A 136,163-nucleotide genomic window follows, 5' to 3' on the forward strand; every position below is an offset into this window, starting at 1 on the left:
ATTAAGTGACCCTTATTAGTTCCACAACGGGGAAATTCCACCTCCGCATTTAACCCATCCGTGCAGTGAAACACCACATACACACTAATGAGCACACACACACACTAGGGGGCAGTGAGCACACTTGCCCAGAGCAGTGAGCAGCCCAATCCGCAGCGCCCAGGGAGCAGTTGGGGGTTAGGCGTCTTGCTCAAGGACACCTCATGTGCTGTCGGCTCTGGGGATCGAACCGGTGACCTTCCGGTCATGAGGCTGGTTCCCTAACCTCCAGCTCATGACTGCCCCCTGAGTTACAAGGGGTAGTGATTGAAATCTTGCTCCTATGAAATGGGACGACCCTTCAAGAACCGGTTATGTCATCATTTGTCGTCAGCGACTTGTGTAAACAGACGAGACGAGGTTTTCCAGGCCATTTCCAATATGCCTCATCCAGCTGTGGTGACCTCACTTGTGTGTCACATGACAGGACAGGTGAATCATATTTTAAATAGCCTGAAAAAAAATAATCAGGACGTGTTTTCCTGCTTTGTCTCCAGACTACAGCAATAATGGTACATCATTTTCTCACGCCGTTTGTAGTGCGTCTCTGAAAAATCTCCATTTGAAGCCCTAACACTTCACTCTACCCCTCGATTTCAACAACAATCGGGACACGCCTACCCCTACACATGCAAAACGGAGGGGTAGGGCCAAGTGTTAGGGGCAAGTGGTGAAATGGGTTCGAGCCAAAGTGTAACCAAACTACCACTGGCTCTTATTGATGATGCTGCCAAGTTTACATGAGAAATTATTGAAGCATTATAAATGTTGTGCCATTGCAGATACCATCGTTGATCATTCACCACCAGCAACAGTAGAAAACAGCCACTATGGTTTTTGTACCACCCATTCCTTCTTACAAAAGCCTCCTTTGCTTGAAAAACTATACTAACCCTAACCCTATCTGAGGACTCTGGCAAGCACTGCAGCCTATCTAAAGAATGACTGATAGAGCTTGGACGAAGGAAAGGCCCGTGGCAATATGGACCATTGCAGAGTTAATGCAGCCATGTTATTGACCATCAACGCAAAGCAACAGGCTGCCCACCATTCCCTTTCATCTACCACAGAGCTTAGCGTGAAATCACCCACCATTTATTCTCCAGATAACTCACACAAATGCCTCCTCATGCCAACTCACCTGAATTCAAATAGGGTCATGCTGGATACCCTGAACCAAGAAACAGCCTGCTGTTTTGTTTTTATTAACACGTTTGAAATATTATTTAGGGCCTTATTTCTCTCTTATCTTCCCCACACCTTTGGACTTCTGCATTCTCATCCCTTCCTGTTACAGGTTTATCTTCGCTTTCTCTGCCGTTATCTTTTTAATGATATCGCTGTGCGATAATTAGAGCCGCTCTCATGAAACCCTCGTTTTTCCTTGCCGGATCAAAATAAAGGCACGGCACAGGCACAGGGATTCTTCTTTATTATCCGAGAGATCAATTGGGCTCACTGCACCGAGGAGCTGAATGAAGAAACTGGGGGGAAAAAATGGAAATGAAGTCATACTGACAGGGTTAACACTGACATAAGAGTGCTTGCACAGACAGCAGGTATCTCGAGATAGCTAGCGCTCAGCAGGGGATAACTAAATAAACGTGTTATCGCTTCTTCTAAATGCTTTCAGACTGGAGTCTCCAGCGTCTCTCGCTCCTTCAGAAGTCACCCCACTCCCCTCAAAAAAAAAATGCAGCAATCAGCGTCCCATTAATCTTCAAAGTCTTCCCCGTGCATTTCTCTCTCAGGTTTGATGAAATGGCCAGCTTTCGCTGCCTTCACAAAGCAGCAATCAATGCGCAGCTATAAATTTAGTCTAAGGTATAATTTCTTTCAAGACCCAAGGCCAAGTGCTTGAAAGAGAACAGAAGAAACACATTTCTAATGGCACGGTTACTACCGGCGCTAGGCAAGTCCAACAAAACCACCAACATAGTTAATGTAGTCCTGCTTTAATTAATAAAAGCGGCCGAGCTTCTGTAGGACACCATACCCCCATTCCAAAGCACTTTTCTTTTCAAGGCACCCAATAAAATCAAGTTATTTGTGTCATTATTTACAATCAGAGCTTCAGCAGGCTTCTTCATCCACCAACTCGGGGTTCAATCCCCGCCTGGGTAATCACCCTAAACTGCACCAAGGTCCTTGGGCAAGACTCCCAACATTGCTGTTGCCTACCTGTTTTAAAAATGATCAAAATATAAATTGCTCTGGATAAGAGGCCAAGCGCTTGAAAGAGGACAGAAAAACACATTTCTAATGGCACGGCTGCTACTGGCACTAGGCAAATCCAACAAAACCACCAACATGGTCAATATGCTTCTGCTTTAATTAATAAAAGCGTCCGAGCTTCTGTAGGACACCATACCCCCATTCCAAAGCACTTTTCTTTTCAAGCCACCCAATAAAATCAAGTTATTTGTTTCATTATTTACAATCAGGGCTCAGAGCTTCAGCAGGCTTCTTCATCCACCAACTCTGTTTTGTAACTCATGTTTAATGATGCACTTCACTTTGTTTTTGAGAAGCGGCCCATTTCTCGAAAAGACTCAATTTCAGAGCATTTCTGAAATAGCACTAGACATAGGCCTATTAGTATGCACTCAGCATGGCCACATGTTCCCTTCTCTTGCAATTACGATTTCTGCATCAGGCTCACTTCCACTTTTTCATTTTGCCTCATGTTACCCTGGTAACCAAAAAAAAATAGGAGTATGAAGAAGCGATGGAAAAAGAAGTAGCGGCAAAAATGTAGAAGAGAAGATGAGAGAAATGTAAAAGAGTGAGCAGAGGAGCTGGGGAGTCCGGGACAAAAGAAAGATGAAGGCCCAAAAGGAAGCAGGCGAGGATAGCCTTCTGCAAGATGCTTTATTGACATACCAGACATAACAAATACCTCAGGGCCGTGCCCATGAGGCTTTCTTTGTTCTCCAGCCAAGCACCTGAGGAGGGAGGAGCTCACCAGGACAAGCGCCCATATTTAGCTGCACCTGAACAGTAATCCCTCAGGCTTCCTGCAGCCCAGCCAAGGCCAATGCGGTTGGCCAGCAACCACAGCGGGGGGTCCCAGTGTTTTCATAAAAGCTGAAACCATGTCCGGCAGGCAAAAGGCTTTTTATCATTAAACATGAACTGTCAACCACAGAATGCCAAGCGTGAAAACAGAAGTAGCCACATTAACTGATCAGACTACACATTCTTAAACATGGTTGAGCAATGTGTTAACATTTCGAGTTAGTAGCTGTGGAAAAGGAAGCATCTGACAACGAAGGGAATAAAACTATGTAATTATTTACCATTGTTCACAGTGGAAGTGATGGACAAGAGTAGTGGATAACACCTCTGCCTGCTATGGTTAAGACTAGGGTTAAATCCCTGCCTGGGTAATCACCCTACACTGTACCAAGGTCCTTGGGCAAGACTTCTAACAGCCGTTGCCTGTATAAAATGATCAAAATGTAAGTCACTCTGGATAAAAGAATCTGCCCAATGCTGTAAATGTACATTTCAGGTAACTCCTGTTTTAAGGCTGTTGCAGGACAGCAAACAAAATGAACAAATGGGAAGAGCATCTTCAAATGACAAAAAAACATCCTTTGTTCCTCACAAAGTGGACATTGCCAAGGCTTCTTTCCATTTTGTAAGAATTCATCGTTCATTAAAGAGCTGAAACTTTCTCAGCGCTTTCATTCACCACTCATGTGCTCGAATTAATTAGTTGATATTCAAACAATTCATGCTCAGTGCATACAGGCCTTGTGCACATCATTTATAAGTCAAAGTCTTTGACACACACACACACACACACACACACACACACACACACACACACACACACACACACATACATATACATACATTATATATATGAAAATAAAAATCACTGCTGTCAGAAGAAAACCTTGTATCTCCAAATTGGTAACTTTGCCGGCCGTTACTTTCAGTCCATTCATCATGAAATTTACATACAATGGAAAGAAGAATGTTTTTTCAAATCATGTCAAAAACAGCAGTGATATATAAAATAGTGTCCTTTGCCATATTCTGCATTATCGATAGCGTCCCAACCACTTTTCACCAGCCTTTCACAGCTGTGTGCGATGCCAACTGGCTTTGCTTCCTGCACACTCTTCAGCATTAAGTCAAAATTTTGACTCGCACAGAGAAAAATAGGTTGATCATTTTACAGAAAGCAGCATCTTTGATGTAGGAACAATGCTTTTCAGGTTCTGGAAAAAACAGTTAGAAAAGTTACTTTGTTACTTTTGAAATTTGGTCATTTGATGGGATCAATTAAAGGGGTGAGCCACTCTTCCTTCAAATACCTCCAAAACAACACTCTTTAAAAAGATGGTGCTTCACAGGTTCTTTAGTAAAGAAAACAGCTCTAAATAAGAACCATAAACACCCCGAAACTCTTTGCATGATTAAAGGGTTTTATGCAACAAGAAATCATTCTTCAGACTGACGGAGATTTTGCTGTCGATGGTTCTACATAGAACCTTTTTTGAAAATGGCTCTATATAGCACCCAAAAGGGTTCTTCTATTGTTATGCTATCACTCTTGTAACAATAGAGGAACCCAAAACATTCAAAAAATGTTCTATATAGATCCGTCAAACCATTTCCTTTCCTTCTTCTTTCGGCTGCTCCCTTTAGGGGTCGCCACAGCGGATCATCTGCCTCCATCTTGCCCTATCCACTGCCTCCTCTACTTTCACACCAACCATCTCCATGTCCACCTTCACTACATCCATAAACCTTCTCTGAGGTCTACCTCTTCTCCTTCTACCCGGCAGCTCCATCTCCAACATTCTTTGCCCAATATATCCACTATTCCTCCTCAACACATGTCCAAACCATCTCAACCTGGCCTCTCTGGCTTTATCTCCAAACTGCTCCACCTTCACTGTCCCTCTGATCTGCTCATTTCATCAATCCAAAAGACTCTTATGATGCAAAGAACCCTCTGAGTGTTCATAGTTCTACACAGAACGTTTTTCTTCTCTAAAGAACCCATGAATCTTTTTTTTTTTGGGAGTGTATGACTAGGCCAACGTAACAACGTTTTAAAGATGCTAAAGCTATTTGAAGCTTCCAAGGACATGGTGTGTGTGTGTGGGTGCACTGACTTGTCTTGGGTTCCGTACTTTGTGTTTCTTTAAATTAACAACATATTTGTACAAATTTTTGCAGGCGTGACAAGCAAAACACCCACAGACACGAAGCCTACATGCAAATCACTGAACCACACCAGCCCCCACTCCACAGTAACACCTCCCCTACTGTCCCACCCTACGGCATTATTGTATTCGATGTATACATAACAATGTGCAACAAGCCCTCATCAAGACAGTGCATGTACATGAAGCCGTGAAGACATTAAACATTAATGGCCTTCCTGGAGGGGGCAGATGCAGTTAATGGGCAAGACAAAGGCGGTCTGAATTATTCATTAAGTTTGCTGAAGATATGTTGCTGCACACATGCAGACCGACACGTATGGACAGAAGCGATCTCACACCCACACACACACCTGCGGTTACTCGCTGGTACAGCAGAGTCATTACCTGAAGCACTGTTTTAGCGAAGCGCCCACAGGGGCTCGCCTCTGCTCCTATTGAGCCATCAAAGACAAGAGCCGGACCGCTGTCAGCACTCGCTCCATCCTCTCCCTCCAACACCAGTTCATCTCAAGGGTTCTTCACTCATTCTCCACGCCTGGAGCATTTCTCTGGTGGCTTTCATGCCTTCTCCATGTCTAGAGTGCTCGGTGGTGTTTTTCATTCCTTCTCCATGAATAAAGCATTTCTTTGTGGTTCTTCATTCATCCTACATATCTGGAGCATTTCTCTGGAGCTCTTCATTCCTTCTCCACAGCTACAGTGTTCTTTGTAGTCTTTGCGGTTCTTCGTTCATCCTACACATCGGGAGCATTTCTCTAGGGCTCTTCGTTCCTTCTCCACATCTGGAGTGTTCTCTGGGGTTCTTCATGCTTTCTTCACAAATAGAGAGTTTCTCTGGAGCCCTTTGTTTATTCTTCACATCTAAATAATGTCCTCTGCATTTACTCATCCATTCGTCATGTCGAGTGTTCTCGGGAGTTCTTTGTTCATTGTCTACATCTGGAGCAATTCTCTGGGGTTTTTTGTTCATTCTGCATGCCTGGAGTGTTTTTCTGAAGCTGATCATTCCGTTTCCAAAGCTACAGGTTTATTTGTGGCTCTTCATTCATCCTACACATGAAGAGCATTTCTCTAGAACTTGTTTCTTCTCCAGATCTAGAGCATCTCGTGGGAACTCCTTGTTCCTTCTCCAAACCTGGAGCTCCTCATTCTTTCTCCACATCTGGAGCATTTCTCTGGAGCTCTTTATTTATTCTCCAGATCTAGAAGGTTCTGTGGGTTCTTCATGCATTCTTCACAAATAAAAAGATTTTCTCTTTGTTCCTTCCCCATGCCCAGAAAGTTCTCCACAGTTCTTTTGTTAATTTTCTATATCCAGAGTGTTCCAGTTCAAGTCATCTCTGGAGTTCTTTGTTTATTCCCCACATCTGGAGTATGAGTGCGGTTCTTTGTTTGTTCAGCATATCTGGAGCATTTTTCTGGAGTTCCATGTTTCTTCTCCACAGCTACATTGTTCTTTGTGGTTCTTCATTCATCCTAAACATCAGGATCATTTCTGTAGGGCTCTTTGTTCCTACTCCACATCTGGAGCATTTTTCTGGAGCTCTTCATTTCTTCTCCACATCTGTAACACAAGGTTTTTTTTTGTTGTTGTTGTTCCTTTTCCACAAACAGAGCATCTCTCCAGGGCTCTTTGTTCTGTCCCCACATCTAGAGCGTTCTTTGAAGTTCTTTGTTCATTGTCCGCATTTCACTGGTGTTCTCTGTTCCTCCTGCACATCAGGAGCATTTTTAGGGTTTTGTGTTCATTCTCCATGTTTGGAGTGTTTTTCTAGGGCTGCTTGTTCCTTTTCCAGAGCTACAGAGTTCTCCTGTGGGTCTTCACTCATTCCCTACATCTCTGCATTTCTCTGGGATTCTTCATTCATTCCCTGCGTCTCTACATTTCTATAACTCTTAAATGGTCAGTTATCCTTGACTCACAGACCATGTCATACGGACATCTATGAATGTGTATCCAGGTTAAAATCAGAGATGTTAACCCACCAGATGTAGGGGAGGGATGGAATTTGCTGCTGCTTCCGGCTTTTATCACCAATCAGGTTCACTTCAATTCCACGGCGATATCATCTCAGAACTTGGGTCAACCGGAATCGATTGAACATGTGCGCAGCCCTTGCCATCGGTGACCAGGTTGAGTCACTGTGATGCTATGGACAGCAGACTGGGGGCAAGGCGGGCTTTAGATAAGATGAGAGTACATTTCAGTGTTCTTGAAAACAATGCTCCTGTGAGAAGGATCCAATAGGAGGTTGAGCAGCAGACAACATGAAAGTGCATCTGACGGTCCGGCGCTCACTTTGGGAGTGCGAGATTGAGTTCTGGAGCAAAGAGACCTCAAGAAGACCTCAAAAAAAAATGCAAGGGTGGGGAGGGTGAGAAGCAGGGAAACCAAGGTTCTTTTGTATTCCTTATCCATCCGTAGACCAGCCCTGAGGGATCCGTGCAATCCCATTGTCTAATGTAGCACATCAAATTCAACCCCAGTAATGCAAGCTAAGCAGAAAGCACTGATCCCAGAAGTAATTTCTCTTCTCCCTCAATGTCAGTGGGAGAAAGGGTTTAAAAAAATTTATTTTTTTGAAACAAATGTAATGCTTTTCCTGCATGGATACAGCGTGTTAATATGTCTCTGTCAGCACGCAGTGGAGCCGGGAAAGACCGTCAGGAAAAAGCAGCACCGGCCTATCACTCCAGCCTATATCAGGACTTCAGACTGGAAAGGCATTTTATCTCGCAGTCATGCATTGTGTACACTGACTGTTATCTGACAAGCACTGTAGGGAAATGCGCCGCTTGTCAGATTAATGCCGGGGTGTCAGGGAAAGACATCAAAGGTGTTATACAGTCAAATCGGAGTTGCCGTACGGAGCGCTACTTTGACGGAACGGCCTAGAAGGAAGAAGAAGGGCTGCGCGAGAGACAATGAGGTACAAGCTTATGTGGAAATTCAACTGCAACGAGAAAAGACAGATTATTTGATGCCTAGAAGACCCAGAACACCGCAGCACAGACGGCACATTCATGATGTGTAGTTCATTCATCATTTCCTTTAAAGACGACCTTAAAGCAGCAGTTCTCAAACTTTCTTACTCCAAGGCCCTCATTGTGGATAATAAGTGCCACTGCACTTGTGACTGTGGCTGGTTGGCACAGATTTCATTTAAACAGTGTTTTATAACATCTACAATTTTTCAACAAGTACCTTTTTTTTTTTCTTTGTAGATATGGTCGAATAAGTTTTGATAAATTCACAAAATTAAAACTGAACGTGTGGACAACTTCCGACATTCCGACAGCTTCCCTGCAGACCCCAGATTTTTTTGCTTCTTTAGTTTATCACTGGCTCACATTGCTAACAAACACTAGACAACAGCCCATTCAAACCTTGTGCAGGTCCACGTTAAGGTCATGCAGACGTGATTTTAGCACAATTTTAGCCGCTATTTTAGACAACCGATGTACAGTGGTGGGCAGAGACTATTATTTCTTGTCAAAACTGCCATTAAGTACAAATAACTAAGATATCTGATGAGCTGATACAGGGAGATTCACTCGGAAGAGGCCCCGAATATTCTGTAATAACTCTCAGTAGGACGAAATAATCTGAACAAAACAATGCGCAATGTGCTCCTCAGTATATGGAGCTTCAAACAAGCCAGGATGTCCCTGCGTTGGAGTGATGAGGTAGGTGCCAGACAACCGTTATGACGTTTAACATATGCAACTTCCAGGTGCAGACCCCCGTACCCCTTCACTCAGTCACTCGACTTCTCATCAGGATAGTGGTGTACAGTACTGAGCAGCACACAAAGGTATGAAGAGTATTTCTTTGGTCCAGGTTCCTTCATCCTAACGGAATATCCAGGGCCTCTTTCAAGTGAATCTCCCTGTATAAGCAAGGGGAAAATCCAAGGAAAATAAGTGAAAAAACACCAAAGACAGACACCAAAAGACATCAACACTGTCCCCATCAGGTAAACAGCACTTAAAGCTTTGATCTCTGAGAGAGAGAAGAAGATCAAGCTGCTTCAGACCTGAAAACATCCACAGGTGTTTCTGTCCATCCTTCCACTGTGAGAAGACCACTCAGCGCTGTGGGTCTGAAAGGATGTGTAGCTGATCGAGAAGAACCTCACTGAGAAAAGGAGATGGACACATCAAACAAAGAAGCTGAATGATGGACTGACCACCCCAGAGTCCAGACCTCAACACCACTGGATGGGTTTGATTTCTTCAGAAAATCATCAACCAGCTTCTCAGACTGAGCTTTGGAGGCGTGTCTGCAGGTTCTTAGAGGAGCTGAAAGTGAAGCTGTACAGAAGGCAGGACAAATTAAATACTGTGAGGTTGCATTGAATATGTTCAATTTTTCATTAAATGTGTGTTTGTGCTTTTGAACTAACTTATAAAGGCCATTTTAATGACTTACTTTTTTTAATTAGATAAATTATCGTTGGTCTGTGATTTTTGCATAGTACTATATGTGTTTAGAAAGAGGAAAAAACAATATGCAAATGTCTTTTCACATTCATATAAGATTTGGTGGCTATTTACATTCATGGCATTTGGCTGATCCTCTTATACAGAGCAACTTACAATTTGAGCATTTTTACACAGGTAGGCCAAGGTGATGTTAGGAGTCTTGCCCAAGGACTCTTATTGGTGTAGTGTAGGGTGCTGACCCAGGTGGGGGATTGAACCCCAGTCTACAGTGTAGAAGGCAGAGGTGTTACCCACTACACTAACCAACCACCACTGGTTGTCCAATATTTTTTTAATCATTTTGAATCACCAGCTTTTGAATCATAGCTCCAGCGCTAAGCTGGCAAATGTGATTTTTGACCAAACTAGTGTTTTAATCAGTACTCAGGCTTCACTGCTTTCAGTTCTACACCAAGAAGGGCTGTCCAATGGTAGCAACCCAAGGAAATCAGAAACATCAGAAACAACAACCACCACCACCTCCACATCCAGGCTCCACATCTGGGTCCACCTTTCAACACTGTGGCATGTCACTGACCTTTAGTTCTAAAGAGGACTGTGAGTTTTCCGTCAGTTTCCCAACGTCCCGCAGGAATCACCGTTTCAGTGACCTCCATTTGCTGATGCTTTCTGCTTCTGATGCATTCACAGCCCTTCAGAGGAACACATTCCACACCAACTGACAGGCTGGTATGAAATAAAGGATAATGTCTGGTCGCATTTGAAGAGATTCCAGAACAGTCCACCATCAAAAGGATCTCACTATCTCTTTTTTTTTTTTTTTCGCGGATTTGGCTGTGAAATCTGCCAATGTTGACTCTCACCAGAGGGTGCTTTTCACAGGCCAGAGCCAGCAAAGCAGATTGGCTCAAGCGCTGGGGCTGTTTCAGGAGCTGCGTTAGCTCATGAACATGCACTGTCATCCAGACATTCTAATTCCTCCTGCGTTCTGCAGAACTCTCCGAAAAAAAAGTCAACTTCCGAGGCAAAAGTGGCACTCCTGTCATCCATCCCCCAAAGGGTGACATCCATCAAAGGCTTTTGTGTGACATTTATTACATTTATAACATTATCAAAAGGGCATCCGACAGAGGTCCCTCATGAAGACGGCTTCATAATCGCTCTTATTTCTTGCTGTATTCCGGTGGGTCTAAGATTATTGCGCTGGCTAAAAATTGCTGCGGCCTCATATTGCCTGACCCCAATAGGAGCGAGCGCTAGGCAGTGGCACAGGAACAGAGATGAGAAAGCTATCAGGTGGGATAAAGGTTGGCCTATGTAGGGCAGCCTCAGAGGTTTTTTCAGGCAGTTCAGGTTGTGGATGCTACTTTTTTTTTTTTTTTTTTTTTTGGAGAGCAGATGCTAATTCAAAACCAACTACAGTCCAAATGCATGAGCAGGTCAGACATGCTGGACAGATCACTTCTGCCAATCAGGGTCATTTAGGGCAATCGCATCCCATTTTTTTGCACTGCTAATCTGCAAACACTATGGGTACTCCATTAGTACATCACACCTAAAGATGGAGAACATCACAGCAGAAGAAAGTTTGAAGGGTTTTGCTGAAAGTCCACACATCTAGAGCTGCTACATGGCTCTTAAAGCACCGTGTTTGTGTCTGGTAATGGATTCCCAAAATTAGCTTTAAAACATTATCTATGGTTCAATTTATATTAACAGAAGTGTAGCCTGTGCATCATACACCCAATTCCTGGTACAGCCACAGTTCTGTTTCTGGTTTTGTACTGTTGTATAAGTGACGTGAGCGGGAATTACTACAACCCGCAGGAATAGTCTCAGATATTAGCAGAGAGATCGAAATGGAATTTGAAAACTGAAACATTGTCATTGTGTTTGAGCAGCAATGCTCCATCTAGACTGCCATGTTATGCTTCGAGTCTATTTTTTTGCCACTTGCTGCAAGTGGCAAGCCACCAGAAGCATGCAGAGACTACTCCAGCCACATTTTTCACTCACGAGTCACAAGAAAACCAAACCATCTTAGACATGTTCAGCCTCACTGCTTCTGGTTTGAAACCAGCATTCGCAGAAAATGTGCAATCAAAATCAAGATAAATGAGTAAAGCACTGTGAATATGAAATCAGTGTATTCACAACATTGTAAAGTCTTTAGTAGTCCAGGAAAAAAAACCCAAAAAGATATCACTTTTTATCAGACTGCGAACTAATATGCGCATATAAAAACATGATTTCACCTCAGAACATTAATCGAACCTAAAATCATCAGGTAGGCTAATCAAATTTGATTACAAGCCAATATTACACACACCATAAAATGGCTGTTTAAAAAAGTAGGACCCCAAAAAAGACCAAGAAACCCAAAGCACGTCAATTCAGAACAGAGCTTTAATCTGTCTGATCCCAACCTGACATACAGCATCATGGTTTGACCAGACCTGCCCAAGTCGAGCACAATTCTGTCCAAAAACTGACCCAAACCAGTCCATCATTCAAAGCAACGACAATAGCCTTCATTAGATCACAGATACATCTAAAACAATATAAAATAACACACAATAATCAGCTTAAATCTGGCATCTTGCCAAAGCTTTTTAACAACATCTCAAAGTTCTTAGTTTGGATAAACTTTCAGTAATGTACACTGTGGATATAGCAAGATATTAGCTTTCAGCTGTTTAATATTAGACTTTATTTCTTTGCACAGAAATAAAATCTTTAATGAACTTAAAATTATTACATATGAAGTGGTGCTATACACATAACATATTGAACATGCATCATAAAAATACATTTGAACTAACCATAAACTAAAGAACATCCTTCAGGCTGTACTAATGTGTTTTTTCCTGAATCGATTCACATTTTATTTCTGGTGCGTTCATTTTTTCACAGACTGCTGTGCTAAATTCTGTCGACAGCACAAGCAGGTGACTCCAGCATGGTCATTAAAACTGTTTTAATGTGATGAATGCAGGGAGGAAGGATAAAAGGAAGGCGTAAAACTGACGCAGGAGGAAATGCAGGGAACAGACTGTTAAATATGTTAGGTGGAATGTGAAAAAAACCCACCTGAACTTGATCGAAAAGGTAGGAAAAAATAGTTCAAGTTCTAGTCAAGAAGGCTGCATGATGCATATACTAAATACTGAGTGATTTCACTGTAAAGTTAACTGGCAGCCCAGCGTCCCTCTCCGATGCCCCCCTACATTATATGGCTATATTATTGATGAAAACTCAAAGACTGGATTGGATCAGTATCAGCCGATATGCAATATTAAAGTAAGATTGGATCAGGGCCAAAAAAAACAGACCTGCTACTTACGTTAAAAGACAGAAATGCTATTGGTCAAATAAGGCCAGCACAGGCTTCCTCAGAGGCCTGTGAAGCTCCACCGCATCTATTCAAACTGCCACTCACGCAACGTCATTAGACAGCCGAACACTTTTGGAGGAGAACACTAATCGCCAGCTCTGTTATGTCAGCTAACAGATGCCTGCGCTGAACAGCATTGGGCTGAGTGATTGGGGGGGGGGGGGGGGGGGTCCTTGCCACCCAGAAAGTAAAAGACAGGCCAACTGTGCTCTCGGACTCCTGGCCACGGATGACCGTAGCATCACCAGGGACCGAGCAGCAGATTGCTGCTTTTTCCATACAGCAAAAGTTTGGTTGCTGTCAAGTTTACAAGCCCTCTACAGAGACTTCTACAACACACTTCTGCACATTTTAATGCACACCTACTATTTATCTACTGAATGTAACATTTTGGAAATTAAATAGAACCAAATGCATGGCCAGAACAAAAGTTACGGCACATATATTTTATGTTTGTTTTTTCACAATATTTGAAACTGACCAGGGGTACTCAAACTTTTGCATACAGCCGCATATCAGTTATGGACACTGGAGGAAAAACAACCTGTTTAACTGTAACAGAGGTCAGGTAAAAATGAATTCTCACTGATTTTGGTGAAAAACCCCACACAATTATAAGTGCACCTCTGAAAAAATGTCATCCACGAAAAATGTTCGATGTTAGCTTTTTAAATCAGACACACTCATTTTCATGTGTACACTCGGAGTGTGTACCCCCACTATCATGTGCACTCACATTTAACATACAGGGAAAATTTTAACTCCATAAAATGTGGCCAGTGCAAAATTTATGGCCCATTTTAAATTTTCTTTATACTTTCCTTTTTAAATTTTGTGTTAAACTCCGCAAATACACAGAAATTGTGCATGAAATTTGCTAAAAATGCCACAAATTTTCAAAATAAATCCAGAAATTCAACAAAATGGAATTTTACCAGGGTTGTTCAAATTTTTGCATGCGATGATATACGTTAGGGTGCCGTAACAAAACTCAAATAAGGCAAATTATTGGAAACTCATTATTTTCCTTTAAAAATATCCAACATATTTATCACTTCTATACACACTTTGTCATAAGTCTGCAGCATGTGCACCACCGGCGACCAATTAAACCCATTATCTCACCCGACCGACAGTCACTGTGTTCCGCAGAGCGTAAATCATATTACTAATATCATCACAGAAAGTAATAGAGCGCGTGGCTGCTGCTTCACTCATATTTGACATTAAACAGATGGAAACACCATCATAAAAAGCAAACTGTGGTGCTAAAGAAAGCTCTATAAAACAAATAATGGGCTCCTCAGTCTTCCTGATGGCTCCATTACCCCAACTTTCTATTAGAGCAAGAGACAGCGAGCATAGCCAGGACTATATTTGAAATGTGCAGAGGGCACCTCAGGCATAAGCTACTTGCCTCTCCTTCAACAATCACCTTTGTTGACGATGAGAGTCAATGTTAAACACTAGGTTCACAAAGGCGCGTGTACAATTTAACTAAGCAAGGAATAACAAGTCGCTAGCGAGTCCTGGTGTTCCACGTGCCTTATAAACGGCATAACCTTGAATTTTAAATATTCCCAATTCCTGCATGTTAACATTTAGAGGTCATTTCACACCTGCGCTTGCGTCCGACATCAGTCCGGTCTGCTTCGTTTCTCAGGTATGCCAGGTCTCATTTTCCTTTTTTAACGTTTGGCAGTCAACTTTCACAAACCTCAACAACCAGCTCTTTCAGCTTGAGGCCTGTGGACAGATTGGGCGGAATTAGCTCTCCTCCTTCTTTTTATTAAAATGGTTCGGCTGATTTGTTGTGTTGGCAAATAGTGATGCTAAGTGACATTGAACAGTTGGTCAAATTAATCAAGCGAGCAAATGAGATATTGATTTCTCATTAAAAGAGAAAACTACATTATTTCACTCAGCCTTCGTGGATTTAATCCGGCGTGAAAAGGGGAGGGGGTCCTCCACTGAGGTTCCCAAAACAGCCTCTTGCATTGTTTTCTTATTAAGACATTGGATTTCGCTGCTGTCAGAAGAAAAACTCGTATCTCCATTTTTGACGTTTTTCAGTTTTCGACATAATTTGAAAATACGTGTTACGCTTTACATTGTGTGCAAATTTTATGATGAATGGACCAAAAGAAACAGCCCAAAGTGACTTGGAAATATGTCTGGTTCCATTGATTTACATTAAAATAAATGCGGTTTTTTCCTTCTCCTGTAAAGTTACAATTTTGGAGATACAAGGTTTTCTTCCGACAACAGTGATATGACAGAAAGCTCATCAGGACACCATCCACATTTCTGACTTCAATATGCTACATGAGCAGAGGTGGGTAGCTTTTGGTGATTGCTGGTTGGCTAAAGCTCTTTGATGGTCAGTGGATAGATTCCTGCTGGTCTAAAATGGTCAAAGTGGTTAACCAATGGGATTAGGCCAGGGGTCGCAACCCAAATGTTATGAAGAGCCGTTTTGTCCTTTCAACACAAATCAAACCACCTTGAGAGCCACAACATCTATCCATCCATTCTCTAAGCCGCTTCTCTGTCAGGGTGCCGGAGCCTATCCCAGCAGTCTTCGGGCGGAAGGCAGGGGAAGGATGGACAGGTTGCCAGTCCATCACAGGGCAGACAGACAGACACAGACAGTCACTCACACACTCACACCTAGGGGCAATGTAGCACGTCCAATTGGCCTGACTGCATGTCTTTGGACTGTGGGAGGAAACCGGAGAACCCGGAGGAAACCCACGCAGACACGGGGAGAACATGCAGACTCCACACAGAGAGGACCCCGGTCACCCGGCCGGGGAATCGAACCCAGGCCCTCCTTGCTGTGAGGCAACGGCGCTACCCACCACGCCACCGTGCGGACACAACATTTTGTGTCCATTTTACTGAAGTACTGTTTTACCATCTTGGCTGTAGATATGTCTCAGTATGTGTTGGTGTAGACTGAAAAATATTAAGCTTTAGCTCAGCTATTCTCACATCTCCAGCAGGAAACTTTTCCAAAAAAGTAGAAAAATTTCTTATATTTTTTGAGGCTTTTCATTCACCAGCTTCTTGTTCAAATCCCCCCATTCCACCTTAAATGCTGCCTGAGATGCTAGAATGTAACTGTTGCGCCATTTAACGTGGAACAGGAAAATTTGAGCAAGAAGCTGTCAAACCAGAAGCAGCCTTGTGACTTTAGTCTTTGACAGTTTCTCATTGCAGATAAATCAATTAAACATAAATAAGTGCCAAATTATCGATGTCCATCTTAAATCTCTCTCTCTGCCGTTTCATTAGATACTAGCTGGGTGAGACGGTTGTCTGTGTTGCTATGGTGACCAGCCGTCTGCGCTGATCTTCAGGGTTAAAGGGTGAATCAGCAGTTCTACATTAACTCCAGCGTTTAAGACCGTTTAATGTTAAACTGTGTTGAAGGATCAGCAGAGCTTTATTTTACTGTAGAGGAGGATTATTTTATTATTACCTACTGATCTGATTCAGCTGTGGGCCCTCACATAAAATGGACATGATGAATGAGACAATTGATTTACAGTAGTAGAAGGTTTTTGGCCTGAAGCATAATATTTTAAATATACTCATGTCCGTGAGGTCCATGCAGGGCACTGAAAGACAAAAAAAAGCACCCCACCTGTCTCTGCTAACCCAGGATTACATGCTCAAGCTGTGATTCGTCATACGAAAAACATGAGGAGCTGCTTATTTATCACAGAAGGAAGACGTCACACTACTGCAGAAAGCAAACTGCGCTGGTGTTTACTTCAGCCATACTTGTTCAATATGCTTCAAGGCTTCATTGGCACCACAGATACCACAAACAAAACAAGGGCCTAAAAATGACCAGAGCAGTCCAGAAGGCTGTTTGAAGAAATATTTACCATCAGGTAATGTCAACTGACCCCACCCTGGAGAACGAGACTAATTTACAAAGCAGGATTTCTTAGACAAGGTAACAAACCCGAAGTTGAGGTCTGTCCCCTAGGAATGCTCTTTAATCCTGATTCATGAGACAGACCCCAGATTATGAGGAGACTGGCCACTTCCTATTTCCCTGTTATATCAAAAACAGGACTGTACAACGGCAGAGGGCGCCTGCAAGCGAGTCCTCGTTTTTAATCCCACAAACGGGGAAATTCCACCTCCGCATTTAACCCATCCGTGAAGTGAAACACCACATACACACTAGTGAATACACACATACTAGGGGGCAGTGAGCAGCCCAATCCATGGCGCCCGGGGAGCAATTGGGGGTTAGGTGTCTTGCTCAAGGACACCTCAGTAATGGACTGTCGGCACTGGGGATCAAACCGGCAACATTCCGGTCACAGGGCCAGTTCCCTAACCTCCAGCCCACGACTGCCCCCAATGGGGGTGAATGGAAATGGAATGAAACGTTAAAATAGTTTCTAATCACTCGTGCAGAACGTTTCTTTACTTTTAGAAGGTAAAAGGACCTTTTTCACTAACAAAGGAAAGAAAAACACTGATATATTTTCTTTTTTCTACAGCAAACGGGTTTGGGGCAGCAGGACACTAACATTACTGCTACTGAGTGCTGATTGGATGGCAAGCGGAGCAGCTAATTGGCCGTTTGTGCTCACTGACATCATTAAAAATATAACAGCGGTGTTAAACTGTTTCATGCTGTTCTGGAAATGAATGCATTCTTTTACATTATAAATGTTTAAGCATTTATAAACTATGATTTTGCTCAAACGCTCCATGTCAACCCATTCATTTTGGAGAGAACCGGGAGCGCCCTCTAGTGTTTGAGAAAACCTAGAGAGAACTTTGTATAAGTTCTCTGCTAGTTGGTCAGGCTGGTAGATCAGCTAAACAATTAAACTCAAAGAAACGAACACCCTGTGCTTCTACCAGCTTAACCAGCACATACTGGCCAACACTCCCTTTTCAGCAGGGTTACAGTAACTCAAGATCCGAGTACTTTAACATCAAAACAGATTTGTTTATGAAGCACATTTGTGAGGAAACCAATCTCTCCTGTTTTGTGATTGACTTTTGAGGTCAACTGCTTTATTTTAGACCATAATAAGGTCAATCGAGAAGAACGGAGCTGTTAATAGGCCTGAGAACAGATCTCAGTTCATAAGCAGAAACATGCTGGATATGCCAACATCTTCTTTTTTATGATGAACTGAAAGCAAGTGTTTCTGTTGGTTCTCTGTGAACCTCTGATACTAGACACATCTGATGGTTTTCTCACAGGATCTAAAGGACACTACTGGTCTCTAAAGGTAGCCATTAAGACATTGTCCATTAGGAAGCAAAAACATCACGTGATGGGCTTCTTCAGCTGCGTTCTTCAGGAAAGGTGCTTTTGCTTTTGTCTGAGAAGCAACACTGGGCCTCATTCACCAGTATCGTCCTGTTTTTTTCTTATATTTTACTGTGAGAAAGGTCCTGAAAGTGTTCATGGTGTGTTCTTAAACTGCAAAACTGTTCACACCTTTGTGCTCTTGAGTGCAGATTTGGTTCTTCCCACATAAGAGAACATTGGTCAGAATCATCAAAGAAACGGAATAAGTGGGTTTTAAGAAGAAATGTCTTCTTAAGAGCAGTTGGTGAATGAGGCCCAATATTTTTACTTGAAATAGGGGTCAACTTTTTTCTGTTCATGCAACCACAAAATTTAACCTACCTTCATCTCCACTTCGGGTAAACAGAGCTCTGCTGGTGTCCTGTGACCTGAAACGTGCTATAAAACATACAGGGCAGCTGTGATGATGTCTCACACACACAAACCCGAAAAACACCAGCATGGCGTGCAATTAATCACATGATGAGCCTCTGCAGAAGGAAAGAAACAGCTTGCCCCCTAGTGGAGGAACCATGGCATTACAGCTTACAATAAGAGAATAATCCATATAAGCCTGTGCATACTGTATAAATGCATAACTGATAACACAATTGATTGGATTTGGATTTCACCTTCATCTCAGAAACCATGTTTCCCCCAGAGTACTCAGCCACACACACACACACACACACACACAAGCCAAAACAGTGTCCTTGACAGGGTCATGGCTTACTCTCTCCATGTTTAAATGCTAAATATGCAGGTAAAGGCCAGCACCTGAATCTCAATCAGCGCAGCAGATTTAAGATTTCTCCTGCATCCAGCAGCAGCATCTCAGGATTCTGGAGCATAGACAGCAGCAGCTGCCAAGAGTGATGGATGAAGCTGTGCTGCGGCCCTGTCACATGACTACCACACTCGAGTGATGGGCCTAATAGATCCAGACAAAGTCCTGATGACTTCTGTTTACAACAGCCGTGAACACCTCTCCCCGGTGTATAAATATTCAGCACGGTATTTCACTCCATAGCCCTGAACTCAGCATACATACTGAATTAATTATAGCATGTATACGTTCTCATTCATTCACTCAACTCTCTCTCTCTCTCTCTCTCTCTCTCTCAGTCTGTCTCTCCATACATACACAAAAGTATTGGGACACACCTCTCAATTATTGAATTCTGGTGTTCCATTCAGTTCTATTGCTACAGGTGTATGAAGTCAAGCACTGAGCCATGCAGACTGTCTTGCAAACATTTGTGAAAGAATGGGTCTGAAGACCTCACTGAAATTCATAGGATGCCACTGTTGTGAGGTCAGTTTGTGAAATTTCACAAAATATAACATAAGCAACTGTGAGTGGTATTATTGAAAAGGGGAAGCGTTTAGGAACCACAGCGACCATCTAAAGTTACAGAGCGGCTCGCTGAGTGCTGAGCAGCATAGCGCATAAAAGTCACTAACACTCTGCTGATCAATAATTGCAGAGTTCAAACCTCCTCTGACATCAACGTCAGCCAAAAACTGGGTTTCCATGGCCAAGCAAGCCTTACATCTCCAAGCACAATGCCAATTGTCAAAGGAGTGGTGTAAAGCGCTGCCACTGGACTCTGGAGCAGAGGAAACATATTCTGTGGAGTGATCAATCAGCTTCTCAATCTGTTGGTCTGATGGACAAGCCTGGGTTTGGTGAATGCCAGGAAAATGTTACTTGCCTTACTGCACTGTGCCAGCTATAAAGTTTGGTGGAGGAGGGATAATGATATGGGGCTGTTTTTCAGGGGTTGGCCTAGAACCCTTAGTTCCAGTGAAAGGAAATCTTAAAGCTTCAGCACCAAGACATTCTGGACAATTGTACACTTCCAGCTTTGTGGGAACAGTTTGGGGAAGAACCTTTTCTGTTTCAGCATGACTGAGCCCCAGAGCACAAAGCAATGTCCATAAAGACATGGCTTGGTGACCTCAACCCCATCGAACACCTTTGGGATGAACTAGAATGGACATTGCGAGTCAGGCCCTTTCGTCCAACATCAGTGTCTGACCTCACAAGTGCTCTTCTGGATGAATGAGCAAAATTCCCACAGACTCTCTCTAACCACTGTCTTGTATGAAGCTTCCCAGACGAATGGAAGCTGTTATGGTTGCAAAGAGGGACCAACTCCACATTAATGCCTATGGATTTCGAGTGGGATGGCATAAAAGCTCCTGTAAATGTAATGTGTAGGTGTCCCATAACTTTTGTTCATACAGTGTACATACCATCCAGTGCCTAGTTACGTAATTAGGTAAATAATAATATGCATTTTAAAACTGTACTATGTATGTTTTGGGGATTTGGAGACCTCTCTGGTGGAAATGTGTAATTGCACATAAAGTGAGGAAGGATGTTTTGTAACTGTAACATGGGTTGTACTTCAGTCCCCTTCCCTGAGTGGATGAATCTAATGATTGCTTGCATGTCAAAAGAGAACTCAGTCAGAAGGACATCTTCTGAGGATGTGAGGGAATTCTCTACTACTGTCATCGTATCTTCATCAGCGTAATGTTTATTTTGAGATTATTTGAGGCCTAAACATCGAGCAGGACCTTCTTTTTGAGTCTGTGTGTGACATTAATACATTAAGGCGTATGACATGGTGTGAAAAACTGCCAATCTGATGCCTTTGACTTTAAAATGATTATTTCAGGCTTTACAGGGCGACTGACAGCAGCTCACACGCACCATAATTAGGTGTGCCTTGCATAGCGTTGCTTTAAAGTGTGTAAGTGATGGAGAAAAAGTGGTACATGGTAAAAAGCCTCCAAAACAGTTTTAATGTGAACTTAATGTGGATGACTTGTAAAAATAAAAAATTAACCATATGTATGTGTATACATGAAATATAAATAAATTAAACATGTATATGTTTATATACAGCGGTGATGACCACAGGGTGCACAGCCAACCAAGAGCTAGCATGCTGGGTAGAGGTTCATGGAAGTCATGCATACCTGTAGTGTAACATAACATTCTGACCACCTCCTTGTTTCTGCCCTCATTGTCCACTTTATCAGCTCCACTTACTGTATAGCTGCACTCTGTAGTTCTACAGTTACAGACTGTAGTCCATCTGTTTCTCTGATACTCTGTTACCCTGTTCTTCAGTGGTCAGGACCCCCATGGACCCTCACAGAGCAGGTACTGTTTGGGTGGTGGATCATTCTCAGCACTGCAGTAACGCTGATGTGGTGGTGGTGTGTTAGTGTGTTTGAGTGGGTGAGTGTTTTTAAACACTGTGTCCACTCACTGTCCACTCTATTAGACACTCCTACCTTGTCGGTCCACCTTGTAGATGTAAAGTCAGAGACGACAGCTCATCTGCTGCTGCACAGTTTGTGTTGGTCATCCTCTAGTCCTTCATCAGTGGTCACAGGACGCTGCCCACAGGACGCTGCCCACAGGACGCTGCCCACAGGACGCTGCCCACAGGACGCTGCTGGCTGGATATTTTTGGTTGGTGGACTATTCTCAGTCCAGCACCACTCAGATGAGCACAACACACACTAACACACCACCACGACATAAGTAATATGCAAAAGTTATAACACCCTGGTTAAATTGCTTACGTTTTTCAGCTAATGCTATTGCTGGGTTTAACATTTTGGGACAGAATTGAAAATAATATAATAATATAAAATGTCCCATATGTTTTGTACAGGCCACATTTTAGTTTATTTTGTGTTGTTTGTTCTCCAATATGTTGACGTCAGGCAATAAAGAGTAATCATGCACTAAAATGTGCAGACGTGTTTGTTCTCTGTAGAGAATGTGTTTTCCAAGTGACTTATTTTCTCTTAGAAAAAAATCAGCAACACTACATGTACATACACATTGAGTGCACCACCCTGTTAAGGGCAGTTGGTGTCAAATTACGTAAAAATTGAAAAATAAGTTTTGACCAGACAGAAAGGATATGTAGTTCCACATTCTGTCCACTAGGGGGCTGACAAAGTACATCATATAAACAGCGTGAAACGGCAGGACCGGCGCAGTCCTCTCAGTGAATGCATGTTAGCTTAGCATGACAACCTCATGGAATTTAGCTGATATTGATTACAGTGTTAATGTCACATTCATACAAGAGAAAGGAGAGGAGGAAAAAAGCCTAACCTGCACAACTCCTGATGCATTTAGTGCACTGTTTAGCTGTAGAAGCCCCAGGTTCATCACCTCATTGGTGCACTATATAGACCTCTGCTGTACGGCTTCAAAGGTGGCTTGAGATGAACTAAATCTGAAAATAAGTTAACGCAGCCTTTACAGAAAACATGTTTCCACTGTTGCATGTATATAATATAGCAAACTCAACAAATACATGGAAATTGTGATAATGTGTTAACCCCTAAATGGCCAGGGCCTAAAGTTTTATTACACATTACATCTATAACCTAAGAATAGCTCAGCCAGTTAAAGACTCCGTTAAAGTCTCTATAGTTACTGAATGAGAAGCTTAGGTATGTAATAAACCTGGGATTTTAAAAAGCGAATTTATTTTCACTGAGAAAATCAACAAAACAGTCGCTTGACCAGGAGTATTCTAACTTCTGGGTATGACTGTATGGCTTGGAGGCCCTGGACAGTAAAGTTCTTTTATATTTCACTCTTTATGAGTAAGAGCACAAGTAAACGACTGCCCACCTGTCCGGCCGGACACTGAAGGACGACTGACTGTCGAGCTCTCCTGCTACTCGCTACAGACCAGCTGCCCACGCCCCAGCTACTGCCACCTGCCTTGGACTAGCTGCCCACCCTACATTGAAGTTCTCATGGACTCCTGGCTGTTACTACTACTAATACTACTGCTATTAATATTAGTAGTATAATCACTTGTAGGTAGTCTGACCCCCTGGTGAGCCTGGTTCCTCCCAAGGTTTCTTCCTCAGCTCTGAGGGAGGTTCTCCTTGCCACTGTCGCCCCTGGCTTGCTCACCTGGGGGTTTTACATTGTTAAAACTTTGTCTTTTCCTGGAATTCTGTTACTTAAAAAGTGCTACAAGTAAATTTGGCTTCACTTGACTTGGATAGAGCTGGCTTTCCACAGAGGTGTATAGCCATGGCCAGATTAACCACATAAGCTATAAAAGCCCCAGCCTATGAGTCGATGAGGTGGTGCTGCATTGGGGGCCGGAGTGCAATCATATATCTAAAGCAGGGGAGATGAAGTGTTGGGGGGGCCATTCTCACTCCAAGATCATTCTGATACCTCTTCATCCCACCAGCATGACTCATGATACGTTCCTCAGCTCAACTGCTGAGTTAAAACTTCCGTTTGGTCTAACTTTGTCTCCTCATCATCAGCTCCAGTACTATAAGACTTTGCTACCCTACTACCACGTTATGTTTCCATATATCAAACCTTTATTTGATTAGTAAGTGGCACTGAATGTTTATAAGACATTTGCACATTATCAGTTCCAAGAAAATGCAAATGAAGACTGACTGATGTTCTTCTCTTATTGGAGAGCTTTTCTGGCTTGCCAATCATGCTGTGACTCTCCTGGTTTAAAACTGGCCATCAGTGGACATCAAGTGAGTTTTCTCTCATAGGAGTGATGAGTGAGCTGGTTTGAGTATAAGGGGTCTGCGGAGTTGATGTTGGGACAAAACCTTGTATCTCCATTTTTTCAGTTTGTTTATTTGTTGATTTTTACATTTTATATATATATAAATGGCCTTTATAATGTGTGCAGATTTCATGAAGGATGGACCAAAATAAATGGCCAGAAATAACCTTTAAAAAATCTGGTTCCATTCACTTGTATTGAAAGTAATGTATGTTTTTTCCTTCTCCTGCAAAGCTGCCGTTTTGGAGATATGAGGTTCTGTTCCGACAGCAGCGATATATGTAAAACATGCAGAGCGGTGGTGTTATCCACTACATTATATAACCTAGTGTCATTCTGCTATCCTAGATTGATGTTTGACATATAATATATATTAAACAGTGAATGAAATAATGCACTTAATTATGTTCTGTTACTAAATAACCCGTCTCTCCACTGGCTGCCCAATGCTACCTTATTTTTTTCATGGAAGGTATAGAAGGGCAGCCAAAATGAATTGTTTTGGTGAGCTATACTCACGTTCTTTACTTTAATGCAAAAGTGGTTAAGGCTATTTTCATTTACTGTAAATAGACAGTGCATTTTTTTTTATTTTATTTTGCCTTTGTTTAACCAGGATAGTCACACTGAGATTACAAAATCTCTTTTTTAAAGTGAACTTTGGCTTCAAAACAGCGCACAACCAGTAAGACTTAACTCCAAATGATCACTGTCAATCAAATTAATGATAGGAGCAAATATGATGGTGCAATTCTTTAACAGCTATCTTAAAATCAGTGAGATGACATCTTCCATTTTAAATGCTTCTGCAGATCATTAAAAGCAGATGGACGACCTGCCATATTCAAACTGTACAATCAGAACATCCAGCTGAAAATAACTGCTGGAAGATAAATTGCACTGAGACTTGTTTATTGATAAGAATGCAGACAAATATGAAGGAAGCTGACCAGTTACTGCTTCGTAGACACAAATAATCCAATGTATTTGCCTTTGGATTTGATGGAAGCCAACCAGTCATTTCATGGAGATATCACAGTGAGTAGAATATCTTGTACCTGTCCAGTTGATGCTTTGAGACGTGCCTTTATAAAATTCCCCTGTGTTTTTGCCTGTTGAGTAAAGCCAGAGCTGTTCCCAGAATAAAATCCAACTTTAGCTTTAGTTACTTTATCATTTGTTAGACACGCAATTTACAAGGTAGATTATCTTCAAAAATAAAACCCAAATATTTATAAGATGAAACTAATGAGGTTTTGCTCCAACGGCAACAACGTGCTAATGACTATCATTTGTATAATCAGTTGGAATTAATGTTTTAATCTGTGCAACAGTGAAAGTGAGAATCTCCCAGCAACCTGGAAATCTCATTCCAGTTACCAGTCATTGTTTTTGTACAGCATATATAATCTTAATCTTTTGTAGCCTATGGCCACAAATTGCTTCATCCAGGCCTGCATGTAGCGAGCCATGATAAAGTTCATAAAAACACTCAGCATCAGAATATCAGACTTCTCCAGGGGTCGACAGAACAAACAAAATCAAACCACCTCGGAAGCCATTTTTCCATCTTGGCTGTAAATGTGTCTCAATATGTGCTGATGTCTTAGCATAAATATAACGATAAAAACGGATATATAATATAAATGAAAGCAGAGATTTATTTCGCTTTGCTTTAAGCTTTAGCGCAGCTATAAGTGATTAAGAGATACTTTTTTGATCCCACAAACGGGGAAATTCCACCTCCGCATTTAACCCATCCGTGAAGTGAAACACCACACACACACTAGTGAACACACACACTAGGGGGCAGTGAGCACACACTTGCCCGGAGCGGTGGGCAGCCCTATCCACGGCACCCGGGGAGCAGTTGGGGGTTAGGTGTCTTGCTCAAGGACACCTCAGTCATGGACTGTCGGCCCTGGGGATCAAACCGGCGACCTTCCGGTCACAGGGCCAGATCCCTAACCTCCAGCCCACGACTGCCCCAGCCGCTTTGCTTGCATCTCTGGCAGGAAACTTTTCCACAAAAGTAAAACGGTTTCTTGTAAAATGTCTCTAAACGTTTGACTTTGTTCGTTGCTTCTCATTCTCCAGCTTCTAGTTTAAATGTTTTCCGTTCCACCTTAAATGGTTCTTTGAGAAAGGCACGATTCTTAATTCATTTGACAGTTTTTTGCAGATGAAACATATCAGGAAACCAGCTGGAGTGATTATAAAAGCAAGTAAGTCCATTCAAAACGATGTTTGTAAATCTTTCTCTGCCGTTTCTTTAGCTGCTAGCTAGGCATGATTGTTGTCTGTGTTGCTATGGTGACCAGCCGTCAGCGCTGATCTTCAGGGTTAAAGGGTGAATCAGCAGTTCCACCTTAACTCCAGCGTTTAAGACCATTTACTGTTAAACTGAGTTGAACGATCAGCAGAGCTTTATTTTACTGTAAAATAATGTATTTTAGTTTTACCTACAAATGTAATTCTGCTGGAGTCGGAATAGAGCAGTAAAGGAGCTGCATGTTTCTGACTCCTGGACTACACACGTCAAAAGAAGCATAGGCTGCTGTTTCCACCTAACTGATTGGCACTGATGTGTAACTTGGCAAGATAATTACAAGGATTGAATTAAAGAGCTCAAAAGTGGCTAAATGTAACAATAATTAATTTTTAAAAAGTAGTTTAAATGTTTCCTGTAGCACAAACGAGAATTTGCCCATCATCTCTGCAGAGTTAAGTGCTGTTAAGAAATTACACTTGAACAGGGACAGATACTTACACACTTGAAAGGGGCCACAAGGGGGACCATCCAAGTGAAGGGTGTATAATGACATGAAAGAGCCCATTCCCAGGCATAGAAATGAAGAGAGAGAGAGAGAGAGAGAGAGAGAGAGAGAGAGAGAGAGCGAGAGAGAGAGAGAGCGAGAGAGAGAGAGCGAGAGAGCGAGAGAGAGCGAGAGAGAGAGAGCGAGAGAGCGAGAGAGAGAGAGAGCGAGAGAGAGAGAGCGAGAGAGCGAGAGAGAGCGAGAGAGAGAGAGAGAGAGAGAGAGAGAGAGAGAGAGAGAGAAAGAGAGAGAGAAAGAGAGAGAGAGAGAGAGAGAGAGAGAGAAAGAGAGAGAGAGAGAGAGAGAGAGAGAGAGAGAGAGAGAGAGAGAGAGAGAAAGAGAGAGAGAGAGAGAGAGAGAGAGAGAGAGTATAGCTACACTAAGTACCCAGTTTATAAGGTACACCTATCTTTTACCAACACTCACTGGCCATTTTATTAGAAACACCTACTGTACAGATGCATATTGAAGGTATACAATTACTGACTGTAGCCCATCTATTGCTGTACAATTTATGAGCTTCCTCAACCTCACTCAGAATGGAAAGAGACCACTGTAGACCACCACTAACCAGGTGGTGGACCACTCATACAGTAAGTGTACAGTTAGAGGCTATATCTGACCATGCACTGTTTGCATTAGTCATCCTCTAGCCCAGAGCTCTACAAGCTTTTCTTCAGGGCCCACTGGTCCATGTTTTTGCTCACATTGGTCCATGTTTTGCAACTCGCATTGCATAAAGATGAAGCAAAAATGTGGACCATCCAGAGGGCCTTGAGAACTGGTTTGAAGATCTCTGCTCAATTTTGCCAGTTTTCTGACCACAGGACCACTGTGTGCTGGATAAATTTGGTGGGTGGCCTACTCTCAGCCCAGCAGTGACAGTAAAGGGGTTTAAAAGTCCAGCACCACCACTGTACCAGATACATGTGACATGAACTGCCATGACCACAACCAAGCTGGTGTCATTGCTGGTGGGACCACTATGGTAAGTGGTCATATGGTGGGCTCTTTTTACTAATGGACTGGGTAGAGGTGGGACTGATAAATTGTGTGGCAACAGTAAAAAGTGTAAACCTGCGAAGTGCCCCTATATGAAAGGTGATTTATGATAAAATAGCCAACGAATGCAGATACAGGTACTTAATAAACTGACAGTTCAATGTATTTATGTGGTAACTGGCATCATATGATTATAACACACCTGATTCAGCCAACAAATGGCTCTCTCACAGCTGGGTTAGGACGCCTTTTGGTTAGCAGCTGAAGCTACTTATCCTACAATCCTCTCCACTGCCCCCCTTCTGTGCCCAGTACAGCCCCCAATGCCTGCTGGCTGAAGTCCCATGGAGATTACATCACCAGGAGTGTCAGCTCTCCAGCAGGCAGAGAACCAGCCTCCACAACCGGTCTCAACTGCCAGTTGGTTCCCGGTACTTTACCAAGAATTATCACGGACCTTAAACTTTCCAGGGAGGGTTTACTCTGAGAAACACTTCAGAGAAACAGTTTCTTCCTACAGCTGCCTCTGTTCCAAACGGCTCAACCGTGGCTAGTGGCTCCTACAGACGTGCTTAGAGGTTGCACAATTTCAGAAACCAGCCTACTACCACCTAGTTATACAACCCCAATTCCAATGAAGTTGGGACGTTGTGTAAAACATAAATAAAAACAGAATACGATGATTTGCAAATCCTTTTCAATCTATATTCAATTGAATTCACTACAAAGACGAGATATTTAATGTTCAAACGGATAAACTTTATTGTTTTTTGCAAATATTCACACACTTTGAATTTGATGCCTGCAACACGTTCCAAAGAAGTTGGGACAGGGGCAACAAAAGACTGGGAAAGTTAAGGAATACTCAATAAACACCTGTTTGGAACATTCCACAGGTGAGCAGGGTAATTGGAAACAGGTGGGTGTCATGATTGGGTATAAAGGGAGCATCCCTGAAAGGCTCAGTCGCTCACAAGCAGGGACGGGGCGAGGTTCACCACTCTGTGAACACTGTTGAGAACAATGTTTCTCACCGTGCGATTGCAAGGAATTTAGGGATTTCATCATCTACTGTCCATAATATCATCAAAAGATTCAGAGAATCTGGAGAAATCTGGCAAGGCAGAAAACCAACAGTGAATGCCCGTGACCTTCGATCCCTCAGACGGCACTGCATTAAAAACCCACATCATTCTGTAACGGATATTCCCACATGGGCTCAGGAACACTTCAGCAAACCACTGTCAGTGAACCCAGTTTGTCGCTCCATCTACAAGTGCAAGTTAAAACTCTGCCATGCAAAGCTAAAGCCACATATCAACAACACCCAGAAACGCCGCCGGCTTCTCTGGGCCGAGCTCATCTGAGATGGACTGACGCAGAGTGGAAAAGTGTCCTGTGGTCTGACGCGTCCACATTTCACACTGTTTTTGGAAATCATGGATGTCGTGTCCTCCGGGCCAAAGAGGAAAAGGACTGTCCGGATTGTTTTCAGTGCAAAGTTCAAAAGCCAGCATCTCTGATGGTGTGGGGGGGGTGTTAGTGCCCATGGCAGGGGTAACCTGCACATCTGTGAAGGCCCATTAATGCTGAAAGGTCCATACAGGTTTTGGAGCAACATCTGCTGCCATCCAAGCAGCGTCTTTTTCACGGACGTCCTGCTTATTTCAGCAAGACGATGCCGAGCCACATTCTGCACGTGTTACAACAGTGTGGCTTCGTAGTAAAAGAGTGCGGGTACTAGACTGGCCTGCCTGCAGTCCAGACCGTCTCCCACTGAAAATGTGTGGCGCATTATGAAGCACAAAATACGACAGCGGGGACCCCGGACTGCTGAGCAACTGAAGCTGTACATCAAGCAGGAATGGGAAAGAATTCCACCTACAAAGCTCCAACAATCAGTGTCCTCAGTTCCCAAATGCTTATTGAGTGTTAAAAGGAAAGGTGATGTAACACAGTGGGAAACACGCCCCTGTCCCAACTTCTTTGGAACGTGTTGCAGGCATCAAATTCAAAATGAGTGAATATTTGCAAAAAAACAATAAAGTTTATCCGTTTGAACATTAAATATTGTGTCTTTATAGTTTATTCAAGTGAATATCGGTTGAAAAGGATTTGCAAATCATCATATTCTGTTTTTATTTATGTTTTACACAACGTCCCAACTTCATTGGAATTGGGGTTGTAGTTGCATTACATTTACAGCATTTAGCAGACGCTCTTATCCAGAGCGACTTATAAGAAGTGCTACATTATTGTTTTCATCTCATTTGTCATTTGTCAAAATTTCTACATTTTTCTGCACAGAGGTCCACTTATTACATACAGTATACTCTGTATGGACAAATGATGTGGACACCTGATTATCACAACTATATGAGCTTGTTGGACATTCCATTCCACAACCAGGGGTATTGATGCAGAGCTGCCCTAAAATGTCTAAAATGTCTTTGTGTGCTGCATTAACATCACCCTTCACTGGAAGTAAGGGGCGCAAACCCTGAAAAACAGCCCCAGCCCATTATCCCTCCTCCACTAAACTTTACTGTTGGCACAATGCATTATGGTGGGTAATGTTCCCCTGGCATCCACCAAACCAGTGTCATCATCAGACTGACAGCAAAGTGTGATTCGTCACTCTAGTTCTTTAAACCACTCCAGCCGACTGTTGGCATTGCACATTGTTTGGAATTCTGTAGTAAGGGATGCAGCAGAGGAGGTAGCTGTGATGTAGCTTTTAGAAGCCTTACATACTGTGGACATCTGGTTCTCATCACCACAATTCTGAATAGAACAATTCAGAAAGGTTCTCTGGAACATTAGCTCACTCAAAATTATAATGTGTACATCTTAATTACACAGAAATCTAATTTACATTGAAAAATCAATGTAATTGCCCTTCAAGGGCCATTTAATTACTTTATTAGCTCAAGTGAAGTTTATTAGATGAGCCCTTGGAGGGAAGAGAGATTAAATCTACACAAGTGTTTACGTCAGCAGCAGAATTTGCCCAGTAATCATTACGACTAGATGCACTAAAACCCATAGCAGGCCAAGCTGTTTAAGTGGCAAAGCAACGGAAATTAGACGACAACACAAAACAAAACGATGAAACAGTAAAATGATGGTGAATGTATGAAAGTCAAGCTGACTTTTAATCGCTAGCAGCTTCTTAATTGAAGACAGAGCGACAAATTTGAACACGAAGCTGGTGAATAAAAAGTCAACTTCAGCCTTGTGGACGAATGCCGCGCTTGTTTTACCCACAGAAGCTGTTAAAATCTTGCTGTGTTTGTCTTGTTTTGCTGCTATGAGCAAAAAGTTCAGTTGGCCTGGTGAGTTTCTCCAGTAAGAGTTAAGCACTGGGCAACTTGAGCTCTAAACGCTTCACTTCTGAAGTGAAATAAACTGAGCATTAGTACAGCAACAGACATCTGACAATGTTGCTGTTTATCAGATTAACACAAAGGAAATGAATCCATTTACATGAAAAGTGACCGGTACAGCCATCTACAGCGAGATGCCTCTCCACGTTTCTTTGACTTTGAGTCTGCAACGGTGGGGAGCGATGAGGCGGACACATATGGGGAGATGGTCATGGTCAGAACGGTCCAGGTTCAAATAGCCAAGACGAAGAGATCGGGGAACAGACATAATGGGAAACACAGGATAAACACAACGGAGAAACAAATCCAACACATCAGACAATGATCAAACACTTCAAACAGTACATCCAATAGCCGTCAAACAAAGACCAACATGAAACTCAGGAAAACACAGGGCTTAAATACAAGGGTTAACGAGGGACAGGCGGAAACACAGGTGGGAACAATCAGGGGCGGAGTTACAAAACAAGGGGCCGGACTAAAAACCAAAACAAAGAAGCACATGGACAGGACTGGGAAGTAAACACAACACGAGCACATGGACAGGACACCGAGAGGCCAATCGTGACAGAGTGTCGGAGTCTTTCCGATTTATAAGGCTGAAGTCCGAGTCAAAGCCCGGGTCATCGGTGTTAAAGTCAATGTTGAGTCTTGATTTTCTTGACTCGAGTCGGGCTCGAGCTCTAAGACATATGACTCAAGTCCACACCGCTGTTAGGAAGATAACGGCTGCCCAGCCAGCAACAAGAAAACATGCAGGCAGTACGTCATAGTTTTAAACCACAGACGGACACAGCAATAATTCACGCAATGTATCTTTGTCCAATTCAGAGAAAACAAGGTTTTAATCGATTTTTATCTGCTGATTTATTAAAAACATTTTGAATTTGACAGCCGATCCAGCCTCAGTGCTAACTAGGCCTACTTTCCACCATTTGGCGGCTCAGCAGCTGCTCTAGATTCTGGCCTTGCTGTCTTGAACTGGGATGGCAGTTCACGCTGCTGAGAAGACATCTGGTTTACATACACAACAACATCAATCAGTTAAGACAGTGAGGCTCAGTTCAGGAATCAAACCTGTTTCAGAAGCACCTGCCTGTGTTCCCGGAAATGTTTTCATTATGTTGGCAGTAACTGCCACTTCTTGTCCATTTAGTTCCCACTTCCCCGTGCTTCAGGGTGCTCAATCACTCTCATACACACCTTTTGTTGTCCCACGTGTGACGTCTCATTATGCTGTTGTTCACGGTCTTATTGCCAATGCGCTTCTTTATCTATCTGCTCTCTGCTTTGCATTCGTGGTTTATTTTCATACGTTGTATTTGTTGTTTGTGTTGCAAGGCTGCCCAACAACTTGCCTCTCTCGATTACTATAGCCTGCTAACGTGTATGAATAGCCACCCCTCAGACACACACAGACACACAGACACATGGTCCTTTCCTATGGAGGACCATGACTGCCTGAAAAGAAAAACAAATACAATTAAACATAATCGACTTAAATTAATATATGAATTAGAATGGCAAAGAATAATGACGAATCCAAAAATAAATAAATATATACGGAGATTCATATATTAATAAATAGAAACCTAACATAAATGAATAGATCTGCATTTCTTGTGTCTGTTTAATCATGTCCCCACGTCCTCACTTATGTCTGTATTTTATGTTGGCCACAGTTTTATAAAAGCCGCTTCGTGTCGTGCCTAACAACACCCTTCCCCGTGGTGAAATCACAGTAACACATGTGATTTGCTTTAACATATTGCTTTAATAAGCCTCAGGACGTGATAAACCTGGGTGGGTTTTTAAGGGGTTAAAATGCTATGCTGCTATGGTGGGCAGTGTTGCTGTAGGTGATCAAAACTAGGCAGGTTAAAAATAATAACAAATGGGCAGTTCTGCTAACATTATCTCCATTACATGGCAACCAGAATGATTCTATCCCAACATGCTTATTTTCACATAACTTTCACATTAATACAAAATAGATTGTATTATTATGAAAAAAAGAGTGTCCAGCAAATGTTTCTGTGGCTCATGGATCGGTCAGTTTACCATTGAATAGCCTTCTTAGCCTTGGCTTAACCCTTTTCATGGTGACAATAAAATGCTATTTGTTTTATTAGCGCTGTCGCCTCACAGCGAGGAGGGCCTGGGTACGATTCTCCTGCCGGGTGACCGGGGTCCTCTCTGTGTGGAGTCTGCATGTTCTCCCCGTGTCTGCGTGGGTTTCCTCCGGGTTCTCCGGTTTCCTCCCACAGTTCAAAGACATGCAGTCAGGCTGATTGGACGTGCTAAATTGCCCCTGGGTGTGAGTGACTGTCTGTGTCTGTCTGTCTGCCCTGCAATGGACTGGCGACCTGTCCAGGGTGTATCCTGCCTTCCGCCCGATGACCGCTGGGATAGGCTCCAGCACCCCCCTGCAACCCTGAGGGAGAAGCGGCTTAGAAAATGGATGGATGGATGGATGGATGGATGGATGGATGGATGGATGGATGGATGGATGGATGGATGGATGGATGGAATTGTTTCTCACCCCCCTTCACCCCTCATTGCTCACTAGCAGCTCAACACAGAGAGACAACAGTGAGGGCGTTAACATGCACTTAATAATCCGATAACTGCAGAAAATCCGATGTTGTTAATAATCAGATGAATGCGTTTACATGCAGTTAAGTATTCAGATAATGGGAAAACTCTGGGTTACACGAGTCAGACAGTAATCAGATTTCTGCTTTGCACCCAACCAATAAACTCACAGAAGAATGCTTTATTAAACATTGCACTGCTTTACCTGAAATTATGAACATATTTCATCTAGAAGATGAAGAATATTCAAATCCTTTATTTTGTGTTTCAGCACCGCTCAAAAAGTGTTTTGCTATGTCACGACAATTTCTGGTACTGTGGTCTGATCTCACACAAGCGCAGACTGAGGAATCCAAAAGAAATCAGAGTAAGAGTTTACAGCGCTGAGAAATCTGATTACTCAGTGAAAAACCAAGTCTTCGTTATCAGATTTCTTAATCAGATTTCAAGACTGGAGTGTTTACATGACCATTTAAATAATCGGATAACTGCAGAAATCTGATTATGATCGGATTATTGAGTGCATGTAAAAACACCCTCAGTATCCTAGTTCATCTGATAACAGAGTTATGGAGAAACATATTATATTTCATTATGCTATTTAAAAATATTGATACCAGTATCCATTCTGCTGGAGGAATGGCCACCTGGGGGGCTGCAGAGAGAGCTTTGCTTAATCTGGGTCTTGGAAAACTGGCCTATAGTGTTTGAAAGCTCAGCACGTCCGTATCATTGCAAACTCTGCGAAAACCACCGAAGATCAAAAGCTAGAGCTGCACTTTTGTCCTTTCACACTAACTGGATTCCGGGACTCAGCTTGGGTCAGCGGAAACTGAGCCTCAAGGTGACATTCCGGCACTCCGTAACTGGAAAATTTCAATACATTTGTTTCTCCACACCTTGTGACATCCATCCATTTCCACACTTTACGTCCCAAGGTGGCTGCAATTAGCAACACCCACCAGTGTGTCTGAGGGAGCACATTTACAATGGAAATTCACTCGTTTTCCACACAGAGCTGCGGCGGAAAACGAGCAGCTCCTGCTCTGGGAGCCCATATCTCCTTCTGCAGTAGCAGCAGGTTGGCATTTTGCACTGGAAGCCTTTGTAAACATGTTTTTTTTTGCTTTGAATGTGCCCTCTCCCAGCAGACCCCCGCGTCCTTTTCTGACTCCCCGCTCGCATTCAGCACATTCCTTCCCAGCATGCTGCTGGGCGCTGACAGCGCTGCCATTGTCTCGGCCCTCCCCCGAGCGCCCTTCGCACTTCAAGGAGAAACGTGTCTGTTGGTGACCTATTAAAACCAACTGCCGGCCCGGGGCCCGAGGCTCATTGTGAGGCAGAGGGGCTCGAGTGTGCCTCTGCCACACACACGCGCACACCCCTCGTCTGAGTCGGGACGGGCTGAGCCGGGATGGAGCGGTGGGCCGCCTTTTGTCTGGTTTTGCTCTGCTTGGAGTTCTCTGCTCTTTGTTTCATGATAGCCCCTATCCCGTCTGCACAAAGAGGACATTGTGATGCAGCGTGTGGGGGGCCTCCTCGCAAAATCTAGCTTCAGCTGCATTTTCACTCCTGTCTGAGAAATGCTAGAGTCTGATAGACTTTCCCAAACCTGGCCTTAACTCTTTTACAACTACACTGAGTCCGTGCTGCTTTATTATGTCTGTGCTTTGCATTGATCCTGTTGTCATATTAACAGATATTATAGCTGCATCAGATTCATCACAACCACCACTAACACCCTACAAACACTCCGATCACTGCATCACTCCGATCACCTGCATCACTCTGATCACCTGCATCACTCCGATCACCTGCATCACTCTGATCACCTGCATCACTCTGATCACCTGCATCACTCCGATCACCTGCATCACTCTGATCACCTTCATCACTCCGATCACCTGCATCACTCTGATCACCTGCATCACTCTGATCACCTGCATCACTCTGATCACCTGCATCACTCCGATCACCTGCATCACTCCGATCACCTGCATCACTCTGATCACCTGCCTCTGGAGATTTTAGTCCATAAACAACACATCAGACAAAACGTGTATAAATTGACTCTGTATGTCACCAAAAAAATGATGTTTAGATTGCTTTTTTTTTAAATCATAAAGGTGCCATTACTTTTGCACAGGCCACATTTTATATTTTATGGAAGCCCATGTGGTGTATTTTTTTAGGTGAAAGGCACATGGTGTATTTATTTATTTATTTATTTGGTGCGCACCCAATACTATCAAATGAGCACCAGATACCAGTATACACCAAATAGTATCTAGTGCTCACCACATAGTATCTGGTGATCAACAAATGGTATTGAGTGCTCACCACATAGTATCCGGTGCTCACTTGATTGTCTCAGGTGCCCCCCTGATAGTACTGGGTGCTCACCACATAGTACTGAGTGGTCACCTGATAGTGTCTGGTGCTCACATGATAGTATCGGGTGCGCACCACATGGTATCAGGTTCTCATCAAATAGTACCTGGTGCTCACTTGATAGTACTAGGGGCTCACCACATAGTATTGGTAGCTCATCCCGTTAGGAGCTCTGTAATATTTTACTGTTTTTCCAATATGTAAAAATTCAGCAAATAAGCAGAAACTGTGCATTAAGAAGTGCAGATGTGTGTCTCTGTTCACTTATTTTCACTTAGAAAATCAACATTTGATCCAGATTTTTGCTCAAACAAAACAAAAGGACATAGGTCCACTGAAACGTGGGCAGTAGTTTGGTGAGGGAAGGAGCTCAGGGGTCTCCAGCCACATCCACAAAGGGCCAGTATGGATGCAGGTTTTTACTGCAACTGAACAAAAGCTCATCTGCTTCTACCTGTTTAATCAGTTGGTCTCAGTCTTCATGTGTGCTCTTGCTTTATTGAATGAAATCTGGCAACCTCACTTGCTCTTTAGTGAATAGGACTGGGCACCCCTAGGAGTCTATCCCAGCAGATCTTTGTGCAGGTAGGATTTCATTTTCACAGTTTGATTCTTTATCCCTTGATTTCAGTCTTCATTCAGCGCTGTCGCCTCACACAGCAAGAAGCCTGGGTTCGATTCCCCGGCCGGGCGACCAGGGTCCTTTCAGTGTGGAGTTTGCATGTTCTCCCCGTGTCTGCGTGGGTTTCCTCCGGGTTCTCCGATTTCCTCCCACAGTCCAAAGACATGCAGTCAGATCGATTGGACGTGCTAAATTACCCCTAGGTGTGAGTGACTGTCTGTGTCTGTCTGTCTGCCCTGCGATGGACTGGCGACCTGTCCAGGGTGTATCCTGCCTTCCGCCCAATGACCGCTGGGATAGGCTACAGCACCCACCCGCGACCCTGACGGAGAAGCGGCTTAGAAAATGGATGGATGGATGGAGGGATGGATAATAAAATAGGGTACACAATACATCTTGGCATTATATCATAATACAAAATGTGTATTGTACAGAATGGGCATGTTATTCATTATGGTATTGAATACAGTTGCATTGTCTGAACACCAAAATTCAGAATATTGTGTGAATACCGAATCATGAACTCAGTTCTGAGAAGAAAACTGCAGCTCAAGTGAGTATCTACACCCTTAGTAATAATAATAAGTTCATGTTTATTATTATTATTATTATTATTATTATTATTATTGTGTAAATGCTGTTTCCTTTTTCCAAATTTGGCATTTGTTTCTCAAAAAACGTTCATCTCCAGTCTCAAGTGAAGAGCAGATTGGTACACTTTAACAAAAGAGATGGTTCTCCAAGGGTTCTTAAGTAAAGGGAATGGTTCTACTTTGAACCATGAGTTGTATAGTGGAGCATTTCATGCTTAAATAGTTCTCTGCATGAAATCGTTCTTCAGATTGATGGAAAACGGGTTGTAAATGGTTCTATATAGCACCAAAAAGGGTTCCTCTATGGTTATGATGTCAAGCTTGTAACAGTAGATGAGCCCTTTTTGATGCAATGAAGCACCTTATTGTTGCTGTCGAGACAAAACCTTGTGTCTCTATTTTTGTCGTTTTTCATTTACTGACATCCTTTGAAAACGTCAGTTGTCTTTTGTGTTGTGTCAAAGTTTCTTGATGACCAGACCAACAGAATTGGTCCAAAATGACTTGAAAACCATATTTATCCATTTATTTCCATTAAAAATGAAGAATGTTGTTGCTTTGTCCTGTAAAGTCACCTTGTTGGAGATAAAGCAGCAGCATCAACACATCCTCCAATCTGAAGAACAATCTCACCATGCAAAGAAAGCTTTAAGCATAAAAAACTAAATAACCATCTTCTTTGTTGAAGAACCATCTTGCAGGATGGTGTAGGGTAGACGTGTCTTGCTTTTCACCTTAACGTACCCAATTTTATGTCTTTTTCTTCACGTAGTCATTAATTTGAGTAAAATATATTCCCCATAATGCCGTGCGCTGGGCATGATGCCAAGTCAGCTGCACATTTTTCTTAACAAAGAAAAAAAAAGTGCCACGGCGTCGAGCCCACCCCTACCTAAAGCCCATAGACTGTGTTTGTGTTCTTGTACTGCTATACTTGTGAGGACCCCATGTCCTCGCTATGACAGGACTATATGACATTTTTGCTCAAGTGAGGACATTTTGTGTCCTCACTTGAGCATCAGTTGGTATCAAAACTAAAAGAGCAGAAAAAATGCTGAGGTTAAGGTCAGGGTTAGGTTTAGGTGTAGTAATATGTAGCTACAGTAACACAAAAATCAATAGAAACCAATGAATGTCCTCATATGTAAGCAAGAGAAATGTGTGTGTGTGTGTGTGTGTGTGTGTGTGTGTGTGTGTGTGTGTGTGTGTGTTTGAGTGAGTGAAGGAGGATCTGGCGCACAAGATTCAAACAGAAATTCTGTTTGAGAGCTGGCTTTCATGTCTGCAGCCTCGGCCTGAGCCCCACACACTGGAGCCCGGACCCCGAGGAAGAGGACGAGTGAGTCGAGTGTTAGAGGTCTGAGAGAGTGCACAGGCAGAAAGAGAAGAGGGAAGAGGGTAATGAATCATGGACTACAGCCTTGCTCTTTCTCAGAGCCTCCACTGTTGAAGAAACACTCCGGCTTTTTCACCCCAACCTCTGTGTGCTGCGTCTGAAGAACACAGCCTGTTACCGCAGACAATAACTTCATAAACGTGGAAAAGAACAGAAGAGAATAAAACCTCACTGAAGCTAATGGGCAGGCGCCCAAATTCAGAGGCCCCACCCTTCATTTATTCAATTTCCTGTCAGAATGGCCATTAAGTAAAAGTTATTCATTTGTCAGAGCCAGTAAAAAAAGTATATTAAACATATTTAATTAAGCAATAGAACCCGAGAGGGAGTGCGTTATCACTAAATAACATCACAGCTGTGGTTTGGTCACTGTAGATCATCACAGCCGTGATGTTATTGGCGATAACTCGCTCCTCGAGTGCTCTACTGCTTTAATACAGCATTTAAATAAATACAGTAAGAAATGAATGAACTGGCCGTGAACGTGGCGGTCAACTGTGTAATTAATAACCGATCACATTGATTTATCAGTCTACTCAGGCTTTAGCAGAGCTCAGTAACACTGAGATTAATAACTGATCACATTGATTTATCAGTCTACTCAGGCTTTAGCAGAGCTCAGTAACACTGAGATTAATAACCGATCACATTGATTTATCAGTCTACTCAGGCTTTAGCACAGCTCAGTAACGCTGAGATTAATAACTGATCACATTGATTTATCAGTCTACTCAGGCTTTAGCAGAGCTCAGTAACGCTGAGATTAATAACCGATCACATTGATTTATCAGTCTACTCAGACTTTAGCAGAGCTCAGTAACGCTGAGATTAATAACTGATCACATTGATTTATCAGTCTACTCAGGCTTTAGCAGAGCTCAGTAACGCTGAGATTAATAACCGATCACATTGATTTATCAGTCTACTCAGGCTTTAGCAGAGCTCAGTAACACTGAGATTAATAACCGATCACATTGATTTATCAGTCTACTCGGGCTTTAGCAGAGCTCAGTAACACTGAGATTAATAACCGATCACATTGATTTATCAGTCTACTCAGACTTTAGCAGAGCTCAGTAACGCTGAGATTAATAACCGATCACATTGATTTATCAGTCTACTCAGGCTTTAGCAGAGCTCAGTAACGCTGAGATTAATAACCGATCACATTGATTTATCAGTCTACTCAGGCTTTAGCAGAGCTCAGTAACGCTGAGATTAATAACCGATCACATTGATTTATCAGTCTACTCAGGCTTTAGCAGAGCTCAGTAACGCTGAGATTAATAACCGATCACATTGATTTATCAGTCTACTCAGGCTTTAGCAGAGCTCAGTAACGCTGAGATTAATAACTGATCACATTGATTTATCAGTCTACTCAGGCTTTAGCAGAGCTCAGTAACACTGAGATTAATAACTGATCACATTGATTTATCAGTCTACTCAGGCTTTAGCAGAGCTCAGTAACACTGAGATTAATAACCGATCACATTGATTTATCAGTCTACTCAGGCTTTAGCAGAGCTCAGTAACGCTGAGATTAATAACTGATCACATTGATTTATCAGTCTACTCAGACTTTAGCAGAGCTCAGTAACGCTGAGATTAATAACCGATCACATTGATTTATCAGTCTACTCAGACTTTAGCAGAGCTCAGTAACACTGAGATTAATAACCGATCACATTGATTTATCAGTCTACTCAGGCTTTAGCAGAGCTCAGTAACGCTGAGATTAATAACCGATCACATTGATTTATCAGTCTACTCAGGCTTTAGCAGAGCTCAGTAACGCTGAGATTAATAACTGATCACATTGATTTATCAGTCTACTCAGGCTTTAGCAGAGCTCAGTAACACTGACATTAATAACCGATCACATTGATTTATCAGTCTACTCAGACTTTAGCAGAGCTCAGTAACACTGAGATTAATAACCGATCACATTGATTTATCAGTCTACTCAGACTTTAGCAGAGCTCAGTAACACTGAGATTAATAACCGATCACATTGATTTATCAGTCTACTCAGACTTTAGCAGAGCTCAGTAACACTGAGATTAATAACCGATCACATTGATTTATCAGTCTACTCAGACTTTAGCAGAGCTCAGTAACGCTGAGATTAATAACTGATCACATTGATTTATCAGTCTACTCAGGCTTTAGCAGAGCTCAGTAACGCTGAGATTAATAACTGATCACATTGATTTATCAGTCTACTCAGACTTCAGCAGAGCTCAGTAACGCTGAGATTAATAACTGATCACATTGATTTATCAGTCTACTCAGACTTTAGCAGAGCTCAGTAACACTGAGATTAATAACTGATCACATTGATTTATCAGTCTACTCAGACTTTAGCAGAGCTCAGTAACACTGAGATTAATAACCGATCACATTGATTTATCAGTCTACTCAGACTTTAGCAGAGCTCAGTAACACTGAGATTAATAACTGATCACATTGATTTATCAGTCTACTCAGGCTTTAGCAGAGCTCAGTAACGCTGAGATTAATAACTGATCACATTGATTTATCAGTCTACTCAGGCTTTAGCAGAGCTCAGTAACGCTGAGATTAATAACTGATCACATTGATTTATCAGTCTACTCAGACTTTAGCAGAGCTCAGTAACGCTGAGATTAATAACTGATCACATTGATTTATCAGTCTACTCAGGCTTTAGCAGAGATCAGTAACGCTGAGATTAATAACTGATCACATTGATTTATCAGTCTACTCAGGCTTTAGCAGAGCTCAGTAACACTGACATTAATAACTGATCACATTGATTTATCAGTCTACTCAGGCTTTAGCAGAGCTCAGTAACGCTGAGATTAATAACTGATCACATTGATTTATCAGTCTACTCAGACTTTAGCAGAGCTCAGTAACACTGAGATTAATAACTGATCACATTGATTTATCAGTCTACTCAGGCTTTAGCAGAGCTCAGTGACACTGAGATTAATAACTGATCACATTGATTTATCAGTCTACTCAGGCTTTAGCAGAGCTCAGTAACACTGAGATTAATAACTGATCACATTGATTTATCAGTCTACTCAGGCTTTAGCAGAGCTCAGTAACGCTGAGATTAATAACTGATCACATTGATTTATCAGTCTACTCAGGCTTTAGCAGAGCTCAGTAACACTACATACTGAGTTTAGAAGCTGTGCAATATTTTAAACACATTTTTAAGCCCTGCAACCTTTGTGGCATGGCTTCCCTCCATTTGGAGAATATCCCAAGTACATGGGAATATGATGAAATGATAATTGACTTCATGCTGCAGATGCCCTTTAAATAATGTTTCCCAACAGTGGTGAATTTGCACTTGTGAGGTTTATTATGTAGGAATTGGTTGAATGATTTTCATCTCGTCAATGTAATTGATGGTGAATATTTCTTTAGTGCTTTTAATTTTTGAACTAATCTACTTGAACAGGGCTTCTCATCTGAAACTCATTTGAATGGAACTAAATCCAATTCCAACCCATTAGTGATATGAAAGGCTTCCTGCTAGCACTTACTCTCAAAATGATCTTAAATTCTGCCATCATCATCATCATCATCATGCGCTCATCCTCAGAATTTCTGCCCTTAGTTGCTTGCGTTTACCGAAGCCGTCCACGCAGGCATGCCCCAGCCAGCCAGGCTGGCCGCCGTAGAAGACCTAAAACGCACTGATTTAAAATTCTCCTTCTTCCAAGCATCTCAAATATTTCATCTGCTGAGAGGGTAGTTTTTTTCTTCTTGCACGGAGAACTCTCGGCTCGAGCTAATTTAACCCTACCATTCCCCCTGGGCCGAGCTCTCCCTGCTCGAGTTTTTTCATTCCTTTTTCTGTTAGAGGATGCTGTGAATCTGCGGCTCGGTGCAGCAGCCACGAGGCTTTGAATGCTGGAGGAGGTTAATCTTAACGTAATATCTGATGAGGCCAAGCTCTGGAGGGAGCCCTGCATGAAGTTTATGCCCCGCGGCAAAAGACACACCCCACCGATGCACACCATGAATGTTTAAAAGATCACAGCCTTCATCGTGGTCATCAGCGTCATCATTCTAGGTGTTAGGACCATCATCTTCTGGCCAAGAGTGCTTGGACCCCTTTGAGCTGAGGGACTCTGATTGCACCTCTTTTACATTTTCACACCTTCAGTCTTAGCAGTGCTTTTTATTTTTATTTTCCGCTCAGGTGCCTGTGATGGGAAACCCCCGAGAATCACACTGGTGCTTGCGTCTGTGTATGTGAGAGTGTGTGTTTGCAGATTCACTCTCAGTAGGTTATTCCGAATACAGGTTGAGCACTCTAGGGCACTGCGCTCTTTCTAGTGTGCTGACTGAAGTGAACTGAGACATTTTCTCATTCGCACACTCAGTATGAACCATCAGAGAGAACTCCCAAGTTAAACAGACGAGATTCCCAGAAAAGGTCCTGCGTTGACTGGTAAAGGCCTCGCTCTCTGGAGATGCTATTCCCCATCCTACCACTGGGAATTCTCCACAAATGCAGCAGGCCTGTAAACGCTCCCTCCTTCGGCTTTTGTTTGAACATGACAGACGCCGCAGCGTCGGGAGCGCCGCACGAATAAGTTCATGATTCAGTGATTTAGACGCCGCTGACAGCTCACAGATGGTAAGGCAAGTTTTACTTTAATCAGGACACATCACTGTTAGCTTATGAAATGGATACACAGAAAAAAAATTGACACATTGAAACATGTAAGTGCAGTGGGGATAAATTAAACCAAAACACAACCAAAAAAAAACAAGTATAAAGGCATGAACAGTGATTTATGCGGGCTACATATCGATACAGGACAAGAAATGATTGTTGAATGTGAATGAGTACAGTATATACTATGAATACCGCCGCAGGAATAGCCTTGTAATATGAAAAATCCCATGGAAATTTGTTCAATTTGGAGCATTCGGTATTTAATTTAGTGCTAATGTGTGAAATGAAAGGAACAACAGTGAAAAGTGATAAAATAAACAGAATAAAATTGAGTTTACGCTCTTCTTTGCCTTGGCTCTTTGATTGTGGCATGTTTTGGACCTGCTTCCATGGTATTAGCTGCCTAAACAGACAAAAAAGTGCAATAACCTTTTCACAATTACATGTAATGGATGGCAATTGAGTGGGGCTTGTTTTCGGAAAACGAGAAACTGCAGAAACTCATTTAAATTGCATACGATCTGAAAGCACCTCTGAAACGCGGGAGGAGAGAAAAAAATTAAGTTGTATAGCTAGAGATGAAACAACCACACTCATACATAATGTAAATAACATGGTTTAGACACCAGCTGGCGCTGCCATGGAGACAGAAGCTGCAATTTCCCATAAGCAGATCACTCTAAAGCTACAATTCACACTGAGAGGGGAAATCCTCCCAACTTTACCACTTTCCCCTCCATATTAATTCATCAGAAGACGGGCCCAGAGAAATGCATTCATGCTTTTGCGATGCAAAAAAACAAAACAGATGATGCATAGTGGCAGAAATACATATACACAATATAGATATAAGAATACGGGTCAGTATTCAACTTCAGCCCTTGGAGCTCTGTTCTGTTGTGCCACATCACAGCAGTTACAAGGTGTCACTGTAGGACTTGTCCCACCTTCGAAGCCAGAAAACGTTCACTTTTTGGCTTTGGAATTCCAAAAGAGAATTTCTGGGTCGAGGGAGGAGCAATGATCTATACAAAAGTACATATATTAAATAATAACAAATCAAGAAATAAAGAAACCAGGTCCAAGCCCAAGTACCCCGTTTCAACCCCCCCCACCTCCCTCCACAAAACCCTAAAAATGGATAACGACTAATGATCTCCTAATAAATCTCGCCAACTTCGACATACTGTACGTACTCTTTAAGCAAAACATGCATGTTTGACAGATCTCTCAACACCTCCTGGATACAACGATCCTGTGCAGGTGTCTCGCTCTTCTACTCTCGATTCATCAGTGTCTTCATTCTTGGACCGCAAGGCTTGCGATGTGATGACTTTTCTGACATTTTGCCTCGCTTCATTATAATGAGGTGAACAATAGCTGCTACAGTCCGAGCCGACAGGCTTCTGTCTCGAAGCCCAGTTTAGAAGGTGCTGAGCAGGCAGCTGTCGAATGTACCACCATCTGGACCCAGTTCCCCAAAAAATCTTACATTGTGACCATTCAAGGTAGTTCAGAAATGAAGCAGAAAGGCTCCTGTGGGTCAGCTGTCCCGTTCATGCTCCACCCATAAGTGCATTATTTTCATAGACACCAATTCAAAATGTTACCCTTCCAGATAAAAACGAGACAAGCTGGAAACACAACTGTGTGCCTGGACAGGTCAAGGCATTCTGTAGACAGCATCACAGCAACATAAGGAACTCTGGGTCTGGGTTTTTCTTCATAGGAACACTAATTGATGTTTTTGATAATTGCCTCCATTGTACTCGATCCTGCACCCAATGCATTTTATCCTGTGCACATTTTTCCCTGAAGGTCACTGGATCCTCTGACTTACATGGTTAAAATATGAACACCGCTATCCATATTGTCGCCATCCACGGAAAACAAGTATCTCCAAAACGCTAAGTTTACAGGAGAGGCCAAAAATTTTCTTTACTTTCAATGTAAGTTAATGTAAAGTGATTTTATTCCAAGCACTTTTGGAGCATTTCTATTGATCCATTTATTATGAAGCTGTCACACAATGTAAAGCTATCAGGCGCAAATGATGTAGAAAAGTAAAAATCCAAAAGAATTCTGATTTTTCTTTGAACAGCGATGATGTACTACAAGCAAGCTGACAGTCCTGCACTGAAATGACAGCACACTTCAAACCAAAACACTCCTTTCAGCCAAAATAACATGGTGCTCTGAGTTTGTCCAGTGCGCTATGCCCTGCATGCTGGACAGAACTTCTAATCACTAGGTGGTTTATTCCTAGACATCCCCCTGACTACAGTAAAGTATAATAGTATAGTATGTACACCAAGTTCCTTTTAAGTAAACTTATGACAACTTAGTCGTTGCTGTTACGATCACATCTGACCGACAGCCGATTTGGTCCGACTCTGAAGACGAAACGACACTAAATTCCCAAACTGTCGTCACCACTGAGCAGCTTTTCAGTCGGCAGCTGTGACAGAAGAACGGCTAAACAACCTGGAATCAGCCAGAAATTAACCCAACACCATTCGCCAAACTAAACGGTCTGTAAGAAGCTTTACAGACCGGCTGGAACAAAACAACATTAATACTGATCTGGCAAAAACTGACTGAGCTAAACTTGATATTGCAGCAGTTTTCTGGTTCAGTCCAAACTTCAAAAGGTGAGGCATACAGCCGACTGAGCAGTGAGTGGGCGGAGCTCGTAACTCTGACGTAGCAACAAGCTGCTCGTTAAGGAGCTATAATTAGGAGGAAGGAACATTAAAACATATTAATCACCGCATTCACAAGCCAATTTATTTCTTCCTTTATTTAATTGTTGTATAAAAGCAACAGGACACTCAAGGTTGCCTTCGGCTTGTGCCTGCAGCCAAATCACAGTCGTGTTATTTTGCGATAACACACTCCCTCTTGTATTCTATTGCTTAAGTAACAACAGCAGGTTTGTGTAAGGTATTTTTGTTGGGTTGCAAATGTTAGGATGTCAGGTCATTTCACAGCATGCAGCAACATTCATATTTTGGATACTTAACAACTTCCTAATTCATAGGATCCAGTCATATTTGGAGGACGTTTGTTTTGAACATTTTTGTTAAAGTGTGTGTTCTTGGCGATTTGCCTAAATGCCAGTCATTTTTCCCATAGAGACAAACCGCACAGACCCAGAGTTCCTAATATGGGCGTAAAGCCAACTACATAACAACATGACAAATTCAAAGGTCTGTTTACAATGTTATCTTCTTTAAGATGCTTTTGGGGAACCGATTCAGGTAAAACTTTTCTTTTTTTTTCATTCTTTTTCATTAAGAAAAGTCATTCGGCACTTCACGAATAACTCGGCCTGAAGCATTTATACAATCTCACAGAGGCCGTCTGCAAGGCGTTACTCCTTACGCACGTCTGATGAGAGAAAACTTGTGAAACTTTGTGGTGGGGATTTCAGTACAGTTCCCCACCGGTGGCAGTATTTGCTGAAATATAAGCAGCGTCGTAAGGTGCCTCAAAGTCGAGGATGTTACATTGCTGAGAGCTACAAATCTCATTAGCAGCCATTAAATACGTGATGTTACAGTGCGAGTCTTCACAGCTCTCCTCCATAAGATACTCGAATATATGTGATACCTTTGCAGAATAACATCTACACTGTTGCAATGTGACCATGCATAGTGACAATATTGTACCTTTTAAACATGAAAGAGCTCTGCGAGTGCATTGGTTAACTCATTAACGACTTGCTGACACGTGCTGAGTCAGAAAACCTCACCCAGACCTTTAAATATCGAAACGATTATGAAGTTAAACTACTGATAATCTGAAGAGGAGGGTTACAACACCTAGATGACAAATGAAATGACAGTACAACATATCCATAACAATAAACACATCTTCTTTCTGTAGGCCGTGATTGTCATAAGATTCCTGACTCCACTTGGTGGTCTACAGGACCCTCACACAAACCAAGGCTAACTCCAGGTCCTGCAAACTGATAGCACAGTATGACAGACGGATGTATCGATGTCTGCCTGCGAATCGGAAATGAGCCGTCCCCACGGAGAGCTCTGGGGGAGGTTATCCAATAGCGGATCGACTGGGCTCTCTCTGGGGCGGAAGCAGCAGCAGAAGCACACAGATTGGGTTTCCAAGGTTCAGGCTCAGCCCGTCTTCTCCTACAGGGCCTACTGAGATCTTTTAACCCCATAAACTGCAAGGGGTCCATATGTTCATTTTCATAACTACATGACTTACATATTCAGAGTCTTTAATAAACAAATACTAAAGCCTTTAATGGGAATTACACCAATTGGTCAAGGGTTGAGATGTAAACAAAGTGGTTTGATATGAAATGCTCCATTCTATAGAAACTTTACGGACTGCTTTACAGTGGTGGTGATAGGAAAATGTATACAACATAAATACAGCAAAATAAATGTTATTATCTAAAATGATTGCTGGACCTATATGCATCTTCTGAGCTTTTGTATGTAAAGCTGATGAGGGTAAAACAGTAGTAAATCTGAAAAAAAAAAAAAAAAAAATTCTGGAGACTATTTTACTTTATAGCACCCTGCATGAACCCCTTCACCACATATCTAAAAATATATGCTTTAGGCCAAAACCTTCTCTCCAAACTGTGTCTCAGGCATCATGCAGCATATTTGTAACCATTTCATGTAATAACTTTTGGTGATGGTGCATTTAGGGGCATTAAACTCTTCAGACGTCTGGTTCCTATCACCACCACTGAGTCAGTTCTCTAGAACTGAGCATTTCACATCAATCTACTCTGAGTGTTTACATATTAACCATTTATTCATGTGGAAGTTTTGAAAAACCCAATTGAATTTGCCTTTAAAGGAATGACCCAGCCAAAAATACAGGGCCTAGCTAAAAGCAGCAGCGGCAGCCAGCTCTTGACTATACTTTTGACCCTTTTTTTTTTTTACACAAAAGCATGTTAAACACTACCGGAAACCACATCGGTAAGGCTATTTGTGATTAATTCACATTCTGAAATAGTGGCTGATGATTTAGGCATAGCAGGGGTGTCCAATCCTGTTTCTGGAGAGCACCCTGCAAAGTTTAGCTCCACCCCTAATCTAACATACCTGATCCAGTTAATGAAGTTAATGAAGCATCTGAACATTAGAACCATGTGTGTTAGGCCAGACACCTCCAGGGTGGTAGATCTCCAGGACCTATAAGCTTTCTTCTTAGGTTCATTAGTTGCAGTCAGTGCAAAACTAAAGCTAACTTCAGATACCAAACCTTTTTTGGCTGAGCCATATCTTTAAATGCTGGGGAGGGCAGAGCGGGTAAAGAAGCCCACCTGCAAGATGCTTCTCATGCTCTACTGTGAGTTCCAACTGTGTGGAGCTCCTGCTGGGCTGGATGCCTATCATGCCAGGCTGAATGGACCTCTGTTCCCAGCTGTGCCCCCACCTGCCCCTCTCTTCCTCCCCAGCCGACACCTGGCTGAACACAGCTGCCCAATGCCCTGCTTTATCTCTAGCCAAAGGAACAGGCCGGGAGATAACCAGCACCCGGAGCATATGCTAGCTAAGCTCACTCTCTCTCAACACGCTCTACTTACAGCGGCAGACATGGACACACAACACACACACACACACACACACACACACACACACACACTACCTGTCCACCTACGTTACCTGGACAGTGCTTTTCTGGTGCTACTCTTTGAATAAACTGTTACATGAAAGCTGGAGTTACCCATCAATTTCTCTTTCATTTTTTTCTATCTAAAAGTAAAAGTGAGTGACGCCTATAAAGAACAATGAGATGAGATGAGAAACGTTAATCCTCTGCGGAATCCCAGTTAACAGACACAGTTTATACATTCAGGTGCGGTATGCCTCGGCCATCTTTCAAGCCCATGAAAGCGAATAGCGGAGCTGCGCTTCTTGATGGTCGTCCAGCAAGGACACGCTTGGTGCCTGACAAACGCAGAGACTCGTCAGCCAATCAAACAGACAAGCACTTTTAATGAGGAATGCACAGCATCTGCTAGGCTGACGGGAGCTCTCAAGAGGTGCTTGGAGAGACACCAACTGAAGGAAGGAGAACGAAACAAAGGGAAGAAGAAAAAAAACCAAAACAAAACAAAAACACCCCAGAAAGGTCCTGTGCAGGAGGGGTCTGCCACGAGAAGGGAGCATGCTCAAAAGGCCATCATGCACAAAAAAGGAAAAGAAAAAAGGAAACAGAAAAAAGTCACTCGAGCTTTCTCCACACATGCAGACAGTGGAAGCGCTACACATTCTCCGCCATCTCCTTTCTTTTTCTATTTTTGCCTCCTTTCCATGTTCCTGGACGTTAAATATGTATATCTCTCATCTCATGCTACAAATGTATGTATGTACGCAATCATAAGCAGAATCTTCACGAAACCTGTGGATGTATTTAAAATGCATTGTGCAGGTTTCGTGGAAGTTCAGACACAAATGACAATTCATCAGTTCATGTATGTGTGTGTATTTAGATCTATACATGGCAGTGATGCAGCCAGAGTACAAGTGTAGGAGTTTGTCCATGTATTCTTCTCTTAATCCTTGTTTCTTCTCCCGCTCCAGTCACAAGCATGTGGACAAAGGACAGCTCCGCTCCATGGAGTAGACAGTAGAGCCTTGGTCCTGGGCAGGGCAGTGCGATGCTGAGAGAACAAGTGCTTTGATAAGCCAGAAGAGAGAGAGACAGAGAGAGAGAGTGAGAGGAAGAGGTGGGGATGATCCCATGCTAAGGAGTAAGGGTCATCACTTCTGGGTAAAGAGAGCTCCAATGGTTACCCCTGCTGCCCCCAGGGCTGCCAGACCAAACACTGTCTTTAGATAGGGCCAGGGGTGGAAAATAGACCTTCTCTGCTGACTGTAGATCTCCACAAAGGCATCCTGGAGGAGAGAGACAGAGAAAGAAAAATAGAGAGCTTTTAGTATCATTAGAGTTTATCAACCCTTTAATTCCCAGGTTTATTATATCCTAAAGCTTCAGTAACTTCAGTAGCAAAGTTAAGTTAAAGTTACATTGATTTACAGGCGTAATTTACAGGGGTGGGAGATTTGGCAAAAAATCTAATATCACAGTACTTCATGACATTTTCATGATAGAGTATTTATCTTTGAGGTTTGATAAGATGGAACAGACAAAAATGTAACCACATTTAGTACCATATGTAAAAACACATGGGTGCAATGGTTTTTACAACTACTGTGCTGCATTAAAGCCACTTAAACAGGCATAATTATGCTCTGTTTTTGAGGAAACATGCAGTTGGTCAGTGTTCTTTAAGACAAGCCAGCTGTGAGCTTATGTAATTTTATGAAGTATTAGTTGTCTGAGGTGACTCAGGTAAGGGCTCTTGTGCTGTATTTGAACGCTGCAGCTAAACCAGATGTATTTTATTTGATTCATGCTATTTAATTAGGACCTTTTCGTTTACAAATGTAAAATGCCAGTTTGGTTCATTAAAGACATCATTAAAGAGTGAGTGCGTTTACATGTGATTCATCAGATAACTGCAGAAAATCAGATTTTCTAAGTAATCCGATCAATGTGTTTATATGCAGTATAATTGAGTAATCAGATAATGGTAAAACTCCAGGTCTACATGAGTCTGTTTTACAAGCAGCCAATAAACTCACAGAAGAAGAAGTGATTTAAACGTAGTGTAAAACTCAAACTTCATGCTGCCACTTAAAAAAAAAAACAAAACAAAAAAAAACTTTGCGCCGCTTTAGCTGAAAATATGAACTTACATCATCTAGAAAATGAAGAATATTTAAATCCTTCACTTCATCAAGCATGTGTTTGGTTTCAGTGATGCTCCACACGTGCTTTGCTGTCATTTTGTGGTGACACTGCTCGCTTATTTCCAGTCCCGCAGCCTGTTTTCACACAAGCGCAGACTGAGTAATCACATGCACTGAGAAATCTGATTACTGAGCTGAAATCCAGGCTTTCTTAATTAGATTCCTGGACCTTACTCTGATCTAAGAAATCGGAGCGTCCTGTTTACACGACCGTTTGAAAAATCAGATAAGTGCATAAATCCGAAACTTCTGAGCGTGTTTCATGCGTCCACTTAGCTCAGACAGCTTGAGTTTCAGGGGAAAAAAAAAAAAAAATCAGCCATCAGCCAGTTTGCCTATAAAGAGAGTGGAACTGGAATCGGTCATTAAAATTCATGATCGGCGCATGATCCCTAAGGATAATGATAAAAACTGTCATACTGCCCACTTCAGCATGAAGAATGGAAGCCCGGACCCACTGAACATTATATGAACATTGTGACTAGCAACCAGTGACTGAATTACGCATAATGTGCGATTAAAAAGTAGATTTAAATTTAAAAGCCCATTGAAATGACGTTCCTAAAATAAATCCTAATGAATGACTAGTAGGTGTGTAAAAACACTCTCAGCTCATGACTGGCAGTGGGATGTATAGTTAAGTCGGAAGTGTGTCGTATGACATTGAACATGCTGGTGTGGGTTAAGCTGGGAGTGTATCGTATGACACTGAACGTGCTGGTGTGGGTTTAGTTGGAAGTGTATTATGACGTTGAACTGCTGTTGTGGTTGGTTTCCACCTTGCATGTTCAAACAATGGAACTGCATTAGATGGCCTTATTAATAGAATGCATGGGACTTTCTTAGTCTGCCTGTTCTTGCATGTAAAAATGCCACATATAGAAACACACAAAGCCACGTACAGCAAACTGAAAGCCAAGTATAAAAACAGAAGAATGTACATAACACTCCACTGAACATAATACTCCACCCTATTCTCCATCTCGCTGTAAACGGAAGATGTGTACTACGGCTAATGGCGGTGTGATTCTCTCTACCAGGGGTTTAGGGACCCACTGGTCCCTCCTTGCCCCTCCCTTTCGTCACAGCTTCATAGAGCAGACACTCCACATCTGTGCATCCCAATCCCTATAGGCCAGCATCCAACCCGCAGAGACACAAAATGAGAGAGACGAAGGGCGGAAGAAAACAGATTGTAGGGGAGAGAAAAAAGAAAGAGAGCGAGAAGGGACAGGTGAGAAAGAAAACAGACATCCAGAGTCCCCAACGCTGCCCGCTTACATTCTCATAAAAGAGTCAGTGGCCATTCTAATTATGCTGTTGTCCCCCCCACAAGGATATAATGGTCAGTTATTATATGCTTGTTATTATTACTGTTCTTCATATCCATGACTGAGAACCTGTGCTATACCGTTCTTTAAATAACATTAAACAGCAAAAGATCCAAAAAGGGAGAAGAGACATCCCTCCTACCCACACCACGTCTGCTGCTTCCCTGTCCTGCTGCGTTTCGGACGGTGGGCTTGAAAACCGCGAGGCCAAACCCGGCAAAGCGCGGCCAAAACCCACAGCATGTTTCCCTACAGCCTGATGCCACTCCGCACCCAAAATATCACCACTTATCTGCATGTTTGGCATGAGGAAACGCTCGAGTTCATCATCCAATCCTGCTCATTGGACCGTTTATAAGGAAATAATGAGGTTCTTTCCCCCAGAGAGGTGATGGGGAATTAATAGTGAATACATGAAGAGCGGGAGAGCCCCTATTAAACATTGTTCCAGGAAAAAATTTAATATTATGTCTGGCCCCAGACAAAACACCACTGATGCAATGACATGTTACAGCTGATTTGCTGTTTTAGAGGAGCCATCTTCAGACTGGAAAGCATGAGGTACTGGAACCCCCCCCACCCAGGTGGAGCTTTCTCTGTATGAGTGAGGGTGGACAGTATATGATCAGGTTTAGTCCAATGAGACATTCTTCTTGGTATGATATGCAATAGCTTCACGTCTAAGCAATACTGAAAATTTGTGGGAAAGTGTTTCATCAAGGAAATACTGATGAGGAAGTAGTCGAAAGGTGTGTACTGCTGAAATAAGTATGTGTGCATTGGTGTAAGTGCACGTGATGGTGTTATGTGACGATTATGAACTGCTTCGCCATTCATATGCGTGTTTTAGGGCTGTCCCAGCTGCTCGGTTAAAGGGGAATTCTGTCATTTTTACATTTTCATTTCTGCAAATTTCAACTATTAAGTCATTCAGAGTGTTTAAGATGTTAAACATACCATTCTAGAGTATAACACTGAGTCAGAATTGTTCACAGTGGTGGTGATAGGAACCAGACGTCCAAAGTGTCTCTAAAAGCTACCATTACAGGAAAGGGCAACAAATACGCCGACGCCTGAGCCGTTGATTTATGGTGGTTTTGAGATAAGGTTTTGGCCTAAAACATATTCTTTTAATCAATTAAGAGTGGAGAGCTATATGTAGTGCACTGTAAGGCACAAAATTACTCTGAATGACTTTGTTTATATCTAAAAGGTTGAATTATGAAGATTTTTAAAAATGTATTATGTAGAATTTTTTTTTAAACCGGTCGAATTTCCCTTTATTTCACTGAGTTTTACTTAATAAGCCATTGATTCAAATTGAACTTCTTCATGAATCTGCTATGCACACACTTTTATATGCATTTTTCCCACACAGTGTTTTATAGTCTTAATGAAATGTTTTTTACAGCCTTATTACGCCTCTGTAATATATATCTTTTTAAACCAAATTTCCATGGTGTTTTATTAGTCCATTTATACGTGTTTGACCTTTGTCTGACCCCTTAAAATCCCAGGCTTATTATATACTAAGGCTTATTATTCAGTAACTACAGGGTTTTCAATGCAAACTGGTTGAGCTTTTCTTTGGTTATAGAAGTGTGTCATAAAGCTTTCACACTACTAGTGCACTGTTAGAAATAAAAGATCTGTGCAGGTACATTTTTCTTTGATCTAGGTACAAATAAGGTAAATGTACCCAAAAAGATGTGATGTCCTAAGATGTCCTAACTAGTGGATGGAACTGGATGCAACTAAATTGGGGAGAAGATTGGAAAATTGGAAAAAATCCCCTTCCCCTGTCAAAATAGGTCTTTAAATAGCTCTTAGTTTGGGTGTACGATTCTAGCAGTTCTAGTGTGGAGGTTCATTAAACTTTAAAGAACTTTTTGACATTCATCCATCTCATTTACAAAAATGGCTGTTTAAAGAACCATTGACCAAAAGGTTCTTCAATGAGGCTGAGGATTTTTTCAGGCTTCAAATACTCGCTGATATTTCCAAATGTGTACATGACTACTTATTATTAGTTCTCAAAATTATGGTATAATGGCTCATACTGCTTTCGTTATAGTTTTGATATCTGGTGTGGACCAGAGGAGGAAGTGTTCCCGTTTGAGTCTTTCTCCAGCAGCACTGCTGTGTCTGATCCACTCGAACCAGCACAACACACCACCACCACGTCAGTGTCACTGCGGTGCTGAGAATGATCCACCACCCAAATAGTACCTGCTCTGTGAGGGTCCATGGGGTCCTGACCACTGAAGAACAGGGTATCAGAGTATCAGAGAAACAGATGGACTACAGTCTGTAACTGTAGAACTACAGAGAGCAGCTATACAGTAAGTGGAGCTGATAAAGTGGACAGTGAGGGTAGAAATAGGGTCATAATGTTATGTCTGATCGGTGTAAACTAACAGTGAATGTTCTATGTTAAAATATTTGCAGATAAAATGCATTTGAGCCTACAATTGTAGCTTAAAAAAGACGAAGCTTTCGATTACTAATAAAAAAACAACAACAAATGAGCACTCGAATTATTCTGGCCAGCCCTATTCTTAAGGGAACCAAAACTGGATCTTATGCAGCATTAAAAAATCCTTTTTGCACCTTTATTTTTAAGAGATTGTGTGAGAGAGAGACAGAGAGAGAACGAAGACGTCGACATGTGTGCGCGAGCGTGTATGCATCTCCTCTTACTGCTGATCTCTAGAGGCCAGCATGGCGTACAGCAGGCTGCTTAATAAGTAAAGCAGTGGTTTTATGGCAGCTGGCACTATGGCAAGCCTCTGGCTGGCCTGAAGAGGAGCCACCCTATGCCCCACTGTTTGGATTGGATTAATCCACGTCTCACAGGCAACAGAACAGCAAAGGAGGCAGAATAAGAGAGCGCCGAGCAGCAAGAAACAGACCAGAGACTGAGGGAGAGCGAGAGACGTAGAGAGGAGGGAGGGGGAGGGAGAGAGATATGGGAGAACGAAAGACATAGAGGAGTACAGAGGAATAAGAAAGAGGAGGGAGAGAGAGTGTGAAGGGAGATCAAACCGGGCTTGAGTGGACAAGACGGGCAAGCGGCACCGGGGTGAGTGTAGGTGTGCGGACGCAAGAGTTTCACGTCTTTTCTTTAACAGCTTCTCCAAATGTGCTGATGCAATATTAAGCATTTGGCGCCTGGTGAAAGACAGAGAGCTCAGCTTCTGTTCGAGCTTGGCAGCCAGCACAGTGCGTCTATGTGCCTAGAATAGGCCTCACGTATAAAGGAGGCATTTCACAAGGCTGGTCAAAACAGAAGCTCTAAGATGAAGTGTTTTTGCCTCTAAGCGTCAGAAATTAATTTTGTGTTTTGATATCAGGAAATTCCACCAATTTTTAAAAATTCCTGCACTCAATCATTAAGATATACATCTTCACACGGTCCAATAAACCTGTTAAGCCAGACTTAGACACTCAGGCTGTAATTAACAAACAGCCAATTACATGAATCATGAGGAGTCGTCGAGAAGGTTTTCTTCAGAAAAGGAAAATAAATCTACGTAAATATGAATATAGTAAAGCATTAGTAACAGTAAAAAAGCAGCATATTCTTCACTGCCACTGTGTTAGAGCTTACTGGAGTAATACTTGCTTTATATTCTTAATATCTATGTAACAAGATTTGATTCTTCCCAGGACTGACGGCAGAAATATCACAAAGAACCAAAAGGTCAAAAGGTGATCGGTCCAAAAGCTGTTTATGATCTGAAATCCTAAAGGGCCTTACTATGCTTTTCCGTTTTTCCCTTTCCTTTAGTAAGTTGTAGCTTTTTGTGCATGTAAACAGTCTGCAAAGTCACAAATCTCACAGTACACAGTAAAGGGAGAAACTCTTTCCCACAGAAACCTCTTTTCTCAGCTGCCTAAAACACCTTCTTTGAATTACAGCCCTGCTCCTTTGTTACAAGATGATGTCATCTTGTAACACAATCCTTACTGCCTGCCTACAGGCAAGCTTGGCACACCCTCACAGCAGCTACTGGTGGAGGAGGAGTGTGTTCAGTGTCGTAGTCGTGTAAAGAAGCTGACTGGACTGTCAGGATTGGCTCTGGATCAAACTGATACGGCAGAATCGACTCCACTGCTCAGAAGAGAAGAGGTTGTCTACAGACTGCAGGACAGGGGCGGAACAAGAAGGGGCGGAACCGTTCTGGCGGTTGACCAATCAGAAGAGAGTGGGAGAGCTGAGCAATCAGAGCCCACTGGGCTCATCTGGAGGCAGGGCTTAAAGACACAGGCGCTCTAACAGACCATTTCAGGCAGAGGGTGAACAGAGATGAACAGTATGAGAAGAATGTCTTTTTGGAACACTGAATCATGTAAATCTATTCAAGTAGACACCAAAAATAAAACCATGCCCCCTTTAAGCATGCATTATATGTCATAGTGACTGAACCAAGCTTAAAGTTGGTTAGGGTCTGACTCCAGGGATTGTGATGTCTGATTTTATTTACTATTCAAAAAAATAGTGAAGCAACAAGTCTGAATTTTTTATATATGCAATGTTTATTATGGTAAAATAGAGGTAAATCGGAAAAAAATGACTTTCTTTAGGGGCTATTTTGCTTTTCATCACTTTGCACATCTCCATCAAGAACAGCCTTTTCTCAAACCTATTGTAAAACAGCGTCTCAGGCATCAGGCAACATATTCATAACCATTTTGTATATCATTCGATGAGGTCGCTTTTAGAGGCGCTGAATGCTTCAGATGTCCTGTTTTTATCATGACTACTGTGAATAGTTCTGACTCTGTAACTGTGCATTTCGCATCAAACCACTCTGAACGACTTTGTTTATCTCAGTGTTTGAATTCTGCAGAAATTCCCCTTTATTCCCCTTCAAACACATCAATGAAGAAAGGTGCAAGATGCAGTGCCTTCCTCAGTCACTTTGAGCATATACACCTTTTATTAACTCTCTGTTTTGAAAAGCCACAAAGGACAGCACAGCGTGTTTTGCCAAAATCACAACTTAGGCAACAGTTAAATATCAAACAAGTTAAACGCCGTCACTGCTCCCGTCGACAGCGTGAAGTCGGCTTAGACGTCTGTGCCAAGACGGCATCAGCTGTGTGAATCATCAACACTGCTGACGGTTATCGTTGTCACACCCCAATCATCTAATGACTCTTAAATTTCAGCCCAGATGGACTGAGATCGCGGTTTATTCCACAGAGCCAGCAGAGCATATTTAACGATGACACAGGAGCCAGGTCCGCTGTCTGTTTACACCACTAACAATGGCCACCAGCCTTGTTACCCGAAGAAAAAAAAAAAAAAAACACAGAGCAATCTCCCAAGACACTTCCGTTACCGTTTCTATTTTTAACCTCTCTCTTATCTCCTCTGTCTATCTCTCTGGGCTGGCCGCCTCTTTTTCCTGCAGGTTATCATTGCTCCATTTACTCCGCACACCTGGCTCCAAGCAACAAGGTAAGCGGGAGAGAAGAGGGGGCTGAGGTGGGGGGGTCAGCAGGTCCAACTAGAAAGGGACTCTGAGAGCAGAAAGGAATGAGGACACTAACGAGAGTCACAGCAGACTGTGCCTCTGGAGATGTCATCCGGTGGCAGCCTGGAGGAGCCCCGTGCTGCTAGCTACGTGATGAGGGCCCTGACACCCAGTAAATGAGGGCCCGTGGCAGGCCCCACAGCAGGAGAGGTGACAGGACAAGGCTTGCGAGGTGCTCCGTATCCACATCCCTGTTTGCTCATGCCATTTTTTTTTTCTCCCAGTTCGGTAAACATCCTCATTAGAGCTGTTACCGCCCAGTGTTTGAACAGACTGCCTCTGTTTGCCCAAGGCCTCTGCTAATGGCCTCCAAAACGCAGCCCCTTCTCTGGCCCCTGCTCTCAGCTGCAGTGTAAGGTGGGGCAGGCGGCAGGGCAGATGCACGGCGCTCTCAGCCACGCTTCGAATGCATACCGCTCATCAGGCCGGGCCGCCCTCGTCACTCCTGAGATCCAAGCATTATTAAATGAACTGTGTGAAAGCGCGGCTCAAGGCATCGGCCGCTTTTGGTGTTTGTTACGTTGCTGTAAATTGCTCGGCGTAAGAAAGAGCTACTGGACCTGAATGATGGAGAAATGGGTCATTTAGCAGCACGAGCAAGCCTTGCTGGGCAGAGTTCAAAATCACGTCTTGCGAGACTACGTTCAAACACTGACGTACAGGAAAAAAGGCATTCATCACCTCAGCTGAACTCTCAGTAAACAAGCCATGGACGTAGAAGTCCCCAGAAGTCTGAGTGACCGGTAAAATAGGGGACTTCAACAGATAAGTACCTGAGTTCTTCCTGCCTCTGCATCTCTATTTCTGTCCTTCCTGCATCAGGGTTACTGCCTCAGCACTTGCACCTGCTGTGGAGAGGGTCTTAAAGGCCTCAGCTCGCCTCTCACAGCAGCACAAAGACTGGAGAACGCAGCCTGCCTTCCGTGCCACAGGCTTGAGATTGAAGCAGACATAAGCACAGAGAGCTTGATTCATCCGTTAGGTCGACGACGGCCAGGCTGACTTTGTGAATGGCCTCTTGCCTTGGAGGCGGTCAAGGCTGCATCCTTATAAGGAAAGCGGCAGCTGCATGACAGGGTTTAGTGTCAACGCGACTGTGTCATCACATCCTCAGATTTCCTGGGCGGCCTTAGCTGGGCTCGCGGCCAAGCGATGACCTCACGCCCTCTCTTGGCCAACCAAACCATACAACTTCTTCAATCTGTCCTTTTCAAGACAGGAGTGTGCACTCAAAAGTATTCTTTAGCACCACTAACTAAAGGACATCTGCAACTTGACTAGTGTGATTGGAGTGTCTCATCTCAAGAATTTTCATCGCATGCCCCTTCACTCAGAAACACCGAGCCAGCTTCCTTCCTCAATCGTTTACTTTGAGGAGCGCGTTGGTGTCACACGCCCAGGCGCTTCCATGAAGGAGAATAAAAGGAAGAAGTGAGCTCAGTGACAGACGTACGGGGGGTATTAGTTATAAATGTATGACATGCAGCCGTATTAGCCACTAATACACAACTGCGTGCGTTTACGCTGCATTTACAACAGTCATAAAACTAAAACAGGTGATCAAACATGCAGCATTCACTGGGATCATTCACTGAGGTGCAGCGTTCGTTTTAGCCCTGGTCTTTGTTCCGGCAGATACACTCATTTAAGGGTTAGCTGGGGGGACAGCTGGACATGAAAGTAATTGTATTTCCACGGCCGAAACACCACGTGTAATTGGCCGTTGAGGATAGCTCTTGCCAGAACGCTGGATGAAATGGCCAAAGTGAAGCCCACTCATTGGGCAAGGGTGCGCCCTCCCACCCTGTTCTCGTTCCAAATTTATGTACAGGGCATCTGTTGATCACTTGGTCAACAAATGTAATTGGTGAGGGAACTCAGTAGTGGAACTGAGCCAGTTACATAGATTGGGCACATTTGCACATTTTCAAACAGACATTTCAGTGTTTTCTGATAGAAATAGGTCAGTTTTATTTAATACTTGATTAATCTGATTGGCGCATTCATTAATCCAAATAAATGATCTGTTTTTCTAACAAAAACCTACATGAGAAGTTCATTTACACTTTAGAGTGAAGGTTCCAAATAAACGCAGATCCAACAACTCATCAAACAAAATGCGGCCTTAATAACACTGAACAAATGTAGCCTAGCGCTTACAGACTGTCTTCCCCTGTGAAACATGAACACAGGCTTAAATGACTTTGAAGCTGTGATTACATCAAAGTTAAATAAAAAAAAAAGCCAGTTCAATAAAGCCCAGCCTAATAGCCTAATAAAAATAATATGCTACAATAACTGTAGCCTGTAGGCTTATTATTATTTTATTATATTATTATTTTAACAAGAAACGATTTATAGCTGCGAATATTGATTAAGAGGTTCTTTGGCTTGTAGGTCAAGGTTAGGCGCAGCCTGTCAGCCAATATTCTGGGGCTCTAACTATCGAATCTGTTCATTTTCAAACATTCTTCTGAATGCTGTCTTGATTATTCGGCTCACTAGCCAGCACATTGGTGTTTATTCTTGGAAATCGGAAGAGAATTTATACAGCAGTGGGTGATTAAAATCGCCATTATCGCCTCAAATTACATCTCTAATACAGACTATAAGGAAGAGTCTCAACTACGGCTGTTTGACTGACATGATCGAATGGCTATCAATAAACCGCTGTTTTAGGTCTAATCCCATTTCACCCCTCAACACCTTTCACTACCTCACCTCATTTCACTGCCACTGAGCCCTTAGTGCCCCGTTTTGTGACATCACACCAAAGGGGTTGGGTGTCCTTATTTTAGTTGAGATAGAGGGGTGGGGTGAAGTGTTTGGGCTACATGGCCATCCAAACAGTTTTTCAGACTCCAGAGTGTTACGAGGAAAAACAAGGTGGCTGCATTTAATGTCATTTCAACGTATTATGGTCCTTTTCTTCATAACCAGCATAAAAATCGCCAACAGTAAGCTGATGTCACGGCAGTTCGCTGGATACATTTCTTGTTCCATCTTAAATAGTCCAGCAGTTCTGATGCCTGAAGTGCCAGAATGTAACTGCTGCTCCGTTTAAGGTGGAACGGGATAATTTGAACGTGAAGCAGGCGAACAGCTGACCGCTGCATATCACCAAAGAATTAGGGACGGGCGACAATAAATAATTATTACACAGAGGAGTTAAACTTATTATTGCAGTGAGGAGCTGAACTTTCCCCTCGTCTGCTGGCACTGCAGACGGGCAGGGTCACCTACACAGCAGCGCTAGTAGCTGTTAATGAAGTGATGCTCTTTTATCTGAGGGTCCCGTTTCAGAGGGAAGATCTCGACTCGGTTCCAAGGGGAAAGGTGACACTCAAAAACAAGGGATAGGGGTCAAAATAAGAAACAGGATTGGGCCTTTGTGTGACATGCAGACAGAATACCTCACTCTCTTTAGATGCCTTGTTACTACACAGTCCTGGTGAGTTCCTAGTAATTAGCTTGATAAACGAAACTTTGTTTCCCTTGGATGCGTAAAACCGCTGCAGTGAAGTGTGTTCTTTCATAACAATGGTTACACGAAAGGTGTTTTGTTTGAATATTTTAAATTATCAAATTTGTTGCAGCCCTATATTATCAATCACTCCTTTTTTCAATGCATGCTCAGACGGTGGTGCAGAAAAAAACCCTCATATTTACTTATTTGACACAGTTATGCTGTCAAATCAGCAGATCTAAATCACAATATTAACATATACTCTAGACAAATACTACTATTTTTACAAGTAGCTCCACCCTCTTTCTATTTAGAAGCAAGAACATGAGTCTTTGTTCATCTTTGCAATGTAATACCAAAGCAATCGTTACATTTTTCATGTGGATTCTCACATTTTTGACATTAAGCTCCTGTATATGTCAAAAATTCTAATAAGACAATATTAAAACCGATTAGTATATTTATCTGTCTTTAAGTTAAAGAATGCTATGGAACTAACCCATCAGGCACGTTATTTTAGATCTATCTCGCATGGAAAATGTGACCTTTCCTTCAACAAACGTCCCCGACTAGATACACAAATCCTTCATGGCCCGGCTCACCGCAGGAATAGACTCGCTGTCTGCGACAGATGGTGGGTACATCCACGCCTCCACATACTCATTACAAATGAGGCTATGGTTATGTATGATACCGTCACCATGGCCCTGCTCTTTAAACAGAATCTCATTTCTCACCAGACTCAACGAAAACAACGGCTCGGGGCTGTCTCGCAGCCAGGAGCGTAACAGGATCAAGGAGACGTGGGACAGAAGAACCAACAAGCTTAGCTGTAAGACGAGTGACACCTAAACCCATTAAACCCAGCGCTGAGGTTGAACAGTCTCTTCGCACTCACGCACGGTCTCTGGCAGGGCAAATCCACCGCCAGTCCCTGCAGTGGATCCATGGCAGGTTTGACCTGGCTCTGCTCCCTGACTGGTGCTGCCTTTCAGTTCGCCCCTTCGATCTTCTCATCTCAGTGGGTGGCTGCCCTCACAGAGATCCACAGGTCAACTCCATAAAAGAAACACAGGAAGATGGGGACGCTGTACCATGACCCTTTAATCTAACGCATCCTAAAAAGGTAATTGCCCCGTGTTCAAATCCCAGCGCAGCATAATACAGCACAGACAAAAGGCAGAGTCCTCAGCCGCTGGGCTTCCTTCATTTAACGGCATTATTCATGTATCTCTCCCGCTCTCGGTTCCCTCGCAGCCACTGTTCACACTCTTTCATGCTCAGACCCTCAAGCACGTCTTAGCATTCAATTACCAAATCATATCTGGTTAAATCCACCACGACTCGAAGGAGAGAACACTGATGTCTAATTGTAGATCTGGAGGCAACGTGAAAATGGGTAATGGGCACAATGATGAGTGACGCTAATAGTATTCCTATCTTTCTTCTTCTTCTCACGTTAACAGTCTTCCTTTCTTTCTTCTTTCTTCTTCTTCTCAAGTGCTAAACTTCAGTCAGTAATACATGTATAGACTGTTTTTTGAAACTAATAGCTATTCGGTGGCAAGTAATGAGCTACATACACTGCACACATACACAGACCGTTTCTTCACAAGAAACTGGTGTGATTACTTCTTCAGGCACCGCCTTTGTTAGTGAGTAAGCTTTGGGCTTGTGTGTAATCTCAGGAGTAATACACTGTACTGTGCAAAAGTCAGAGACCACCCTTCATTAATTTCATTTTAAACAAGTTATTATATATAAGTAAGTTATAGTTATAACTTATATATATATATATAAATCCACTTGCATAACGAAGTGCATTTAAAGCTTTCTAAAGCTTCCATCTCTGAGAGAGAGGAGAAACTCAGGCGGCTTCAGATCTGAAAACATCCACAGGTGTTTCTGTCCATCCTTCCACTGGGAGAACACCACTCAGCGCTGTGGGTCTGAAAGGACGTGTAGCTGATCAAGAAGAACCTCAGTGAGAAAAGGAGACGGACACATCAAACAAAGAAGCTGAACGATGGACTGACCACCCCAGAGACCAGAGTCCAGACCTCAGCACCACCGAATGGGTTTGATTACTTCAGAAAATCATCAACCAGCTTCTAAGACTGAGAAGCTTGGAGGCGTGTCTGCAGATTCTTTAAAAACTGAAGGAGTCCTAAAAATAAACCGAAGCTTCTGAACACACTGAAAAATGACTAACTTGTACTTAATGGCCATTTCGTCCGGAAAGTTAATAAATAAAGGGTGAGGAAGGTCAAACTGGAAGGTGAAACAGAGAAGGCATGACAATTTCTGGAAGCTTTAGAATGAAAATTTATATAATTTTTAGCTTATTCTGATTCAGTGGAATCATTTATTTAAAGCCTGTAAGTAATACATTTTATTAAGTTTTAAATGGAAACAAAAGGGTTCAATTCTTTTAACATCCAGCAGAAAACTCAGCGCTATGGGTCTGAGACGATGTGTAGCTGTCAAGAACCCTCACCGAAAAAAGAGAAAAGTTTGAGATCATTTGAAATGCAATAAGTGCAAAATACAACCAACTTCTAAGACTGAACTTTGGAGGTGTGGCTGCAAAATTTCTCCGAAAAACTGAAAACAAGCCTGCTGAAAAGAATGGAAGCTGTAACGAAGAAAAAGTGTGGACACACCAAATACTAAAAATAATTCTAATTATTTTAAGTCGTTGAGGCTTCTGTATATATATATATATATATATATATATATATATATATATATATATATATATATATATATACACACACACACACACACACACACACAAAGGATGTCAAATCAAGTGAAGTGGTTTTACCTGACAGCAACAAGTCATACCTGACAATGTACCTGCAACCCCACATACTTTGGTAGATGTCTAAAATCCTCGTTCATTTTCTGTTGAACATGTGAACTTGTACATGATGACCATTTTGAAGACTTTTGCACAGCCCTGTGTTAGTTTGTGTCTAATGTGCAAGATTCGGCTACTAGGCGACTACTAGGAAGCTGTTGTTCAGTGTTTCTATGCTGCTACGAAGGAAATCTGAAACGATGGGGCTAAACTCCACAGTGCCATTCTATAGTCTGAAGTACTGTATTTTTATGTTGAATGCTCTAATTAACCAGAAAAGCAAACATAAGACATATTTTCAGGATGCATTTATATTTGCTGTAAAAATGTATTGAATCGAGGCACCACCACATCACATGAAACTTCAGTATACTTTCCGTGAATTGTCCCTTACAAAAACATGAGAAATATATGCGACTTATCTGTGCGAGGTTACACTCCTAGCCTTTACTGATTTTCTTTTTACCGGAGTACACAATCCATGATGGGATTATAACAAAAAATAAGACTCCACAACCCCAGAGAACTCTCAAATTGGGACGATTTTCCTTTTTTCTCATTTTTTATTCTAAGTTCCTCACATCACAGAAATTTTCCCCATGGCATGAAACACTTCCTACTGCAACAAAATACGAACCCTTGCGCCACTACAACATGCCATCCGTTACAAACTGCTTAACTGGGACAAAACGCTTCCTGTCGAGACCCAATATCACTTTGGCACCAGGGGGACGGTGGGTTTTCTGCAGCACAGCAGACCCTTTGGCTTCCACATCAAAGCGAGGCCCATAGTCCGCAAAGACACACCCGAGAGTGGAGACGTTGCTGGCGGTGCAATCCACATTTGCAGCACGATTACATCTGTGTGATGAGGGCCCTTGAGGATAGCACCACCTAAGGGGGCTACAAGGGCCCCTGCAGTCACGGCTGGGCCACCCTGAGTGATCCGTACCTCCTTTTCTTTTTTTATTCCTAATGACTCCATCTTAAAATCTTAAACAGCCATAACACGTTCCATTAGTTGATCAAGTCTCTGTAGCACTAAGATTTGGTAACACACAGCACAGCATGCTTTGTTTATCCCCTGCTTAACTGCATATCTTGACATAACCACGCAAACCAATGTGCCTGCCAGGGAATATCTGGCAACTAATAAATGTTAAAGTAAAAACTGTCTCAGTCTGCGTTCCTTCATTCTGCACTTTTCTATCATTTTTGAAACAAAAAGCTTTATGCCCTCTAGGCACACTCTAGGCATCTACTCTAAACACATTGAAGTTTGGTGATAATTGCCCTCAAAGTTTCTCCATTCGCTTTATCTCAACTACAGTAAACGCACTAATTTGAACAACTTCTCATCAAGGCAAATTGAAACGTAACATCATTACCGGAAAAAAGGCACCTTGCTATAAGGCAATTTCTCAAATTTTCAAAACAATTTCTGCACGCATACAACAGTTATAAACAATGCGGTTCTCAGCTCTCACTGTGAACCAAGAGTTTGTGATGTTCCCATAGTGCATTTATATCTGTGGCCTGCTAATTCATCCCTTCTGACGCTTCAAAACACCACTTAAACAGAAAGAAGAAAGAGAAGAGACATTTTGACTGAGGAGAGGTCTGAGGCACATTCCTCTAGATGAGCTGCAGTGTGCTGTGGGTCCACATGTTGTTTAGAGGCATTTGGCACTTGTCTGGGGAAACACCATCATTATGAATTAGAGCAGGGTTCAGCGGAGGCCTTTGGGCCAGACAGACATCCTATTAGGGGAAGTTTTAACATGGTTTAAAAACCAAAAACGTCTGATCCAACAAGAGCCCTTCCACCACTATGACGTCTCTACGTCAAATGCATCCTTTGGTTTAAACACTGTGTTCGTAGCTGGTGCAGAACGTCGCTTTCATTAGACCCGAGGAGGGACCTGTCAGTTATGACCTGATCTATTACCACCAGTGGCACCAAAGAGGGGTTTTTGTCTTTGGTCCTGCTCACATATGCGTACGTCAACACACAAAAAGCTGGTCTTGTAGCTAGTTCAATTCACCCATTGTAGAATGCGATCATATCCCCAAGCTTGGAGGCTGGCCTTTCAAACGGCAAAAGGCTTGTGACTGAGATAAGTGTAAGCTCAACTGCCATGCCACAGGGTGGGTGGCTCATTATAAAAAGCAGTTCGTTGATAAGCAAGGACTATTTTTTTTCTCACTCATCTTTCTGTTGCAACATGCTTCAAACACTCCAAAAACCGTTGAGCCGTCTCTGAATGCTTGCCAGAAAAAAAAGGCGGTCGCGTTTGGGTGATGGGAGGGGGGGGTAGGAAGCTAACCTAAGCAGTGACAGGTGCCCTTGAACATGGTAAGTGCCCTCCCTCCCCAAGAACTCTTCAACCACTTCCTCTCTCCGTTCTTTCTCAGGCTGAAAGGACTATGGGAGATTTCCTTTGCTCATGAGACTGAGCTACTGTCTTTGTCCAAAGGACCATGAGACAACATACATGTGTCTGCGCAACCCTCAGAGCTCCAAATGAAATAGATGCACTGGATCACTTCACAACTAAGCGCATTCATGGCAATGTACTTACACCCTTCATTAAAAGGTACCAAGATGTGGAAAATAATAGCAGATAGCATGACAGCAGGACAGAAAGGTGTTGCGCAGCTACAAGAAGTTCGGGGTTGCGCCAACAGCTTTACAGAGTGTGATGAGTTAGGGGAGACACCCCAACTCACTGCTGTTACTGAAGGGGATTTCCAGGCGCAGCCTCAATAAACCGGAGAGGTTGGGAGTAGATCTGGTGAAACAGCCAGATAAAAGTTGATTGTATAAACAAATCAAATGGAAAAAGCAATAGTGAACCTTGACGGGGAAACAATAAGCATGGAGGAGGGAGCACAGCCAAGATGAGCCATCAGAATCAGACAGGGAAATAAAACGGAGAGAGAGAGAGAGAGAGAGAGAGAGAGAAAGAGAGAGAAGAGTGGGAGGGAGTTCCTTCGTAAGCATATTAAAATCCAGACTGACCCAGGCCTGAACTGAGGAAATTCCCTCGACGAGCGTTTCCCCTCTCACAGCCCTATAAGAGTAATCAGCATCTCATGCAAATTACCTTAATGCAGGCGGATTAACCAAATGGATGGGATTACTGAGCTAATCAAACCGTTATTAGCTATTGTGGAAGGAATCATAGCTCCTCACGGTGCACTGACTACTGCATCCATGCTGCTTTATCATCACAGCCCAAATCCAAGAGGAAGGCCAGGCTGGCATTTTAAGGAAAAGTCTGAGACCAGAGCAGAGCTGGAGAAAAACGATAGAGGAATGAGGCTCTCGTCTTGACGTGCACCACTGCTGAGACATCAAACTGAGCTAAAATCAATTTGAAGGCTGCATTATGGTCGCAGCTAATACACAAGATTTCTAAAGACATCCTTCTGCACATGACCTGCTGATGACCCAAAGGCACTGAACCTTCTGAAGACATCTCAGAGATCAACTTAGGCCTGTTATCTTCAAAAAGCCACCTGAAGTACATCAGTGTGACCAGCCGAGCGTGACAGACCTCGAGCGAGGCTGGGGGCCCACATAAGCAAGTGTCAGCAAATGAGCAGCTCGATTCGTATTCCAGCAACTCGTACTTTTGAGAAGTGCATGTGTATGTAAGCGTGTTTGGGGTGTGGGTGTTTGAGTGGAGATTCTGAGTCATGCCGTGGATCAGCGGATCATTTGCATAAGGTGAAATCCCTGTGCAGACGGCCATGAGCGTTCAGCGAGGCGAGAGCAGAGGGCGCTAGCAGACAGCTCCCTTAAGCGGTGCGCCGCACTCCTGCAGCAAAAAAGCGCTCATGCGGCCCGCTCGCTGCCAGGCTCGCTCGTCTGGGCCAAGGTGTTAAATGCCGACAGGCGACGAGCCATTCCCCGGCGTCTGCTCGTCTTAATGACGCTAGCCGTCACTCTGCCTCATCTGTCGGAGGCAGTAGACGGAGGCGAAGAAACTGGCAGATGCATAAATCATTTTTTTTCCTCCAGCTGCCCTGGCTTTCAAATTTCGCTCCTAAAATGAATCAATGAAGAATCTCCCCTCCTTGCTACTCATCTTAACGCTTTGCCTGCCTTTATGTCTCTCTGCCTCACTTTCTCTGAATTTATTCTGTGCAGCGTCTTTCAGTCTCGCTCCATCTGGCTCCTTTTGCACACCGCTCCACATGTCAGCCACACACTCGGCTTTGAGGACTCCTCGGTGTCACTTTTGCAGGAGACGGCGATGCAGAGGGGAGGGCTGGGTACTGAAGAGGGGAGCCAGGCTTGACACAATGGAGCAGCAGGTGACTGAAGTTTGAGCTACGGATCCATGGGCCTCTCTTTACATTGCCGCCGTTCCCATCACTTCTCAGGTTCCACCACCACCCGTCGTCCGCAAAACCAGCAACCCAATCCCTTCCCTCGGGCCTGCAGCTCAGCACAGAACAGAACTAAACAAAACAGAAATATTTTCAGATGCTCTCACAATGCTGCGGCACAATGGGTTTTGAAATGACTGTGGCTCAGTGTCACTGTCGTGGCAGGAGGGGAATTCTGGAGCTCCAAGTGCAGATGACATGGTTTTATTCCCAGAAGTAGCAAGGGCTTCACCGGGTGCCATAAAATGCTCAAAAGAGCATTTGTCAGCTTTCTTATCAGAGCAGTTCTGGCAATCTTTTCGATGAAAATCCCGAGGTTTTAAAAAGGGGCAAATGAGGATTATATTAAAGATTTGCCCACAGTCAAGGCAACTGTCCACATAGAGCATGCAGTACTTGCACAGTCTGTGCGTCTGTCTTTCTATAGTTTAAGACAGTCATCAAAGCCATCATTCTCTCTCTCTCTCTCTCTCTCTCTCTATATATATATATATATATATATATATATAGATACCCATTGACACTCTTTTTAACTGAGACCTTTTATAAACAAGACTGTTTCAATTATTTATTATGCAGCAATGTACGCAGATGCTTTTCTCAACCTCAACAGAATCCTGTTTTCACCTAGGCACAATGTTTAACCCCCAAATATTAAATGGCAAACTACAGAGAACAGCTAATTTAGTATAATATTTTACAAAATTAACATGTTGGTGCTACAGCTGAATTTTAAAACAGGGCTAAATTACTGGAACGACAAAAGCTTTCAATTATCTGGCTTCTTTGAAGTTTCACTGTTTCAACCTTCTCTAATTACTAAATGTAGTGAACTGATTTTTCACCAGGATAAATTTGAAGTTTTCCTGCATGCATTTTCTTTTTACCCAACCACACAGTCTGAGAGTCCATTCATGAAACTCAAACTGATGCGTATCAGCGCAGGTTATGCATAATTTAAGAGCTCAATGGCTGCTGTAAATACATACTCTCTTATTACTACTACCAATGCATAAAATATTCATCTGGCAAGGGATTAAGATGGTGTTACATACAATACATCAAATGCGTTGAGAGTAACCCCTGAAGGCCAGTCTTCCGGTAAACAGAACGCCCACTTCCTGAATTTCAGCTGCTTCTGGACGTGACTAGGCACCTAAACATCTACCCAAGGGGGGGACACCTCCCATCTGACACGAACAGACAGGTGAGAGGCAGAAACATGAGAACAACGTTTGGGCCAGCAGCTTGTGGCCACTGAAGAGTGCCAGGTCAGAGGCTGCCTCATTTTCCATGAGTACCTCCAACCAGGCAGCACACTGGGAAAGGCTCTCCTGTATAAATAGCCCTGTGGACAACCATGGCTGGAGCAGGTGGAGCTAATAAGACTCTTTTATCTGTCCGGGAGGCTGAAAGCAGCCAAAAGGGCTTAAGGTGATGAAGCCTGTGGAAGACAGCCTGGATCACTGACTCATCAGCTGCTACCCAGCACAGGAAGTCTCCTTCACCTCTATCAGTCCCCAGTGCTATTTACGAGCCAGCACTAAAACCCACAAGCCCCCATCCGCCTGGCCGGATCGTCCCTCGTTCAAGGTAGAGGCCCAATTACATTAGAGTGCCATTAGCAGACTTCCGCGCTGCTGTGCACATATATTGGGATCAGGTGGCTGTCGGGGTCCCTCGGAGCCACTATGCAGGATGCTGAGTGCCTTGGAACAGCTTCATCTCAGACTTAACATAACCAACTCCCTTACATCAATTATCAAAGACATTATGTGTAGATACTGAATGATTTTTTTAAATTTATATCTAGTGATTTAAAACTCTTAAAAATATGATAATGTTATAATGGCCAAGTTTTGTAACTTTATCTTCTCTGCCAAGGTCAGAGTCTCTTTCATTAACAGCACTGTGACGCGAATGATATAAAACTGATGGTTGCTATGCTGTTTTCCAAGAACTGATGATTCATTGATAATCATGACGTCCTTCTGTGAATCGGCCAGAAAAGCAGAGCATACAAGGCCGACCGAGAGTTACTGGAACAGCAAGCCATGTAGCAGGAACACACACACACACACACAGATCACCACGCTGAGACAGCTTCCAATGAAACACACATATGCACCCACACACACAGACATAAAAACGTACCCACACAGACAAGCGGCGCAGAGCCAGCTCACAGTGAACAGGCACATGCTCACCGAAACGATGGAGGATGGACAAAAACAGCAGCAGCTGGCCAAAGCTGGCCACACATTTTGCTGCAGAAGTCACTGTTGGTGCTGTTTTTCGGAAGAAAATGGTACGGCGGCATGTTGTTTTCAAACTCAGCTGTTTCCCAATCCATGTCATTTGGTTTTACAGTTCACAACTGCAGAGTGTTGCTCAGTAGTGTGAATTAGTCATGTCCTAAGAGGCAGCGAGTGCTCCTCTTGTGTTTATCAGTACTCATGTGACGATGACAGCTAACGGCTGATTGACTGATACATGATGTTCTGCGGGCTGTTTCTTCTGATGTTGCGCTGGTTCGTCTCAGGTGGGCACATCTGTCTGCATAGCAACGAGATGTAACAAAGGCACATGATTCACGTGAGCAAAAAAAAAAAAAAAAAATACTTGTGAACAAAGGCACACGATTAAAAAAAAAAGCTTGTGAAGCAACAGCGACTGCACAACTGCAGTGTATTTACAGCATGAAATGCATAAACGGAGGTGGCATGGCTGTGCTCCTGGCCTCGCAGGGAGATGAGGGATACCTCAGGAATGGCTTTAGCAGCGGTTGGAGCATTTCTGCGTAGGGATATGCGGCATGCAGGAATGTGCGGCGGTGGCTGTAGAAGGAGAGGCGGGGGCGATTTTGGCCGAGGTGGAGCTGGGAATGGGATTGGCCCTGGGACAGATCTCAAACGCCGTGGGAACAGAGGGGGATACAGCCGCAGTGCCACGACAGGCACGATGCGCCCTGTCAAACACATTCCTCCCCCACTGCCAGATCACAGCACCCACGAGTGTACCACAGCAGCCGTCGTTTTGGGCTAATGGCATTAGTCCCATTCCTACACTGCCACAAGAGCTAACGTAGCTCCTTGAGCAAATTCTGTCTGTAAAGTGCGATAAAAAGCTCTACTGCTATGCAAAACACAAGATATAGTACTAATACAAGGACAAAACCAATGACATTTCGAAGCGCTCATGTTTATAGGGAGATTCCAACAGCTTGGACTGAAGCAAATCTATGCTGAAAAAACACAAAGCGGAGCAACGAGGTCGGCGACTGACAAACACCAAAACGAATTGGTTATATAATGGCCAATTAGACTGGATGTACTGACCCTTTCTTTCAGGCCAGGGCCGCCACACTCTCCAGACTCATCATCTAAACGTGGCAGCCATGCTTAATGATTGCCAAATGAACTGCAGGCAAGCGGAAGGAGGCCAAAAAAGCAGATATTTCTAAATGGAGTGAGCCATTGCACCATGGTTGCAAAGACTTGCTGTGGGTTAGCAAACTGCCAAGCATCCTAGACCCTAAGGTCATGCTGTGGAGAGAGGGGTTGAGGGGGACGAACAGAACTAAATGTTTTAAAAAGCGCCGTTGGTGTTCCTTCAGCACAGCACTTGGTGAAGGTTCCCCAGGCTTTGCTACTGGGTCTAAGACAGCACTTGCTTTCAAAGTAAAGAGCGGACGTATGGCCTAGCTCCCTAACCAGGGCCCTTCTGTAGAGAAGCATTTTCAGCCATCGTAACAGGCGGACCGAGCTCAGGATGTGGCCATGTTGGGATTGGGTGTGGATCTGCTCGCTGCGCTGCTGGATCTTCAATCTGCTTTAAAGCTTCAAAGTCTGGAGTTTAAATTGGGGTTTCTTTCATTCGCCTTCAGGCCGCTACAAGCCTGTGACTGTTCCCATGTGCTCATGTTTCCATCCTTAGGAGGAGACTTACAATACAAAAAAAAAAGCGCAGCTTTTTAAAGGCTGACAGCGTGTTATTTGTCTACCCGGCGACCCTGGTGGCGTCGGCTAGGAAAACACAATGATTAAAGCGATGTTTAATTCAAGCTGGACGCCTGCTTTTCCCATAATGACCAATGTTCCATCTCGTCTTCGATCAGCATCTTCCTCACTTCAGAGCTTGAGCTGACAGAGTAAGGTATATGGAGTCACACAGATAAAGACAGATCAAAAACAGGCTCTTCTGAGGCATGTGTTCAGCGCACGAGCTCATTAGTGGCTAGCCACTCACTGTGTGGGTCAGAAGAGAGACCGCACCGCGTGCGTTTGTTACCACCACTGTCTAGTTAGGACGTCGCCACTGCGCTTTAGTGACATGTGGGCTATATACGCGAAGGCAGATTGCGATGTGCTGTGCAATTCGTCATGCTTCTATGACAACATTCCTTAAGAATTTGCATAATGATCCTAAATGCACAGGCATCTGAGGAATCCTTTGTCTCAGTGGGGGGAGAGCACTAGAAAAAAAGAGCTGAATGTGTAAATACGGACGCACCGCTGCCTCCAAAACCCCTCCTTGCTTCTTTTTTTCTTTTTTCTTTTTCTGATGCTGGTCTGCACCGCTGCACTGCTGAGTGCACTTTAATCTCCATAAACACTACAAGTAAGTCATGCAAGTCCCGTTGTGTGAATGCATGTGTGTGTGTGTGTGTGTGTGTGTGTGTGTGTGTGTGTGTGTTATGCTCTGATGAGGCCCCTGACTGAGATGTACATTTATTTTGCTTGCAGGTAATTGCAGAGCTCACGTGAGGATTTCTAGGTGCTTCCCCGAGTTTGGAGTCTAAGTATTGACATTAACTAACAAACGTTCTGCAGAAAGCAAAGGAAGACACAAATGAGCATCATTATACAGGCTCAGATGATTGTAAACGGCATTTCTGAGAAGTCATGTATGTCTGCACGTGAATAATACGAGCCAAGAAATGAAGCAGTGCCAAAAAGCATGGCTCTTACCTTAGTTTTTGACTAGAAGTGAGAATAAGAATGAAATTACAACCTCATACTTTTAGGAAGAAAAACGGTGCCTGGAAGATTAAAGGTGAAACATGCAGTCGAAGGTTTAGATTAGCCCAAAATTGGACTTTTCCCCCCCACTTTCATTTCTAACAGCAACAACACTCTGAGCTTCTCACTTTTCACTTCATCTTTAGTTACGTTTGTTGCAGTTTAAGTCAGATTGAACACAAATCAAATAAATGAATCTACAGTACCTCAAAACAGCGTTAAAGAGAGGAAGTATAATTTGTATGTGTTGTCGCTGCTGGAAGACGACCTTATATCTCCGTTTTTGGCCTGTTTTTCAGAGAATTTGATGCCCTATTCATAATTGTGTGAAAATGGAATAATGAACAGACCAACGGAAATGCAAAATTGAACATGAATAAAATCAAGTTACATTAACTTTTTACCTTTTCTTCCTTTCTTGAAGTTATGAGGACATGAACTTTTGTTCTGACAGTTTTGGTATATGCATAAAATATTGCTTCAACTGAAAAAAACAACTATGAAAATCCTTTAAAACTTGAATAAACAATGATGAGTTTTCAATGATATTTAACTGCTGTTGGAAGAAAACCTCGTATCTCCATTTTTGTCATTTTCCAGTTTTTGTCATTTCAAATTTCAAACTTCAATTTCAAAGGACCTGTAGCCCTTTACATTGTGTGTAAATTTCATGATGAATGGAGCAAGAGAAACGGCCCAAAATGACTTGGAAAGATGTCTGGTTCCACTGACATGCATTAAAACTACAGTAAGTTTTTTCTTTCTCCTGTAAAGTTCCAATTTTGGAGATACAAGGATTTTGGATTACGAGGATTTCTTCCGACAGCAGAGACACACATATATGTATATATATATATATATATATATATATATATATATATATATATATATATATATATATATATATATATATATGGTCTTTGGGGGCTTTGTGGTTTATCCTTTTTTCAATAAAATACTTAAGTACTTCAAAATCTTTAAAAGACTTTGGGATCTTTAATCGGCTGTGCACTGCTTGTCCGCTGCAGATAAGTCTTGATTATTTACAAGGTATCCTTTTAAAGCTTTAATCAGCTGGTCTAATTCGTAGGTCTACTTTGGTACATAAACAGACTACCTCAACAACAATGCCCCTACTGATGAAGCTGCAATGTTGGCAAATTCAGAGTAAACCCAGAACAGCCGCACCATCAACTCCCAACCTGATTCCGACTTTAACGATCCTTAGGGAATGACTGTTCTCAACGTGTAAGTAAACAGCCTTGAAGAAAACAAAAATGACGTAGTACCCAGTAAAAGGACCTAGTCGACTCATGTCTGAAGGTCATAAATCCAAAAGAGCCGAAACAGACCAGTAGGCTAGAGGCATCAATACTAGCATGTTCTCCTGCAGATCTGCCATTGCGAAACCCCCATTGCAACACATCGGCATGAGCGATGCAACAGTTCTGAGGAGGCTGGGTGAAACAGGGTCATATGGGCAGCACGCAGACACACTTCACACCCACTTTCTCTGCTCGGAAGGGTGTCATACACTCTGGTGACGGGTCTCTTGCAAAATGCACTCACCTGATTATTCACAACGTGCAAGAGAGGAGGGATGAAAGCACTAAACTTGGCCGTTGCATCAACAGTTTTCATTCATGTAACTGAGGCATAACAACACGTTTTCATTCACAGAGCCAAAGGCATGCGCAGAGCTGAATGAACTGAAAAGGGGCTTATTTTCTTTTTTTTTCATTTGTGCAATAAGAAACACTCAGCACGGCAATATCTGATGAACAAGCCTAACGGGCTGCTGAAACATCTATGGCTTGCTGCTGCTCTGCCTTTTCTTTGGTACTGGCGTCAGTGTATGTATCCGAGTTTACTTTTGATTTCTCTTTAATCTTCTGAAATGTCATAGCCTTTATTCTCTGGAAACCTCAGCCTAGTTCTTAGAACGTGTCTCACCACAACCGGTATTCTTAGAGTTAGGGCTCCGACGTGAAGTTATAACATTCTTTCTAAATACAGACAAAATGGAAACGTGCTGTCATTTTGAAACACTTGATTTCTCTCTCTCTCTCTCTCTCTACCTTTTCTCTACAAAATGCATCTTAACATCACCAGTTTGCTTGCAGTTTCTTAAAGAAATGAAACAGCACGATGGTTTATGACAGGGCGGGAACCATTTCATGTGTTAGGGAACCCTGAATGTTCTCGAAGTCAAAAAAAGCCTCACAGACTTGTCATTCAGAAATGTCTAACGCTGGAGTTTAGTTTTGAGCCTTTCTATTAACAAAGCACAGGAAATCACATGGTTTTAGGTATTAGCGGCAAGGCTTGTCGCCTTCAGAGCATTGAGTAAAGCTGCGCTTCTGCCATCTCGTCACTCTGCAGCTGTCATGTATTCACTTCTGATTGCCTATATGTGGAAAAGCGAGGGCTGGAACAGGGTTGTGGATGACAGAGCTCATATCAGATCACGCCGGTTCTCTGCACATGACAACCGCGTGAGAACAACGACAGTGTGGCGTAACTGCTTCTCGAGAACTGCTCCAATAAAACTGTTTGGGGTTTGGTTGTCAGCAGAGCTCAGGAAGGCTCTGCACACGTGCACACGCACATGCATTAGTTAGTGCAGCATTCAGCTTAGCTCATATGCTTCTCAGACCAATGCCGTCATTGCTCTCAGTGTCTGCATTGCAATCTCACTCCGTCTATCATCACCCCCCCAAACCAAAACTCTCCCAACTTCCCTCTTTCACTGTCCAGAATCTCATTTCCCCATTTGTTGACACACGCATTCCATTACAGGCACGCTGAAACTTTATGAATGGCAAGAGTCACTTCATTCAGCAGACAAACAGCCCACGGCTCTCCACGAACAGACACGCGAGCGCGGCGTCTTAGTCGAGGCACGCGACGGCCGCGCCGAAGAGCTGCTTGGATTCTACAGCTCTGGGCTGACCAAGCTCTTTAAAAGAGACAAAAGCCTCAGATCAGCTGACAGCGCCCTGCCGGAAGCCAATCAGCCAGTACTTGGAAAGGCTGTTCTTTGTAAGGCAACACGCAATTCTAATTAAGTGCTAGATAAAAGCTATGCTAAACCACCAAACCCCAAAAAAGAATGAAAGCAAAAGTTTTTTTTTACTGCTTGACAACTCGACTCAAAATAGTCTGGTGATGCCTGGATCCCTGGAGTGCATCTTACATCTTATATCGACGTAGTCGAGTGAATCTACTGATAAGACTGAGCTCTGAATGTTGTACCGTTACATTCTTTACCACATTAAACTCTACCTTTGCTCCTGAAAGCTTTGCAAAAGAAGAACACCCAACGTTGTAGAGATTTCTGCCACGGTCGAGTAGTTTTTAAAACTCTCCTAAAAATAAATAGTAGAGCTATCCATAGTGTTTTAGATACAGGCGTACGCTGATGTGCCTCACAAACAGATTTCACAGCAGGTGCATCCCCACACTCGTTTCAGCGCATGTATGCATCAATCTCTCTCTCTCTGTGCGACCAATACTTTCTATTTCTGCCTCCCTCCGTGTCTGACACTGTCTTTTTCCTTTGTCCTCTCTCTTTAGATTAGTTGGCAAGATTCATCATCACGACTTGCTACTCATTCTTCTGTAATGGCATGCAAGTCTCTTTTTTCTGCAGTGCTGGCGTTTCGCTGCACGGCAGGCGGCTCTGGTTTTGACGCAATCAGCCCAGCCTCCGAACGCAAGGCGGTTTCTTTATTGAAGATGTTGGTACTGTAATACTAGGGAAACACAGATGTAGATTCATCATGCAAAGGTGCAAAGACGGGGCTGCTTAGTAATACAGGAATATCAGAATGCGTTATGTTGGGTCCAGAATAAGCTCAAAACACACAGGGGGTAAATATAAGGGCACACAAAGTGAAACAATGCACTTGTGTTTAACGCCAAGAAAGGTTCCACCTTTTCTGTGTCTTCTTCTTCAGCAAAAACACGAAATATCAAATAGGGTCAGCGCAGATATGAAGCCCCCCGTGAGCATGTGAGTAAGCCAGTGCAAATTAGGGAAACGTCCCTTCAGCCTGTTTCACCGCAGGGACGTGCTTTTGAGGGGGTTGTGTTTATTTTGGTGCCTCAAATGAATCACCAGTAGCTGCAGCCAAGCATTTAAAGAATGTTAACCCTCTCCAATGCAGTCTTTCTTGGTTGTCACTGAAAATCAGGCTTCCAGCTTAGTAAACAAATGTGCTAGTCTTTCTGAGCTTGTTTCTGGTGTAAAAGTCATGTGGAGTCTTTAGATGGACACAGCACATCCACACATAGATACCTGGTGCATCATGATTACATAATGCCTCGTAATGCTCATCCAGAGTCCTCGACAGCTTAACATGTTTTTCCCACCGCATTTGCATCATACAAAGATTTGTGAGTCCACTGGTTCCCTGCCTGATGTCCCACAAACAAATCTGCCCCTTGTTGTTGGGGAAAAAGTAGGGATTACATAAAAGGATTGGAATTGATCTCGTAGGTAAACATGGGGGCTGTTTAGAGCCAATATGTTCTGATGACACAGGAAAAATTAAGTCTTGAATCTGTCCAGGTTTTCGTTTTGCTATGCTATTCAGAAAAAACAACACAGTTGCATATTTAATTCCATAGTGAGCTACACAATATATTACAATTACATTCAGTCTACATACAACATGAAGTGACAAAACCATCATCAAATTGATGTAGATTGAAACTTGAAATTTTTTTTCCAGAATCTAGTTTCATGAGCTATGAGTGTGAAATAATAAAGATTGAATTACAACACCACTGTTTGAGGATGATATTTCAGTGTTATTGTGATGAACTACATCACAGTGGGCTTTGAAATGCTGAATTAAAATCACTGAACATGGTAGCAGTCTGTAAATGTGGCACTGACTGAGCGCTTTTCCTATCCTATCAAACCTCAGAAAACCTCAGGTATTACAAAAATTCTCTTCCAGATATCTTGATGCAATATTTTATTATTAATGCCCATCCTACGTTTGGTATCAACAACAACTATAAGGATTAATATGCACATTATTTAAATTCCGATCAGCAGGAACAGCTGTAATTGGTGTTTATACGGAAACCAGCCGTTTGCGGCGAAGGAGCAGAGGGTAGAAGCACAAGTGAGAGCAAAATGCCACGCATGGTGTGAGGCATCTCTGAGCCCTTCCATGCTGTTTAATTCATTATATAGCGCACACAATACTATTCGGAGCAGGTGGGGGGGCTCACAAAGCCCAAAAGAAGTTCACGGTATCGACTGAGTGAAATAAAGGCGGCAGGCCTCAGCTACAGCAGCAGGGAAGGCCCGCTTCCTGACAGCTCTCTCCGCTGCCATAAGCCATTCCAGCAGGCCGCCAGGGTTACATTCTTTCAGCTGAGCTCACGAGCCAGCTCCCGACGTGTGGGGAAAGAAGGAAGGGGCGAGAGAGAGGGACTGAAAAGCGCCGATAAACTACCCACAGAGACAAAGGCACCCACACACAGCCACTGAGCACCAGAGCGGGACTGAGGAAATGTTGGAAGTCTAAAAGGTGGGGGAGGAACGGTGGGGAGGGGGGCAAAAAAACAAGAGAAAGAAACGGGGATAAAGAGAGAAAGAGAAAGTTGAGCCCCAGCCTACAGAGACTGCGTGGGTGGTGACCATGCGGAGGCAGAGATGCAAAGATCCACCCCACACCCACCCGCCACCCCCCCCAACTCGACCCCACAAAGGAGAGGAAAAAAAGAAAACATTTTTCCAGTGTTAGCTCATGGACTGGAAGAGAAGGGGCCCTTCTGGAAGTGTTTTTTTTTTTTTTTTTCGCCAGACGGCCCCCTCTTTTTTTTTACTACCCCAACTGCTCTGTAATCAGCCCTCTCCTTCTCCACCCCCAACTTCCCCCCAACACCCACGCCTGCCCCAACACACCACACACCCACACACACTCACATGCCTCCCACCCCTTTTTCCCCTCATCTGACACTGGCAACAAGGGAAAAGGTTCAGTGCCCTCTCTTTTTTCTTTCTCTCTTTCCTATTCTTCCTCTCTTTCTCTCTATCAGCTGATCTCACCCTGGCCTCAGGGAGAAGTATGATAGGAATGCAGTGATGTGGGCGTGAGACAATCTGGCTTTGTTATCCTAAGAGTAACATTTCGGTAGAAAAGGGCCACAAAGGCCTGGAAAAAAATGCGATTACAAGAGCGTGGCTACAAAATAAACCAGGGGACACCTTTAGCATCGATATGGATCATCTATTATTGATCAGTAACACTGCACCCAGCTAATTCTGCCTAACAGAAAAGAAAAAGCTGCTTTGGGTCTTGGTCTCAGATGAAATCCACTTGTAGCTAAACTGGTTTGTCACAACAACAATGTGACTGTAAAAACATTGGCTCCATATTGCGCTCACAATTATCTGGAGGCTCTAACAAGCTGTCCAGAAGCCAGCAAAGCCAATTAGTGAGAAAGGCAGCTCTTTCCCCCCAAAATTATCTCTTTCCAGACTGAACAATAACGCCAGGCGGTCCAGCATGCTCCCAAGCTCCTGTTCCGCACTTCTGATGGGGAGTCCATCTACAATCAGCTCGTAATCCTCGATAAAGCTGCTTTACACCGACACAAAAGGGCTAAGGCAGCACCAGTGACCTCATCAGCAGATAAAAGTATGGAACAAACAATTTTCTCTAACAAGCTGTCTCCTTTATTTTTACTGGCACTCCTTTTCCAACCTGCTGAGCACGGGGAAAACATTACCTCAAATGATGATACCGCACAGTCTGCTGCTCGAACTATTCTTTGATTAGATAAAGGAGTGGAACAACGATATATCCGCTACATCTGTTCGGTCAACGGAAAGGTATTCGATACTGAAAGACTCTGAAGAAAATACTTCATTTCTGTTGATGTTTCACTTTGAAATCGACACGCTTTCATCTTTGACGGTGGCGTTGAAGCCTTTTATTCAAAAGGCCAAGAGAAGGTTGTGTTTGAGCACGTATATTCGTCAGTGCAGCTTTAAGGAGGACGCAAAGAGCGAATTAACTCAGGTAGAGAGCTTTTTTTTTTTTTTTTTAAGCCGAGGACCCACTTATAATATGGCTGACTGATTTGGTGGGTGGGTCAAGATTTTCCACAAAACATTTACAGTGCGCTGCAGTCGTCATTCAGAGAACAGAGCTTAAATCATGCCCAAAATTTGGTGCTCTGCCCATACAAAACAAACCCCAAAATTAGCATGCTTCATCTTGATATGAATACTTGGTTTTGCTTTGAATGATAACTAAGGCTTGTTTTCAGTCAACCATGGGCTCCAGTTGTTTGGTGATTCGCTATGCCCCGCGAGGCATTGACAGTTGGGCTGGATCTCTGATTTGGTTCTCCTTTTGCAGGGGGAATACCAAAGGGGGACTTTCAATCTCTCTGTTAGGCTAGCTGCTCAACACTGCGCAGATCGCACCCATCTACAATGGGGATTTTTACCTTTGCATTCATTTGCATTCGCGTCAAAACAGTATTTTTGGCCTTTTTCTCGTTTGGCTCGAATTCTAGTTTTGAAACCTCTGTATGCACATCGAAAAACCATACAGACCTGGTGGGAGTTTATCTATACTTTCAAAATTAGTGTTAAGCACCGCAAAGGTATCATCCCACCTTTTGATCAGGGCATACTTTATTGGGCCTTTTGTTCTGGTTAATGATAAATGCAAGCGTTAGCTATGATTAAACAGGAAAAGCATTCCACTCGAGTGAAGTTAAACCAGACTTCAAAAAAACTACTCATCATTAAACATTACAAAAGCCCAAAGCACCTGTTATGAAGCAGTCCCAGATCAGCACTCTGCCCTAAAACAATGATCTGACGGATGAAGGCGGCATTTTTGGAAGTGAAGTAATAAGGGTGGAGATCCAAGGGAACGTGGAGGTGGTATGTATGAATGAATGTCTAGAAAAAGGCCACACCTTAAGGAACAATGGTCACACTGGTGGAGTCAATTGGAGGAAGTGGAATCGGGAGAGTATGTGAGATTGCATTTGTATGTATGTTCCATGACAGAGGTCAAGGTCCCCTAGCACGGTCCACTTCTCTGTTTAGCTCTCAGTAAAATTCTGCCACCTCAGTTAAACAGGCTCAGCATGTGTGCCTTCCCCAGCTGGTCAGTGAGAAGACAAGCTTTATCAAAGTCAGCCAGCGGGACAGACTTGGAGCAGAGACTCATTACTCATATCACTGCGGGAAACACAGAGTGACTGATATGGCAAAATCACAATACTTGCAGGGATTTTTACAACGTGTGTCATATTTAGTTTGGAATGGATGAAATGCACCAGCAAAACAATGGTGACTGAAAATACCATGGAAAAAAGGAGTTTAGGGAGTTTAACGAGAATTTAAGAAGAAACAATGCAAATCAAACAGTTGGTAAAACTGAATTACTAAAATAAAATAATGGCATAGTGGGATAACATCGAATCTGCTACTTGTCACTATGCAGTTGATGCAATTGCTACACGTGGACTGCTGTTGTTTACAGAGCTTTTGATAACTGTTCTCAATGTATATCGCTGCTGTCAGAAGAAAACCTTGTGTTTGTCGTTTTTTACTTGTCTGTTGCCCTTTACGCTGTGTTTAAACTTCATGATGAATGGACCAAAAGAAACGGCCCAAAGTAGCTTGTAAAAATCCCTGGTTCCATTGCCTTACATTAAAAGTAAAGTAGGTTTTTTCCTTCTCCTATAAAGTTGTCATTTTGGACATATGAGGTTTTCTTCCGACAACAGCTATATTTTCATGATGCATGCAGTTGGTCAGTGTACTGATGATACACACTTCATATTCCGAAGCCCGAATTCTGATGTAATTCATCACAATAGTAACATATTGTCATGTTGCCCACCTCTAGTACAGACACACTCTCATTCTGAGCAAACTGAAAGGGCTTTCAAGGTTTCAGAGAAGAAAAAAAATCAGTTATAATAAAAAAATTGTCAGCTGTCTTTGCCAACACTTCATAAAAGTCAGTAGCCCAAACAAGCAAGAGTAGCCACTGCGCTTCCACGGAGCCCTGTGCCTGATCTGGCCAGCAGACCTTGATCGTAAATCTCAGGACGACGAGAGAGATCTGGAGAGAAAGAGAAAGTCCAAAGCACAGGGTGGCATGGAGGAGCGTCTGGGTGTGTTGTCTTTTTTGCTGTCTCTTTCACTTTTGCTTTCTTTCTTTTTTTTGTGCTCTCTCTCCCTCCCTCCCATCTCAGTCCCTGTCTTTCTCTGATCCCTGGCTCTTCATCCATCTGTGTCTGATCAGAATGTAGGCTTGTGATGGAGGGATAGAAGAAGGAAGAGTTGAAGGGTTAAGGGGGTAGCAGAGGGAGGGAGGGTAGCCCTTCAGGCTGCCTGCATGCTAAATCACCCATCTGCCGCCTCCGCCCCTCATGCCCTCTCAAATGCCCTGACGGAGCGCTGCTTCTCATTCTCCTGCCGTTGTTCCTGCGTGTGTGTAGAGTTTGGTGAGTATTGCTGAAGTCCTGCGTATTTGTGCATCCCTCTGTGCCTCTGTTACCTGCACCTCTGCATGAGAGACAACAAGGGCGTCACATGGCAGGTATTTTCGGCCTACTGAGCCAGTGTGGCAGTTTGAGAGCATTGTGTACGAGGGTGTGCTCAGCCACTCCCAACCTCCAGCCACATCAATGGCTCAAGCGACTGGTCCAGCATGTTGCACTGCTCCGATGGCCTGCACTGCACCCTGGGCCTCATTTGTAGCTGGCCATCAACGTATGATTGCATTAACCACAATACCACTGAGATTAAGACGGAGTGGAATAGCTGCGTTCGCATTTTGGCCCTGGCCCCGGCCCTGGCCAAACCTTGGGAGTTGCAGCTTAATGCCTGCTCTATTTCCTTAAGTAAATCCACCCTTCATGTTGTAGTTACTGCTATTACGTTACCTAGCGACTGATGGCAGAAACTCGAGACAATGCAACGCTTGTCTTTTTATGGTTTTTTATGGATTTTCACAGCCCCCTCAAATTTTTTAACAATTGCATATGCGTCAGAAGTGTTCACTTTCAACAAGAAAAAAAGCTTTATTGCTTAAAACACAACGGATAGGCTCCAGGCTTTTGCGCAAGTTGTTTATTGCCGCAGCGAACCATGTCTAGACATCTAATTTCTCACACCAACAAGTAATTCAAGAAAACAAACCTACGCTCCAGTACTGACTAAGCACTCAGCCACTTAAACACACTCAAACCAACAGCCCTGGGAATGTAGCTTGAATAAGGAACTCTAATACAACAATATCTTTGATATTTTTCTTATGATAAAGCAGTGCAATCTAAAGGCCACACGCTTGAGGGCCACTTGAAACAGTGAGACAGTAGAGGAGCAGATAAGGGAACCGTAATGATGCTGACAGCCCACAGCAAAGCTTCTTTGAGGAATGGAGAGGCTTCAGTTCCCAGCCTTCTTAAATGTCCTTAAATAATGAGCACCATCACAATGGAATGAGGGCGTGAGTGTGTGACGCGCTGCTTCCCACAGCATGAGTGTGTGATGGGCCTACAGTTGACTTGGCCTGCACACCAGAGAAAGTTAGACCTCGTCTCCAGACTGCGAACATCCCACTACAGCGGAATGTGACAGCTACCCTCTTTCATCTCCTCTCATCGCACAGGTGAGGCCCCTCCCGTCCCGTGCACTTCAATCCCTACCTGCCATCATCAAAGAGCCAGGTCGTCTAGAGCCTCCAGCAGCCAGTCAGGATGACAGTGCCACCTACTAACACATTTAAAAAGGCCTTTACGTGCTTGACGTATCCCAGGATTCCTCTTCCTGGAGCAGGGACACAGAACTGACCAGAACGTGGATGGTTCGGGGCCGGAATAAGATTCCTGGCAACAGGACTGCACTGCGCTGAAGGGGATGCGTGCTCTCAATATTCATTCTCTTATGGTATGATTCAGATCTCGCATTAAGTCAGAGCTCTAGTTACAATTTGATGAGTCTTGTGGTTCCTTTTTCCCTTCAGTATGCAAGTAGCCTTCATGACACATTTAAGAAGTTGCTGTCAGTAATAGAAGCATATTACAGAGCACACACCATGTGCCGGTAAACTAAGTGATGATGTAATCTATGCTGAAACATACAGCATGCACGGAAAGCACAAGACAGGCATTACAGAGTGGGGCACACTCAAAGCCCCAGTGTGCGGGAGGCTGGACTGCCCCCAGCTGTGTTTGGCCTGGTGAGAATGTATTCCTGGCTGGACTGGACCACCCCTCCCCTCCCCTCGCGCACACACACTCTCTGAATTTATGAAGGAGGACAGTGTGGCGCCCCGCATAAAGACTTCCTTCTCCAACCACAGAGCTGTGGCCCCTTACAGTACAGTTTCCGAATTGTTGGGATAATGAGGTGTGTGATCGGAGACCGGACAACTGTCAGCCTTTGTGACAAGCCCATCCCTAATCCATGCGAATGCATTAGCCACGGCCATTCTGTAATCCAGGAAATTCCCGTGGCACCAGACAGTCGAGTAGAGAGTGAGATGTCGCTCGGTCAACCTCTCACTGCAGCATTTCTGTTTCCCTCTCACTGCTTGAGTTGGTTATTCTATAGAAAAAGGGGCACGTATTTCTAAAATACACATATACATCGATCAGGCAGGACATTCTGACCACCTCCTTGTTTCTACGCTCATTGTCCACTTTATCAGCTCCACTTACTGTATAGCTGAACTCTGTAGTTCTACAGTTACAGACTGTAGTCCATCTGTTTCTCTGATACTCTGTTACCCTGTTCTTCAGTGGTCAGGACCCCCATGGACCCTCACAGAGCAGGTACTATTTGGGTGTTGGATCGTTCTCAGCACTGCAGTAACACTGACGTGGTGAGGGTGTGTTAGTGTGTGTTGTGCTGGTACGAGTGGATCAGACACAGCAGTGCTGCTGGAGTTTTTAAACACTGTGTCCACTCACTGTCCACTCTATTAGACGCTCCTACCTCATCAGTCCACCTTGTAGATGTAAAGTCAGAGGCGACAGCTCATCTGCTGCTGCACAGATAGTGTTGGTCATCCTCTAGTCCTTCATCACTGGTCACAGGACGCTGCCCACAGGACGCTGTTGGCTGGATATTTTTGGTTGGTGGACTATTCTCAGTCCAGCAGCGACACTGAGGTGTTTAAAAACTCCAGCAGCACTGCTGTGTCTGATCCACTCAGACCAGCACAACACACACTAACACACCACCACCACGTCAGTGTTACTGCAGTGCTGAGAATGATCCACCACCCAAATAGTACCTGCTCTGTGAGGGGTCCATGGGGGTCCTGACCACTGAAGAACAGGGTAACAGAGTATCAGAGAAACAGATGGACTACAGTCTGTAACTGTAGAACTACAGAGTGCAGCTATACAGTAAGTGGAGCTGATAAAATGGACAATGAGCGTAGAAACGTGGAGGTGGTCAGAATGTTATTCCAGATCAGTGTATATGGTGACTGACATGCACATGTCCACTAATTGAACATATCTGGACATGGATATCTGCCTCCAAATCCAAGCTGGGTGGAAGTGTTGATATTCCTTGTTGCATCAATCCTTTATCAACACATCACTATTAGTGAGACAAACAATGCCAAGCTGGTCTGTTGGATAAGTGTTACAGCTAAAAAGTCAGTGCCCTGATTCAATGAAGACACTGTAGGAAGTGGTCCTTCCAAATGCTGGACTGTTTTACAGCAGAGGATGCCATTCTTCTTTCTGCAGACGGCACCAGTGATCGATCAGCAGGGTGTTGCTCAGACCTGAAAGTGGCTACTTAATGAAAGACGGGCATAAACTTCAAGTGAGAGTACATAAGTGTTAAAAGGGAGTGACTGCCTCTTCCCCCCTCAAAACCCTATGAATAATTCATCTTGCAGTGGATGAAACTAAAATACATAATTACTGTTTGACATATCCCAGCTTTGATTCTGCCATATCTGGCATCAACAGTGCTCACACGTTGTGCTATCAGGAAATGACAGCTTATTAGCATTCACCAGAGGCTCCCTGGGCTCGATCACTGTTCCTCCTACTCCCCGCTCCGCTAATCAGAGCACAAACCCACAGACAAACAGCAGGCTGAGAAAACGACACATGCTCAGAGGAAAAACCAAACAGTGCACCTGATCCTAGCCAGCATACAGGTAACAAACTCTGTGGTTTGACTGTCTGATACTCAGCCTGCTGCCTCAACAATCCAAAGCCTGCTCTGAGATGACCTCTTGTTGCGGACATATAAATGAGGCTCATTCATGTTTTTTCGGGGGGAAAGGCCCTGGCCCTTGCGCAACGGTTGGTAAGAAATGTTGTTCTGAGGAGAGGAGGAGATAGTCATGCCAGCTCAGCGTGCCGGGTGCAAAAAGGCACAGCAGATGGCAGACGAGGGAGCCAGGGCTGACCCTGAGGTACCAGAGAGGGGTTCCCAACTTGGCTCCAGCCCCTTGATGCTTTAAAGGCCACCAGGAACCTACAAAAGGAAGACAGACAACGATGGATAGCTGGAAACGCTGACCCACACTTACATCAAACAACCCTCTGACAGACAAAAGACTTCACCGGAGCCATTACTTTTAAGCCAGGCCCTCAACCATAAAGCCCCTCTGCAGTCTAGTGAGAGGACGATGAAGGGAATTCTTTCATACCCAGCTGTGGACACGGAGCCAAAGGATAGGGAGGATTTAAGGTTTGGAGAAGATTGGGCTCCAATATATGGTGGTTCCAAATTTAAGGTAGCCAGTGAAAGCACATGAGCTCAAAAGACAAGGCCCAAAAATACCAAGAGAATGAATGGTCCTTGATTCTTAAATTACAAAAAAATAAATAAATAAGTCTGGAGTTTAGGAAACAAGGCACAGAAAGGGAAAAAAGAAGGATGAGCGCAACAGCCAGCAGAAACGGAGAAATGCAGACAGACCGTGTTAAAGCACCCCTTTTGAGCGAGAGAAAGAAATCCATACACTGCTCCCAGACTAATTCCATTAGCAATCCCCCCAACCTGCCTACACAAACTCCCACATCTTAAGATCCCAGCAGCAAAAGACACCAAGGCTTAGCCATGTAGCGAAAGACCTATAAGGCTCTATTTAGATTCTGTGCCTAAATACAAGCCCTCAGTCTGTTTTTTTGTGCCTGAGAGTCTTTGCAAGAGTGTCCCTTTTGTGTCTCTTTGTCTGTGTGGTGGTGTGTTTCTTTCAGCATGTATCTGTGTCTGCAATGGGGGGATGTGGATTTACTGTAAAAGGCCTCTATGAGCCAACTGTCAGGGCTGACAACTTTTGTGTAGGAGGTTGAATCAGACATCTCTAAGAGGCAGCCTGCACCATTCTGCCAGGACAATTTTTTTTAGCTAAATCGGATTTCCTTTTGTCTGTCCGGCAGACGACTCCAAAGCTGTATGAGACAGAAAGTCAAGAAGATATCACAGTGTTTCCCCCTCCCCTAGACGTTCTTATTCAGTGAAGGTATCAGAAGACCTGGCTCTGAGGTAAGATTCTGTGAGTGAATGCACAGCTCAACATCACTAACTGACACTTTCACACTGAAGGCTCAATGCCTCGGTGTATTTCTTGCAAAGACATTGTTCACCTGACTTCAGCAAACAATGTGACATAATTGCGGAGAAAATGAACGACTGAGAAGGCATCGCTCATCGTGTCACATACATGGCAGCTGGATGAACTCCGCGAATAAACACACTATGCAACAAAGCCAATGATTGATTGGTGCAAAAGAGGCAAAGATGGATCAGCCAAAAGGTAAGCGCTGATTGTATGCAAGCCTGTAAGCATGCGTAGGTAGTTTTGGCTTCGGGAAACCCTCACCAGCTTTGCATCGCTGAAAATATACTGGTGCCTATAAGCACTGAGTAAGAAGTGTGTGCTAGCCAGCAAGTGAGGGATACTTGTTGATGTGTGTGCACCGTGGACTAGGCTGCCATGGAGCCTTTGGCACAGTGTGTCCCTGTGTCCATGTGAACAAACCACAGCTCTGTGAGGACATAATGATTGTGTCATTAACCTAATGTGCCTGGGGTGAGGGGCACTTTCCAAAAAGCCTTCTCCAGGCAAGACAGATGCCTCGTTCTAGGATTTAGGAGTGCAGACATATGTGCTGTGTTGCTCCTCTCCTGTTGTTTGTTTCAATGTTCCACTATGTGATGCTGTCAGAGGGTCTGTGGAAAGAACAGCAGCTACAGTCATTAAGCGAAGATCAGAACCGGCACGCTCAATTTGCGAGGCGAGCCAAGAACAGCGTTGCGGCATCAAAGGCAGACAAAACTCAGAACTAATACAAAGCTCTTCTGATCAGCGCAAACCATCACTTTGAACGATCACCTGTCCAAAAATCATCAGACAGGCTAAAAACTTTCTAAGACAAACACCTTTTGAGTCAAGACAAACAAAAAGAGTCAGTCAGAGAAAGCATCACATGTGGGAGGTAACTCGGTTATCTGTGGTTTATTTATGGATGCCCAGCTCTAATGACTGTCAACAGTGCTTTAGATGGATGAATGGGCCAACGATGCGGGCAACATCCACCACTGGCCAGTTTGCTGCCCACTAAGCTCTTTCTTCTGTCAGTCAAGTTGATGCAAAACCACCAGCATCACACATAAAGCATCAAACGAGTTAGCAGTGACAGGGACACAGTGTATGGAGAAACAGGGGTAGTCCCATCCACTTTCTCCTCAAGGCTTAAACCTGTTCAAGGAAACGAATGACTAACACATAAAAAGGGCCAGGACTCTTCGGTTTTCACTCATGGTTATTTTTCTGACTCACCGTCAGTTTCACTGAGTTAAAGTGAGAGGCAGATGAAGATAAAGAACGAGATGTTTTGGTGCTCTTTACATTTCAGTACCTGTAGGTGTTTTTTTCCACACTCAGCTCTCACTTTCTGCTGAGCCCGTCTATCACATCCAATTTGTCCTCTCCTTCTCTGATCTACACCTTCTTTTGTGATGGAAACAAGCTTGCGATGAGAATCAAAGAAGCCAGCCTGCTGTTTCTGTGGAGATCAAGAACCCAATTAGTTTTTTCTTCTTTGTTTTAAACCAGAGATTTCCATCTTCCAAATGTGCCGCACAGAGATGCAAGTGTGGCTGTGTGAGCGTCTCCAGCCTTGCGCGCATGAGAGAACACAAAGATCAGGAAGGAGGCCACACCTGGGAGGGAATCCTTCCTTCCCCAGAGCGAATGCCCCTCCACCACTCCTCATAATAATCCTTCATCCTGTATCACGAACCTTGTTTAATCGAAGCCTTGCAGGGTCGGTCCTTCTGGTCCATGGCATCACGCGACCCTGCGATGAGCCAATCAGCTCTCAGAGCCCTACCTTGCCCCCCAGGAGAAGCTGACACACCCTACACCAGCAGCTGGGCAGGAAGCAACAACAATAAACAGCTTCTCTCTGCCATTACCCTTTCTGATGATCCATCCTACCCCCCCCCCCCCCCCCCACAGCCTTTTTGTGGCTTCATCCATTCTTCTTAGTTTCTTCTCTTCTCACTTTGGCTGTCCCTTACCCTATTCGGTTTGCCCTCGTAGGCAGCGCCAGCGCTCAGCGCACCAGCTGCAGAATGCACAGCACATTTGTTTGAAGCCATTACAATCAAACTGACAGAGAGGACAAAAAAGAACCCCTTTTCTTTCTCTTTTTTCTTTGAGGCTTTTTTTTTTCACGTTCTGCCTTCAGTGTCTACATCACTTTCACAAACAATGTCACTTGAAAGGAGCGTATGAGGCACATGTTCTGGAAAATGAATAGCTGTGCGGCACTTCTGAAGCGCTTCGCCTTTTTTTTTTCTTTCAGTAAACGCCCCAACACAACACCCACCCACAAAAGGCACAGGTGGGGTCAAACAGGCCTGTGAGGCAAGGAGCCACCGGTTCCACACAAACGTACACAAACACACGCACACAGGAATGTAAGGAACCACAGGTGTGCTGTGTGTGGGCTGTGCACCTACACGGTTGCAGTCCGACTAAACAAACTTCAATACAGGCTTCTTTATCTGCATGACTAAATGGAGACTGAATTTTCAGAACTACAGCTGCATTTGGTAAACAGCACCAAGGGAGTCCCTGATAACGGTGAAAATACCCACATTTTTATCCCCACACAACCATGACTCGTTTGACTCTTGGACGACGGTTACAGCATCATGCCTGAGTGGGGTAATACCCTGATAACAACACTAAAATTTCCTCCTTTTGCATGTTTTATCACTAAAATCATTAGCATATCTTGTCGGCAATCAACCAAAGCGCTATGAAGTGGGAAATTCGTATAAACGTCTTCCAGAGAACAGTAAAATCAAAGTGAAAGACTGTACATGCCATCAAAAGCTTGGTGAAATTAGGGGTTTCACTAGGTACTTTTCGCAGTTGCCACAAACATTAACCTCATTTTACACCCAAAATATAACTTGCACAGCAGACACAAGCCTAATCATATAGCCTAATAATGCGCACCACTGACATGGTCAAAAGTTTGTCTGTTGCTGTAATTTTCCTTTGTAGGACAGTTCAGTGGAAGAGGCTGTCAATGGAGAAACTGATAAATGCTGATTGAATGAGTAAATGCACTATAATCTGCCCTTAAACGAAGTGCAAACCACTCACATAAAAGCCTTTCTTTGTCTCAATCCACTAAATGGCTTACAGATCCCACAACACATGTTTAGTAACATGGCAATTATAACAACAGTAAACGATCATTTGTTCAGGGGGGGAAACCATTCCAAATGAACTACCTCAAAGCAGCAACGGTGATAATGAGAAATCCAGCAAAGGACATTTCACGTTCCCTTTATGGTCCAGGGACTTCTGCTGAAAAAGCAAGTCACTGCTGTTGGAAGAAAACCTCGTATCTCCAAAACGGTAACTTTACAGGAGAGGGAAAAAACCTGCTTTGCTTTTAATGTAAGTGAATGGAACCAGAACCACTATGATGATGCTAATCCGTTCTGAAATATGAAGGGCAATTACAAAGAATATAAAAGAACTTTATTTTGAAAAAAAACTGATGTAACGGATCTCTAGATCAGGAGAGTGTAGCCCTCTTTGAACTCACGTCATGTTAGATGCAGACTAATTGGGGAGTTTTCCACAGCAAGCATTTGGGTCGTTCTACAGAAGCGTCCACTTTTCTATCTCTCCATAGGAGTCACTGGTGTTACTGATCCTCACTGGTGTTTATACATAAGAACACAATGACATTTTTAATGAAAAAATGCATTTTCTGCTACAGAACATCAAACCACACGCTGTCAGTCATGGAACATCCACTCAAATATGGAATTTAATCCATTTATATTCTATTTTTTCACAGTGACCTCAGAATAAAGTCGGTCACACCAGTGACTTCAGCTAAAGGCTTCATATGAGATCATGAGCTGAATGAGAAGATCTCTGAGAACTGAGAGACTCAGTGGAATCACCATGAGCTTTTCTTCAGAGATCCTCAGAAAACAGGTCAAAGGGGGTCGAGTGATGTCATCGGTGTGACTTTTGTTTCAAAATAAGAGTTTTTGTTACACAGTAACACCAGTGACACGACTCCTGGGAACGATGACTTTCATTATATATTTTATCATATTTATTTGGTATTTGTTTTCTTTATCATTTCATTTCCATTTAATTTATATATTCCATAGTCATGTTTAGATTATTGTAGCTAAAATTGCAGAAAAACGTGTCTTTTCCTTCAAAATATGGCCTCAGCCTTCACACGTGACCGTGGGGACGAGCTCTTCTGTGGTGCTTGGAATTCTATATGATTGATTGAAAACCAATATTGCTAAATTGAGGCTCGAAAAGGTGAAATTACTAAAATAACTTCTTGTTTTATTTTAAAATATAAATAAAATGTAACCCTAACACATGTTTCCAAGTGTAATATATCTGTAAATGCTAGGGACACAAAAATAAACCCTTCCACAGTCAAGGGTGCAATAGTGAACCTCTGGGGCAAAGCATCACTTTCCAGCATCCGCTCAGCCACTCCAGCCAAAAACAGATGGCCAGATGGTCACACCAGTCTAACTTTCACTAGCAGTGCTAGTGGCCATTCTCCCCAAGGCAAAGAGCTTCAGTCAGCTGTCGCCATTTACAAGAACCACATTTAACATGTCAATCAGACAACACCAATTCAATTAAGCCTTTTGCTTTGTCATGGCTAACATGATACATAATTGTGTCATTACAGTTAGTCGGCTTACTGCTTGCTCTGCACAAAGACGAGCCTTTCAAATTCTTCAGAAACTCAATTGAATCCCAAATTCAATTGGAAAGAGGACCAAAGCGAGATGAAGGTCTCGATCACATGCTGGGTAAATGGGGAGGCCCAGCAGGGAGTCTGGAATAACAGTAATGAAACAGCATCATGCGGCACGGCGGAATCATGTATTCTCCGCAGACTGTGCAATTATTCCAGGGGCTTTATCCAAGGATTAATGAATCGCATTAATTCAAAAGGAGGATAATAAGTCGGCATTAACTGCGGGAGGAAAGGACATTTCTCTCTGGCAGCAAAGCAAAGCCATCTGACCAATTTAGAGCTAAATGAGAGGCGATTTTGCACATTTTGCGTGCCCTCTAACTGCAGGCTGTGAATGCCGAAAATAGTCCTCTTGTATGTCACACACTCGAGAAAACAAATAAGCAATCAGAGTTTTCTATTTAAGCACTCCACATAAAAAAGCCATTCTAATATTTCCAGATTACACAGCAAAACGCTGGCTGACACTGAACCATTAGCGCTCAGTCACGCACGTGATTTCCCTCTGATTGCTTTTTGCGAGGAAAACTTAGTGCAGGTGTTTCTTGATTATTTAGCTTCTGCAGGTGCTTCTGGTTGTTATCAAGGAGGACTGAATAGATATAGGAGGACGGTATAGATGACTTCATCCTCAGCCTATGCCAAAAATCAGATTAATCAACATTACCGTTTGCAAAAGTCATCAGTTCTATTCATCTGATTATGGTGGCTGTCAGAGCCGAACTGGGTCATAATTAGCTTGAACCTGGTTTAAATCATACTTGAGCCAATTATCGTATTTGAAAAGTTAAGCCATTTGGATCACGCATGAAGAGCGTCGAAGAAATTCAGCTCCCGCTGAAAGAATCCAGAGATGCATGTCCTCGGTGACGGCGGGTCTCAATGCGAAATGCACTCAGCTCTTTGAAACGGATCCCACATTTTCAAAGCAGTTAAGGGCCAATTCGAAGACACAAAAGCATAATGTACAGCTCTGGTGCTCAACCTAATTCCCTCTGCAATATCAGTCTTGACGCAAACTCCAAGCATGCTTTTCATGACAAAATGAAATAAATTAATCATTAATTGCCTCTGGACAAGAGTGCGCCTGCTTTGTGAATAATGCAGACATGAGTTAAAACCTCATTAAAGTACTTCTGTGCTAATTGTGTCCTAATTGCATGCTGCCTCATCACCTGAAGGAATGATGGAGTTGACCATAGTCAGTTGAATGCACGCACACACACACACACACACCCAGACACATCCAAATACACACACACACACACACACACACACACACTCAGACAGACACACACACACGTTTTAGCACCTGTAATAACACAGTCTGCCTTTTCCTTTCGTGTATAATTTGTGATAGCCACTTCAATATAATTGCTGTCCGAAAGACTGAGAAGATGAGAACTAGGGGAAAGGGCATGGCCGTGTCTGGGGACTGTCTGCCCAAAGTGGTCATTTCTTCAGAGTCTGGACTGCTGTCTGGCTCCACACCCCATTCTGTGAGGAAAGCTTTTTGCTCCTTCTCTGAGTAACCTGCAGCAGATGTGTTAAGTAATGACTGTCATTAATTCTGCCCCATTCCACTCGCAGACCAGACAGGAATAACGGCCCCACCGGGCCACCGTCCTCCCACCTGCACGTCCAACCAACCCAGAAAATAGGCTAACCTGAATGTAGTCTAGACAGGCCTGTACACTTTCTGCTGGCACTGCCACAATCACAGTGATAGAGTAGAGGAAGAACCATCCAGGTGTTCCATACTAGATTCTCTACCATTCACATTCTTAATATAACTCGAGTTAATTATCATTTCAGTAGTTTTGGGACTTTTCTTATGAGTGAAATTGATTTTCAGATGAAGGTACTGATAGAAAATGATCGTTACATCCAAGTCAGCATCCGATTCCATTAAAAAAGGGTTGCCAAGCAGTTTGTTTTTCATTGTTTCCGCTGATTATTCTATTTTGCCTACTTTATCCACCTGGCAGTTATATAATGACTGCGTCAGACTGTTTGAAAGAACAGTTCCGAGTGCATTAATTACATAGTACTAAACAGATAGTACGTTTTCTTCTGGAAAGATGTGTGTATGTGGTTAAAGGCTCATTTTGGCGTAACTGTAAGAGAAAACAAGACAATATTTTAGCATAGAGAGCCAAGACTCAGGAATGGGTCATTAACTACATTAATCCGAACTCGAATACTATCTGATATCATGATATTTTCAAAAAATAATCTGTGGTGCTGAATTTGATCAAGACATCCCAGCACTAGTCTGATCTTCTCCTGGGATGAGGAGGAGGAGGAGGACAGCATTCGAGATTTCGAGGTACCACGCTATGGGCAGCCAGACAGAGCTCACCCTCTCATATGAAAGTACACAGAGCTGTGATGGGCTGCCTCAATTTATGCTGTAAATTATTCAACGCACAAGCACTGCAGTGCAGGAACCAGGCTGTGGTAAAACAAGAGCTCTGCACCCACTGATCCTGAACCAAAAAAAAAAAGAAGTGCTTCTATACTTGACTGAAGGATTAAGTGCGCTGGTGGATATGCCTGATTTTTCATTCATACTCCAGTCCAGGGCGGGAGCCAAATTCTCCTCAGAGACCCTCCAGCAAGTGAATCCAGACCAAAACGACACCAATCTCTCCGACACCTGGCTGACAACTACTTTACAGCATGAAGGCTTGACCCCAAAGGCAAAAGCAAAGGAGTTTCCAGCTTTCAAAAAGAATATGAGGTAGTGGAGACTGTAAGTCGACGCCGGAGCAGCTCACAGCCTGAAAATCATTAGATATTTAACACACTCTGCTGGATGGGTGGGGAGAGGACTCCTGGCAGAGCATTTGCCAAGAAGCATCTGAAAATGAGCATTCCACTTCTGCACATGGGGAAAGTGGGTGTGGCTGAGAGCCCCAACGTGAGAGAAGAACTGAGGCTTTGGCATCTTTTGGCACTGAGATCTTTGACTTTAAGATCTAAGCCAATGCCATCTTCACCATGGGAAGCTCAGAGTTTAAGATTTAAACCATTCTCTGCCTTTAGGATCTAAACCATTCTCTGCCTTCAGGATCTAAACCATTCTCTGCCTTCAGGATCTAAACCATTCTCTGCCTTCAGGATCTAAATCACTGCTGTGTTTGTCATGAAGATATCTACCTTTAAGATGTAAACCAATGCCATCTTCGCAATGGAGCCTTTAAGATCTACCCCAATGCTATCTTTACCATGGAGATCTCTGAGTTTAAGATCTAAACCAATGTCATCTTCACCATAAAGATCTCTGAGTATAAGATATAAGCAGCATGCCATCTTCGCCATGGAGCCTTTAAGATCTAAACCACTGCCATCTTCACCATGGAGATCGCTGGAGTTTAACATCTAAACCAGTGTTAGATTTACCATGGAGATCTCTGAGTTTAAGATCTAAACCACTACCATCTCCACCATGGAGATCTCTGAGTTTAAGATCTAAACCACTGCCATCTTCACCATGGAGATCTCAGAGTTTAACATCTAAACCACTGCCATGTCCACCATGGAGATCTCTGAGTTTAAGATCTAAACCACTGCCATCTTCACCATGGAGATCTCAGAGTTTAACATCTAAACCACTGCCATCTCCACCATGGAGATCTCTGAGTTTAAGATCTAAACCACTGCCATCTCCACCATGGAGATCTCTGAGTTTAAGATCTAAACCACTGCCATCTTCACCATGGAGATCTCAGAGTTTAACATCTAAACCACTGCCATCTCCACCATGGAGATCTCAGAGTTTAACATCTAAACCACTGCCATCTTCACCATGGAGATCTCAGAGTTTAACATCTAAACCACTGCCATCTCCACCATGGAGATCTCAGAGTTTAACATCTAAACCACTGCCATCTCCACCATGGAGATCTCAGAGTTTAACATCTAAACCACTGCCATCTTCACCATGGAGATCTCAGAGTTTAACATCTAAACCACTGCCATCTTCACCATGGAGATCTCTGAGTTTAAGATCTAAACCACTGCCATCTTCACCATGGAGATCTCAGAGTTTAACATCTAAACCACTGCCATCTCCACCATGGAGATCTCAGAGTTTAACATCTAAACCACTGCCATCTCCACCATGGAGATCTCAGAGTTTAAGATCTAAACCACTGCCATCTTCACCATGGAGATCTCAGAGTTTAAGATCTAAACCACTGCCATCTCCACCATGGAGATCTCTGAGTTTAAGATCTAAACCACTGCCATCTCCACCATGGAGATCTCTGCCACCTTTGAGGAGTGACAGAGTGTCTCTGATCTTCTGAGCTGCGTGATCAAAGGAAGCTCCTCGCCACTCACCCAGCCACCGTTGTCCCGGATCCAGCTCTGCAGCAGTGGTCCGTTCAGGTAATCGGTCATCCAGCTCGAGATGTGGTCCACCTGCGACGCCATCTCGCGGTTCACGCTCTCCACGCACAGGGTGCCGCCGAACTCGAAGAAGGCCACGACGCGGCCCCAGTTCACGCCGTCGCCGAACAGCTCCTCGGCCACGGCCACGAAGCTGCGCTGGAGCTGCGTGCTCGGCGCCACGCGCAGCTGGTCCCACATGGCGGCGAAGTCCCGCTGGTAGGCGCGCTCGAGCTCATCGCCGGCCTCGCGCAGCAACCGGTGCAGCCTCGCGGGCCCTGCGCGCGGCATCTCGGCCTCGTCGTTGTCGTCGTCGTCGGCCGTGGCGGCGGCGGCGGCGCCGGGGCGGAACTCCCACACGTAGCCTCGCTTGAGAAGTTTGTGCTGGATGTATCTCTCCACGATGTCCCGGATGTTGTAGGGACTTTCATTGGCCATTATTTTTTTTTAAATCCGGTAACGAGTTAGTTCTAAAACGGGGCGACAACGGGAGCGGCTCACTCCCAAAACATCATCTTATTATTATAATTACTATCATTAATAATAACAACGGGCTTGCCTGCGCCGCGCGGTCTCCAAACACAAAGTCTCGACGCGAACAGACCTTCCGACACCAAGAGACATTTTCTCGCGCGTCGCTTTTGCCTTCTTTGCCGTTAACGAACCACGCTCGCGCGCCCGCGCGGTCATCTGGCGGGAAGGAGAGAAGAAAAAAAAAAAAGCAGAAAAGCGGCGCCGAAAAGATGAAGACTATCCCTCTATCCCTCCACAACTTCTCCGGGGCGACCGACACCCATCTCCGCTCCAACGGCCAGAACTCCGCGGCAGCGCGAGCGAGCTCAGCTCGGCCGGCGTGAGGATCGAGTTGGGGGGGGCGGGGATGCCTCGCTAGCTACTCACGCGCGGATACGCCCCCTTCAGTCTTTTATTTATTTATTTATTTATTTATTTTTCGCTAGCGAAAGTTGAAGCGGCTCGTTTAGAACCGATATTAGTTTCACTAAAAATAAATAAATAAATCTTTTTTTTTTAATTCTTTTTCTTTTCTATATTTTAAATATTTTTTCCTCTTCCTTCGCTCTTCTTCTCAGTGTCGTAATCCCATGGATAGCGCGCTCAGGGCTTCCCAGAAAGACGGAAGAGGAATGAAATGAAAGCTGTTATCCACCTACGGCTGCCAGGCCGGGCTGGGTCGGCTCTCTCTCTCCCTCCCGGAGCCACGGCGGGAAGAGCCGTTATGGAAAAACTAACCGTTACAGCTCCGCTTGAAACTGGGCTCGAGCCGGAGCTCGCGGATGCAGGACGCCGTAACGCTTCATTCAGCCCCGTCTGCTCGCTCTCGCTTCAGCCGTACGGCGCCACGGCCACGCCCACCTGCGCTGCGATTGGACCGTTTCGCCCGCTGGAGCGTCTTGCGAGGGCCGGAGCCATTCGAACGCTTTAGCCAATCGTGTACGAGGAGGGCGGGGCTTGTCGCCAGGGGGGCGGGGAAGACCGAAAGACTGGGGTCATTTGAAAAGGCGAAGGGGGCGTGGCCGTCGCCTGCGTCATTCATTCAAGTCTTTTGCGGCGGAGGACGAGCTGACGAGACGCTGCTGTTTACAGCGCCAGAAAAGCAGCGCTTTATTATTGTTTCTGGAAGTTGAAATGTGCTGCTTCTCATATACAGATCCAGATGTGGAGTGCGTTGATATTATATTATGATTTTAATGCTAAATACCGCGTTAAATGCCACGTTACTAAACCAGTGTTTTGCTGTGCGTCCTCTTGATGGACTGTGCCTCACTGTTATTTTTGTCTTTTTTGTGTTTTTTCACTTTTCCTAGACATTTCTGTCGCTACAGCCTGTGGTCAGGCATCATACAGTGTACACCCATCGTCCACACCTGTTCTGTCGTTGTTATGTACCATATATTGCTAAATTAAAGCCATTGCATGAATAAATAAATAAATAAAAACTTTTTTGGGGGGGGGGGGTGCTACTATTTGCTACTATGCCTTAATGGACTTATTATTTTCTTTTATTTCTTCTTCTATTTTGAATCACGACAGCCCATGTAAATTCAACCCTGTATTTATCCCTTTTTAAACTTTTATGTACATATTTCTTTGTTTCAGTCCTACATTTGTCATTTTTTCTGCAAGCATTATGGTTTTAATGGATAAATTCTATATTCAAACGTCCAATTTATTTATTTTGTCTCTCATAAATGGACTTTGCCTCACTATTATGTCATAATGTTATATGTTTCTATATCTGATGAATGTTTTAGTTATAATAAAGGCTATTATACGTCTATATATGACCTGTTTCTAAGCCTCTGTGTTACTACATTTGTGAATAATTCATTATAAACTGGGTTTCTTTCTAAGGAAAGAGGTCAGACGTAGATGCCTTTGCTCTAAGACATGTTTATAGTGGCCATTCGATGTTCAGCACTCCTCAATTTGAATCGTGCACCCTCCAATAGTTTAACTTGCAAATACAGCAGGCTTGCATTGTACTGTGGCCGTTGGCACACTGGCTTCTGGGTTCTTAGCGTGGCAAAACGGGCAGCATGTGATATGAATACTTTAACGTGTATGCTAATTACACTTAATCAGTGCTTTTAAGGGTGTAATTCATCCTGCAGTCAAACATAAAAGCAACGGCTGTGGTTTTGTTGTGGTTTTGTAGTGCTACAGTCACTAGTTTAGTCTGTCTTATAGATTTTTTTATGTCCAGTATTGACCCATGTTTTGACCTGGCATTTCATTTAAAGACCACCCAAACGACAAATGACTGACGACAAGGAAAATATCAGCAGAGCTGGTATGTAATGTGTCTGTATTCAGTCCAAGGTACAGGTTTTAAAAGCAGTATTCAGAACAATTTTCATATTTTTAGGAGAATTATTAACTATTTTAAAATAAAAGAGGACCTCACTGAGAACAGACTCATTAAGAGGGCCAGATCTGTCCTGGGAAGCTCAGTGCAGGTGGTGGGAGGATGTTAGACACTGTAGTGGACAAAGTACACAAATCACTAAATCAAGCATTTGCCTTCAAATGTACTTAAGTATAAAGTAAAAGTACTAAAAGAGTAATTCTGGCTCTGATGTCCTGTTATCATTTTTATAACCAGACTGGCTTCATGAACTCATTTCAGGTGAAAGTCCTCCAGCGTCTCTCTTGGTAAACCAGTCTTTTAATAGAACGTCATTAATTAGTGACGCTGACGTCTATTAAAATGATCAGAAGCACAAAACACTGAAGGTAAACAGTTTCCATCAGGGAGAACCGAGTGGCTCTGAAATCACTTTTTACACACAAGCAAAGTTTCAGTTTCAGATTTATTTACAACTTAGTTCCAAGTTTAAGTTGAATAAAAACTGAGTAATTAACAGAGTTTTATCTTGTTTGTTACCTCTCTTCTTATTCCCTTTCTTGACGCTTTGTCATTGCTGCTGTAGCAATGTGAATTTATTATTATTATTATTATTAATGTAATTACTTTTCTCAGTGTTACTGAGCTCTGCTAAAGCCTGAGTAGACTGATAAATCAATGTGATCGGTTATTAATCTCAGTGTTACTGAGCTCTGCTAAAGCCTGCGTAAACTGATAAATCAATGTGATCAGTTATTAATCTCAGCGTTACTGAGCTCTGCTAAAGCCTGAGTAGACTGATAAATCAATGTGATCAGTTATTAATCTGTGTTACTGAGCTCTGCTAAAGCCTGAGTAGACTGATAAATCAATGTGATCAGTTATTAATCTCAGTGTTACTGAGCTCTGCTAAAGTCTGAGTAGACTGATAAATCAATGTGATCAGTTATTAATCTCAGTGTTACTGAGCTCTGCTAAAGCCTGAGTAGACTGATAAATCAATGTGATCAGTTATTAATCTCAGTGTTACTGAGCTCTGCTAAAGCCTGAGTAGACTGATAAATATAAACATTTTATGTATGGTAACAGAGTATATTATTGAATACATTGAGGACAGCATAGTCAGTATTCAGCCATAAATACGCTTTCAAAGTATTCTTCTTAACCCTGAATATCAGGACTACTGCACAAATGTCTGAGACCACCATTTCATTTATTTAGTATTCACTCAAAATTGCCATTAAATACAAGTTATTCAATTTGCAGCATCAAGATGTTTTAGGCACCCGAGAGACTTAGATTAAAAAAGCTATTTAACTGGGCAGTAAGTGTTTATTTGCTCAGAAAAACATTAATATTAGAATAAATGCAACTAATATTAACACAATATTTACACTCTAAAAAGATGGTTCTTCGAGGGTTCTTTATTAAAGAGAATGGTTCTATATAGAATCTCTATGAAAAGGTTTCAATATAGCACCAAAACTGCTATTATTACAGTGTCAGGCTTATAACAATAGAAGAACCTTCTTTGGTGCTGTTTAGAACCCTTTTCAAGACAGTTCTATATAGAACCACATACAGCACACTCCTTATCAATCTGAAGAAACGTTTTACTATTCAAAGAACCATTTAATTATGCAAGAGATTCTGTGAGTGTTCATGGTTCTATATAGAACCATTCACTTTACTAGAGAATCACCTTTTCAAATGTGTACTATAATAAATAACATATATATCTCAAAATACGCTACATAGACTTAAAGAGATGCAGAGTATTTGAAGATATTTCATTGAATGTTTCAGGTTTTTTTGGAAACACCAAGAAGGACCTAACTGATAATTACACAGTGTAATTACCATTTCATCATAAGAATGAGTCTGTCTTCAGATTCGCTCACTACTTTTCGAATATGATGCATTATGTACATTAATTTTATCTTCATTCTTAATGCTATACTTGTTTCTTGACCGTTAGAGAATCATTTACTGTCCTGTCCATCGTTATGGACACATTTGATGCTTCTCTTCCTACCAATAAGTCAAAATCTATGAAGCTGTGGAGTAGTAGCATCGCACCCGAGCCATTTTACATATATATTCAGTCATTTGTTCATTCGTTCATCATCTTTAACCGCTTAATCCAGACGGGGTCATGGTAGCAGATTGGAGAGCAAAGAATCCCAGACCACTCTGTCCCCCACAACTTCCTCCAGCTCATTCCAGAGGACCCCAAGCTGCTCCCAGGCCAACTTGGAGATATAATCCCTCCAGCAGGTCCTAAGACAACCTCTGGGCTTCGTCGTAGGGCGTGCCTGGTAAAGCCCCACTGGGAGACGGCCAGGGGGCATCTGGATCAGATACCCAAACCACCTAAACTGGCTCCTCTCAATGTGGAGGAGTAGCGGCTCTGCTCTGAGCTCCTCACCCTGTCAAGTAGAGTGTTGCTGTCACCCTGAGAAGAAGCTCATTTCTACCACCTGTATGTGCGATCTCATTCTTTCGGTCATTACCTGAGCTCATGACTTTCACCACAGGTAAACAGAGAGCTTCACCTTATGGCTCAGCTCCCTCTTCACCACTGCAGTCCGGTACAGGGACTGCATTACTGCTGTGCCGCTGATCTCACCATCCCTCTTTCCATCAATTGTGAACAAGACCCTGAGGACCCCCTCCACCTGGGGCAGGTCCTTTCCCCTCATATGTATTTAGCAAATCTATCTCATCATACCGAAAACAGTGATTCTACACCTTTGAACGATTCACTAATACGAACTAATGGACGTATTTACAGTTACCATGGTCTTCATCTGCTGGTTCTAAGCCAATCCCACTAAGGCTGAGGCCTGGTTTGAGGAATCTTATTGGAGTTTTAAATAGTAAGATATAAAAGAACCGAGAAGTATCTCAAGCGTTTTGTTAAAAAATACCACACACACACATGTACATTCCAGCCGGTCTTTATTGGACATACTGAACAGGTTTTAAGGCGGTTGAGCTCTGAGTCTTCCACAGGTTAAAGATGGGTTTCGCTAAACTTGTAGCAAGAGGGATTCTCCTACTTCCACTGTTTCTTCTCGTAGTCCCATTTGGAGCTGAAGCCATGGACAGGATTCACCCTCATGTCGATCATCCTCTGGGTCTGCTTCTCCACCCATTCAGGCGACAAGGTGTGGGGAACATCACCGTACACTGCAGAACAGAGAGCACACAGGACCTCAGTCTGGGACAATCGACCGTTTGAGTTTAACCATGGTTAAAACTGTAGTTCTCACCTAAACCATAACACATAAAAAGGTGCCAAAGGAATAATTATTTAGATCATTTCCCTTTTACATTAAATATGGTCCCTCAGCACAGACTGCTTAACTGTCAGAGGTGTATTTCTTTAGCTTTGCACCAAAGCTGCACTGTTGTAAATGAAGGTTCTGTGCAGGTACATTTTCCGTTCATCAAGCTACAAACAGTGTAAAGGTGTTTTAAGGTCTGATTGTGGAGCTTAAATCAGTTTCTCCAGGTGAAAAGTTGGTATTTGTTCCTTTTCATAACCGAATGTTTTAAAACAGAGCAGTAGAATAAACGCCTGGAGGCGAGGCGAGGCGGGGTGTGTTGAGTCAGTCCAGCAGATCATTTCAGTGGATTATGGTTCAGTTATGTTCCCTGACTAAAGGCACTGAGATGGACCCTTGAGGGGACCACCCCAGAGACAAGAGGGGGACTGCCCCAGAGACAGTCTAGTACCATTATTTCTGAGAGTGTAGGAGGCTATTGTAGCTAACAACTAATGGACAGGCATGGGGGAGTAAGTAAGTAGTAGCTCTACATTTGTAGCGAACTGCAAATTTTCATAGCTAATAGCTGGAGCCACTTCAGTCGTATGAAATGTAGCCAGTAGCTGTAGCGCCTACAAATGTTTGTGTAGCTGTAGTGATAATTTTCACCGTTTCACTATAGGCTTCAGGCAATGTGAGCAAAATCTGAACCATAGAACTACTGACTGAGCTGTGGAGTTCGAGCGAACAGTAATCCGCTGGCCCCACGCGCTGATCACCCCTTACTAGTAGGCTTAGCTCAGGGGTCGCAACCTAAATGGTAAGAAGAGCCTTTTCTGTCTTTTCAACAAAACTAAAACCCCCCTGTAAGGGGGAGCGAGGAGGCGGACACACACGCTGAGATTATTATGGGCAAATCCAGGGTCGTGGTCATAACAGTCCAGGTTCATAGAGCCGACACGGACAGATCGGGGAACAGACATGACAAAAACCAGAATCAACACATCAAACAAAGACCAATACAAAGACCGGCACACACAAGGGGCAAACAGGGGGCTTAAATACACGGGACAATGAGGGACAGGTGAACACAATCAAGGGCGGAGTTACAAAACGAAAACAAACGCACATGGAGTGGGAGGAGCCAATCGTGACACACCCCCTGGGAGCCACAACACTTTATATTCGTTTTACCATCTCGGCTGTAAATATGCCTCAGTGTGTGCTGATGTGCTGGTACAGGCTGAAAAGTATAAATGAAAACACAGACTTACTTTGCTTACTTTGCTTTAAGCTTTAGCCCAGCTCTTTTTCTATATTTGCAGCTTTCCTATTGTGTGTATCTTTCTGGCCCTGGATTAAACGCAGTGTCTTGTTCACACTCACTTGGGGTTGTTTGGTGTGTCAGGTGGAGATTCACAAACATTCTGCCCGCCGCACTTTGAAAGTAAAAAGTAAAACTAAAAAGTAGCCACTATTTTTTCTGGAAAAGTAGCTAAATTGTAGCTGCTACAAATTTTGAGAACTACAAATTTTTCAGTAGCTATCCCAACCCTGCTAATGGAAGCTTATAGATCAATCAGCCGACACTGACCACCTCCTTGTTTCTCCGCTCACTGTCCACTTTATCAGCTCCACTTACTGTATAGCTGCACTCTGTAGTTCTACAGTTACAGACTGTAGTCCATCTGTTTCTCTGATACTCTGTTACCCTGTTCTTCAGTGGTCAGGACCCCCATGGACCCTCACAGAGCAGGTACTGTTTGGGTGGTGGATCATTCTCAGCACTGCAGTAACACTGACGTGGTGGTGGTGGTGTGTTAGTGTGTGTTGTGCTGGTCTGAGTGGATCAGACACAGCAGTGCTGCTGGAGTTTTAATATTTTACTCTGTTCCCTGGGACTAAATAGATTTATTCTCAAACAGATTTACTTTTACTGACACAAAATAACAGGAATTCATAGTGGGAAAACACTGTCCCTTCATATGTCCCTTCATTTTAAAATGAAACACCAAGACAAGCAGTGCATATCCGAGTAATATTCTTTGTTGCGAGATGCAGTGAAAACCTTTACACTCAGTATTTGAATTTAGGGAGGAAAAAGTCATTCAGGAAACTTAGAATACATTTCAAATGTTCTCCCTGTGCTGCTGCATGTATTGACATTTTTCATGCTGCAGAATTCACGTCATTACCAAGAGCCGAATACATTACAGTAGCATCACAGCCAGGAGCTTCAGTGAGACTCACATCCAATGACATCTACCATCAGTGACTGCAGGAACACCTAGAATCACTCAGAAATGACTCATTCCTCTCACTGCTGATAAACATCCAGAGGTGAAAGGTGCTAAGCCGCTGATGTGTCATATCTGTAGACTGACCTAAATGACACTTTCATTTGACCTGACCTCAGCTTCACTTGGGGAGTCAGCGCTGCTGGAACAAACCGCTCAGCCTTTCATGCACCTTTATGAACAATGGCGCTATTATTCACCCTGAAACTATATTTCGCATCTAAACACACAAGAGTTCTAACTATGTTCTCAATATATATTCAGAACACACGCACTGTTGATAGACACAGCCTCGGATAAAATAAGCTCATTGTACCTAATAACGCTACAATGCACCGCAGGAAGGAAAGAGACGACACACGGCAACAGAAAAAAATCTCTAAAAAGGAAAGGAAGAAAAAAAGAAAAAGAGAGAGAATGAAAGAAACGGTTTATAGTGCAAAATCCCCTAAACTATCCTCCCCCACCCTCCCAAACACACACACACACACCCTCGCGCATACCTTTCACACAACTGTGGCTCTGTCAGCAAAAAAATAAGAAAGAAATAAAGAGCCATTAATTGTCCTGACAGAGGCTGCACCTGACTACAAAGTGCCCAACGCTGCCGTCTTATCTTCAAGCTAGAAAACAGGAACGGAATAAAGAAATGAGTGAGAATGTGTGTGAGCGCACGGCGGGCCGAACCAAACTACTCCCGCTACCCGCAACAAGGCGGGCGCATCTTCAAAACAGAACATGCGAGCGCACACAAAAAGGCTCGCACAGCCAAATATCACAAAATGAACATGACTGCAAACAACTATTATTTCCCCAGGGTGGGGACTCGGCAGATAGGGGCGGATGAATATGATGAGAAAATGTAATATTGCTGGTGGAGCAGCGTGGAGCACAGGGGCGGCGACCTTCTTAACCTGTAAAAGTCGCATCAGCAGCAATAAAAAAAAAATGTTTTGATATTAAAGAGGCCACATGAACTAAATGAGTTTGAAAACATATCGGTCCTGCCTCAGTCAATGCAAACGGTCCAGTTTACATTCGACATGGGTGTGATGTCACAACCATCAACATATTTCTATACAGTCGTATGTACAGTACTGTGTGAAAGTCTGAGGCCCCCAAGACTCGTTTTCAAAATCTGTTTATTTGTGTAGTTTGTGTTTATTTGCTGAGAAAAGTGTTAATATTTGAATAAACAAAATTTATAGAATATTAATTAATAATGATATATATATATATATATATATATATATATATATATATATATGTGTGTGTGTGTGTGTGTGTGTGTCTCTGTGTGTATGTTTTATATATATATATATATATATATATATATATATATATATATATATATATATATATATAATAAATAGTGATGTTCTGGATGTGACTGTGTTTGTTTACCCATCTCCAAGCCTCTCCTCGAGGAAGTCCAGTATTATATGTAGTTAAAAAGCAGCTCCTGGTTTGACCAATCAGTGCTCAGTAAATTGAGCTCATGATGTCATTGATGATATTAACGAGTCTATGTGGCGGCTGTGAAGGTGTCCAGGAAAAATATGGATCCGAGAAATTCTTGTTACTGTTTATTGTTTTTCTGTTTATCTGAATTATGAATACGACTTTATTCTAATGTATATGGTGATAAACTCACTGCTGAGGTCAACTGGTTAAACATTTGATTAGATGCCTAAAACTTTCACACAGTGCTGAATAAGTACCAACATCCACAGTCAAATGACGTTTTGTTGATTGAGTGAAATTCAGTTTCCTCTATAGCATTTTCCTGCAAATCTGTGCACAATCTGTATTTATTTGCTCACTTATTTATGCATGTATGTGCACTCTCAGAAATAAAGGAACTAATCTGTCACTGGGGTGGTCCCCTCAACGGTCCATCTCAGTCCCTTCAGTCAGGGAACATAACTGAACCATATTCCATTGAAATGATCTGCTCTAAGCTGTACTGACTCCACACACCCCACATTTTAGTGACAAAATTGATTGTTTAATCATTTGTTTTAATAAAATAAACATAATTAAAGTACAGAATCACTCAAAGTAAAAGATTTTGATAGTCAGTTGTGACTAGAATGACCCATATTTGTGTTGTTCTTGTCAATACACAACGTAAATCAAACGTAGATGCAGACAATTCCTTCCACAAGCATGTAATTAATGACATAATTAGGCAATTAGATTTCTACAGTAAAAAAAGGCAACAATAACTGTACACTTCTAAGAGTTTAAGCGGCTTCTTTCATCAGCCTTTTTCCTCCTTAAAGCCTGCCGCCGGTTTAAGTCTCCAGACGAGTGCTTAACGCCCCCTAATGAGGCAGCAGAGTAGCAGCCCCTGAGCTGCGGCGCACACTCCTGGCTTTTCAAGTTCCAACACGAGGTGGAGCAGAGTGGGAAATACCCCAGTCTCAACCGACAACTGACTTTGGACTTTTTTTTTTTCTCCAACTCTCTCTCTTCAGCTACTTCTTCTTTTCACCCTCTCTCACCTTGGCTTAAAGCTTTGAGCCATGTCCTCTCCCCCTCTCCTCTTATTTGTCTGGCTCTTATTCTCTTCTCTCTTTCTCTCTGTCTGTTTCTCTCTCTGCACTCGTGTTCTTTCCATCTGCAGTGTCTCTCCTGAGGTGATGTAGCACTGACTTCCTTCCTCAAAGAGCTGAGGCCTCCGAGACAGGAGATGGGAGATGCAAGAGTCTAGGCTGCTTCCGACATGGGCTCTAAATTTCACACACACACACACACACACACACACACACACACACACACACACACACACACACACACACAAACACACACACACCATCTCTTCCTCTTTCTTGCACAATGCATCTAGAAAAGCTGATGTATTACCATATATGCTGCTGTGTCTGATAGCAATAGCCATATCTGTCATATATTTGACCTACAGAGCTACTTATATTGCTATATAGCAAAATAGCATGTCATTGTCGGAAGAAAACCTTGTATCTCCATTTTTCAGTTTTTGACATAATTTGAAAATACTTCTTACCCTTTACGTTGTATGGAAATCAGCCAATCACACGGCTGCAGCTCAGTGCATTTAGGCATGTAGAGGTGGTCAAGACAACCTGCTGAAGTGCAGACCGAGCATCAGAACGGGGAAGAAAGGGGATTTAAGGGACTTTGAACGTGGCGTGGTTGTTGATGCCAGACGGGCTGGTCTGAGTATTTCAGAAACTACTGGGATTTTCACACACAACCATCTCTAGGGTTTACAGAAAACGGTCCGAAAAAGAGGGAATATCCAGTGAGTGGTCAGTTGTGTGGACGAAAATGCCTTGTTGATGTGAGAGGTCAGAGGAGAACAGGCAGACTGGTTCCAGATGATAGAAAGACAACAGGAACACAAATAACCACTTGTTACAACCAAGGAATGCAGAACACCATCTCTGAATGCACAACACGTTGAACCTTGAAGAAGATGGGCTACAGCAGCAGAAGACCACACCGGGTGCCACTCCTGTCAGCTAAGAACGGGAAACTGAGGCTACAGTTCGCACGGGCTCACCAAAATTGGACAATAGAAGATTGGAAAAATGTTGCTGATGGTCGAGTCAGAATTTGGCGTAAAACAACATGAAAGAACGGATCCATCCTGCGTTGTATCAGTGGTTCAGGCTGGTGGTGTGATGGTGTGGGGGATATTTTCTTGACACACTTTGGGCCCCTTAGTACCAATTGAGCATCGTTTAAATGTTGCAGTCTACCTGTATTTTTGCTGATCATGTCCATCCCTTTATGACCACAGTGTACCCATCTTCTCATGGCTACTTCCAGCAGAACAGTGCACCATGTCACAAAGCTCATATAATCTCAAACTGGTTTCTTGAACATGACAATGAGTTCACTGGACTCCAATGACCTCCACAGGCACCAGATCTCAATCCAATAGATCACCTTTGGGAAGTGGTGGAATGGGAGATTCTCTTCATAGATGTGCAGCCGACAAATCTGCAGCAACTGCGTGACGCTATCATGTCAATATGGACCAAAATCTCTGAGGAATGTTTCCAACACCTTGTTGAAAGTCTGCCACGAAGAATTAAGGCAGCTCTGAAGGCAAAAGGGGGTCCAGCCTTTTACTAGCTAATAAAGTGGCCGCTGAGTGTAGATCCATGGTCCCTGAAGTGGTGACACCTGACTTTTTTTACTGGCTAAACCCACTCGACTGTCGCATAATGTTGCTTCTAGGCAACAAAAATATTTCTGCGAATACACAAATGAAAAATCCTTTTTTTCTTGACTTACTCAAACTCTGCCCTTTATTGTTAACCCTGTCAGTGTCTTTAGATATCTATAATGTTATTGTAAAGCGAGGAGAATGTTTGTTGCCCTGAGGCAACATCGTGCACTAGAGGGTTAATGGTAGTTCAGGAGTCCAAGACCTGACAAATGTCTGTAATTTCCCATCTGGGATCCTTGGAGATACTTTATCCACCATCTTCCTCACTGTGTGTGGGGTCAGTACAGACGTACATCCTCTTCCCGGCAGATTCTTAGCATCTCCAGTTGTTTTAAGCTTTTTAATTATTGACCTGATTGTGGACCTGGACGTTTCAACTGTTTCGCTATTTTCTTGCAGCCATTTCCTGATTTATGCAGCTCAATAACTTTTTGTCGCTGTTTTCTCATAATGAAGGATGACTGAGGGAATTTGGCCTGTGTTTCATCTCATATATATTAACCAGTGAAACAGGAAGTCATAACTGAGCATTTCATTGGTCCTAATCACTCAGGTGAACTTTAAAACACTAAATATGAGTGGGAATATATTTCATCTGGAATTTCTAGGGGTGCCAACTGTTTAAGATTTAATAAAAATATTTATTTTGTGGATTTAGGTCGTTTTTTTTTTCTTTCTATCTTCATACCTTAACCTCTTCGATCCTTGAGACCACCGGTGGGTCCAAACCACACTTGGTCATGTTCTTCATAACGTTCATATTCCATAAGCTCCATTCAGAAGCTGGGCGTCGTGTGAGGCTGTAGCTCTTCTCTCCAGTCTAATAGACGGTGACGTCATTTTAAACCCTTATAATAAAAGAAGCTGAACTCAGTTTGTTTTTCTACTGAAAGTCGACCCGTTTTTCCCCAAATCTGGGCTCTAAACTATAAACAGACGGCGTCTCTTCAGTGATCTGCTCTGGAAACATCACTTTTAGAAAACAACACAAAGGGTGTCGGAGATTTTTGGCTTTCAGCAGTGAATTGTAAGTATGTAGTGACATGTGGAGATCATAAAACACACGTTCTGTTCATCTGAGGGGCTTTTACAAAAATTAAATAAAACTTTACATTTATTTCATGCAGTTATTGAATAATTTGCCTTACAATTTGGTCAAATTCAGATAGAATAACCAAAATATACCCTGGTCAATAAGAGGTTAAAGAAAGATTTGATTTTTGCTTATATTTTGAATGAAAGATCAAAAGGATGATTAATTAAAATATTCTATACAGCTTATTTTGCTCATGATTGCCAGTATCTGCAGAGGACACTGTATATGGAAAGCCAGTACATTGCCATATAGGACTTTGTACAGGTAGACATGCTGTCACACTCACTAACAGGTGCTCTCCGTCAATCATCCGCACACAAACACACAGACACACACAGGCAGCCTTGGGAAGAGTGCAGGCGCTCATTCTGCAAGGAGGCAGGAGATTCCGTAACTGAAGTCAAAGCTCAAACACTTAAATCTCTCTCCTGTCTTCTCTCCCCTTCTGCTCTCTTTCCCGAACTACTGCCCACAAACACACAGCTCAGCCCAATTATCCGTGCATGAGCACAAAGGGCTGACTAGTAGAGAGAGGGAGTGTGTACTGCAGGTGAAAGAGATAAGAACACCCCTCGCTCGCCTCAGCCGTGTGCCGAACGGAGTAAGTCATGTTATGAGAAAGCAGGACACAGGAGGGCTGCATAGAGAACAAAACCCAAGGACACACCGCTCACAAGTCTAATACTTAATAATGCTGTACAATAATGTTGCACCTCTTTATTTGCACCTTCTATTTATTGTTTATGTTACTTTGGGAGTTTAACTGGACCGTGAGTACAATGTTTCATTCCACCTCATGTACCACATGTGATGCGAATGACAATAAAAGCCTTATCTTATCTTATCTCATCTTACATATGTTGCGTAAGAATGATTTGAAGTGATACACACTTCAAAAAATCGTTCTTCAACGGGTCTTTAGTAAAGGCAGAGGTTCTATTTAGATCAGAGACCAATAATAGGCGCACCGAGGTCCGAGTCCAGACCCATACGCTGTCCTATTTGGACCTGGACCTACAAACAATAAACAATGGATAATTAGACGGGGGTGGTCCTGTTTTAATCAGCATAACATTCCTAGCCTTTACAGTAGCTTTAGCGTCCCGGGAGACTCACAGACCAATCACATGCACTGTATATATCACAGTCAGCCAATCAGATCTGTGCATTATGATGAACACTCAGACTCGAGTGAGTGACGCCACACTGGGGAGGGATGAGGAGAGAAACAGCAGTCAAAGAAGAAAGTGAGTCAGAGGGAAGTTATTCCACATGACGTGATCTAAAAAGAGGAAACTGACAGTAAATGTTGTTGAAATCTGACCGAACTGGACTTTATTTGATCTGATGTTCAGTAAATGTTGTTGAAATCTGACCGAACTGGACTTTATTTGATCTGATGTTCAGTAAATGTTGTTGAAATCTGACCGAACTGGACTTTATTTGATCTGATGTTCAGTAAATGTTGTTGAAATCTGACCGAACTGGACTTCATTTGATCTGATGTTCAGTAAATGTTGGTGAAATCTGACCGAACTGGACTTTATTTGATCTGATATTCAGTAAATGTTGTTGAAATCTGACCGAACTGGACTTTATTTGATCTGATGTTCAGTAAATGTTGTTGAAATCTGACTGAACTGGACTTTATTTGATCTGATATTCAGCTGACGACTGTATAAGATGCTGATATTCCTACTCGGCTACTTCAGTGAACAGTATATGGCACTAAATCATGACAACATTATGATGTTCTGGACCTTAGCTTGAGTATATTTTCTCAAACTGGACCTTGTGGAACTGTGAAACCTTATTTGAATTCAAGAATTCAAGACTTTTTAAATGTGTGCTTCATATTTACATGATTTTCCTCCTAAATGTTGTAGATCAGCCAAGACATGTTCAGTGTCCAACGTTCTACACTGGTTCAGCACTGGAGACACAGAGCTAATGTAGCTAACAAGTAATAGAAGTTAGTAGCCACCGATTAGCGTTATGAGAACTGCATCACTAAATCATCATGTACTTGCGTATCTCAGAATGCCTTGAGGTGTTAACTAATCTCAAATAGACTTATACACAGCCCTAAAATGGCCCATACAGGTCCAAACGTTATAACCTAAGACTAACTCCAAATGAGTAATTAATGACATAATATTAATAATTAAGCAATGAAGATGTTTAGGATGTAACAAAACCTGTGGATTTTAAAGCATTAACAGCTCAACATGATATAAGGCAGGCATACAATTGCTTGTTGTCAGGGGTCGACAACAAGAGGCACATGCGGCTCTGTTACCGCCCTGGTGTGGCTCCCCAGCAGAATTATATTTGTAGATAATAATAAAATAATCCTCCTTTACAGTAAAATGAAGCTCTGCTGATCGTTCAACACAGTTTAACAGTAAATGGTCTTAAACGCTGGAGTTAATGTAGAACTGCTGATTCACCCTTTAACCCTGAAGATCAGACCAGACGGCTGGTCACCATAGCAACACAGACAACAGTCTCGCCCAGCTAGTAGCTACGAAACGGCAAAGAGAGAGATTTAAGATGGACATGGATAATTAAGAGACAAACTGACTGATTTGTGTTTATAATCACTCCAGCTGGTTTCCTGATACATTTAATCTGCAACGGGAAACTGACAAACACTAAAAAGTCACGAAGCCGACACTTCTTCAAATTTTCCATTCCGCCAGCTTTGTAAAAAACAGAAAGTTACTAGACATTTTACAAGAAACTGTTTTATTTTTGTGGAAAAGTTTCCTGCTGGAGATGTGAGAAAAGCAGCTACAGCTGAGCTAAAGCTTAAAGCAGAGCAAAGTCAGTCTGCGTTTTCTTTTATATTTTCTATACCAGGCATTAGCACCTAAAATGCTGTGGCTCCCAAGGTGGTTTGATCTTTATTGAAAGGATAAAATGGCTTTTCTTAATATTTGAGTTGCCGTCCCTGATTTATGCATGCAGTTTGTATGATGCTTAATGATGGCTTTTCTTAAAGCAACATTAGCTTCATAGCTCCAGCACGAAACTAATAAAACAAATTTCACATAGCAAGATTTTGTTACATAATGATTTAAGATGTAAGAAGATTGCAATGAATTAAGGCCTAAGAAGTCATTTCAGCTCAAATAAAACGTTGTTAGAATCTCAAAGTTATATCCAAGTGTTCCAGTGGGGCAGTCGTGGGCTGGAGGTTAGGGAACCAGCCCTGTGACCGGAAGGCTGCTAGTTCAATCCCCTTGGCTGACAGTCCATGACTGAAGTGTTCTTGAGCAAGACCCCTAACCCCCAACTGCTCCCCGGGCGCCATGGATAGGGCTGCCCACTGCTCCAGGCAAGTGTGCTCACTGCCCCCTAGTGTGTGTGTTCAATAGAGTGCATGTATGTGGGTGTTTCACTGCACGGATGGGTTAAATGCAGAGGTCTAATTCCACAGTGTGGAAAAACACAGAGACGAATGGTTTTTAGTTCTAATTCTCAGTTCTGTATACTATGTCTAGATGGAGGTAGCTTGTTTTAGAAAATTTAAAAGGTGATGAAATTCTGAGTTCTGCAACAGTGTGTTTGATAGCTATCTATCTAGATAGATAGATAGATAGATAGATAGATAGATAGACAGACAGACAGACAGACAGACAGACAGACAGACAGACAGATAGATAGATAGATAGATAGATAGATAGATAGATAGATAGATAGATAGATAGATAGATAGATAGATAGATAGATAGATAGATAGACAGATACATAGACAGATACATAGACAGATAGATAGACAGAACTTTATTATTTATATTCTAAGTGGCGATTTTAAGTGATACCCACCGTAAATGCGCTGCCACCAAACCAAAAGGCCGGTGAAGCCAAGGAAGAAGAAGAAGCCGGCCAGCACAGTCTTCCACTCATCTGATCCCTTCTTCATCTCAGCATAGCTCAGCTCAAAGGAGAGCCTGTACACTGCACAAGAACTCAAAATTAACATCTTACAGTAAGGATGATATCTGGTTTCAAATGGCTCTTATGCACAAAACCTGCGCTTTATTGCTTCATATGTAATGAATTACCTGTGTGCTCATTTACCATTACTGCACAATGGCAGCATTGTCAGAGCAATAGCTGAATGGTTGATGTCAGACATGTGGGCAACACTGCCACCTTACGGGCATGGAAGTAATACACCGGCTCTGTTTGTGGTTAAACTGTGATAGCAATGATACAACCCCTGAGACACATCTGCAATACTTACGATGCTTTTTAGATGATATTATTGCCTGAAGTAAAGCAATACCAACACCTAAAACAGCAATGGAATCATCCCTTCTAGTTAGTGGAAGCTTGTTTCCAATGAAGTACAGTCATCTTCTTCCAGAGAATTGATACATCATGCAGAATTATTGTCTTTGCCCTTCAGGCATGAAATGCGCAAGAAGTCAGACTAGCTTATCAGTATCCAACACAGAAACGGCGAGGAAATTCGAAACTCAAGAACACTGCACAGCAAATTCGGCTAAACAATAAGAAAAAATAGCAAACAGTGTCCATAAAAGCATGAAGGGCTGGTGTTTGCATCAATACAGCTTCTCCCAGTTGCTAAGAAAGGCTGAGTATCTCTGATCACTCAGACTTGGGCCCAATCCCATGTCACCCCTCGCCCCTACCACTGAGCCCTAGCCCTCTGTTCTGCGTGTTCATGTCTAGATGTAGGGCGACCCCGATTTTAGTTGAGATAGAGGGGTGGGGTGAAGTGTTGGGGCTACATGACCCTCCAAACGGAGGTTTCTCAGAGACTCCAAACAGAGAGATATGAGGAAAGAAGAAAAACCAGCGAGACGGCGAACAAGAGACCAAAGAAACCCACAAATGTGAGAATTTTCTCTGTTAAAAAAATTACAATAACCACCGTTTCATCTTAGTTTAGTGTCGTTTCAGTGTATTTTGGTCCTTTTCTTCATAACAAGCTAAGAGCATGCTAATGTCTCGGTAGCTAGCCAGCTAAATTTCCCGCTCCATCTTAATTGGTTTTCATTTAAGTTGGAACGAGAAATGTGAACAAGAATCTGGAGAACATCTGACTTCAGCTTCATATCACTGAATAATTAGTGGGGGGTGATAATAAATAACTGCCCCCCTCTTTGAAGGCGTATGATCCCTAAATGTAACTAAAGCCCAGCAGTGAGGAGCTGAACTTTCCCCTCCTCTGCTGTCAGACGGGCAGGGTCGCCTACAGAGCGGCGCTAGTAGCTGTTAATGAAGAGATGCTCTTTTATCTGAGGGTCTCATTTCAGAGGGAAGATCTCAACCACTGCCCTGTAACTCAGTTCTAAGGGGCAAGATGACACTCAAAAACAAATGGGATTGGGCCTTAATCTTAATCTTGAGACTTATTACTCAGTAACTACAATAAATTTAACGGTAAACAATAGAAGGTATGTAGTTATGAGAGTGAGGAGCTGAAGTGTGGGCCCACATACCAGCCCTGTGGTGTGAACAAAGCAATTACAGTTTCAAAACACGTTACTGACTATTGATCATGGCGTCTAAAGCCACGTACCGGGAGCAATCTCCAAGCCCTTCCATTAGCTGCATAGCTAATGAGGTGGCAGGGAAACCACTTAGCGATTCTAAAATAACAGAGTGAACCTTTTAAGCGAAGCCTGATCCAGATGGAAAATGTTCTACAAAAGTCCTCTAGTCAGCAAGCTAACTGTTCATTTTAACGTAGTCTTGAGCTGAAACCAAAGGTTCAACATTTTACACCAAATGTGATACATAAGCACAGCACTAGTGAAGCATGAGCAACAGTTTGTCTGAACATTGCTTCCAAATCAGGTTTAAAATTTCATAGCACAAACAGCAGATCTATTCTTAAAGGATTTATGATGCAACAAGCATAGGTGTCAATGAAAAACATGTCTAAAAGGCTGCATATGTTGCTCCAAAATGTGTTCAGCATTAATGATGCTTTCACAGATGTGCAAATATGCCATTAATACACTTCCCCCCCCAAACCATTACATATGCTTGCTTTTGAACTTTACACTGGTAACAATCTGGATGGTCTTCTTCTTTGACCTGGAGAACACATCATCCTTTATTTCTAAAAGCAATGTGAAAGATTTGCTCGTCGGACCACAATACATGTTTCCACCGTGAATTAGTCCATTTCAGATGCCCAGAGAAGTTGTCAGCGTTTCTGGACATTGTACTTTGCACAGTGGAAGTCAGGCCAACAATCTTAACTTGCTTTTGTGGATGCAAGGATGGGCTAAGTTTACTGGGAATGTTTTTTTCAAAGCATTCCCGAGCCCCTGTGGTAACATCCATTACAGAAGCATGTCAGTTTTTAATCCAGTGCCAGGGATCGAAGGTCATGGGCTTTATTTGGGGGTTTGTCCCTGCCCTTCACACGCAAAGATTTCACTGGATGATGTTATGCACTGCAGAGAGTGAAATACAGATAATATTTCCAAATTTGAGAATGTATATATATGGAATTAAACTCTATCCCTTTTTTTAACAAGCAACTAAAATGTTTTTCAGATATGCTTGTTGTGTCCAACTCTTACTTGCTACACACACTGATGAAGATGGTGATACTTACGTGCGAGTTTCTCCTCCTTGCTAAGTTTGGTCCACGCATCCTTCTCCTTCTCCTTCAGTGTCTTCTGCTCAGGAGTGAGATTTGTGATGAATGGGATGTCGGGCAGTGGTGTGTCCAGGCGGTTGTTGTACTGAGGAACGCTGCAGTCAACCACATCCACGGCTGAGGCTAAAAAACAGCACCAAACAGTACTAACTAAATGAAAGAGTAATGCCAGAAACATCCATGGCTAAACAGCGCCCTCCCTTGTGAAAAGAGAAAAAGTGCATCCTATTGCTAGCTGTTAGCACTGTTATGACCCTTAGCCGACAGATGAACCACCCGCCTCCTGGTTTAGTCATTTCCCTGCTCAAGAATGACTTAATAATTAGCTTTAGCACATATTAGAGCAGGGGAAACACCAAACTGGGCTGGACGTGGACCCTTCAGGCACCAAAATGGGCTCCTGTGTTTTAAAAAAGAGCTAAGTGTTACTCTGAGGCAGATCTAATCTGTTATGCTTTAAAAGCTTATATGGGGAAACAAATTATAGAAAAAGGCCTGGAAATGAGAAATGACAGTACATGTGAAAAAATATGACTTTGTTATTTAACTGTATTTTGGCATGATTAGGAAATGATGAAATTATCAATGGTAGTTATGTCCATTTATATATATATATATATATATATATATATATATATATATATATATATACATACACACACACACACACACACACACATTGCTGATATCAGAACAAAACCTTGTATCTCTGTTTTTGTTGTTTTTCAGTTTTTCACCAAATTTAAAAGTACCTATTGCCCTTTACATTGTGTGTAAAATTCATGATGGATGGACTAAAAGAAGCGGTGGAAAATAACTAAGAATTCTGGTTCCATTGACTTCCATTAAAAGTAAAGTAGGTTTTTTCCTTCTCCTGTAAAGTTACTGTTTTGGAGATATGAGGTTTTGTTCCGATAGCAGTGATATATATATATATATATATATATATATATATATATATATGTATACACACACCACAGAGCTATGTACATAATCATTGCTGTTCCATGTCTGTGTGTGTCATTTACATCAAATCTAAACCTTCTATCTCTATTCTTTTAATCTTTTTGTTTAACATTTGAAACTGGCGATACAATTACGTTTCAAAATTTCAAAATTTACCTGGAAAAAAATCTCATCACATTAAGCTACACTAAAAGCAGTATACCCATTATTCTTCAACATTCCTGCACAATTCAATCTTTGAAATATATACAGTCATTCAGAGTGGTTTGGGGTGAAATGCTCCATCCTAGAACATCTCACAGGGTCAGAGGAACCAGACATCTGAAGGGCTCACTGCCTCTAAAAGCTCCCTCACTTTAATGTGGCCTTTCATTTTTAAGATGCATTCATGGTGAAGAGGTAAATGCAGGGCATCGTTAAGTAAAATATCTCCTAAAGAAAATGTACTTTTTGGAGTTACCACTGTTTTATCTTTCTCAGTATTAATAATATGAAGTTTCTCTACAATGCACCATTTCACATCAAACAACTTGGAACGACTTTGCTTACATTTCAGTGATTAAATTAGCCAAAAAGCTAGAAAATTGGTGCAATTCCCTTTAATAAAAGGGAACAAGTTTTTTTTTAATCCATCTACTGAAAAGTTACCAGGTAGTAATAATGAGTTCCAGGCAGCAAGGTTTAACTACGAACATTAAAATGGCCAATGCTAAATGACAAGTGCTTGACAGACTGCAATAACCATATTTGAGGCCTTTCACAGTGACACTCCGACTGCATTTACACCCACATCCTTGTATTTTACAGGTAACAATGCGCAAATTTGCAGCCAGACCTGTTACAGGATTTATTACAGAGGTGAACTTTGGCCCGTGTTCCATGGCAGGCCTTAAAAAAACTGATTCAAACGCAGCCCCAAACAGGAATCACGGCTGAGTGAAAGTCAATAAGAGAGAGTCATGTGACATTGTACTGCATGCATGATAAGAATGAATGGGATGCATAACTCACAATGACCGTGGGCAGCCAGTGCGCTAGTGGAGGTGGACACTCTCCTCCAGAGCCCAGCCTGCAGCCCCCGGACCAGTGCTCGGGTGGACAGCATCTGGACAGCAGAGGTGGGACTTTAATGTAGGATACTTCTGAAATGAAGGCTATTAATAGTGAGTGTGTCCGCTGTTTCTGTCTCTACTCCTCTGGGCCAGTTGGAACACAGCAGTGAGGATTTGCTGCATTCAGCCATGAGAGCATTAGTGGGGTAAGAATGGTCCGTTCTGGATCACTCCAACTCATCCCAATGGTCTTGAAAGGAGTTCCAACACAGTTCCACTGCTCCACAGCCCAATGCTGGGGGATTTATACCCTCTAGACGACCTCAGGCTCATGTGCGGCTGCTCCAGAGCATCCCATTCTATTCGCAAAGCTTTAAAAGCTGTATGCAATTAAACAGCAATGGGTGCACCTTGAAGCAGCTTAATTGCTATTTAGAAGATGTGTCTGAATACTTTTGGCCATATAGCGTGTATTAGTGATACTGCAGCCTACTTCTCATGCTGTGGCCTAGATATAAATATGGCCGGCCTGAGGGGACAGGCTGGTGGTAGGGGGAGCAGGCTGCTGGGCAGCTTATTTCTGGATCCACATTTCTTTACATACATTTTCCTACAAAGGACCACAAGTGGCCACAAAAAGAGTCCAAGATGGCACATGCCCTGCCACTGAGGGGAAACCTGGCCAGAAACTCTATAATCCTGCTCTGTTTTAGTTCAACAACGTCAGTTTCTATTTGCAAACGTCCAGGTAAGGTCGAGCACTGTGCTTGTGTCGACGTGTTGCACTGCACGTAGTGCAAAAACGCGGGTTCCACGTTTCCACCACCAGAGGGCGCAGTTGACACGCGCGCTGAGCGATGCTGAGACGCAACAGAGAACACATGGCAGCCAAAGCGAAACAATCCAGGAAACAATCCTGACTTTACCCTGCTAACCTTAAATAACCCAGCACACCGAAGAGCCAACGAGCAAAGCAGAAGACTGAGAGCGAACAATGAAAGTACCCGTTTTGAATGGTGCCCATGTCGCCAGTGCGTAATTACGCAGACCGTGCGCAACTGGATCATGCATGAATAACAATAATAAAACAGCTCTTTATCTTTACGTAACACATACTGTACGTATTTATTGTACCAGATAGACAATTTAACTGCGTAACAAAGCAATTAAGTGGTAGAAATAATAAGAAATCTATCCAAATACTTGATCTGCACCTTCAGGTCACCTCCACAGCCATGTATATCAAAATAATGCGCATTTCCTTCTCGGGAGTCTTGACTTATTCAAGTGCAGAAAACAAACAAACAAACAAGCAAACAAACACGCCCTCCAGCATATTCAGTTGGAAATATGTCCTCTCCTGTTCTTACTATCATCAAACGCAGATCCATTACCTTCCTACACGGCGCAGATTACAGTTTCATTACCTTCAATAGTGAAAGCCTTTGCTTGTCTCCAGCTCGTCTACGTGATATGAGCAAAGTCAAACATGGGTCAGTTAGTAAAGTCGGTCAGGTGTCTCGCGCCTATCAGCTCGGTAGCCAATCAGAGGGCAGCTGGAGTACTAAACGTCAACGACAGAGAGAGTGTGGCTGAGGATCTGGACTTCAGTTTGACTTTGAGGAGGACATGACAATGATACATGGTAGTGCGTATTACAGGCACATTCTGATGGAAGAAGTTCATATTCACACAGATCGAGCTGTGCAGTGACAATAACAGACGGAAGTGAGACTTCCTCTTGGTGTTAAGCCAGCAGTAGCAGCCTGCCTGCAACAAGTCAGTAACAATGCAGCACAGTGATACTCAGAGGTGGGTGGGAACTAGTTGCATATACACCGATCAGGTGTAACATCATGACCACCTCCTTGTTTCTACGCTCACTGTCCATCTTATCAGCTCCACTGACTGTATAGCTGCACTCTGTAGTTCTACAGTTACAGACTGTAGTCCATCTGTTTCTCTGATACTCTGTTACTCCCCTGCTACTACTACTAGTAATGACAACATCATATGGAATTCTTCCTAAACACATTATTTATAAGCGTTTAAAAATATAAAATATAGGTATAAAACTCTGGGAACCTTTTTTAAACCATAAAAGCAGTTTGACTGGTCTGGGAGTCTCTTTACTGTGGATGCGGGAAACAACTGAGGAAGTGGAACATGGCTGTGGAAGCGGAATATGACCATGGAAGCAGAGTTTGGAGCACCTTTTCTGTGGAAGCGGAATATGACCGTGGAAGCAGAGTTTGGAACACCTTGTCTGTGGAAGCGGAATATGACCGTGGAAGCAGAGTTTGGAGCACCTTTTCTGTGGAAGCGGAATATGACCGTGGAAGCAGAGTTTGGAGCACCTTTTCTGTGGAAGCGGAATATGACCGTGGAAGCAGTTCGGAGCACCTTTTCTGTGGAAGCGGAATATGACCGTGGAAGCAGAGTTTGGAGCACCTTTTCTGTGGAAGCGGAATATGACCGTGGAAGCAGAGTTTGGAGCACCTTTTCTGTGGAAGCGGAATATGACCGTGGAAGCAGTTTGGAGCACCTTTTCTGTGGAAGCAGAATATGACCGTGGAAGCAGAGTTTGGAGCACCTTGTCTGTGAAAGCAGAATATGACCATGGAAGCAGTTTGGAACACCATTTCTGTGGAAGCGGAATATGACCGTGGAAGCAGTTTGGAACACCATTTCTGTGGAAGCGGAATATGACCGTGGAAGCAGAGTTTGGAGCACCTTTTCTGTGGAAGCGGAATATGACCGTGGAAGCAGTTCGGAGCACCTTTTCTGTGGAAGCGGAATATGACCGTGGAAGCAGAGTTTGGAGCACCTTTTCTGTGGAAGCGGAATATGACCGTGGAAGCAGAGTTTGGAGCACCTTTTCTGTGGAAGCGGAATATGACCGTGGAAGCAGTTTGGAGCACCTTTTCTGTGGAAGCGGAATATGACCGTGGAAGCAGAGTTTGGAGCACCTTGTCTGTGAAAGCGGAATATGACCATGGAAGCAGTTTGGAACACCATTTCTGTGGAAGCGGAATATGACCGTGGAAGCAGTTTGGAACACCATTTCTGTGGAAGCGGAATATGACCGTGGAAGCAGAGTTTGGAGCACCTTTTCTGTGGAAGCGGAATATGACCGTGGAAGCAGTTCGGAGCACCTTTTCTGTGGAAGCGGAATATGACCGTGGAAGCAGAGTTTGGAGCACCTTTTCTGTGGAAGCGGAATATGACCGTGGAAGCAGAGTTTGGAGCACCTTGTCTGGAAGCGGAATATGACCGTGGAAGCAGTTTGGAGCACCTTGTCTGTGGAAGCGGAATATGACCGTGGAAGCAGAGTTTGGAGCACCTTGTCTGGAAGCGGAATATGACCGTGGAAGCAGAGTTTGGAGCACCTTTTCTGTGGAAGCGGAATGTTTATCAAGTCCATTTTTTTGGATGAATGCAGCACATTTCAGAGGGAAATAATGGGTTTGCAGCGCATTAGTAGCACACACTTCAAAGGCAGGAACTGTAAGTCATAGTGGAAGAAATTGTTTACCAGGTGATGAGTTTAGCAGCCTGTAGGCAAACTGTGTGTGAGGCCTGTTAGGCTGGCACCTTGAGGCAAATGTCAACAACAAACCAGTTTCAGAACAGACTCATCAGCGATCGTCAGAATGTCTCTTTTATTGTTTTTACCATCCCAGGAAAACATCTGTCCTTGTTTAGACTCATTTATGAAACAGAGTTTCCTGTGCCCTATATGTGTAACTTAAAGTCGAGGTATGTTCCACTGACTGAGCACTAAAGGAGCTCCCAGCCTGCGCCTCTCATTCAGCTGACACAGCCAGCTGTGTAAAGCATGCCACCCTATCGCTTTTCCAGTAAATGGCCCATAGAAGCCCCTCCTTCCAGGCCAATACATTGAGATACACCGACTGTAAGTCAGGGGTGCACAGCTCCAGTCCTGAGGGTCGCTGACCACCACAGTTTGGTGATTTACCTTCTCAAAAACACCTGATTTTACTTAGCTTTTAATTGGCAGGTTAAGTGGGTGTGTTTGAGTAGTAAACCTTCAAACTGGGCTGGACACCAGCCCCCAGGACCGGAGTTGTGCACCCCTGCTGTAATCTTATTGCACAGTTTTTGTTTTGGGTGTGTGCCACAGCGCACTGGTTTTGAAATTAAACCACTGTAGAGTTAATGTGGGGAATATCAACAAATTTTCAAAATTTCCTGAATATTCTGTAATAACTGCCGCTAGGACGAAGCAATCTGAACAAAACTGGAAGCCCTCGATTCAGACTGATGATTGAGGACAGTCTGGGCACTGTTTAACCTCCGTTTGCAACTTCCGTCTGCAGACCCCCCAGTACCCCTTCATGTGTCTGGCAGAAAACTGAGATCACTTACGTCACGGTGTGTATCAGATGTTTTGGGTTCAGATTGCTTCATCCCAACCAGAGTTACAGTAGAATATACGGGTCTCTTACGGGTGAATCTCCCTATAGAATCAGATCTGTTGACATTTCTGAAGAATTTAATGGCTCTAAACGCTCCCTGTCAGAAAGTTAGTACATGAAATGGTGTGAATTCACTGCATGTTGCCTGAGACATGTTCACTGCCTCTTTTGACAGAAGCCTTTGGCCTAAATTCGTGTCCAGAGGCTAGAGGGGTACATGCAGGGTAAAAGGCAGAAAATAGTGCTTAAAGAAAACCTTTTTCCAGATTTGTCACTTTTGTGCCATTAGAGCATTCATAGAAATACTTGTGACTTGTGATTTGTTTTCCGATCTGAAGCAAGAGTGGGGTCTGATTTTCTCCTCTCTCTCGGAGATGAAAGCATTAAGTGCTGTTTATCTGATGGGGGTTATCAGTTTTGGTGTTTACCAGATCTTCCAGGTGGTTGTTAGGAGTGACACCTTCTCTGGAGCTCTTAATCATTTTCAATCTCCAGTTTTCGAAACTGATATTTTCTTCTTATTTTCTTTACCAACTTTTCCAAGATAATTATCTTTTATTAAATCTCCTCAGAAATATCTCCTGAAAAAATAACAACTTACTCAGCGGCTATGTTGACTGGAAATGAAATAAAGGGCGGTCTCAGACTCGTACTGTATATCTACAATCAGGAGAGATTTATTGTTTTGTTAAGCAGTTTTTCTTCATGATTGAAAGTGGGAAGCTGGGAAAGCTGTTTCCAGGTGAGAATCGAGACTCAGCTCTAATGCCTTGGACTTGAGTACTGAAGTTCATGTTTCAGTGGGAGATATTCTGCCTTCATGCCAGCCTGTCTGAAAAAATCCATCCTTCCACAGCACACACATGAATATATCGCTTTTGTCGGAAGAAAACCTCGTATCTCTGAAATGACAATTTTACAGGAGAAGGAAAAAACCTTCTTTACTTTTAATGGAAGTCAATGGAACCAGACTTTTTTCTTTTGGTTTATTCTTCATTAAATTTACACACAATATAAAGGGCAACAGGTATTTTCAAATTCTGTCAAAAACTGAGAAACTACAAAAATGGAGATACAAGGTTTTCTTCCCACAGCAGTGATATTTGTTTTGGTTAAAGAGGAAAACAACATCAAGTGTACAATTGGTGACAAAAGCAAGGCTTACAATCAAAGTCAGCAGTGCTGAACATCTGACAGGTTATCCCTCTGAAGCCAGGGTGCTTTGGCTAGCATTATCGTTTCAGACTGCGTTACTAAGATCTAACAGGCCATTTGCTGAAACCGACAGCTTGTGTCCCTGAAGAGCAACTCAGACGGCAGCACAAGTAGATCCCTCGTCATCCAGACTATTAATCATTATCGTGTATTATGTACTTAAATTATGTACTTTGGTTTCTGTGTTTATAAAAACGTAACATGTCAAAACGAAAGAAGCGCAAAGCCAGAGCACCAATCAGGGCCCAGCGGTCACTTTGTTTAGAGCTGGTTTTGACCTGTTGGTCATACCGACCCAGTGCAGCACGCGGTTCAACGTCAGCGCAGCAGCGTAAAACTTTGGGAGAGTCTGTTCAACATAAATGATGAACTAACCTAACTTTGTGTAAATAGAGCTCAATATAGAAATATGTCCACATATGCAGTCGAGACTGACGCGGCTTTTTTCTGAATTTCTACAAACACCATTTCATTTTATAGTAAATGAGTTTGGGCTGGTTTATGTTTATGAACAGACGCCTACAGATCAACATAGTAAAGGAGCTCATCTGTGATCCTGAGTTTAAAGCCAGTTTTTATTCAACTTAAACTTGGAACTAAGTTGTAAATAAATCTGAAACTGAAACTTTGCTTGTGTGTAAAAAGTGATTTCAGAGCCACTCGGTTCTCCCTGATGGAAACTGTTTACCTTCAGTGTTTTGTGCTTCTGATCATTTTAATAGACGTCAGCGTCACTAATTAATGACGTTCTATTAAAAGACTGGTTTACCAAGAGAGACGCTGGAGGACTTTCACCTGAAATGAGTTCATGAAGCCAGTCTGGTTATAAAAATGATAACAGGACATCAGAGCCAGAATTACTCTTTTAGTACTTTTACTTTATACTTAAGTACATTTGAAGGGAAATACTTTAGTACTTTTACTCAAGTGGAGGTCTAAAGGGAGGAACTTCTACTTTTACTGGAGTAATATTTTACCTTGGGGGTCTCGACTTTAACTCAAGAACATGGTTTGTTTACTTCGTCCACCGCTGGTACTTTTCATGTTACCTATGTTTTGCTTTTTGGAATCAAAAATCAAGAAAAATGATGTGGAATTGACTCTTTAAGTAGATTTTGATTCCCATCACTTGCAATCAGAATCAGAGTTACCTCCAAAATTTCTGGAATTGAACAGATTGGTCATTCACTGCTATGGTCCTCTGTGGTGTCCCAGGCTGTGTCCAGGACATTCTTGCTTCATAACAACAATTCGTATTACACACTTAATGCTGGTTGTGAGGCCTGTCATAAAACTGAACCTGGCATTGACAAAACACTGAACTTTGGCCAAGATTTGAATTTGTGTGTTGACCAGTTGAACTTGCAGCGTTATCAAGTCACTAATCAATCAATCAATCAATCAATCAATCAATCAATCAATCAATCAATCAGCCTATTTTGACTCGGAAGTACATTGAGGGCAACCCTCATTTTCAGTGTAGCTGAGCATTTACAAAAACAAGGATTGACATGACAAAGAAAATAATAACTATATTTAATCATTTTAAATTAAAAGAAAATTTAAAATAAGATAAGATAGATAATAAAAGATAAGAGATTAATAAAATAAAAAATATATAATAATAGTAATAAACTAATTAAAATAAGTTAAAAAGTAATAAAGAACTAAGAGAAGAACTAAAACAAGAAATGAAAGTTAAGAATAAATAAGATTTAATAAAACAGGTCCAGGCTTTCTGAAGGTGGTTCGATATTAAAAGTGTAAAAGGACTAAGTGACGCCAGTGAGCCGAGTTTTAGCGTTTCTTGTAGTGAATTCTTTCCCAGTTCAGTAAAAGCTCTTGGTACCTGGCAGCTGATCCAGTTACTAGAGCGAGTCTGATAATTACTGTTATTTGTATTCATCAGTGAAGTGATGTATTCTGGCGAATGACCGGAGAGTGTCTTATAAATAAAAATCAACCGGTGTGTTTCCCTTCATCCCGTTAAAGAGGCCCACCCAACTTTCCCACACAGCTCCAAGTGGTGAGTTCTGTACGGATCTCCAGTGAGGAACCTCAGTGCAGAGCGATACCCTGGGCCCAGTCATTTGAGAGAGCTGGAGGGATAATTTATAGATAACGTCGAATTTGAGCTGAACATATGCTCATAGTTTCCTGCTTATACGTCTGTCTGAAAGCATGACCTGTAGAGGAGATGCTGATGAGGAAGAGTGAGCTGTGGTGTAAAGAACAACAGGTATTTTCAAATTATACCAAAAACTGAAAAACGCTAAAAATGGAGATAGAAGGTTTTGTCCTGACAGCAGCGACACACTAACACTAGCATTATATATGAGCTGCAGCACCTTTTCTTTTTGTTCTTGTTAACCGTGTCCGTGTACGTAGGAGTCTATTCCCAAAATAAACATTTTAAATAATAAAAAAAGTCTTTTGAACACTCCCAATTTCCAGCTTCCATGAGGTCTGAGCATATGTGGATCTTCTTCCGCCCCAGGTGGCTCCCCTGAAGCTCTTTGAGGGAAGGCCAAGAGTGTGCAAGGCTCCATCAGGGCTGGGGTGGGGTGGAGTGGTGGGTGGTGGTGGTGGGCTGCTGCAACAAGGAACCTAAAATAGTTTTGAGCGGTTTAACATCTTCTACGCTTCCATTTACTTTAGTTTTCTTCATTATAAAGTCTTCACAAACATTCTGAAATGTGGAAAATAGGAACAACAGAGCAGGTGTGTCCAAACATTTGACTGCTGCCATGTTTCACTTGGCTAATAACCACCCCGTGTCTCTAGTTTCAGTGGAGAAGAGAGTGGACGGCGCTGCCAGCGTTATCTGGAACAATCACAGGCATGTTACTGTAAATATGGCACCGCACAAAGGTCACTAACAGCGCTGTGCGAAAGTCAGAGGCCACTTTTAGGCCTTTAAGTACAAGTTATTCATTTTTTCAGTGTCAAAGAAAAAGAAAAAAAAACTGAACTGAAAAACACGGACGTCGTTATTCTCAGAACTTCTTTCAGCTTCTCAAAGGAATCTGCAGGGAAGACAGAGGAAGCACAGCTTCCCCTAAACGCAGGGGCGGATTTTCGCACTGAGCCCCTGGATGAACATTTTTAATTAGCTGAGGGTCTGCTCTCCCACCACACTGCAAAAAGTGTTATCTTGGCAGGTCAAACCATCTTAAATCTCGTCCACAAAGCTATTTCTCATTTGGAGGTTGTTGTGAGGGTGTAATAAGATTTTTTTTTTATTGAAGTGAAATGTCGCTCGTTCAAAGAAACACACCTGAACAAAATTAAAGAAACGCTTAAAGGGGAAGCTGATTTTTCAAAATATCCACATAATAATAAAAGGGTTAAGATGTAAACAGAGTCATTCAGGGTGGTTTGGTTTGAAATGCTCAGTTACTGATAAACTTAGAGCTGTTCACAGTGGTGGTGATGGGAACCAGACGTCCCCCTCTAAAAGCTCCTCACAGAAAGTTCCTAACTGAACTGGTTCTGAATTCACTGCCTGATGACTGAGACGCTGTTTTATCATAAAGAGGTTTTGGCCTCAAGGTGTATTTTTTATCCATTTATTAGCACTGATTCATGGTGGAGGGAGACATACAGGGTGTTGAGGCAAAATAGCCCCCAGATTTGACTGCTTTGCCATCACCTACATTCTGTATATATCTCAGGAGACTCGTGGAGGTTCTCTGGTGGTTCTGGATGGTAAATAAAGTGTCTATATCTGTGTTGTGGTCATGGCGACATCTAGTTCCCATCACCACCACCGTAAAGACGTCTGAACCATCTCACACCAAACCCACTCTGAATGACTCTGTTTACATCGAATTGTGCAAAAGAATTTGAAAAACTGGTGGACTTCTCCTCTAAAACAAACACAATGATCTGCAGATCTGGTTTGGAGTAAGAAGTTGCTTTTTTGGGAAATGAGAGCAGCTCTGGAGCTCTCAGCATTAACTCTAGCGTCACGTGCGGCCTGCTGAGCGCGTGCAGCGCTCGGTTCTGACTTTGGAAGTGCACCGACATACTTTCCACTTCCCTCCCCGTTTTCTAGTGTCTCTGCTGAGCTTGGATCAATTTATTTGATTTTCTGTCTCAAACGAGAAAAAACACTCCAGAGACCTTCTTCTCCATAATGTAGGCCATCGTTTAATTGCCTTGTTCATTCCAGTCCATCTGAAAACACGGTTAGCTGCTCGAGCCCTTCCATCCTCCAGTATTCTCCCGATTTCATCTTCATTTTTAACTTGTTTTTTATTGATCCGAATTCGATTTTTAATTCGATTTTTAACGCAGTGGTTTTCTCTTTTGAAATCTGTTGTTTTAACCATGTTTTTAATTTCTATTCTGCTTTCATTTTAAACGACTGTATCTTCTTAAAAAACACACTGTACTTTTAATGGAAGTCAATGGAACCAGAATTTTTTCCAAGTCATTTTGGGTCATTCCGTTCAGTCCATTCTTTATGAAATTTACACACATTGTATCACGTCAAAAACTGAAAAATGTAAAAAATGGAGATATGATGTTTATTTCCTGCATGTTTTTTAAATCTTCTTCAGCCATATCTACAAATGTGGGTAACACTTTATCTGGACAGTCCACTTTAGAAACAACTTCTAAGATTTTTTTTTTGCCAAAAAGAAGTTTGGAACGAATGTTTTCGATAAAGTAAAACCTATTTTAATGCAGAGAAATGTGCGAGATCATTATAAAATCTAGTCCTGTAGTCGTTTGTTGGACAAATGACTGATGTTGCACCCATGAAGTGAAATCCAATGGACCCCAATTAGCATGATGCAAATTTTCTGAAATCTTTGTGTGGCTGCTTCAGGCCAGCTCATTTGATGAAGCAATACTATTTAAAGACTGAAAATTGGAGGATAAAAGTATTAAAGCTTTCCTCCCCCAGGATATTCACAGAGTTTCGGCCTGTCACTTCACTTCAGTAAGAAAAAAAACTGTAACTAAAATCCCAACAGCGGAAAAGACAGCAGGGATACTTTATCAACTGAGGAAAGGAAAAGCAAACGGCTGGCAATTCTCACCATCCATATCACCAGGCTCCGCTAGTGGTCAGCATCATTTGCTTTGTTATTGACCTGTCCAGGCTACACACACAAATGTATTCTATTATAGAAGTGCTCACCAGGTTAGTCGATTACAGACTCACAGCGGTCAGGCAGGACATTCTGACCACCTCCTTGTTTCTACGCTCACTGTCCATTTTATCAGCTCCACTTACTGTATAGCTGCACTCTGTAGTTCTACAGTTACAGACTGTAGTCCATCTGTTTCTCTGATACTCTGTTACCCTGTTCTTCAGTGGTCAGGACCCCCATGGACCCTCACAGAGCAGGTACTATTTGGGTGGTGGGTCATTCTCAGCACTGCAGTAACACTGACGTGGTGGTGGTGGTGTTAGTGGGTGTTGTGCTGGTCTGAGTGGATCAGACACAGCAGTACTGCTGGAGTTTTTAAACTCTGTGTCCACTCACTGTCCACTCTATTAGACACTCCTACCTTGTCGGTCCACCTTGTAGATGTAAAGTCAGAGACGACAGCTCATCTGCTGCTGCACAGTTTGTGTTGGTCATCCTCTGGTCCTTCATCAGTGGGCACAGGACGCTGCTGGCTGGATGTTTTTGGTTGGTGGACTATTCACAGTCCAGCAGCGACACTGAGGTGTTTAAAAACTCCAGCAGCACTGCTGTGTCTGATCCACTCAGACCAGCACAACACGCTCACACATTTCTGATCGGTGTAAACCTTATGAGAAACTGTAGTGCACAGTGTGGTTGTGCAAAAATAGCTACAAGTGGGTTATTTTAATGTAGCAATATTTACTTTGTATGCATGAATTACAAAGTTAGGATAAAGTGGATGTGAGATTTTTGTTGTGTAACCAAACACTGTAAAAATGGCTTATTAATTCAACCTAAAAACACCATTCCATGAGCTACGACATGGGGATTTGGAGACCTCTCTGGTTGAAATATGTAATTGCATGCAAAGTGTGGATAAACAGTTTGTAGCATGGATTGTGCTTCGGACCCCTTCGCTGAGAGGAGGAATCTGCTGGTTCAAAGAGAAGTCGGTCAGAACTCCTCGGTGAAGGACGCGTCTCCCGAGGCTGCGAGTGAATTAGACTCAGTAGTATTGTCATCATATTGTATTGACATATCTTCATCAGTATAGCGCTGATTTTGAGAGCTAAACATCGAGCCGGACCTTCTTTTGGAGTCGTATGCAAAGATGGTCCAAAAAAACTGCCACAAAATCCGACTCGAGGCCTCGGTTAGTTAGGTAAGGTTTATTTCAGGCTTTCCAGGACGCCTCGCAGCAGCGCACACACGTTAGTGTTTGCGTGATGCCCTCAGTAACAAATCTTATATAGTGCAGCTTAGTTTAGCTCAGCTGAATAAAGACAATAATTCAAACAACAAAAACCCGAGTTGAATGAATTGAACCCTGTAAAGCTTTTTACGGTCAGCTAACACTAACGCGGTGGACAATTAGATGTCGTCATTTCCGATCTGCCCAGTTTCCCGATCTTCCCCCAGTTTTGGGGCAGTCGTTGGCTGGAGGTTATGGAACTGGCCCTGTAACCGGAAGGTTGCGGTTCGATCCCCAGTGCTGACAGTCCATGAATGAGGTGTCCTTGAGCAAGACACCTAACCCCCAATTGCTCCCCGGGCGCTGTGGATAGGGCTGCCCACCGCTCTGGGCAAGGTGTTGGAAACGTTCCTCAGAGATTCTGGTTGGTTATTTGAGCTCCTGTTGTCTTTCTATCATCTGGAACCAGTCTGCCCATTCTCCTCTGACCTCTCACACCAACAAGGCGTTTTCGTCCACACAACTGACCACTCACTGGATATTTCCTCTTTTTCGGACCGTTCTCTGTAAACCCTAGAGATGGTTGTGCGTGAAAATCCCAGCAGATCAGCAGTTTCTGAAATACTCAGACCAGCCCGTCTGGCACCAACAACCACGCCACGTTCAAAGCCCCTTAAATCCCCTTTCTTCCCCGTTCTGATGCTCGGTCTGCACTTCAGCAAGTTGTCTTGACCACCTCTACATGCCTAAATGTCACCATAGCAACACAGACAACAGTCTGACCCAGCAAGTATCTAACAAAACGGCAAAGAGAGAGATTTAAGACGAACATTGATCATTTGGAGACGAATGGACTTGCGTTTATAGTCACTCCAGCTGGTTTCCTGATACGTTTAATCTGCAACGAGAAACTGACAAACACTAAAAAGTAACAAAGCCTGAAGTCAGTTTCTCGTTTGAATTGTCCAGTTCCACCTTAATTGGTGCAACAGTTACATTCTGGCACCTCAGTCACCATTTAAGGTGGAATGGGAAAATTTGAATGAGAAGCGACTTCAGCCTTGTAAAAAAAAAACAAAGGTCGAGAGACGTTTTACAAGAAATTAGTCCACTTTTGAGGAAACGTTTCCTGCTGGAGATGTGAGAAAAGCAGCTATAGCTGAGCTGAAGCTTAAAGAAGGGCAAAGTGCGTCTGCATTTTCATTAATATATATGTTTTAGCCTTTTTAGCACGTCAGCACACACTGAGACATATTTATAGCAGAGATCGTAAAATGGACAAATAGTTTTGTCAAAACAAAAGAAGCAGCTTTGCTCGAGATCCTTTAGAGCTCATTTCTCTTTTGCACTGTTAGAAAACAAGTGCTAGCTCTCATTTGTAGGACGGGTGGTTAGAACTCAAACTTCTCAACCACGATGGCTGATTTCTAAGATAACGTAAAGCCAGAAAATGGTGACAAAATAGTAAAAATGTAGTTCTAACGGTGACGACTCAAACATTTCCTGTATTCCGTGCTTAACAGAGCTGCTTATTAACAGCCCAGCGATAAACACTGTGTAAAAACGATGCTCAGCTGTGATGAACAGTTGCGTTATTGTGTTTTGGGTGAATGGACTGTAGGACAGTACACCCCCCATCCCTCAAATCACTGTCCCTACACTGCTCCCCTGCTTTTGGATCAGTTGCAGCCAAAGTCTGCAGCAGCTGCAAATATATACCGCATATCTGACCACTTAGTAATGCTGCAAACGTGGCAATCCATGTCGGTCAGACTGCCGAGGATTGGATTTGTATGAGGGGCTCGCAGAGGAGCGAACTACAGTATTTTATTACTTCCATTATTATTTTTCATTACTTTTTTATTGTGAATGAAACATTCAGATTGTTTTACACTCATTATTTTATGATTAGCCTTAATCTATACAACTGCAGGCTGATCCATTATTAATCTTACAGCTTATTATTCTCTTAACTGAATGAACTACAAAGACAATATGTAATTCATGTAGTTATGAGAACTGAACGGTGGCCCCACAGGGGCCCTTAGAGTTTGAGAGGTTACACACAACTGTGTGTTATAATTAATTTAATTACATCGATCTTGTACCTGCGCTCACACATATACCCTTCATTTACTTCACTTCAGCCAAAACAGCCATTCAGTACAGCCGGATGATGTAGAGCACGTATTTAAACCACACAGAAGCCCCAAAAACTAACCCTAATATCAGAATTCTCAGGGAGTCTCTCTTCACCTTCATTCCAGCTTCCGTTCTTCTCAGGAGACTCACTTTCAGCTCCTCTAAGAACCTGCAGACACGCCTCCAAAGCTCAGTCTGAGAAGCTGGTTGATTTTCTGGACTAATCAAACCCATTCAGTGGTGTTGAGGTCTGGACTCTGGGGTGGTCAGTCCGTCGTTCAGCTTCGTTTGATGTGTCCGTCTCCTTTTCTCAGTGAGGTTCTTCTTCATCAGCTACACGTCCTTTCAGACCCACAGCGCTGAGTGGTCTTCTCACAGTGGAAGGATGGACAGAAACTCCTGTGGATGTTTTCAGATCTGAAGCAGCCTGAGTTTCTCCTCTCTCTCAGAGATGAAAGCTTTAAGTGCTGTTCTTCTGATGGGCTGTTTTGGTGTCTGTTAGGTCTTCCAGGTGGTTGTTAGGAGCCCAATTTTCTCTTTTCATCGCTGTTTGAACTCCAGTTTTGGAAACTCCTGCTTTTTTTTGTTTTTCTTTGACTTTCTCCTTCCTTATGCAAAAGGATCATCTTATACGTAATCGCAGAAATCTTCAGACATATGAATCTTGATTGCTTTTACTGTAAACTAAACACATAAAAGACAATGTCTGACTTTTGTACAGTCACTTTTGTGGGTGTGCTTTGTAGGTTTAGTTACTGACTGTAGTCAGTGCACCTATATCCCCCAAGTACCACACACAAGACCCGCTGGCCAAGTCAGGCCCGTGGCACAGTCCTATATGGCCCACAGTATTACTCTAATTTTCTATTAATATTAGCCCACTTCACCATGAACTACACTAGTTTCCAGCATGCACTGTAACATATGTGCTCCCACCCCTCCCCAGCTGCGATCTATGGGACAGCACCAAAAAAAAAAAAAAAAAAAAAAAAAAAAAAAAAAAAAAGGCTAGTTGAAGCAAATGGGCAGTTATAAAAACCTAATGTACAGTGGGGACATTTAAACAGTTAATGTCGCCTATTTAACAGCTGATATAGTCTATTATCTATTTGAAACTATTTTTTTTTAATTTACATTTATTTCTGAATCACTGAAGTATCCAGTGCCAAATTTTGTGTCATTGTAGTTTTGACAAAGTTTTGGCTTTTTTACTGTCCTGTTGTGGCTCCACAGCAAAATTAGTCTTTTAGGTAAACATAAAATAATCCTCCTTTGCAGGAAAATGAAGCTTAAAAAAATTAAAATGACAATTGAGCACCTGTCGTTTTCACAGTAAACGGTCTTAAACGCTGGAGTTAATGCAGAACTGCTAATTTACCCTTTAACACTGAAGATCAGTGCAGACTGCGGGTCACCATAGCAACACAGACAACACTCTCACCTACCTAGTAACTAACGAAACAGCAAAGAGAGATTTAAGATGAACATTGATCATTTGGAGACGAATGGACTTATTTGTGTTTATAGTCACTCCAGCTGGTTTCCTGATGCGTTTAATCTGCAAAAAGAAACTGACAAACACTAAAAAGTCATTAAGATAAAGTTTCTCATTCACCAGCTTCTAGTTTGAATTTGCCCACTCCACCTTAAATGGTGCAGCAGTTACATTCTGGCATCTCGGGGACCTTTTAAGGTGGAATGGAAAATTCTAAGAAGAACCACGTAAGTACTCAGCGCGTACTTTTGTCATTGTAGTTTTGACATATTTTGAACAAACAATGGCCAGTTGGGGTCAAAACGTTAAGAAAAAACAAAAAAATGAACACAGCTGACCCACAGATTTGCTTTTTTTTTATTAAATATGTCCCTTTTAGTGGTTGAGTTCGACACCCCTGACCTATATGGTGTTTGTTATAAATCGGCCGATTGGTGTTCGAATCGCTGTTGGGTGATT

General features: G+C 42.9%; 2 protein-coding genes and 2 long non-coding RNA genes across 5 annotated transcripts in view; 1 reads left to right on the forward strand and 3 right to left on the reverse strand.

Annotated features, from left to right (window-relative positions):
• LOC108434950 overlaps nucleotides 1-18,835 on the reverse strand; it is a 72,093-nt gene extending 53,258 nt beyond the window's left edge. For both annotated transcript variants that reach the window (XR_001858407.2, XR_001858406.1), the window contains exon 1: nucleotides 18,746-18,835. This is a non-coding gene — a long non-coding RNA (uncharacterized LOC108434950). The remainder of the gene's footprint in view (nucleotides 1-18,745) is intronic.
• A 27,444-nt stretch (nucleotides 18,836-46,279) lies between these two features.
• On the reverse strand, nucleotides 46,280-99,088 carry bcl2a (BCL2 apoptosis regulator a). Its single transcript, XM_017710424.2, has 2 exons — nucleotides 97,604-99,088; nucleotides 46,280-50,390 (listed from the first exon to the last, which is right to left on the reverse strand). Exons 1-2 carry the CDS (start codon nucleotides 98,087-98,089, stop codon nucleotides 50,256-50,258), a joined length of 621 nt encoding a protein of 206 aa, XP_017565913.1. The 5' UTR covers nucleotides 98,090-99,088; the 3' UTR covers nucleotides 46,280-50,255.
• On the forward strand, nucleotides 55,611-62,457 carry LOC119262369. The gene is made up of 3 exons (XR_005129571.1): nucleotides 55,611-55,721; nucleotides 62,169-62,282; nucleotides 62,389-62,457. It is a non-coding gene; the product is annotated as an uncharacterized LOC119262369 (long non-coding RNA).
• Nucleotides 99,089-103,461: 4,373 nt separating the features above from the next.
• LOC108434245 lies at nucleotides 103,462-121,656 on the reverse strand. Its single transcript, XM_017709248.2, has 5 exons — nucleotides 121,502-121,656; nucleotides 120,034-120,127; nucleotides 118,012-118,179; nucleotides 115,236-115,367; nucleotides 103,462-103,709 (listed from the first exon to the last, which is right to left on the reverse strand). The coding sequence occupies exons 2-5, from the start codon at nucleotides 120,125-120,127 to the stop codon at nucleotides 103,576-103,578; spliced, it is 528 nt and encodes a 175-aa protein (XP_017564737.1). The 5' UTR covers nucleotides 121,502-121,656; the 3' UTR covers nucleotides 103,462-103,575.
• Nucleotides 121,657-136,163: the final 14,507 nt, after the last annotated feature.

Source organism: Pygocentrus nattereri, chromosome 24 (genome assembly GCF_015220715.1).
Source record: "Pygocentrus nattereri isolate fPygNat1 chromosome 24, fPygNat1.pri, whole genome shotgun sequence".
NCBI classification, from domain to species: domain Eukaryota; kingdom Metazoa; phylum Chordata; class Actinopteri; order Characiformes; family Serrasalmidae; genus Pygocentrus; species Pygocentrus nattereri.

What these genes read in the sequence shown, in the direction of transcription:
- bcl2a (XM_017710424.2), bottom strand. Translation starts at nt 98,089, where the DNA reads ATGGCCAATGAAAGTCCCTACAACATCCGGGACATCGTGGAGAGATAC. An exon ending in TCCGGGACAACGGTGGCTGG is followed by an intron (nt 50,391 to 97,603) that starts GTGAGTGGCGAG and finishes TCTCTCCTCCAG; the next exon opens with GATGCCTTTGTGGAGATCTA.
- LOC108434245 (XM_017709248.2), bottom strand. Translation starts at nt 120,127, where the DNA reads ATGCTGTCCACCCGAGCACTGGTCCGGGGGCTGCAGGCTGGGCTCTGG. An exon ending in ACTGGCTGCCCACGGTCATT is followed by an intron (nt 118,180 to 120,033) that starts GTGAGTTATGCA and finishes GCTGTTTTTTAG; the next exon opens with CCTCAGCCGTGGATGTGGTT. An exon ending in CAAGGAGGAGAAACTCGCAC is followed by an intron (nt 115,368 to 118,011) that starts GTAAGTATCACC and finishes GTTCTTGTGCAG; the next exon opens with TGTACAGGCTCTCCTTTGAG.